The sequence below is a fragment of the Heteronotia binoei genome, chromosome 2 (genome assembly GCF_032191835.1).
Source record: "Heteronotia binoei isolate CCM8104 ecotype False Entrance Well chromosome 2, APGP_CSIRO_Hbin_v1, whole genome shotgun sequence".
Taxonomy (NCBI): domain Eukaryota; kingdom Metazoa; phylum Chordata; class Lepidosauria; order Squamata; family Gekkonidae; genus Heteronotia; species Heteronotia binoei.
The window spans coordinates 31,115,767-31,259,945 of NC_083224.1; the positions used below are offsets into that span (position 1 = coordinate 31,115,767).

The window sequence follows — 144,179 nt, forward strand, 5'->3', positions numbered from 1 at the left end:
ACCCTCGCCTTCAGAGGTGAGGCAGGTGGTAACTAGAGACAGGACTTTTCCAGTGGTGGTACCTTGCCTTTGAATTTTTTTTTTTAAAAACCCAAACAAATAAAACATCATCCCCCTTAAGGCTTGTCTAGTGCTTCTTTTTACTATATTTTAGGTGCCAGGCAACAATGTATCTTTTTAGCCAGTCTTTTAATTAAGGGTTTATCATTCCAACCTTTTCTTTCCACAGCTTGGGGTCTGTTTTATGGATAGTTTTATGCTATTTATGTCCCCTGGCTTGTTTATTTAAGCTAGTTATTTCCTTTATACCCTGCCTTTCTGTCAAACATTCCACATTGCATAGCCGTGCACAGCTCCCCCATAAAACAGAGCCCTGTTATCATCCCTTTGGAGAAGTGCAATACCACTCCTTGATTGTGGGCAAGTGTGGCATGGTAGTTCAAGATCAGGGAGACACAAGTCAGCCACGAATTTCACTGGGTAGCCTTCAGCTCACGATCTCAGCCCAACCTACCTCCCAGGGTTGCTGTGAGAATAAGATGAAGGATGTGCGTGTATGTCTGTGTGTCTTCAAACAATATAGTATAATATACGTTCATTCTTATTGGAAAGCTGGGATTAAACTGTTATAATAAAAACAGCTGTCTAGAATGATCCTTTTTTCCCCTTAAAGGATCAAACAATTGTTATTCATTCCTGTAGCAATTCTTGTGAGCTAAGCAGTACAGAATAACCACGAGGAGTTACTGTGATTCCCTTTTTAGAGATGGAGATTAAAAATCTTGTGGAGACAGGATAGGAACTACTTGCTTGTGCCACCGATGGGAGGATTTCATTGATTTATTTTTTCAACTTCATTTATACCATTCTACACCCCCTAAGTAGGGATATCACTTTCCTCTCCTCCATTAGCCTCACAACAACCCTGTGAGGTAGGTTAGGCTGAGTGTGTGTGACTGGCCTGAGGTCACCCAGCGAGCTTCTGTGGCAGAGTGAAGAATTCAAACCCGGGTCTCACAGATCCTGTTTCAACACTCCAACCAGCCCACTGGATTCATATAACCTTCTTTTACATGGTAATATTATGGACAATTTAAAAAATACATTGCTTACATGTCTTGAAATCTTGACTTTAAGAAGAGATTGGATTTATACCCCACCCTTCACTACCCAAAGGAGTCTCAGAGCAGCTTACAATCTTCTTTCCTTTCCCCTCCCCGCAAAAGATACCCTGTGAAGTAGGTGGGGATGAGAGAGCCCTGACAGAAATTGCTCTAGAGCAGAACAGCTCTGAAAGAGTTATAATTGACCCAAGAACACTCCAGCAGTTGCATGTGGAGGAGTGGGGAATCAAACCTGGTTCTTCCAGATAAGTGTCTGTGAGAAGGAGAAGAAGATGATTATATTATTATTGGATTTATATCCTACCCTATACTCTGAATCTCAAAGCGGTCACAATCTCCTTTACCTTCCCTTTCCCCCCACAACAGACACCCTGTGAGGTAGGTGGGGCTGAGAGAACTCTTACAGCAGCTGCCCTTTCAAGGTATAACCACTTGGTATGCCCTTGGTATAACCACTATACCAAACTGGGGAGGGGATACTGCTCAAAACTCAAAATTGTTATTTGCATGCAGAAGGTCTCAAGTTCTAAAGCCCTGATTTCTCCAGTGGTGGAAGCCTAGATAAGTCCTCCTGAGCACTTGGGGGGCCATGACCAGTCTTAGGGTGGATTCATACTACACTAAATGATGCGTTTTGCAACTGGGTTTTTTAATATTCTAACCCAGTAAAAATCCAATTGCAAAACACGTTGTTTAGTGTAGTGTGAATGCACCCTTGCTCAGAACAGTGTTTGACTCAGGGCAAGGCAGTGTACGGAGTTGATTTCAGTTCCGAACACATCCCAGGTCATGGCGAGCCACGATGACACATCAGCACATTTGCAAGACCAGTTGCCAGAGCTTTTTTTGAGCAGGAATGCAGTTCCGGCAGGCTTGGTGTCAAGGGGTGTGGCTTAATATGCAAATGAGTTCCCAATATGCAAATGAGTAAAAAGAAGCCCTGCTAGTCACTATGGCAAAAAGATCACAACTCACGCTCGCTTCATCCCATAACCATTGCATTAAAAACAGTTGTGTGGATCAGCCTGATAATCCAGCTCTGCTGAGGTCAAGGGGGTCTCTCTGAAAGGTTTGATAGGGGTCAAAGAGTGCATAAGACCCACTCCACATTCAGTCCTTGAGATCTCTACTCACAGAATGCAAAACAGGTCTCTGGAGGAGATCTCTGAGAATCACTGTTGGACAGAATTGTCCTAGATAGAGCAATTTGAGGGGCTGAGGCTCAGTGGTAGAGCATCTGGTTGGTATGCAGAAGTTCCTCCCAGTATCAGTCCCCAGCATGTCCAGTTAAAAGGATCAGGTAATCAGTGTTGTGAAAGACCTTTCCTTGAGATCCTGGAGAGGTGCTGCCACTCTGAGTAGACAGTACTGACCTTGATGGACCAAGGGCCTGATACAGTATAACACAGGGGTGGCCAAAGTTGCTTAATGTAAGAGCCACATAGAATAAATGTCAGATGTTTGAGAGCCACAAGACATGAACGTCACATGTTTGAGAGTTGCAAGATGGAAGGCAGGCAGGTAGACAAATAGATGGGGGAGAATGGAAAGAAAGCAACTTAACTTTAAATGCATTCTCCCAGCCAACCAATGGGGTAATGGGGCTTTGAGAGCCACACAATATGTGTCAAAGAGCCACATGTGGCTCCCAAGCCACAGTTTGGCCACCCTTGCTGTCTACACAACAGGCACCTTGTGGGAGGTAGATGGGGCTGAGAGAGCTCTTCAAGAACTGCTCTTGAGAGAACAGCTCTGAGAGAACTTGTGACTGGCCCGAGGTCACCCAGTGGGCTGCATGTGGAAGAGGAGTGGGGAATCAAACCCAGTTCTCCAAGTGAGAGTTGGCAACCCTAGCTCAAGGCCACTCACTGAGCTTCATGGCTGAATGGTCATTTTGTCCCCAAGTCTCTGCAATCAAAGCCCTGAGCTATACTTGCTACATCACAGAGGATAATTGGGAAAATCATTTAAAAAAAAACAAACTCATACAAGAATAGCCCCACACATACCACTTGAGAGCTCTTAGCAATTGTGGGATACTAAGGCAGTAAAATGACAGCACATTACTTAATATAATGCAATAACTGTGTAGTTATAATTTAAGAATCTATAGAGCACTCATGGCTAACACAAAACACCTGATCTGAAACTAATGTGTTGGGCGATGGAAGCACAATTTAAATTGCTTCAATAAAAATGCATATGATGTTGGTTAGTCTGCATGTCTGGATGTGTCCTTGTTTTACTAGGCCCAGAACCTTTATCTAGCTCTCCTGCACATTCAGCCTCCTGTCCTGCACTGAACTGATCTCCTTCTTGTATTGCCCCTTGACTCATCTCCTGCTCAAAAGGAGCTGTCCGGACTGTACCACTTCAGCCCAGCAGTGGGATATTACATGCTGAAGTCATCCTCCATTTGTGTCTTTAAAAAATTATTGAGAGCCACACAATACCGGGCGCAGGAAATTAGATATCGGGGGAGGAGGATTCCCTCTTTTTTATCGACAAGAGTTGCATGGGAGGTTAGGGAGCATTTAACTTTCTGCAGTTTTGTGGTTCAGTCCAGTTCTCCCCCCACCCCGCAGCTGTTTATAGGCCAGGTACAGGAATTTACCTTTCTCTCTCTCTCTGCTTGCTGAGTACCCAGCTCCTGGGGGGAAAGTGAAAGGCAATGATAAACCACCCCGTAAAAAGTCTGCCGTGAAAACGCTGTGAAAGCAACGTCACCCCAGAGTCGGAAACGACTGGTGCTTGCACAGGGGACCTTTCCTTTTCCTCTCTCTGCACCTTGGTTGCCACCTCCTTTTTTTGCACAGAGCTTGAAAGAGGGGGGGGGGGGCAATGTCGCCAGGTGCAGCTGTGACGACAATAAACTCTTTAAAAGAGTGTTTTTTTTTAAGGGCTTCTATTTTGATCCTTTCGAAATAGTTCATTGTTTATGTTCATTCGAATTAGCCCAAGAGGGTTCCAAAGCGCTCGGCGCAGCCAGAACCCCTTTTGCTAAAACTGGTCTCTCCTCCGGGCATGTGCAGAAATCCAGGGGTCCGGGAGGCACATCGCTTGCCCGGGGAGTACGCCTCTTACTCCCGAGTAAACACGGTCAAACGCTAGCGCTCCTCCGTGGTGCTTGCGAGCAGCTCACCTCGCGCAGGAGCTTCCGAGTGGGAGGCACGCCGGCCTGCTCGCCTTCGTCCACGCCCAGCCCAGCCCAGCCCAGCCCAGCCTCGAGCGAGCGAGCGAACCACCACGCCGGTCGCAAGAGGCCGCCTGGTCTCGGCGGAGGAATTTTGGAGAGGGCGGGCCAGGCGAGGCGGCGCTCCGCCCCCTCTGCCTCGCTCAGCCTCCTCGGCTTGCTGCAAAGGCGCCGTTCAAAAAGCCCGGACTCGGGGAGCGGAGCGCACAAGCTGGAGAGAGCCCAGATCGGCGGGGCCGGGAGCAGAAGAGCGGCAAGGCAGGGGGGCAATCGGGGGCAGCTCCTTCTTCTCCCCCCTCATGGCTTTTGTAGGCTGAGCCTGCCGCTTCCCTCCTGTCCTTCCCGGCGCCCGGAGAGGGAGCATGTGCGCGCCGCGCTCCTCGCCTCCCCAACGCAGCTCGCCGGCCGCCGAGTGATCCAGTCGCCGCTGCCCGGTTTCGGGTTTTCTTTCATGGTCAGCGCCTTCGCCCTCCTCTCGCCGCCGGATCCCGGGAGCTGCTGCTGCGCCCCGTGACGGAGATGCAGGCGGCGGCGGGCTGGGTCCAGCGGCTGGCGGCTGCCGCCTTGGGGGTCTTTCTGCTGTGGGCGCTGGAGCTGCGCGGCGCCCGGGCGGATTTCACCCTGGAGAACGAGGTGCGCTCCAGCTTCATCCACAAGCGGCTCCGCAGCCAGGAGCGGCGGGAGATGCAGCGGGAGATCCTCTCCATCCTGGGCTTGCCCCACCGCCCGCGGCCCCACCTCAACGGCAAGCACAACTCGGCGCCCATGTTCATGCTGGACTTGTACAATGCCATGTCCGGGGAGGAGGAGGGCGCCGGCGGGGGGGACGCCGTCGAGGGCTACTCCTACCCCTACAAGCCCCTCTTCAGCACCCAAGGGCCGCCGCTGGCCAGCCTGCAGGACAGCAACTTCCTCACCGAGGCCGACATGGTCATGAGCTTCGTCAACCTGGGTGAGTGAGGGAAGGAGGCTCCGACCGGCAGAGCCGGCGCGCCCAGGTCCTCCCCGACGGCACCGGCCCGGCCTGCAGGAAAGCGCTCCGGGCTGTGAGGCAGGTGTGCTCCGCACCGGCGTCCGGAAGGGCATCGGGGAGGATGGGAGCCGAGCTGGCAAGTTGGAGGGCAGAGCACTCGCAGGTGGCACTTACCGCCACAGTGCACCTTTGGAGCGCCTGCCGAGCGGGTGGGAGAGGAGCGGGGAGGGTGAATGTATCGTTTGTGGTGCGCCTTGAGCATACCGCCTCCAAACGGTTTGGCGACACCCCTTCCAAAGTTTTAAAACGGTTGACGCTCCGCCGATCTAGCACCAGCCATCTGGACAGCAGAGCAGGCCTGGCCCTGGAGCTCTAGCACTGGTGTGCAATCACCGGCGGATCGGGGCCTCCGTCTGTCTCCTTTTTATTTCTCTCTCCCCCCCTCCCCCTCCCGGCAAAGCTCAAAGTGTCCTAGGTGTGCCCCCAACCCAACGCTGTAATAGGCCAAGCCGTTTCTAACCTTTTCTAAAATTGCACCCTGGGAAGTGCCCATCAGCGGTTGCTTCCGAAACTCTTTGGAATGATGGAGCGATTTGGACAACAGTTGCCGCTGCAAATGAATGAGAGGAAGCCTTGAAACGCACCTATGTGCGTTCGCTAGTATGATGTAGCAAGTGCTGCATGGTTCTTTTCCCCGTTCCCAAGTATATCCACACCATAGTATGAGAACCGCTGGTTGTAATAGGTAACCAGTCTGTGTCCTTCCAGGATGCTTCTCGCCTTCGGAGCAGGTGTTTGTAGGATAGACACCTGGAATGTATTTTAAAGGCTGTGCAGCCTGGTTCACGAGTTATAGTAAATGCGTGTATCTTCTATGCACAGTATAGGTTTGCTTGTTCTCTTTATGTATGCAGAGTAACTCTCAACGTGTCGTTCAGCACATGTATAGCTGAATGTGTGCTACAAACTCCACATTTATCCATTTACTGGTCAGCGGTTTTGTTTGTGAATGAATGCGCATTGGCTCTTTCTTACAAACAGATGCGTGCTCATACAAGCAAGATAATCTGTGCGTTTAGTTTACTGTTCAATGTGAACCAGGCTTTTGTTTTGCTTTAAATTCACTTTCCTGTGCATGCTTGGACCTTTGAGTTCAGTTAGGGTTGCTGCTGAGTAGGCTTGGGTAGGGTCAGATCATATCGCCCATTCCAAATCTCCTAATGCCAGTTTAATTACTTGGCAACAACTAAGACCTGTTGGACTCCATACATACTGTAATGAACATGGGCTGTGTGTTCTGAAATCCTCTGATGGCTGTGGCTTAAAAAAAATAGGGGGAAAACCCATTCTTTCTGCCCTTATTATAGGTACAACTGGGGTTAGAGATAAATTAATCTCCTGGGGGCTGTTTAAATTGCCCCACGAAGCAGCCAGACTGGGAATTTGTTCCACGTTTATAATATCAGGGTAGGGAATGTTGACAAAAACCTCTTTAAGATTCAGGGGAAACCAGAGAATATGTGTCATGGAGGGTGTGTGACTTTCCTAGATTAAATGCAACTTCAGTATTCTCCAGTGACTAATGGGAGAGGGTGGAAATTCTCCCAATGTGTGGCAAGAGTGGGGAAACTTCATGTACTGCTGCTTCACTGGTATGAACGAAAGGATGGATCAGAAGCCCTAGGAGAGAACTGCTCTGGTTGAAGAAGTCTGGAGACTAAACCTGAAAGAGAGAGAAAGTTCCCTTCTGTATTTGCAACAGACAACTGTTGAGGTGTGCTACTTATGCCAAATTAAATTGGGCCTAGTTAGCATATAAAAGGTCTTGGGAACTTGTTCAGACGCAATTTTTTTTTTGTAGAAGGGGGTGTGGAAGTAGAACAGTTGCTTCCTGTCCTAATCTGGCTCCTTATTGCTGCCATCTGAACATGAATACTCAGTGTGCATGTTTAGAATTCAGCATTTCTGTTTACTGTTGATATCTGCTCAGCTTTTCTCCCCAAAGAGGGCCCAGTGCTGCTGATCAACATTGTTCTTCAATGCATTGTTTTATCCACACAACAACAGCCCTGTGAGGTAGAATAAAGAAGATGATATTGGATTTATCCCTCACCCTTCACGCTGAATCTCAGAGCGACTTACAATCTCCTTTACCTTCTTCCACCACAACAGACACCCTGTGAGGTAGGTGGGGCTGAGAGAGCTCTCCCAGAAGCTGCCCTTTCAAGGACAGCTCTGCAAGAGCTATTGCTGACCCAAGGCCATTCCAGCAGGTGCTTGTGAAGGAGTGGGGAATTAAACCCGGTTCTCCCAGATGAGAGTCTGCACACTTAACCACTATACCAAACTGACTCTCAATTGGACCAAGAAAGAGAGAGAGAGAGTGGCCCAAGGTCAGCTGGCAAGACTCCATGAAAGAGGAAGGATTTGAATTTGGGCCTCCCAGGTTATAGTTCAGCACTCCACTGTACTCTTGTGCATTTTGTCTCTGCTATGCAAAGAGTCAGTGTGATACTTGGAGACTCTAGGTTTGATTCGCCACACTGCCATGGAAACTTGCTGGGTGGCCTGGGACCAGGTATACACATTCAGCCTACCTCACAGGGTTGTTGGAGGCAAATTGTTGTGAGGATACAGTGGAGGAGAAGAGAGCACTGTAAGCCCCTGTGGATCTCCATTGGGGAGAATAGTGGGGTATAAATGAAAGTAAAATAGGGGCTTTTTTGTAGCAGGAACTCCTTTGCATATTAGCCCACACACCCATGATGTAGCCAATTCTCCTGGAGCTTGCAGTAGGCCCTGTACTAAGAGCCCTCTAAGCTGTTGGAGGATTGGCTACATCACGGGTGTGTGGCCTAATATGCAAAGGAGTTCCTGCTACAAAAAAGCCCTGAAAATAACAAATATGAAACTAGTATTGCACAGAAAAAGGCAGTGGTCAGCCACTTTGGATCATCTCTTACCTCGAAAACCCTGTGATGAGACAATCTAAAATGAAGAAAGATGTAGTTCTGGAAGACTGACCACCCCCCCGCCCTCCCCCAGTTAGTTGCCACTCAATCAGCTACTGGGGCAGAGCAGAGGACAGGGTGTTTTAGAGGTCAAGCAAGGGCATGGCGCTTCATATACACAGTTCATACCTGGGTCTCTGTGCTGCAACAGGCCACACTGGCATTCAACAAGTAAAGGGGCTCAGAAGCCATTTGGATAATTACAGTTTTGTTCTGGCTGCTTGCAAAGGGTAGAAAAGGAACAATTACAGTAGGCCAATACTTCTTTTCAGGCTTGTGGGGGAGACTTCTTGGGTGCTTCAAGCCAAAGTTTGCACTCAGTTGACTCCAAAGGGGTCCGATTCGGATTGCTTGGAAGACCTCTGCAACAAATAGGTTGCGGAGTATGATCTTAACGACCCACGTTGGGTTCTGTGGCCAGTCCTCATTTGTTAGCTCTAATGAGCTAAGTTTTGGCTTGCCAGCCTGTGTTCCCTTGATGAGCACATGTGGATGGACTTATGCAAATGGAGGGGAAAGTTGTCACTTCTCCACTTGCGGTTGGCTGAGCCTTTTTAATGGGACACCCATCGTCCAATGGCAGTTCCTCCCCCCCCCCCCTTGCGACTGGTCTGAATAAACTGGCTGGATTTGTGTAGAACTTCGGAGGGAGGCATTCTATTTAAAATGTGTAATTATAGGTACCAGTTTTTTTTCTGTGTCTGCTTTTAGCCTGCCTCACATGGCGCCTGTGAAACCACCGCATGTACAGATTGGATGTCTGTGGATCCCCACCAAATCTGAACAGGAGTTCAGAACAGAGAGAGTCAAATTTTTTAACAATCCCACCCAGCCTGCAGCTTTGTCTAAACAAGGCAAGAAGGAGCTCAGACAGGCAAGTTACTCTAAATGGGAAGTGGTTGTAGACAATAGGGCTGATACTCCTTGTGCGACGGATCCTGTCTCCCTAGGCCATCCTAATTAGCTAAATGGCTGCTTAAGATGGTAATCGGGAAGAGTTTTCCGAGCAGGCGGGAAGTGCAGGTTGTGGAGGGCATAAAATCTTAAAAGAGGTCAGGTGTTGCCGAGTTGAACTAGGACAGACTTCCATGGTAGGGACAGTGTCAAATACAGTGTTCAGGACTCACTAAACCCGGAATCCCAGGGTTAGCCCTGAATCAGAATTGAGACTATTTCATACTTGGATCTACCACTCTGGTCGAAAAGAATTTCCGGTACCATTGCATTGCACATGTGACATTTACAATTTATAGGTGGGTAGAATCATAAAGTTGGAAGGGACCTCCAGGGTCATCTAGTCCAACCCCCTGCACAATGCAGGAAACTCACAAATACCTCCCCCTAAATTCACAGGATCTTCATTGCTGTCAGATGGCCATCTAGCCTCTGTTTAAAAACCTCCAAGGAAGGAGAGCCCACCCCCTCCTGAGGAAGCCTGTTCCACTGAGCAATCGCTCTCACTGTCAGGAAGTTCTTTCTAATGTTGAGCCGGAAATTCTTCTGATTTAATTTCATCCCACTGGTTCTGGTCCTAGCAATTTAATTTAATTTCAACCCATTGGTTCTGGTCCTAGTAATTTGATTTAATTTCAACCCTTTGGTTCTGGGTAGTCATGTTGGTCTGAAGCAATAGAACAGTTTGAGTCCAGTGACATCTTTAAGACCAACAAAGTTGAATTCTGGGCAGAAGCTTTCATGTGCATGCACACTTCTTCAGATATTTGCATGTGCACTAAAGCTTATACCCAGAATTCAACTTTGTTGGTCTTAAAGGTGCCCCTGGACTCAAACTGTGTTTCTTAATTTATTTAACTCATTTCTTTCTCCCCAATGGGGACCCCAAACAGCTTATATCATTCTCCTCTCCTCCATTTTATCCTCACCATGACCCTGCGAGGTAGGTTAGGCTGAGAAGTCACCCCCCCCCCCACAAGCTTCCATGGCATGAGTAGGGATTCGAACCTGGGATTCCCAGATACAAGTACAGCCCTCTCAGTCACTACACCACACTGGTTTGGTTCTTAAGTATCTGCCTATACATGTAATCCATCTGTCAGTGCTTTGAAGTGGAAGGATCTTGACAATTAGGTGCAGATGCATGGAAAGTTATTGCCAACTGGACTTCGCACCATTGCATGACCAGCAGTAATGGGACTGTAGGAAATGTTTATTTATTTATTTAACGTATTCCATCTTAGCCCACAAGTGGGCTCAGGGTGGCTCACAACATAGTAAAATAACAATAAAGCATATAAAATCCAGCCATCAAACAATTAAAATAAGATGACTCTAAGATACATACATTTGAATTTAAGACCATAGGATCAAAAAGTTAACTTTTCTATGTTTTTAAACTGTTTTATGGTTTTTATGTCTTTTATATGTTTTATACTCATGCATATGCATGAGCATGTAAGCCACCATGAGCCCGCTTCGACGGGGAGGGTGGGATATAAATGGAATTAAAGAAATAAATGAATAATACTTTCTCTGCCTAGGAGCCCAGAGAGCTACTGCCAGTTAGGATCAAATAAGACATTAGTACTTTTAATGATCTGGGCCATAGAATCATAAAGGTAATCTAGTCCAACCCCCTGCACAACACAGGAAATCTGCAGATACCTCCCCCTAAGTTCACAGAATCAGCACTGCTGTCAGATGGCCATCTAGCCTTTGTTTAAAAACCTCCAAGGAAGGGGAGCCCACCACCTCCCGAGGAAGCCTGTCCCACTGAGGAACCGCTCTAACGGTCAGGAAGTTCTTCCTAATGATTTGTTAGGTTGAGAGAGAGGGACTGGCCAAAGGTCACCCAGTGAGCATCCATGGTAAAGTGTGGATTTTGAACCTGGCTCTCCCAGATCTTGTTGCAGCACTACACCATGCTGGTACAAGTGTTGTTGTTTTTTAAAACCACAGACTTGATTAGAACCACATACACAAAGAATTATCAGTTGGTGGTTGTGCTAATTACAAAACAAATTTACTAATTTGCTGTTGTTGTGAAATAATGTAATCATCTCAGATCATGGTAACAAGTCATTGTCAGGCCTGCCTTAGATGGGTCAAGCTCATCAGATCTCAGAAATGCAGCTGGGTCAGCCCTGGTTAGCATTTGAATGGGAGACCACCGAGGAAGTCCAGGGTCACCACACAGAGGCAGACAATGGCAAAACAGGTTGTGGCATCTCTTGTCTTGAAAACCCTACAGGACCATCAGTGTGACTCGATGGCACTTTCTATCACCGCCGGTCATTATAGCAGGTGGCCAGCAGGATACGTTTTGCTTTACTTCTAGGTCTGTCCCAAATTACTGGCTAGCAAGAGAGCAAGCAGCTATCCATCCTGATTTGGCTAATAGATGAACCTATAAATGCATCCACAGATGAAGGGGTCTAATACTGAATCAGACCCCTTGGTCCATGAGTGGCAGCGGCTCTCCAGGGTCTCACATCACTTCCTACCTGATCTTTGAACTGGGGATGCTGGGGATTGAACCTGGGACCTTCTGCATTCCAAGCAGATGCTATGCCACTGAGCCACAGCCCCACCCCTATGGGAAGTTGTACCTTGTTCTTTGGCATCATGGAATATTTGACTGCCATCAGATAAACATATGGCTGCTTGACTACTGTATGCAAAAGGGTAGCTGCGTTTGTCTGTGGTAGTAACATGAAACAGAAATCCAGGTGCATACTGAAGATTAACTGCATTTATTTCAATATGCGCATTCATGAGCATGGTTGATCGCCCGTGCAACAGAAGCATGTGATCATATGCGCCAGCATTTTCTGCTTAACATTTCATTATGTGGCCTTCCTATCTCAAGTACCCTAAAGATGTTTGACTAAGAAGTTGTAAACTGGAAGAAACAATCCTTGGGATTCATACGAAATAGCAGGATCTGTACCAGTGGTTTTTTGGGGGGCAGATTTTCAAGGAAATTTGCAATGCTATATTTTTCATGGAAAATGTTTTGCCCTACATGTAGTTTATCTGAAATGGTCAGAGCTGTGAATGCTGCAAATTGATCTCATTAGATTAATGCAAATATGGGTTACAACAAAGCAAAGACAAATTGCAGAGCTTATATGTGGTCTAATACGTGGTCCATATGTGGTCCAGTACATGATTTTGCCATCTTTTGCTAATGTTAATTGAATTTTGCATGCCTTTCCATTTATTCATATCCCATTCTCCCTCCACCTTCAAAATTGGGACCCAAAGCAGCTTAGAATATCATTCTCTCCTCCTTACACACAACAACCCTGAGAGGAAGGCCAGGCTGAGAGTTTGTGACGAGTGGTCACCCAGCTAACTTCCAAGGTGGAAATGGGGGCTTGAACCCAGTCCTCACAGGATCCTAGTCTATCATTGTATCCAATATATCACTTCCAGGGCTTTTTTTGTAGCAGGAACTCTTTTGCATATTAGGCCACACCTCCCTGATGTAACCAATCCTCTTGGAGCTTACAGTAGACCCTGTATTAAGAGCCCTGTAAGCTTATGGAGGATTGGCTACATTGGGGGTGAGTGGCCTAATATGCAAAGGAGCTCCTGCTACAAAAAAAAGCCCTGACTCTGGTTTTTGTGGCTAGCATTATCTAAATTAGAACAAAACTTGAGTCTAGTGGTACCTTTACAAACAACATGATTTAATTTTGTGTATAAGCTTTTGTGTGTATCCACACCAGACTCAAGCTTTGTTCTGTTGCTTCAGACCTACCTGGTTACCTGCTATTTAAAAAAAAATTATTTATATTTTCTGGAAAAGTTTCTGTTTCAAAATTTCCCAGAAAACCACAGCGGAGGTCTCTACCAGAGCTGGTTTAAGGTATTTTGCTGCTTTCTGTGTTGCTGCTGGCTTGGTTCATAGCTGTAGATACTTGTGTCAGATTCATTTGGTGGTCATATGGATCCAGGAGGTGACACCTATCACCTCCCGCATCTCCAGTGGCCAGAAGTGAGCCAAACCCCTGTGGTGGGTCGGCAGCCTTCCCACTGTGAAAAGCCTTGCAGGATCATTCTAGCATGTAATCTTTGTTTGTTAAAAAGCTGAGTTTCTGTAAAACGTCTCAGATTCCATGTCTGTGAGCCCGGGTACTTAAGCAAAGAAGTGAACGTTCTGTGGAAAAAATGTGATGTAGAATTATAAATCACTTATGATCTTAGAAGCTGTTTGTCAGCTTAAATTATGTCTCTACCATTTTGGCCCAAAGGATGACACTAAGTTTTATGGGTGAAATTCTGTGACGTTTCCCCCCGCCCCCCATGGTCAGTTGTGAGGCTTAATGGAAAACAACCTAAATTTCAGGTTAAGCAGGCATCTCCAACGTGGTTACACCAGGGCTTTTTCTACAATAAAAGCACAACAGGAACTCATTTGCATATATAGGACACACCTCCTGATGCCAACCAGCCAGAACTGCATTTCTGTGTGTTCCTGCTCAAAAAAGCCCTGGTTCCCACCAAAGCCTTTCCTGGTGTCTGCCAACTGTTTTTAGAAAGTGGGCAGTGCCAGGTTCAGCTTTTTGTCCAGCAGGGCTTCTGATTGGCCATTAGAAATCTGATTGGCTGTACAGATTTTTGAAAAAGTTGCTTAGGCAACTATGGACAGCACAGAGATCTGTACTGTGTAACTGACGGTAAGCTGTGGCAGCCATTTTGTGACTGGCTCCTCCTCCTGCAGCAGCCATTTTGTGACTGGGCCCACCATGTTGTGTTAGAAAGGTGCCCATGGGCTCCAAAGGATTGGGGACTCCTGATCTAAAGTATGCTGGTTGAAGGGTTAACAAACATTATTTCATTCCCCTCCATACACTTTATAGAGCTGGTTTATATGATAAATTGAATCAGAAGGAAAAGCTTTTCATTTGTTAAACTTCTTAATCGTGCAGAAATGGGGTTATGGACATGCTCCCCTTTGGAAATAAAGCAGCCTTGCACATAGAAGAATGGAGTGTCTGGGAAAACGCTGGGTTATGCTCTTTTTTCCTGGTGTGTTACTTTTCTAGAAAAGCAGAGACTTTTGGCTTGGATCCCACAGTTATACCTCTGCTGATGGAGGGTATTTGCACCAGCGGAATGGAGTTTTCGTGCTTCCCCTTTCCTGCTGTGGCCTCAAATGATCTCTAAATGCGAGTTGGAGGTGAGCAGGAACTGATAAAACTGCACCCCTTTCAGCTGCCTGAAATTTCCTGCCAGATCCAACCCTTTTTCCCACAGGAGAAATGTTGTCCTCACTGCTTGCCGCCATCCGCAAGAAAATCCTTTTTTCCATTTGACCCCACTGGTCATATAAACCAGCCTGATTCTACACTGCAGAGTGGGAAACGGGGTCTCTTCAAGGAACCCTGGTTCTCCGATAGATCTTATTGTATTTACCTGCTGTCAACGTGGGCAGTTATTGGTAAGGGGATAGGCAAGATCCAGTTATTTTAAATGTAGACAGGTGGGACTATCGGCAACAAGACCCTTCTGAAGGGTTTGTCTGTACGGTTTTGTTCCCCTGTCAACAGTGCATGCCAGGACAAGTTTAAGAAAGGACATCGATCCATAATGGCTTTCTTCATCCCTGTGCACACCTTTCATCCCATTGTGGCTGCCGGTCTTTCATCTCCCCGGGACAAAGGCCAGCTTGTTTAGAGACTCCTTAATGAATTAGACTCATTGCAGACCAGAGGATATAGCCCAGCCCAGCACCTGCGTTCGGACATACATTTCTATTGACAGTGGGAAATTAGAAGATCTATTGTGGGGCGGATCTTTTTTTTCTTTTTGGTTCCTCACTTTCCTTTTTAAAACTCAACGCTTTCCACAGGAATCTTTAAAGCACAGCCTGCATGAAAAGCATTTGTGCCTTGGTTTGGTAAGAGATACCTTTGTGGGCATCGTATTTCTCCCATCAGGGTTTTGTTACATGCCCGGAACAAGTGCAGTAAGGAAGTGTCATAAAGAGTATTGCAGCTTTAAAAAAAAAAAAAAAAGACCCGTCAACAAAGCACAGAAAATCGGGAATAAATGCAAGAATCACATCATATACGTAGTTATGAATTAATTTCTTTCAAGCCGTTTCCTACAAGATGCTTTGCCCACTCACCGTATGTTAGGAACAGGAAGACTAGTTTTGGGGTTTTTTTGCTTGGTAGGTGAGTTTTTCAAGGGGCGGGGGGAAGGAGATGGAAAAGATTTTGCAGTTGGAACAAATAATCCTTTTATTAAAAGACAGAGAGGCTTTGTAGCTTGCAAGGAAGTGCCAAGCGAGGAAGAACAAGTGCGTGGTACTCCGAACTGTGGAAGAGATGTGTGAGTTCCCCCTTTGAATGTTTCTTCGACGTAGTATGAAGGGGAAGCTCAACAGTCACACGCTGCTGCATGATGAAGCAGTAAGGTAGGCCCCAGCTGAGTGCCAGCAGGGAAGGCGTTCCAAAGGTGAGGTGAGGTGGCAGCACTGGAAAAAGGCCTGACTCTGACTGGCACAGTCGTAAAGAGCAAGGCTTGAGCGGGGGAGGTGAGTGGAAGATGTTAACCCCTACTGTGTAGAGTTGGGCTGTGGGATTGGTGGAGAGTTTAAGGTGAATGGAGAATAGCTGGGGATTTCCTTTCTTTGTGGTGTGGGATGTTATCTGAGGGGTGGGAATTTGTATGAGGTATGATTTTTGGCAGGAATTAGATTTGATGAAGCTGCCTTATGGGGAGGGACGGTGGCTCAGTGGTAGAGCATCTGCTTGGGAAGCAGAAGGTCCCAGGTTCAATCCCCGGCATCTCCAAAAAAGGGTCCAGGCAAATAGGTGTGAAAAACCTCAGCTTGAGACCCTGGAGAGCCGCTGCCAGTCTGAGAAGACAATACTGACTTTGATGGACCAAAGGTCAGATCCCTTGAAAGCAGAGATGGCATGCCATTCTCGGCAAAGCCTTCCTTGGCGGTCTCCCATCCAAGTATTGTGACCCTGCTTGTTTCTGAGAGCTGTTGGGGTTGGACTGTACCATGCTGCCTTCTCTCAAGGAACTGAGAAGAATTTAGAAGCATGAGAATCTGGCTGCATTCTGAGAGCCAGCCTGGGGTAGTGGTTAAGAGTGGCAGACTCTAATCTGGAGAAGGAGGTTTGATTCCACCCTCCTTCACCACACAAAGTCTGCTGAGCGACCTTGGGCCAGCCACAGTTCTCTCAGGACTCTCTCAGCCCCAGCTACATCATAAGGTGTCTGTTGTGGGGAGAAGAAAGGAAGGGCGATTGTACGCTGCTCTGAGACTCCTTAAGATAGAGAAAAGCTGGGTATAAAAATGTATCATCATCAACAGGGCTTTTTTGTAGCAGGAACTGCTTTGCATATTAGGCCACACCTGATTTCACCAATCCTCCAAGAGCTTACAGTAGGCCCTATAATAAGAGCCCTGTAAGCTCTTGGAGGATTGGCTACATGGGGTGTGTGGCCTAATATGCAAAGGAGTTCCTGCTACAAAAAAACATTATCCTCATCATCATCACTGCTGCTGCTGCTGTAGTTTTGGTTTTTTTCATATTCATTTAGTACAGATAGCAACAGGTTTTAAATGGGTACTTTCTCCCTCCCCCCCCACCCCAAAGTAGGTCTGTAGTCTACAAGGATTTAAATTTAACTAGGTTTCCACAGACTACAGGGTCAGGGTGCCCTCCCACCTGCTTCGAGATCCTTGCTGAAAATACGTTCTGGGAAGATTGGGGTTGTTTTTTTTCCAGTTTTCCTCTTTGGTCCGGTCAGAGTGAAAAATGCTGTCAAGCCTGGTTGCCTCATTGACAGCTATAAAATTGCGGTTAAATGCTTGACAAACAGTGAAGGAGAGGGGGCAAAAATAGTAAAATTACTCATTCTTGGAAAGAGCACACAAGTGGCTTTTGGGTTCACGTAAACGAAAACGTCCGAGGAGGAGATGCTGGAGTTTCCAGTTTACTTCATACCATCTGGTTGTGCCTCCCTTCCCTCATGTGCACCCCCCCCCCTCCGCCTTTTATTTCTGACAAGTGTTTGGCATCCAACCTCCCCCCTCCCCATTTCTTTGCCCTTTTTAATAGCTGACTCTCAGCACCGTGGGGTATTAGACTCTTCTTTCTTATAACAGTTTTAAAAGGGTGGGGGAAGAAAAGAAAGCCTCTCCTTTGGGGATTGCTTTGTAAAGTGAAGGCAGGGGGCAGACATTTGCAGCTGTAACCTGGCTTGTGTTAAAATTTGGAAGAGCCTGCATCGCATTCCATTTCGCTACAGGCCTTCCTTGGTGTACAGCCAAAGGTTAATATAGATGTCGCAAAGTTTTTCTCGCACCCCCCCCTCACCCCCCACTTTGGAGCACTTCAGATATAAGAGTATGTGTACAGCTGTGTTTGTAGTAACCCTTTCGTAATCATACGTTTGAAACTTCATTTTTCCTGCCTGTGTAAATCAAAAGGAATTTTTTTCCCAAGGATATCTGACCCGTATTTGAACTTATTTGATCTTTGCCTATTTCCCCGCTAGAAACAAAAGCAGATTAAATCTTGGCTCTGCGAAGGCCCATCCAAGATCACATGACGTGGTCCATACATCAGAATAAACACGTTCCCACCCCCCTTCACTTCTTTTTTAAGCGAAATGGGTTTTTTTTTTCAAAAGTGTGTAAATTGGGCTGTTCTGTGTTGAGATTTATAAGTGAGCCACCCAAAGACTCAAGGCAAAAGAAGTTAAGTATAAGCATTCCTACAACGTTAATACATCCACACAGATATAATAGATCCAAGTAGTCAGCCATGTTGGTCTGAAGTAGTAGAACAAAATAGGAGTCAAGTGGCACCTTTAAGACCAACTTAGTTTTATTCAGAACGTACATCAGACGAGGAATCCGGTACAGTGAGCAAAGCCACACATAGCTGGTAGTCAGTGGCTCAGAATGCAAACTGATGCAAATTTAAGAACCAATGATAGTATAGTAAAATCATCTGGTAGGGAGTGGTTTAGAATGCAAAATGGTAAAAAAAAAAAGTCATTGAATCTTAATTTTTTTTATATCATTTTGCATTCTAAACCACTCCCTACCAGATAATTTTACTATACTGTCATTGGTTCTTAAATTTGTACCAGTTTGTATTCTGAGCCACTGACTACCAGCTATGTGTGGCTTTGCTCACTGTACTGGATTCCTCGCCTGATGAAGTGTGCTTAGAGAGTACGTTCTGAATAAAACTAGGTTGGTCTTAAAGGTGCGACTTGACTCCTATTTTGTTCTAATGCAGATATAATGTTGCAGAATGCCTTCTTTCCACATTCATTATCAAGTGCTTGCTCATATATTTTTTTAAAAAAGAGATTGTGGGTTGTCTTTGAGAAATGTTTGCTTTAAAACTTCTAGAAGAATTTTCAGAGCTGGGTACCACTCCTTCGGAGACCCTCCCCCCCTGCAAATGCCTATGATCAGTGTTTCCTCTAAGCTGAGTTAGCATGAGCTAGCTCACAGATTTTTAGCTCCAGCTCACACATATTTGTCTTAGCTCAGGAAGGATGACCCCAGAGCACCATAATTTATGCAGGAGCTCACAACTTTGATGCCAAAGTCGCTCACAACTTTAAAACCAATAGCTCACAAAGTAGAATTTTTGCTCACAAGACTCTTCAGCTTAGAGGGAATGTTGCCTATGACAGGGATCCCCAACCTTTTCGAACTGGTGGGCACATTTGGAATTCTGATATGGCATGGTGGGCGCAGCAACAAAATGACTGCCACAGAATGGTTGCCATGGGAGACTGAGCCGGCCACAAAATGATTACCATAGCTTAGCTTCAGTAACACAATGTAGATCCTTGTGCTGTGTTGGCACAAATCTGCACAACCGATCAAATCTCCAATAGTCAAAAACCATGCTGGGCGGAAGCCCTACTTGGTCCCACTCAATTCCTTAAAAAAACAAACAAACGTTGAGGATACCATGGTGTCACTGGACACCATGCTGGAGACCCCCGTCTATGATGCATGGCCTTTTGCTGTGCAGGCCCTCAAAACTGCAGCAGTATGTAGGATGGGAGAAGGATTCAATTTATATGAGATATTGTTCATCCAGTGGTCTCAGAATTTTAAAAGTACTGTATATATAAGCTCACACTGTAAGCTAATATGCAACAATAACTAAAACTGTGCTGCGTCAAATTTGAGGCTGGGCACACAGCTCCGGGGAAGGAGTGCCAAGGATAAGGGAGGTACAGCCGAGCAGGCCCCGTATTGTCCCCTATCACAACTGTTATCTCTGAAAGCCAGGATGCACTTTTAAGATCTTAACACTGGGCAGCTTTATACCCGGTCCCAGGCCACTGAATAGCCTTTGAAAGCAGCTCCACATAAACACGCCATAGTCATCGTAGCTGGATGGGATCAGTGCCCGGATAGCATGACCGTGTATCGCCTTTCAAGGGAAGGCCACAGTTGGTGTCATCCGCTGCAGCCGCTTAGAACTACGGGCGATACCTGAGTATCCATCTGCAAGTGCAGATCTGAAACCTCTAAGTTGTGAAACTGCTATTTCCTGGGGAGGACAGGCACATTTAGAACACCTGATTCCTCACTCCCTGATTAGCCTCATTATCGCCCAATCGCACCTGGATCAAGCTTCCATTATTGGCTGTTGTCCAGCCCCATGCCAGCTCCAGACACCTGTTCAGAATATCCGCCATCTCACCTGACCATATAGCTGCATAGCTATTTGGGGCCGAGTCCTAGGTTGTGTGAAACGTTACTGCAGGGTTGATATGAAAATGCAGAGCCCGCTCGACGCTCTAATCACGTTGGAACTCTTTTTTCCTAGCCCCTTGGCAGTCCGGTGGTGTCCTGAGTGTCAGACCTCACTGGGTTTGCTGGAAGGATAAAATGAGGAAAGGGAAAACCACGCAGACGGCCCTGAGCTCCTTTGAGGAAGGTCCACATGGCGCTTCAGGAAGCTTTTATAAACTTTCCCACTTTAAAAATACTGCGCTTTGTTAGAGAATGCAGCATTCAGGTAGAATGAGAGAAGGTAGAAAGATGATTCCTGTGCACATAGGTGCTGGGGCTGGAGGTTATGCTTTTTCAGATGACTGTATGATATCCAAACTTCAGAAGAACTTTTGTGGAGTTCTGCTTCAATGTATTTCTTGTTTGCCTTGCTGAAAGTCCAGATGTCAGGCTGAGTAGCTGCAACAGGGAAGACTTGGGACCGCATCCTGTATTCGGTGTAGCATTTGTTATGTATTTTTGTTTTAGCCTAAACAGGATGGGTGGGGAAGTTTAATAACCAGTCACAGGTTTCAGAGCAAAGATTACAATAATGATCAGAGGCTAATTAGAGCTCTCCATTCTTCTGAATTCTGAATATCAGCATTTTGTGAATGTTTGCAAAATTCCTTATATTTGGAAGTGTTTGCGACATTCTAAATAGCATGTTGCTGTTTGGGAAATGTTTAAAAGGTTATAGGAGAGGTGTGCTGAAATTTGGTCCTCTTTCTCTGATTAGAACATGAGAACATAAGAGAAGCCATGTTGGGTCAGGCCAATGGCCCATCCAGTCCAACACTCTGTCAAACAGTGGCCAAAAAATTTATATATATGCACACACACACATTGTGGCTAATAGCCACTGATGGACCTCTGCTCCATATTTTTATCTAACCTAGCTTCCTAGCTAGGATTAGTTTTTTAGCTCCCTCTAGGCTTCCCAACCCTCCCGCCCTGGTGGGGGACCCCAGGATTTCCACCCTCTTCCCCCAAAAATGGAAGCGGGGGGAGAGGGGGGAAACGGCGCCGAGCTGCCGGATCCTGGAGCCGGCAAGGCCGCCGCGCTGCTGCCGCCCCCTCCCCGCCCACCGCAGTTTCTCCTCTGAGATGGGCCCAGGCTGAGCCCATCTCGGAGGAGCAGCCAAGAGGCGGCAGCAGCGCAGGGGAGGGCGAGGCAGGCCAGGAGCATGGCGAGCCGCGAATCCGGGCCCTTCTAGGACCCGGACTTGCGGCTCGCCACGCTCCCGGCCCGCCTCCACCCCCCCCACTTCCGTCCCAGAGGCGGAGCGGGCGAGGTGGCCTCTTCTCCACTCGCCGTGGCTGCTCCTCCGAGATGGGCTCAGGCTGAGCCCATCTCGGAGGAGCAGCCACAGCGAGCGGAGAAGAGGCCGCCGCGCTGCCGCCGCCTCTACTCTGCTTGCCGTGGCTGCTCCTCCAAGATGGGCTCAGGCTGAGCCCATCTCAGAGGAGCAGCCACGGCGAGCGGAGCAGAGGCTGCAGCTGCAGGGCGGCTCGCCACGCTCCCCGGCGCCGTTTCCCCCCTCCCCCCTAGCTCCACCCCAGTGTCTTCTGGCTCCACCCCCAAAGTCCCCAGATATTTCTGGGGTTGGATTTGGCAACCCTAGCTCCCTCATAATTATTTATTGAACTGCTGTGATGTTATAGAGTGCATCAGTTTTAACTGCTGGGGAAAAGGGAGCAAAGTTTCATGAATTATAGCATTATCTATATATTTATTTTAGTTCTTTTGCACCCCTTCTTTCTCCCCAGTGGGGACACAAAATAGCTTACATCAGTCTCTTCTCCATTTTATCCACATGAAGGATCCTGGCCCTGATTTCCCTTTCTGTTTACAGGGACTCCCCCACCCCCACCCCGTGAGTAACCACTGAAATACACAATCTCAGTGGTTGTAGGTTTCTCTCTCCCTGAATTTCCCCTTTCTAAATTGACAATTCTAGTTGTAGAGCAGGGGTAGCCAAACTGTGGCTCTCACACATATTGTGTGGCCTTCTTTAAATCTCTTCTCCAAGCCAAGCAAGCCTGTGGCTTGGAGAATAAATGCAAAGTTTCCTTCCTTCCTTCCTTCCTTCCTTCCTTCCTTCCTTCCTTCCTTCCTTCCTTCCTTCCTTCCTTCCTTCCTTCCTTCCTTCCTTCCTTCCTTCCTTCCTTCCTTCCTTCCTTCCTTCCTTCCTTCCTTCCTTCCCCGATGTTCATTCTTTGTGGCTTCTACTTTAAGCAAGTTTAGTCACCCCTGTACAGAGAAACACTAATGCACTGTCTTTTCTCCCTGCCCCTCCCCCCACCACCTAAATTTTTCTGGCTACGGGCTTGATGGAAAGTGCAAGAATGACTGGCTCAGTGTCACCTGCCAAGCTTCAAGGCTGAATGAAGATCTGAACCCCAGATCCCAGTTTGTCATTCTGACTATATACACCACAAATTTTGAGTCCAGTTGCACCTTTAAGACCTGCAAACAGGAAGTGTGCATGTGCATGAAAGCTTGTATCTCGAATACGTCTTAAGTGTGCCACTTGGCTCAGACTTTGTTCTGGTGCTTCAGACCATCATGGCTACCCACCTTGAATCTATATGCATCTCAGTGCTTTCTTTTTAGCTGCTGTTGACTTCCTGTTTTGACTAATCAATTTACCATTATTTTAATCCTTGTTTTATTTTTTTTGCCACTTTGGGCGTTGTTTTAATAACACAGAGATATGGATAGGCACTCCCTAAAGTGTGTGTGTGTGTGCAAAGTGCTGTCAAATCACAGCTGACCTGCAGCGACCCCAGCAAGTGGCTTTCAAAGGCAAGGTGGTTTGCCACTGTGTTCCTCTGCAGAATCTTCATTGATGTTCTCCTGTCCAAGTAATTACTCTGCTTAGTTTCTGAGATTGGGGGAGATCAGGCTACGCCATGCCAGGTCTATTTCTAAGAATGCGTTTAAAAGAGTCTATCTGAGCTAACACCTTCCCTCCCCATTAAAAAAATAAATGCTTCTTTAAAAAAAAAAAAAGCAGAAAGTTGTACTCTTCCAAGCCTGTGTGCCATATTGTCCTCCAGATTCATTCATTCATTCTCTCACTCTCTCTCTCTGCTTGACTCGGTCGCTCTCTAGTTACCACAAATCATTATTGATGTTATGCAAAGACTTCTGTTATCTAAAGTTTGATTCCTTCAGGTAGGATATGTGCTTGGATTTGTGCATATGATACCCAGGATGAATGTTTGGGTAGGGGATTCTGACAGCATAATCCATTCATCAGGCCAGTGATACTTGCTTTGCTTCTTATGGAAAGCCCCCTACTTATTTAACTTATATATCAATGATTTGGCATCGCATATAAATAAACCAGAATGCCACCCACCGAAGCTAGGTAACAAACATATAGGGGTGCTCCTTTATGCTGATGCTGCTGTTTTACTTTCAAGGACTCCCTTAGGCCTCAGAAGAGCCTTGAAAGCTTTCACTCAATATTGCCTGGAAAACAATCTAGAGGTAAATTACGCTAAAACCAAAGTAATGGCCTTTGGCAAAAAGACACCCAGATCACACCATTGGTACTTAAATTCTATTCCCATTGAACAAGTTTTATGCTTTACGTATCTGGGGGTCATGTTTCAAGCAAATGGAAGAAGAACCACCAATATAAACATGATTACCTCAAATGCCAAAAGGAGTGTGGGGGCTATCCAAAAATTCTACTGAGGCAAAGGGGGTAAATGCATAATTGCGACCCTTAGATTGTTTAAGGCTAAATCCCTCTGCCAGCTAACATTTGGTGCCCCAGTCAACATCACTACAAACTACAAAAAACTGGAGAATGTTCAATCAAGATTTTTAAGAACAGTTCTCCAGGTACCCAAGGGCATTCCGAATGCATTAATTAGAATAGAAACTGGCATGATTACAGTAGAAGCGAGGCTTTGGATTTTGGCCATCCAGTTCTGGTTGAAACTTATGTTTTTTCCTAAGGGCTTGATCAGTTTAATTCTGCAAGATACCTTGGTCCCAAGATGGATTAGGGCCATAGAGGACAGAATTCATTATTACGGCCTTTCCAAACAATATCTCAGTTCTCTCACTTATGATACTGCTAGGGAGATAGTGAAACAGAATATTGGACGTTGTCAGACAAAACGACCTCAATAGCACAACCAAATGGCAAGCTCTGACAGAACCAATCAACAGGGTGACCCCGATGCCCTACCTATGCCGCTTAACAAGCAATGAATACAGGAGAATGTTTACTCTTATGAGGTGGGACGTTCTGCCTTCAGTGGTGGTGGAGGGGAGATACAAAAAGGTGCCGTTCCAAGAACGATTATGTCCCTGCTGCTGCAATGATGGTATTGAATCTCTAGTCCATGTCATATTTGACTGTGAGGCTTATAATGATCATCGAGAAGTACTTCCGTTTTCCACGGCCATACCTTTTACCAGTAGCCAAAAATTGCAACTCCTTAAGAATCTTCTTAGTGATAGGAACCCTCAGGTTACATACAAATTAGCAAAATCTGTTGGCTGTAACTGCCATGTTTTGTTATATTTGTAGTTTTATAACAGTATTTTATGCCTTTTATGTATGATTTTATGGACAATCAGTTTTAATTTTGTATGATTTTACTGCTTTAAATGCTGGCTTAGGCAGTGAATAAATAATTTATTTATTAAGGGAAGAAACAAAGAGGTCTAGACAGGGTTTTTAGTTTATTTTTTGGTTTAACACTAATTTGACATCTTCAGTGTCAGTGTCTTAGAGTCTGTATTCGTATTTTATGTATATTTTAGATGGCATCATATTTTAGTGTATAATAATTATTGTATATTTCTATCACCTTTTACTGGTTATGAATTGGACTTTTATTAATTGTTTGCTGGTCTATGACCGTTATAAATAAATTAAAATTCACGTTAGAAATTACTGTCAACCGAAAAAACTCAAATTTGCTTCCATCCAATTAACTGTTTCTTGGAAGCATTCCTCTGGCCCCTGTTTCAAGGTGGGAGTCATATGCTAGCCACTAGCCCCTCGAGGCAAGAACCCTGCCAACTTTCCTGAAACATGAGGCAGGTGTCATGTTGGGGTATAATGCTCAGAAGAATTACAGGTAGCCTGTCAAAGAGCCACATATGGCTCCCAAGCCACTGAGGGAGTATCACTGTGTCAGGCTGTTGGTAAAGGTGAGGCACATATGTAAATACCTTCAAGCCGCAACCAATCCCAGGAAGAGGCTTTCAAGGCAAGTGAGAAGCAGAGGTGGTTTGCCATTGCCTTCCTCTGCCGAGGCTTCCTTGGTGGTCTCCCAGCTAAGTACAAACCCTGCCTAATTCCCAAGATCTGATAAGATCAGACTATAGCCAATGAGTGGTAAATCCTTGTTATTGTGGCAAATCTGTTTGCTCATGTAACCCAGCTCAAATGCAGATTAAATTGTTATGCTAAGAACACTAGTCTTGGGTAAAGAAACATGATCTGCCAGGAAGGATTTAACTTGGTCTTTGCTGTGTTTTTAGCTGTAGGAAGCCTTGATCAGTGCTAGGGATGGGCACAGATTGTCTCACAAACTGGAATTCAGCCTGAACTTGGGCCAATTTGGAGTTCACCAACCGATGTTCCAGGAAGGCACCTTTCCCGAATGTTTACCAGACTTGTGGCTGGTTTGGTTGTTTAGAGCCGGCCAGGGTTTTTTTTGTAGCAGGAACTCCTTTGCATATTAGGCTACACCCCTCTGATGTAGCCAATCCTCCAAGAGCTTACAGGGCTCTTAGTACAGGGCCTACTATGAGCTCCGGGAGGACTGGCTACATCAGGGGTGGGGGCATCGCCTAATATGCAAAGGAGTTCCTGCTACAAAACAAGCCCTGGAGCCAGCCATTTAAACCTGACAGCTGAGTGAAAGTTTCAAGGGCAGGTTGGAACCACTATGTTGGAAGAAGTCTTTATTGGCTAGAAATGAGGCATATATACGAGGTATTGAGTCACAACCAACATATGGTGACCCCCGCTCATGAGGCTTTCAAGGCAAGAGGAAAGCAGAGGAGGTTTGCCATTGCCTGCTTCTGCATAGTGACCCAGGGCTTCTTTGGTAGGCTCATGTTCAACCATGACCGAGCTCAGACTAAGCTGAACTATTCAGGCTGCTTGTTTGCTGGGGGGGTGGGGGTGGGGGTGGGGAAGACTGATAGGCATCTTTAAGGAGGGAAAGGGCAGATTTTGGGTTTGTTATTTTATTCTGGTTCTCACTGGAAAACCATTATTTTTTTTACAATTTTGTAAGCTTCCTAGAACCACAAGGTAAGGCAAGATAAAAATGTTTTAATAAATATGTGACTCTTTGTTTCGCTATCTGGGGTTGGAGCTATTTCATATAATTCAAACTCTGCTTCATGTGGTCTTCACAGTTAGGGCAGTTCTGGCAGGCTTGGCATCAGGGGTGTGGCCTATATGCAAATGAGTTCCTGTTGGGCTTTTTGTGTGTGTGGGGGGGGAAGCCTTGGGTTAGAGTTAATCCATCTACCAGGCATGGAGGGATTGCATTGCTTTTGCCAAATGCTTTTAAAGTAGATCTGGTAGCTCCAATTCCAGATAGTGAAGCAAATTGAAGTTCAGAGTTATTCATCACTGGTGAGTGAAACCAAGTAGCTTTTTAATGAATCTATACACTTTGAGACTATATTTTAACCCCCTTTCTGTAGCCTCTCCCTCCAAGGTTTTGGAGGAAAAGTGAGGGGTTGTGACACGTTAATGAGGTGTTAATAGCTCTTGGAGAGGTGTGAATGGTTGCTGCACTGATCTTAATGGCAGCTGCACAGAGGTTATGTTGTGGAGGGGGAAGGAGAAGACCAAAGAAAAGATTCTTTTGAAGGGTAGGAGTGGCCTACTCTGCAGAGCTTAAGAAGGGACTCCATCACAGGGTAAAGGTAGCCATCTTGTTGTTGACCAACATTCTTTTAACTTGGGGTTCATCATCATGTCTGTCTGCAGAAGGAAGACTCCCCGCTCCCCCCCCCCCCAGAATGTACCAAGTAGTACAAAATCCCACTGTCTGACATCAAAGCCTGTGCCTTTTCCATCATGGCCATGGCTCTGTGGAATGGGCTGCTGAAGAGGTGAGGCCCCCACCTCACCATGGAGATCCTCAGGGGGCACTGCAAGAGCTGATTGTTTTGGAGGGGCAGGCATTTTTGGGGGCGGGTGGGTTGGAGTTTGCTATATATATTCCTGTACCTTTTTGTAGTGATTCCTCACACACACACACACACACACAAACCACTTTGCTTACTTAAAAGTACTATACAGATTTAAGCATTAGGGGAGAAAATCACAAGATTACTGGGGTGGGGTGGGGTTTGGTAATACATTGACTTTATTTGAGAGTAGAAGTGATTTTGTGAAACCGTTCCATGTTACTGAAGACTTTTGTTACTTGGAAAGAATCTGGTTGTGTTCAAAGAAAAATAAAGTTCATTCTTGAGTATTGCAGCACAGTGTTGACATGACCTTGTACGGCCACCAGGCAGTCCTAGATGTTTATATTATTTATTTATTTTATTTTATTTATACCCTTTCTTTCTCCTCATTGGGGACCCAGAGCAGCTTACATCATTCTTCTCTCCTCCATTTCATCCTCACATCACTGTTAGGCTGAGAGGTTAGGTTAGGCTGAGAGAGGGCAGCTGGTCGAGGGTCTCCAAAGAGCTTCTATGACATGAGTGGGGATTTGAACCTGGATACTAATCTGACACTCTTAACCGCTACACCACACTGATATCCTTCATCAGAACTTGCTCCCTTTTCAAAAGGTGGAAATAAGAGTCTACTTGGTTTCACAAACCTTTTGGAAGCAATCTCCCTGGGAGGAGAAGTTGCAACAGAGAGCCAGTTTGGTGTAGTGGTTAAGTTTGCGGACTTTTATCCGGGAGAACCAGGTTTGATTGTCTACTCCTCCACTTGCACCTGTTGGAATGGCCTTGGGTTAGCCATAGCTTTCTTCTTCTTTGTCGTCTTCTTCTTCTTCTCCTCTGTCGCCATGTTTGTTTGTGTATGGCAGCCATGTTTGACAGCATAGGATAATCTTCCAGTGGGCAGCAGGAAGAGACTTGGAAGTGGGAAACAGTTAACAGTGGCAGTGATAAAATGGTTGCCTCACATCAATTCTGGGGCTAGGTTTGACTCAGGACTCTCCATGGCCTGAAACAGGATGCTTTGAGTCTCACACTGTCCCTGTTTGTTCAGCTGTTGCTAAAAGCTCCCCTCTCCTCAGTTTTTGCATCTTGCTTTTCTTAATAAAATAGTTTATCTTCTTTGGGATACATACAGGACAGAAAGTAGGTGGAAAGATGATTTTTTTTAAAGAGGAAAAAAAGCACCTAGCTATTAATGCCTAGTCAGGGGCTGTTGACAGATTTCTTTTTAAACAGGACACTGTTATGCTTTAGTTTTAATACATTCTGGCAGTGTCACTGGGGTGAAGGCTAATACAGAGATGTGTGGATCCTGTCATGTTATTGTCAGGAGGAATGTGGGGATTAGGTTTAAAATGGGGCGGTGGGTGAGCGGCCGCAGCTGTGTACACTTATTATAAAAATGGCCTTTAAGTCCCACTGCTAGAATCAATATATTAAATTGCACGGAGTCCTTTGTTTTTAATTAGTTGGAATAAAAAATATGCCGTTAGAGCTGTTATGGCTTCTCTCCTCCAACCGCAAGTGAGAGAACGCTAATATTTATACAGAAACTGTTAATTTGTGGTTTAAACGATAATGCGTTTAGTTTTTACACCGCTCAGCGGTTCTAATGTGATGAATGGCTGAGATGAGAGATTGAAATCCACCAAAATAAGTGGTTCCCTCCCTCTTAATGGTGACCAGGTAGGCCATTTAGTTCGAAATGTACAGCGATAATTATATCCGTTGCTCCTGCCCTTCGTGTCACACACTTGACTTCTTTCAATAATGTTCATTTCAGATTGACTTAATTGTGTGCATTTTTTCTCTCTCTGTTGAAATGCTTCAGAAGACAGATGGACTGCTAGATAGGACTCCTTGTGTGTAGCCTTGTCATGAAGGATCCAGGTCATAAGGGCAAATTCTTGAATGGTTGTTTAGCTTCTGAAGACATGCCAAGCTTAGGCAAAAGCATGTTTGAGAGTAGGCCTACCAAATGTTTTTGCATGGGGGGATGGAAATGTGACCCTGAGTTTAGTTGCAGAAGCATGAATACTACAGTAAGCCAAAAGAACTAACATGCTGTTTAACCCCGCACAGTTCTAGTGGAAGACGATCCGGATTCTGAAAGGACTGATGTGCTAACTTTTTATGATGTTGTCCTCAGAATTTCCTTCTCTCCTCAGTGTTGTTAGAGAAAAATCAGTCTAACCTATCTGTTGTGAGGAGAAGAGAATCTTGAGAAAGCCATTTTGGATCCCCATTGGGGTGAAAGACAGGATACAAATAAAGTAAATAATTGTTTATAATGGGATTACTATCTTCTGCATTGACACCTGGGTCCACATCATTAAATTACAGTTGAATAGGACCCACGGTTGTTGGATATCGCACAATTGCAGTGATTTGCACGAAAATCCTGGAAATGGAAAGGTTTATCACAGTAGCACAATATCTAATAATATAGGGATCCATTTCTCAATATGGATCCTAATCAGGGGCTAGGTAGCATGTGCATATTACACCTGTTCTACAGTTGTTTCTTTGGTTGCCGGTTAGTTTCCAGGTTCAATTCAAATTTCTATCAAACACCAATCATAGCCTAGGATCCACATATCAAAAGGAAAGCCTTTCCCAATACGCTCCCCTATGACAGCTGGACCCATTTTAGCCAATTCTGCTGAAGGGACCACTGTGCAAAAGGGTAAGATCAGCAGCCACCTATACTGGAGCATTCTCTGGGAGATGGGGAGAGGCTGTGGCTCAGTGGGAGAGCATCTGCTTGGTGTGCAGAAGGTCCCAAGTTTGATCCCCAGCATCTCCACTTAAAAGATTCGTTTGCATGCATTAACTTGTTTCCTGATTTCTGTAATCCAGTTTTTGCGTTTCTTATTATGTCACTTTCCATACTGCTTTTATTGCGTTGCTTTCTTTTATTGCATTGTTTTCTGACTTTTGCAATCCATTCTGGCTTCACTGTTTATTCCACATTTTATACTATTTCTATTGCATTGTTGAATATTTTGTAGTTGTCTTGAGTCTGGTTGAGGTAGGTGGACTGTAAATAAACAAAACCCCATGGGATTTGGATGGACAATAAGTTTGGTGCCCTATCTAAGGCTTGTGAAACAAGGGGTGGCCAAACTTGCTTAACTTAAGTGCCACATAAACATCAGATGTTTGAAAGCAGGGAGGGAGGAGAGGTAGAAAGAAAGCAACTTTAACTTTAAATACATTATCCAAGCTGCCTTGGCTTGGAGAAGTGATTTAAAGAGACAAATGGCCAACCCTGGAGTAGACCCTTGATCCATCAGGGTCAGTATTGTCTGCTCTAACTGACAGTGGTTCTCCAGGATCTCATGATCAATTTACCTGATCCTTAACACTGTTTTGGGCCATCATTTTCAGAACTTCCAGTCTGACTGCAGCAGAGTACAGATTTATCATTGTGTTGGGATGTAGCTAGATCTGCATTTTGGGACATTGGTCCCTTTCAGACAGCCTTTGTAATCCATTGTGGTAGCTGGCTGCTAATAGTTTTTTTGTGTGTCACTTCACACAACTGTTTTTGCAACTGGCTGCTAATGGGCTTTTTTTTAACCTGTTTCATAAAAAGCTGCTTGTGTCCAGTTAGCAAAGCGTGGTTGAGCCGTTCTAGAGGTAAACTGCTTCCTTCCATTTTCACCTCTTTGTACTTCTGAATTGCTGTAGTATGCTGTTTAAAATGTCTGCAGTGCTTCCAATAGCATTGTACTTCCCCCCCTACCCATGTGCGATCTTCCTTGGAGATATATATATATATATATTTAATGTTCTGAGTGCTATAGTGCTAGACCAATATAGCGCTTTGGTGCTCCGAACAGCAGCACCCTTGAGATGTCTTGCCACCACTATATTGGTCTAATGCAGGGGTGGCCAAACTGGCTCAGGAGCCACATGTGGCTCTTTCACACATATTGTATGGCTCCTCATTGGCCAGTTTGGAGAAGCCATTTCTCTCTTTAAATCACTTCTCTAAGCCAGCCAGCAGCTTGAAGAAGGCATTTAAAGTTGCTTTCTTTTCACCTCCGTCCTTATTTTCCTTCCTTCCTGCCCGCCTGCCTGCCAGCCAACGTTCCTGTCTTGCAACTCTCAAACATCTGACGTTTATTGTACGTGGCTCTTACATTAAGCAAGTCTGGCCACCCCTGATCTAGTGTTACGGAGCTCAATTTAGATATTTTTTTTTAGGTTTGAGGAAGATTGCATGGCGAAAAAAGGTGGCGGTGGGGGAAATGCACACTGTTTGAAATGGCCAGATCACTGCAGAGATGGCTCATTAACAGAATGAAATTCACTGTACGAAACCTCCATCCCCTGTATCACTTTACTCAGAACCAAGACAACAACGGATAACATCCAGTTTAGAACAGAAATGTGAAAGGGGCCATCGTCTCTTCTTAAAATCATATAGCCCTGTAATGGAGCCTAATACTGGTATGAACAGGGCTTTTTTTTGAGCAGGAATGCAGTTCTGGCTGTTTTGGTACCAGGGTACTAATATGTAAATAAGTTCCTGCTGATCTCTTTCTACCAAAAAGCCTGTGTGAAACAATGTTGATGTCAGGGGTGTGTGGCCTAATATACAAATGAGTTCCAGCTGGGCTTTTTCTACAAAAAAATCCCTGGGTATGAACCCCACCCAACCCTTTCAGACATTTGTGAGATAGTCCTAATGAATGCAGTGAAATCTTACAGCCAAGGGCTGATCTGGTGGTGGAAAGTGCCGTCAAGTCTCAATAATCCGTGGGGTTTTCAAGGCAAGAGGCATTCAAAGGTTGTTGGACTAGATGGGGTTGGACTAGATGACCCTAGATGTCCCTTCCAACTCTGTGATTCTATGAAAGGTGGTTTGCCGTTGCCTGCTTCGCATCACACCCTCGGTATTCTCTGGAGGTTTCCCATCTAAGTACTAGCTGGGGCCATCCCTGCTTTAATTCCGAGATCTGATGAGGGCTAGCCTGGCCAATCCAGGTTAGGGCAAAGACTGATCTTTAGCCTTTTTGTTCAGCTTCTTTGGGTCTAAACCGTCTCTGCAGGTTGCTGGAGAAACTGAATGATAAAAGCAGGGGTGGAATTATAGCAGGAGCTCCTTTGCATATTAAGCCACACACCCCTGATGTAGCCAATTCTCCCAAGAGTTTACAAGGCTCTTTTTTGTAAGCTCTTGGAGGATTGGCTACCTCAGGGTATGTGGCCTAATATGCAAAGGAGCTCCTGCTACAATTCCACCCCTGATAAAATGCTTCCCCTCAGGCCTCTCCCCCACGCACCCTTGGTGTTTACAAACAGTGCATACAGAAAACCAGCAAGAGCGTGTCTGGCAAACTGACTCTTAACACTTGCATCTCTATTTAGATAGGTGCGTGTTTGTGTGTGTGTGTGTGTGTGTGTGTGTGTGGTGTTTTCAAATGGGGTACATTCTGTCATGGGATTTTCTCCATCCTCTTCTTTGTGCAGCGCTGTTACTGCAGGGTTCTTCAGAAAGCCAAGGCTCGGTTTGGAGCGTCCCGAACTCTGAAACTCGCCAGTTTCCAGTGTAATTGCTGTATTGTTTTGGAACCAAGATGTTTCTAATCGAATTCCTCTGCAAACATGTCAGGGATGTGTGTTAATGCGTTTCCCCAACCAGACCCGCTCGTCAAGGCCCTCCTGCTTTTCATTAATTGGCATCAGTAGCACAGGGTACAGTATTTCAAAGGGGCCGGCCAAATCTGAACAGTGTTTCTAATTTCCTTACTTTCCTGTGTTTGGCATGCCAATGTTAATTTGTTCCCATGGAAGGGCGAGGGTGCCGCAGCCATCATTTTGTTTGCAAATGGCTTTTGCTCTGCGTGGTTGCCAGCCCTGAAGGAAATTTAGGGCGGGGTGGGGTTTCCTTGGCCCTGAGTCTCCAGATTTTGTATCAAATTCTGGGAGCATGAAGGGGGCGGGTGGCACGTTGTAAGATATCGATACAGCCCTTTGAGTAGAGAAAAAAAAGTTTACTTGACAATAGTTGAAAATTATGCCACACTGTTTCAATTTGTAATTAAATTTATGAATGAGTGAAGGCAGCCAAGTTGCAGCTGGAACTAGGTGTGCTGGAACACGCCCTCCTTCCATTTCTTGTTGTTTATTTGTTAGCGTTTGTCCTTCATCGCTGCTGTTCCCAATTTGTTTTGAGTGTGTGTATGTGTGTTTTTTTTTAAATGCCATTTTTACACAGTTGACAGGAAAACAAAATGTGTTAATTATAATGGAGGAAATTTGGCATGAGGCTATGGCTCACGGGTTCGATTGAACACAAGGGAGACAGGGAATTTTGAATGTTTTCTTTTTCCCCCTAGCTGAATCAGCAGAGATGAGAAAGGCAATGGCATCTCTGTATGGCAGACATTTTGCCACATCCTCCAGTCTGGATCAAAAGGCACTGAAGTAATAATAAATAATAATAATAATAAAATTTTATTTATATCCTGCCCTCCCCGCCTAAGCAGGCTCAGGGTATGCGACTGTCCCTTCATTGAGGGTGGGATACATACTTTGCCTTTCCTCTGTTTGGTCCTTCTACCAATCCTGTGAGCAGGACCAATCCTAGACTATCTGGCACCTTAGGCAAGGCTAACTTCTGGTGTTTCCCCACACGGATAACCACATGGGGTACGCCCAGTTTGGCACTCCCAGAAGGCTAGCGCCCTAGGCAATCTCCTAGTTTGCTAGTGGCAGGTCCGGCCTGTGAGGTGGTTTCAGCTGGTGGAGAATGACTGCTTTAAGGTCACCCAGTAAGCTTCATTGCTTGAACCTGGTTCTCCCAAAACCTACTGTAGGACTTTGCCCACTACAGTAGGGGTCCCCTGTAGGGTTGCCAGCTCTTGGCAGAATACTACTTGATCCTTTTAGCTGGAGGTGCCAGGGACAAGACCTTCACATGGCTATTTCTACTAGATCCTTTTAGTTGGAAGTGCCAGTGAAAAGACCTTGTGCATGTGGGAAAGGTGCTCTACCACTGAAGTATAGCTCCCACCCCATGGCTCTGTTAAAGTAGAGTAGAAAGGATAAGTGGCAGCATACAACTTCACCAGGAGCCAATTTTTAGAAACTGTAATTGGCTCTTCTTTAGCTTTTACAATTGGTTAATTGATCCCTGCCGAGGAGCACACTGTGTAGGCGCCGTCCTCTTTTGCATTTCCTGGGTCTGTAACAGGCAGCATCAGCACTCCATGGAGCCTGCTTTCCATTGGGGAAGACAGACTCCAAGGAGCACACATGCTATGCTCCGAGACGGGGGGGTGGGTGCCTGGCGGTGCACCCCAGGCTAGGTGGCGCCCTAGGCAGCCGCCTACTTGGTCTACTCCCACTGGCCATGGGGCTAGGGATCCCCCCCACCCGCTGCCAGGTAGGGCCTACACTACAATTCTGTATGTTTATAAATACTGTGCCATACAGATAAATATACAAATTGTCGTCTTCAAAATACGTAAAGAAGGAATATAGTAGTTCCAAGTCACACTATTAGGAAAAACTCCTTAAATATCCAATTTTAGTCCACAAAAATCTTTTTTCTTCACCATTCTTTTCTTTCTTTCTCTGACAGGAATGCTAGCTTATTCTAAACACGTTATCCTTTGAAGAAGACAATTTGCATATCTATCTGTATGGTAGTCTTTTTGAACATACAGAATTGTAGTGCACATTGATTTGTTTGTAATAATATAATAATTTTGGTTTCATGTACAATGTTGGTACACAGTTCTTTTGGATTACTGTTACTGTGTAGCTCACCTTTGTGTTGCTGGCCAGGTAGGACCTGGCTACCTTAAGTCATCGTCGTCATCGTCATCGTCATCGTCATCATCATCATCATTTTATTTATATCCCGCCCTCCCCACCGAAGCAGGCTCAGGGCGGCTGAGTGATCTCAGTCTGGCTGAGTGATCTCAGTCGGCTGTCAAACTTCTGAGCAGAGCCAGTGCATGGGAGGTAGCAAACTAGGCGATTGCCTAGGGCGCCAGCTCCCAGCAGGGGCAAGGGGTGGGTGCCCCCTCCCTGCTCGCACCATCCCTGAGCCTCCACCGCTCTTTTGGCTCTGAGGGATCTGATCCGTCAGAGCCGAAAGAGCCGCGTTTCCCTCCCCTCACATCCTCTGAGGGTGCAGGGGAAGGGAACGTTCGAGTGTTCCTTTGGCTTTGAGGGATCGGAGAAGTTTCCCCTGATCCCTCAGAGCTGAAAGAGTGGCAGTGAGTGCCCAGCATGATGATGTCACGGTGATGTCATTGTGGCGCTCACACACAAAAGTTTTTACTTGGGGGCGCACGTTGGGGTTCTGCCTTGGGCGACGGAACTCCACGTGCCGGGCCTGCTTCTGCAATTGGTGAGGCAGGCTCCCAGATCAAAAACTTACTTTACCAGTTGAACTCAAGATCTGTCCTTACTGGAAACTACACACTGTGTGTTATTATCTAGTATTTGTGTTTTTAAATTTTATCTACTTCATTTATGCCCTGCCTTTTGCCCCAGCAGGACCCAAAGCAGCACACATATAGTCCACAAAAATCTTTTTCTTCACCATTCTTCCTTCTTTCTCTGACATGAATGCTAGCTTATTCCAAACACGTTACCCTTTGTTCTCCTCTCCTCCAGTTTATCCTCACAACAACCCTGCAAGGTAGGTGAGGTTGAAAATTGTGACTTAGCCCAAGGACACCCAAGATGCTTCCATGGCAGAGTTGAGGTTCGATTCTGGGTTTCCCAGATCCCTGACTCTTAACTGCTATTCTATACTGGCTCTCGGTTTTTTAAGTGTTTGTGAGTGCTACTGCAGTCTGTTGGTGCTTACTACACCTGTATCAGTCTCATCTCACACCTCTTCCAAAGGAGCCCATGCATTCACTGTTGCGAACCTAGACAAGAGCAGCCTTTTGGTGGTCCCTTCTGCACATCAGATCTCAATTGCAATAAAGAGGAACTGTCACTCTTGCTTTCCGGCACCTGCTCTTTTTGTTGAGATGAGGAAAACTTCTTGAAGCTTTCGGAGGGGTTGTAAAACTTCCCCTGATAAAGCAAGCTTTTGATCTGTAGGAGCAGCAAGAATTCGTGTTTCGGAATTGCTTTGAAACCAGGCTATGCTGGTTCTTATGGGAAAACTCGATAGGGATTGTTCAGCAGGTTTTTGTATTGATCCTTCTGGGTGAACTGTATTTGCTGTGTTCTTTGATGTGGGCAATGGGTTGAGAGGTATCAGTCAATATTCATGTGAAAGATCTTTGCAGAGAATTCTGTTTTAATCAGAGAGTGTAGTATTTGCATGTTTGAGGCTCTAATGACCACATTGCTTGGCTTTAAGATAAAGAAGACTGGCCTTGCAAGAGCTGTGCTGCTAGATCAAAAAGGATTTGTTTACTGTTGATCTCTTGTAAGAGACAAAAGGGCTTCCTGTATGAGATTCCAGGAAGGATGAATTCTTTTTTTTTTTGGGGGGGGGGAGAGGAGTGTACTCTACCTTGAGCTATATATGATCGTTGCAGTGCGGGCAGAGATTCCATGAGCAGTTCATCACCTTATGAGAAGACAAGATTCATTGGAAATGACAGATCCATGTGGGTAACCAACAGAACAAAGTTGGAGTCCAGTGGCACCTTTTATTCATTGCCAGGGGTGGAATTCTAGCAGGAGCTCCTTTGCCTACTAGCCCACACATCCCTGATGTAGCCAATCCTCCAAGAGTTTACAAAAAAGAGTCTTGTAAGCTCTTGGAGGATTGGCTACATCAGGGGTGTGTGGCCTAATAGGCAAAGGAGCTCCTTCTGTAATTCTATCCCTGTTCATTACTGTCTTTTCCAGTAGCACAAAGTTGGGAGTCCAGTGGCACATGAAAGCTCATACCTTGAATGGTCTTCGTCTGAAGTGAGCCGATGATGATTATATGGCATTGTATGTAGTATAGCCAGGAGATCAGAAGACTGTCTGGCAGCCTTAAGTTCTAGCTCTTTTGTGGCGAGCAAGATTTATTTTGGGGGGACTGAGAGAGCTGTGACTAAGGTCACCCAGCTGGCTTCATGTGAAAAAGTGGGGAATCAAACCCAGATTAGAGTCCGCCACTCTTAGGCACTACACCAAACTGGCTCTTAGTGAGTTGTGGCTTCCCAACACTTCTGCTGTGTGGAATGCAACATGTGCAGAGGTCCTAGAAAAAAGAGCGCCCTGTCCTTTTAACAGAGGCTTCATGGGATGTTCTTTACTGGGCGATGCATTCACCTCCATTCTATGAAATGCTTCAGTTGTCCATTTCTACACAATAAGCTTCTATTAAAAGGACAGGAGCTTTTCCTCTGCGCCAGCTGGCAACCCTAAAAGCAACAGGAGGGAGGAGGAGCCATACCAGCTTCCTCTCCTGAAAGGGCCAAATGTCTCCAGATGTATCCCACCACCATCTCCCCATCATTTCTTTCCTTCAGATGCATAGGTGAAAAATAATGGCTTATAGCAGGGGCAGCCAAACTTGCTTAATGTAAGAGGCACATAGAATAAATGTCAGATGTTTGAGAGCCGCAAGACGTTAACATGAGGGGGAGAAAGTGACAGAGGAAAGAAAGAAAGGTAGAAAGAAAGAGAGAAATAGATGGTGGAATGGAGGAAGAGGTGGAAAGAAAGCAACTAGAAAATGCCTTCTCCATGCTGGCCGTATGTGGCTGAAATGCCTTCTCCAAGCTGGCTGTGTGTGGCTCCCAAGCCACAGTGTGGCCACCTCTGGCTTACGGAATGGCCAGGATGGACGTAGAAGCCCCAAAAGGAAGCAGGTTGCTAAAGTGACCCTCTTTGTGACCCTCTTCAGCCTCATCTCTTCAAATATTGCCAGGGGATTATACTACTGGGTAAATGATCCTTTGGTCAGACAAAGGAAAGGCAGTATCCTAATCGCTTAAATAAAGAACCAAACAAAAGGGAAACTCCTTGGGTGCAGTCAGCTGTTAGGAAAAGCAATCCCCTTTAATGAGCACCTGTATAATTATACAAAACTACCTATTGGGGGTATTGTTCACTCATTAAAATATGCCAGGGAAAAGGATGCCAAAGCAGGAGCGGGTAGGGGAAAGAGAGTGGAAGATACTTAAAAAGCTTTGAAAGAGTTTTCCCTGTAACAGGAAAACAAAGAGGATTGTCCATTATTTAAAAAGAAACTTCCTTTCCCAAGTCACATAGACTTGATAAGTACATAGTGGTGGGGGGTGGGTGGAAAAAGAACCCTAAATCCTTCTTCCTCAGGGACTTTAATTGCTAAGAGTTTTCCAGACGCACTGACTCAGTGAAGCCAGGTGGAGTGCTGTACAGGGAAATAGCAGTTGCCCTGGCTTTACACTCAGCATAAATAGGGCTGCAGAATTTTTTTCCTTTTAAATTGCCTATTGGGGGGGGGGGGGGGGACTGAAGAATCTTTCCTTTATCAAGTTTTAACAAAGTCAGAACTCTGCTCTGGCTTCTGAGGTAAATGCCCTCTAATGTTGGCAGAAGGAAATTTTCTTCACTCTCCCCTTGTATGACTCCCTAAACTGAGGCTTCCGAGGTAAATGCCCTCTAATGCTGGGGAATGAAATTTTCCTCACTTTCCCCTTGTATGACTCCCTAAATTGAGGCTTCTGAGGTAAATGCCCTCTAATGCTGGCTGAAGGAAACTTTTATCTCTTTCCCCTTGTATAACTCCTTAATTTGAGACCGGGGGGCACATGTCTGTGGATTCTCCACAGAGCATTAGAGGTGAAAGGGGAGGTTTGGGAGAGGGGAACTGGCAAAAAAAGAAGGAAAAAAAGAATTGTCCTCTACTTTTCTGATGCAGATACGGGGTAACTGAGAATTTGGTTACACTTTGTGTAATGTGTGAAAATTTCAGCACTTCTGTTAGAGAAGGAACGCGAATGAAAATAGATTTTAAAAACGTCTGTTCTTCTCCAAACTCGGCATCAGATTGGACGCGTTTCATGTGAAGTCTACTGCAAGGAGATAAAGATGTTTGTGAACAGTACTCAACCGAGAAGGGGGAAAAACCACTTTCCCAGGCAGGCTCTCCATGGTGGTGTTTTGTTTATCTCTTTGTCAAAATAGTTCAGAAATATTTGAAAGCAATTTAGGAGAAGCCTTGAGTGACAAACCTCATTACTTAAAGTGCCTTTCCTTCTTCGCCAGGCACTCTGCATTCTTTCCCTGCTTGGTTCTCTGGAGACTTTTAAAGCTGCTGAACCAAAACAGCATCTTTGTTTGCAGGCAAAGGAACGCATTGGATGGACAGCAGATGCTTACACCTGTTCCAATAAAAATAGGTGATTCAAAACCATTTGGGTGTCCTTCCCTGCATGCAACTTCGGGGAGGGGGCAAGGTAGGAGGAAAGGAGGTGGGGGTGGGAGGGCATGTGTGTGAGGAAAGCCCTTGTTTTTAATAGTCCTTCCAAGAAAGAGATGGAATAAAAGATGGGGGGGGGAGAACCATTTTGCTTTTAGTCTGCACAAAGAGAGCCATCACACTCTTATTGAAAACCTGTGTGATTTCTTCTTGGGAATATGTTAGTGATTTCGTTTCCTTTGAACTGAGAAGTTTTTTCCATGTCTCATGAACAGGGCTTTTTTTTTTAGCAGGAAGGCACAAAAACGCAGTTCCAACTGGCTTGGTGTCAGGGGGTGTGGCCTAATATGCGAATGAGTTCATGCTGTGTGAAACAATCGTGATGTCAGGGAGTGTGGCCTAATATGCAAATGAGTATCCAGGAGAACCGGATTTGATTCCCCATTCCTCCACATGAAGCCAGCTGGGTGACGTTGAGTCTGTCACCATCCTCAGAGCTCTCTCAGCCCGACCTACCTCACAGTAGGGCTGTCAGGTCCTATCTTTCTGCTGGTGGGGGATCAATGGGCCTGTCTAGGAGATTCTACCAGGCATGCAAAGTGCATGTGGTGCGATGATGTCACCTGGTAGTGGTGTCATTGTGCTTCTGTTGCACAGTGATTATCTAGTTTTTCAGCAAAACCCCAAAACTAGAGCATCAGTGGTGCAATGATGTCACCTCTGGGTGACATCATTGCATCACGTTTTGGGGCATTTGTAGGTGGGGGTTCTCCCCTGCAAGGAGGAACCTGCAAAAGTTGGGGGGGGGGAACCCACACAGACCAGGGGGATGGCAACCCTGTCTCATAGGGTGTCTGTTGTGGGGAAAGGAAGATAAGGTGATTGTGTGCCGCTCTGAGACTCCTTCAGGTAGAGAAAAGTGGTGTATAAAAACTTACTCCTCAAATTAGCTTCTGTTATGTTCAGTGAATTTCAGCTTCCCATGTTACTCTAGTTTACATGAGTAGGTCTCCAGCATGAACAGCTGTTTAAAACTTTGAAGTAAAATCTATATCTGCTCTCCAGAGGTCTCTGGCCCCTCACATAATTACAGTTCCCAAGGCTCACTGGGCAGGGAGAAAGCACTTTTTAACCAAGTTGTCTATTGAGTAGATAATACCTCCATCTGAGACCATCCCATACCCCCACCAAAAGGTTCCCTCGCTCTGTACTTGCTTTAGCTTACAGCCAGGGCTTTTATTGAGCAGGAATGCAGTTCTGGCTGGCTTGGCATTAGGGGTGTGGCCTATATGCAAATGAGTTTGATAAAAAAAAGCCTGGCGTGAAATAATGGTGGCATCAGGGGTGGGGGTGTGGCCTAATATGCAAATGAGTATCCAAGAGAGGGTGGGGTTTGGGGAGGGGCCTCAGCATGGCACAATGCCAGAGTCCGTCCTCCAGAGCAGCCATTTTCTCCAGGGGAGCCAGTTTCTGCCAGCTGGAGATCAATTGTAAAAGCAGGAGATCTCCAGGCCTCACCTGGAGGCTGGCAACCCCTTTGGGGTAAGCACAAACACCTTGATCATTTTCTTGTTGGAAAGGGCAAGGTTGAATGCTGATTGCATTCAAAAGCAGCAGCCTTCCACTTGTGACGTAAAATCTTACCACATTTACGTAAAAGAAAAACAAGCTTTTTTTTTTTTGTTCCTGTATGCCATCAATAAGAAGAGCGGGTTGCCTTAAATTCACATTAAGGTTATCGGTACCTGCAGTAGTAATAATATTTTTTATCATCATTGTTTAAAAAGAGTTGACACATTCAGGATTGTCTTCCTTTCTGGAAAATACAGTAGTTTGATGGGATGGTGGCTTATTAAAAACTGAGAGTTATGCATGTTGCAGCAGTGAGGGGGAGGGACTCCTTGCCTCTCGGTATGTTTAAAGTCTTGCCATGGCCTAAAAAAGTACCATATTAGCAACAAAAAAAAAAAAAAGGAAAAGCCTCCAGAGATTCTTTATTTTTGCACACTTTCTCTCACTTTTTTGAAACTATAAAGCATTTATAAGTCCGGAGGGACCTTTTGAGGGTTTAATAAAAAGCAAAAACTCCTGCCCATCCTTCTTGCTGACCCCAGTGTGGCCCTATAAACATTCACAGAAGGGTTTAAGTTCCTCGTTTTGATTATGAGTAGAATTTTTAAAAAGAATTTGTTCCTGGGAAGTGATTGGGGTTCTTTTAAGGGGGAGGGGGGGGCAATGTAACTTTAGTCCCCGTGATCTGTTAAGTACATGGGGCAATAAATGTTTATTTGAGACGGGGAAAAACTTAAGGCTAGTAGTGGTTGGTTGTTTCCTTCTGGAGGAAACCATAAACTCTCCTCATGTGTATTTTAACTACATGGCCACCGGGCCCCCTAATTACACTCCTCTGAATGTAAGAGAAGCTATAGTGGAAGGGAGCTTGAAATACGTTAGATGTTCAGCTTCTATACAGTGCTTCAAGAGAATCTGTTTGGCTGGTGATTTGTAAAGTTTTCTTGTCAGTAATCCTTTTCCTGCTTTTAGACTACGTGCACTCAGCCTTGTGTTCCATGGTGCATTGGCTGTTTGTAGGGTTGCCAGTTTGGGGTTGGGAAATACCTGGAGATTCGGGGGTTGGAACCTGAGGAAGGTGGGGTTTGGAGAGGATCAGGGCCTCATCAGGGTACAATGTCAGAGCCACTCTCCAAAGCAGCCATTTTCTCCATGGGAACCGAACTTCGTTGACTGGAAAGTGATTGTAATAGCGGGAGATCTCCAGGTGCCACCTGGAGCTTGTCACCTCTCACTGCCTGTCCCCTTCACTTGACATGACCCAGGTTGACTTGTAGCCATGTTGGTCTCAAGCAGCAGAACATAGTTCAGTAAACTGGAACAATTAAAGGGACCACAGACAGGGTGGAATTCTAGCAGGAGCTCCTTTGCATATTAGGCCACACACCCCTGATGTAGCCAATCTTACAAGAGTTTACAAAAAAGAGCCTTGTAAGCTCTTGGAGGATTGGCTACATCAGGGGTGTGTGGCCTGATATGAAAAGGAGCTCCTGCTAGAATTCTACGCCTCACCACAGTGGACACAGAACAACACGACACATATACCCTCGCTGTGACAAACAGCTATACATTCTAATGTTGCTTACAAAACTAAATACTTCAACGAAGTTACATACGCATTCAATATATTTGTATGTGTTTTAAATATATATATTTTTATCAAAAATTCCATATTTTCCCATAAATACACCATGTATCACCAGCACACAGTAACCCCAAATATTTGGGTCATTCTAGGGCTTCCAGTCTGTTTATATGCTGTTTGAAGTATTACCTCTGTGCCAGCGATGCATGGTGGATTTTTGGAAAAATATGCATTTTTGATAAAAAAAAATTAAAACACAAATATATTGAATGTTTATTTAACTTTGTTGAAGTATTTGTTATGCTTTTGTAAGCAATACTAGAATGTATTGTGAGGTTGTATGCTTAGTACAGAACATAGTTCACTGGCATTTTTGGACATTTATATGGACATATGAAGCTGCCTTATTCTGAATCAGACCCTCAGTTCATCAAAGTCAGTATTGTCTACTCAGACTGGCAGCGGCTCTCCAGGGTCTCAAGCTGAAGTTTTTCACACCTATTTGCCTGGACCCTTTTTAGTTGGAGATGCTGGGGATTGAACCTGGGACCTTCTGCTTACCAAGCAGATACTCCACCACTGAGCCACCATCCCTCCCCAACAAAGTTTTTTATTCAAGGTATAAGCTTTTATGTTTATGCAAACAAGATGTCCTCAGCCGTAATGATTGAGGAATCTTGTTTCACTATATCCAAAGAAGTGTGCATGTACACAAAAGATTATGCCTTGAATGAAAATTTGTTGGTATCAAACTACATGCCATGGACTCAAACTATGTTTTTCATTTGAGGTAGCATTTAGAAAAAAATCTAATTTGGGAATGTTCTAACGGCTCATGCCAAGCAGGTATTGTGATGGCTAGGTCCTGAATGAATCCTCTTCCTGCTGGTTTGAGCAGTTCCTAAGACACTCAAATACATTCCAATGTTATGTTTTTATTTATTCATTTATTCCCCTGCCTTTCTCCCTGTTGGGGACCCAAAACAACTTATGTCGTCCTCAACTCCATTTTATCCATCACAACAACCCTGTGAGATAGGTCTGGCTGAGAGCCATGTGAGTGATACGCTGAACATGAGTCAACGGTGTGATGCGGTGGCTAAAAAGGCAAATGCAACTTTGGGCTGTATCAACAGAAGTATAGTGTCCAAATCACATGAAGTGATGGTATCGCTTTACTCTGCTCTGGTAAGAGCTCACCTGGAGTATTGTGTTCACTTTTGGGCATCACATTTTAAGAAGGGTATAGACAAGCTGGAACGGGTCCAGAGGAGGGCAATGAAGATGGTGAGGGGTCTGGGGACCAAGTCCTGTGAAGAAAGTTTGAAGGAACTGGGCATGTTTAGCCTGGAGAGGAGGCGGCTGAGAGGTGATATGATCACCATCTTCAAGTACTTGTCATATAGAGGATGGTGTGGAATTGTTTTTTGTGGCCCCAGAAGGTAGGACCAGAACCAATGGGTTGAAATTAAATCAAAAGAGTTTCCGGGTCAACATTAGGAAGAATTTCCTGACCGTTACAGCAGTTCCTCAGTAGAACAGGCTTTCTCAGGACTCTCCTTCCTTGGAGGTTTTTAAACAGAGGCTAGATGGCCATCTGACAGCAATGAGAATCCTGTGAATTTAGGGGGAGGTATTTGTGAGTTTCCTGCATTGTGCAGGGGGTTGGACTAGAGGACTCTGATTCTGTGATACAAGGTCACCCAGTAGGCAGACTGGAGATTCAAACCTGGGTCTCTCAGTTCCTAGCCCAATACTCTAATCTCTAACACCACACTGACTATTAGCACACTGATTGTAGGATCAGTGTCCTATCTTAGTGATGGTGTTTTAAAGTGCACAACTCCATGCAGAAGATAAGGCCAATCAGCCCCTGAGCCAACTCCCCTTTCCATTGCTTAGCCAATCAATAGCTATGTTGGAAAGCACCCAGATCCAGGCCTCCAAGACTGGGATTATCTGTCTTCACCATTTCTCTTTCCTCTTTCTCTGGGATTTCAGTTGAAGTATTAATAGCCGTGGTTTGCCCAGAGGAGATGTGATTACCAGCCACCTGTGCGGAATGACTCACGAGGTTCCAATTGGCCCGGAGGGCTGGCGGCTCACCTTGGAAAAGGAAGCAGGACAGTAGGTTAGACAGATCTTCTTTTGACCTGGTTGGCTGTTTGGAAGCCTCCTGAAGATGTGCCAAGCGCGAGCAGCAATAGCCTGGCTGCCAGCTCCCACCTTGGATCCCTTGGAACATGCCTCGGCAAAGCACTTTGGAACCTCTAAGCCTTGCCTGGCAGACTGTATCAAATCCACCACCTGCCTACGCTGTACCTTATATATTTGCTCACTTGCTGGTGGAAAAGTGCCTTCGAGCCCATAGGGTTTTTAAGGCAAGAGATGAACAGAGGTGGTTTGCCATTGCCTGCCTCTGGCCCTGTTCACACAGCATTTATTTATTTTATTTATTTATTTAGAATTTATATCCCGCCCTTCCCACGGGTGGCTCAGGGCGGCTTCCAACAATAGATCCAACATAAAATTGAGCAATATTTAAAGAGAATAAACATTTAAAACAGATAAAACAGATAAAACCATAAATATTAATAAAAATTCGAAATGTATATAAAAGAACTCTGGCAAGTTGCATTAAATTCTCAAGCTAGGTATAGGCTAGCCGGAAGAGGGTCATCTTACAGGCCCTGCGGAACTGAACAAGGTCCCGCAGGGCCCTCACCTCTTCCGGCAACTGATTCCACCATGTTGAGTCCGTGTTAAACTGACCCGATTCTGTTCCGGATATTATCGATCAGACTGCCATACTGCAAGTTGAATCACTCCACGGTGAAACCATCTTCTGCCACCCACATGACGGCACCATGCAGGGTTTTTTGTTTTCCTCCACCATTAGGCACATAAGAGCATTGTGCGCATGTACACATTATGCGCATATGTGCGCATGCACATAGGTAAAAACATTATGTAGTTATGTGGTTATGCGCCTATCGCTAAGTAGTAACAAAAAGTGGCGACTGTAAACCGGATGTCTGAGGCTCCTTTTGCTCTGGGGACAGCCTTCAGACATCCGGAAGTTGGTTAATATCACAGCAGAACTATCCAGATGGAGAAAACTACGAGGTGAAACCGGACTACTCAAAAAACACCACACAAAGGAGCAGGTAACAAAATAATCCGGTTTGGAGAAGGATTGGAAGGGGGCGACAACGATTGACTACCGAGAGGCAGATGTTGCTGTCTGATCAGCCACTTTTAATCCGGTAGGAAACAGCAGTGACAACTGATTAAACTGTGCATCTGAACAGGTGTTCTATGTAGCAATCCTGGACTTCCTTGGTGGTCCCATGTGCAAGCACTAACCAGGGAGGATCCTGCTCAGTTTCCAAGATCTGATGAGAAGATGATATTGGATTTATATCCTGCCCTATACTCTGAATTTCAGAGTTTCAGAGCAGTCACAATCTCCTTTACCTTCCACCCCCTCCAGCAGACACCCTGTGAGGTAGGTGGGGCTGAGAGAGCTCTGACAGAAGCTGCCCTTTCAAGGACAACTCGGTGAGAGCTATGGCTCACCCAAGGCCATCCAGCAGCTGCAAGTGGAGGAGTGGGGAATCAAACCCGGTTCTCTCAGATAAGAGTCCATGCACTTAAGTACTCCACCAAAATGAGACCAGGCTAGTCTGGGCCATCCAGGTCAGGACTATATTTATTTAGTTAGCAAGTGTTGTTGTTTTTTTTGGAGGGGAGTGGTTTTAAATCTTAACTGTTCTTCCAGTGAGGACTGTAAACAACTTTTTGAACTCAACTGTAACCCAGCAGTGGGCTTTCGAGGCAAGTGAGAAACAGAGGTGGTTGGCCATTACCTTACTCTGCAGAGTCTTCCTTGGTGGTCTCCAATCCAAATACCAATCAGGCTTAGCTTCTGATATCTATCGACACGGGGCCATATCACACCACCTTCCTTCCCTACAAAAAAGTACAATTCAGATAAATTCAACTAAATGGAGCATTGTATTAAGAATGAGGAAACAGGATGGGCACTCAGAGTATCCTGTGCTGGTGTCCACTGGTTCTGTCCATCAAGACTTCAGAGCAAAAAGGCCTCCAGCTGTTTCCTTTCAGCTTGCACCCCCAGCCGTGTCCCCGGCTTTAAATATCTACAGGAGTCAGACAGCTCAGCCTGGATCTTAGAAACTGGCAACCATCTCCCTACAATCCCTTCTCCCCATTTCCCACTTACTTGCTTAATGGTCTTAAAAATATTTCTTACATATTTTGTGCTTGGGATTTTTTTGGGCAGGGGTGGGGAGAGACTGTTTGGCTTTGCATCAACCCCTTGGCTGCGGCTGTTAATAAGCTGTCCAATGAAAACTGTGAGATTCAATAGCTGTGAAAGTTGCAGGTGTGCTTCTCAGGGTGGCAGTAAGACAGCAGAGTGCCATCCCAGTGAGAGAACCAGTTTGGTGTAGTGGTTAAGTGTTCAGACTGTTATCTGGGAGAACTGGGTTTGATTCCCCACTCCTCCACCTGCTGGAATGGCCTTGGGTCAGCCATAGCTCTGGCAGAGGTTGTCCTTGAAAGGGCAGCTGCTGTGAGAGTCCTCTCAGCCCCACCCACCTCACAGGGTGTCTGTTGTGGAGGAGGAAGATAAAAGAGATTGTGAGCTGCTATGAGACTGAGATTTGGAGTGGAAGGCGGGATATAAATCCAATACCTTCTTCTCCTCCTCCTGAACAGAATTTGGTTCTGGTCATCAAGATTGATTCTGGCCCATTGCAAATACAGTGCTGCCTTTGGCACAGTGGAAAGGGAGAATTCAGCCTTCCTTCTCTTTCTCTCCTGCTTTACTGATTTACTTCATGAATACCCCATTTTCTTCCCCAGTGGGTACGCAAAGGTGCCTGTAATGTTCTTTTCTCTTCCATTTTATCCTCACAAGGTAGGCAAGTCTGTGTGAGGGGCCTGACGTCACCTAATATGTGAATTCCCCCTTCCTCTGGCTCATTTTAACCAGCTGTTAGCATTATACAGCTAACCAGGTCTGCCATCTTAGCCTACTCAAGGCCTGACCTAAAACTCTTACCGTTTTCACACACAGCTTACCTCGCAGTCTCAATCCTGTTCCCTCTGCAGCGTCACGTTGGATTTCCCACCATCTGTGCCAGAGTTACAGGAAGTGCCACAGCTTCTGTGTAGCAAACGTAAATTGGGTTTTAGCGGTTTACATTTGCTAGGCAAAAGCCGCAGCACTTCATGTAACTCTGGCGCAGATGGTGTGAAATCCGACTGGACGCTGCGAAGGGAACAGGATTGTGACTGCGAGGTTAGCTGTGTGCGAAAACGGTATCAGACTGAACCCATGAAGCTGCCTTATACTGAATCAGACTATTTGTCCATGAAGGTCAGTATTGTCTACTCAGACAGGATCTCAAGTAGAGATGTGAAGGCCCAGGGGGGGAAAAAAGGAAAAATTCAGAAAAAAAACGTTTTACTGAAGCCTTTATTGTTTTCTTCTGAAAAACTGAAAAAATTGAAAAGAGAAAAGAAAAAAAAATTGATTATGGAATGTTTTATTTTAACATGATGAATAAAATATTTTCAGACAAGGTGTTCAAATATTTTCCATATCATTTCTAAAAAATATGTATGGTATCAGATTATTCTAATTTTCATGCCCATTCATTGAAATTTAGTCCCACAGTCCCTTCTATACACTTCCCCCCTCTTCAATTCTTTTTATGAGAATGGTTTTTTTATTTTTATTTAATACTGTGGAGAGGAAATATGAATAATTGTTACATCTTCTTTGTGGCTCTGTGCTTCACACCCATGGGATAGCGCGCCTGCGCCGATCCCCGAATCGGTACCTGAAAAGCCCGGGATTTTTCGCGCTCGGCGCCAATGGGCATGCGCAGGCGTCCCAGTACGCATGCTCACCGGCGCCAGCGCGGGGATCCCGCCAGTTCCTTTCTGACCGCTGCGCTGAGAGGTTTACCTTTCGTGTTCCCCGGTCGGTGAGATTTTTGGCCTTTGCCTTTTTCTCGTTGTATATAGCCCGTTTATTGTTTTATTTAGTGTAGTTAGTTAGATAAGATAGTTATATATATATATATATATATATATATATATATATATACACACACACACACACACACACACACACATACACACACACAAAAGAGTTTTTCTGTGTGTTTGTCGGACTACCCTTCGGGGTTCTCCCCCCGTTTGTTTTCCCCCAGTTTTTCCCCTCGGAGGACTCTGAGCGGGTTTTTTGGTGACTGCTGTCTATGGACAGTTGCTGGGGGTTTTCAAGCGGTGCCGTGCCTGCGGGAAGAAGATCGCCCCCCCCAGACGGCCATTCCTTGTGTCTGCTCTGCTTGGGAGAAGCGCATCGCATGGAGGCCTGCCCACACTGCCTTCGCTTCTCCAAGCAAACAAGGAAGAACCGAGCGGCGCGACTGTTGGCGGTGTTGAGCGAATCGGCACTCCGTCTGCAGAAATCGGTATCGGGCTCGTCGGCATCAAAGATGGCGGACGCCCCGGCCCAGGAGCTCACATCGGCCGATGTGGCGCCGACTGTGACCGAGTTGCTGGAAGAGCGAGGCTCCACAAAGCGTTCCCATGAGGGTTCGGTGGATATGCCCACTAAGAAGCGTCAGGATGACTCGGGGACCTGAGCATCCACCTCGAAGAAGGCAAAATCGAAGGAGAAGCGGAAGCGACCCCGCACTCCGTCGCCTTCGGTTGATGCTTCGGCTGCTGTGACCTCCGCACCGCCGAGGAAGATCCTGGCTTCCCCACTCTGCAGCCCGGTGACTCAGCTTCGCCTTTCGGTGTTGGAGCATGAGCACGAGATCGATTTGACCCAACGATCTTCATCATCCGGGTCGCGAAAGTTCAGTGCGAGTGGATCGGCGTCGGAGTCAGAGGCATCGGCACCGATGGACCCGGCTACGCCGATGAGGCCCAGAGAGAGACGGGAGGCGGAACCCCTGTTTGCACCTCGACGTTTCCCGATACCACCATGGGAGCAGCATAGGTGGCAACCTCCGTATTATTACCCGCCGTACCAGTGGTACCCAAGGGAATTTCCGGAGTGGGAGCAGGAGTTGGAGGTGTCCTGCATGTCCAGTGTCTCGCATCGCTCCCGAAAGCCGTCTGCATCGGTATCGATCCCTCCGGAGAGGCGCTTGGTGCCGATTGAACCTCATCGACGACCGTCACCGCCGATCCGGTCCCCACCGAGGGAATTGACACCGATTTTATCTGAACACTCCGTTCGTCAGGAGTCTTCATCATCGGCCTCAAATAGTGATGCCCAGGATGTGGAGCCCTCGCCTGGTTCCCAGATGGCTGAGGATCTTCCGATTTCACCGTCGGAGGATCCGAAGTCCTATGGGGATCTCGTGAAGAGAATAGCTGCCACCCTCAACCTGCCTGTGACCCAGCCTCAGCCAGTGGTGCATGATAACGTCTTTGATATCATGCAAAGAGACACATCCACAGCCATCGCGTTGCCAGTCACCAAGGTGATCCTTCAGGCGGTGAAGGAGCCCTGGAAGAGGCCATCAATCACATCGGTTTCCTCCAAGCGGCTGGACCTTATGTATAGGGTCCAGGAGGCGGGAGCTGAGTTCCTCTTTACCCACCCGAAGCCAAACTCAGTGGTCGTCTCCTCTTCCTCCAAAGCGCACAAGGTCCACTCCTCCCCACCGGATAAGGAGGGGAAGAAGATCGAGGGCATGGGCAGGAAGGAGAGCTAGTTTGGTGTAGTGGTTAAGTGTGCGGACTCTTATCTGGGAGAACCGGGTTTGATTCCCCACTCCTCCACTTGCACCTGCTGGCATGGCCTTGGGTCAGCCATAGCTCTGGCAGAGGTTGTCCTTGAAAGGGCAGCTGCTGTGAGAGCCCTCTCCAGCCCCACCCACCTCACAGGGTGTCTGTTGTGGGGGAGGAAGATAAAGGAGATTGTGAGCCGCTCTGAGACTCTTCGGAGTGGAGGGCGGGATATAAATCCAATATCTTATTATTATTATTATTATTCAGCCGGGGCCCTCGGAGTAAAGGTATCTCATTATGCAGCATGCATGGCTAGATACCAGTACTCCATGTGGGAACAACTCTCCCCTCTCCTCCTTGAGCGAGGATAAGAAGGTGGCTGCCAGAAAGTTACAAAAAGAATGCCTTGCTGTAGCCAAGCAACAACTGGCTGCAGCAAAGCACATGGTGGAGGTGTCTGCTAAGGCCATCACTTCTGCTGTCTGTATCCGGCGCCATTCCTGGTTGAGGTTGACTGCCTTGCATCAGGACACCAAGACCTTCGTTGAGGACTTGCCTTTTGAAGGAGACGGCCTCTTCAGTACCACCACAGACACGGCACTGCAGGAGTTTGACAAGAGTGTCAAGACCTCTAGGAACCTGAGCGTGCAGGCTACATCAAAGGCTCCCAGGTCAAAACAGTGGCACAAACCATGGGCCCTACCAGAAGTTTTCCCCTGAGCAACAGTGGCGTCCCCGCTCTTCGCAGCCTGACAGGCCTTCCTATCATGGCAATAATAGGAACTGTTATAGCTCCCAGGCTTCGGGCAAGTCTAAGGGTGCTCGCCCGCAGAAGCAGGGCCTTTGATTTTCCTATTGCACGCGTCATCGTCCCCACTGGCACAACATCCATCTGCCTCCGCCCTTTCCTGCCTGCCTGGGAGTTGATCTCTTCAGACAGGTGGGCTCTGTCCATCATAAAAGAGGGCTACAAAATAGAGTTTGTTCAGACCCCAAAACAATCTGTGGTAATTACCACTCCCCCTTCCCCACCTCTGCTGGCGGAGGTGAGCAACCTCCTACAGAAACAAGCCATAGAGACAGTTCCGTTGGAGGCCAGGACGGGAGGTTTTTACTCTCGTTATTTTCTGGTCCCCAAAAGGGACGGGGGTTTGAGACCAATCATGGATCTTCAGAGTCTGAACAAATTTATTCTGTACCAGAAGTTCAGAATGTCCACGCTGCAAACAATCCTGCCTCTCATCAATCAAGGGGACTGGATGGCAACTCTGGACCTCAAGGATGCTTACTTCCACGTCAGCATCCATCCAGCGTTCAGACGTTTCCTCAGGTTTGCAGTGGGTGCCCAGCGCTTCCAGTTCAAAGCCCTTCCGTTCGGCCTATCTACTGCACCTTGGGTGTTTATAAATATGACGAGTGTTGTGGCTGCCCATCTTCGTCTTCTGGATTTTTAAAAATTGTTTTGTAGAGGGTTTTTTTGTCCGTTCCACATAAACTAGTAAACAGTTCAGGAGATTGTTGCTCCATCTGTTACAATTACAAATAAATATTATTTTAAAAGTAAATTCTGTTTGTAATAGTTGTTTGGATACACTATATTTTTTAATATGCTACTTGTGATAATTTCATGCCAAGTAAAATTGACCATAGTCATATTTTATGTTCCTAAAGTAACAGGATGACTTTCAATCTAAAAAAGAAAAAATAAGTGCTAATGTAGCATTTCTTTTTCAATTTTTCCAAAAGTTTTCCGTTTTTTCCTGGAAAAAAACTTCCAGAAATTTTACATCTCTGATCTCAAGTAGAGGTTTTTTGAATCACCTACTAACAGTCCCATTTAACTGGGGAAGCAGGGTATTCCTTCTGCATGCCAAGCAGATGCTCCAAGCCACAGTACCTTCCTTTGTTAAAAATTAAGATGGTATGGCGTTCCCATCCGCTTTCTTCCATTAGACACAAGACTTTCCTTCCATTTTTCTTTCCCTTTTGTGACTGGGCTGCCCTAGTAATGCGTTTTCTTCGCTCCTGAAGAATTCTGGCTGTCCTACTCTGTCACAGTATAGTATGGTGACTGTTTGCTTGGCTTGGGAACCTGAGAAAGGGAATGGCACTTTAAAGTTTTTATATTTCAATTTAAATGGCACTCAAGAAGTTTTGTATTCAAAATTGACAAAATGTTTTATTCAACATAGAGGGGAAAGGTCAGGTGAAATAGGGGTTAAAATTTCTGAGGTAAAGCCAGTACATGCTCAGACTTTAATTCTTACGGTATGTTTAGTTCTTATGGTTCAGGTTAATGAGAGTTTCTCAGTTACTTAAAATCCTTGTGTTGAGGCTTTTGTCCCAGTATTTTCCAAACACTCCAGCACACTTTCTTCAAGTATTCTCTGATTTTTATTTATTTGGTTTCCAGAAAGCTGGTACACTCTTTCTAGTACCCAGGCCCCTTTGGAAACACCAGCACTTGTCTTGAGTTTTTTAACTGACTCTTAAGGTCTCCAAAGGGTAGTTTCTAACCACACCAGACCAGGGGGTGGTCTTCAAAGTTATTGCCCTGTTTTGGTATGGAAATTCCTTCTCTCTGTGTCCTCTTTCCTTGGCCCAAATGGGAGTCTCCATCTAACTACCCCCTCATCCTTGCCAACTTCCCCCAATTCTGTGTTATACTTTCTCAGTTAGGAATGAGATCAGATTGACTCTCTCCTCAGCATCAGCTCTCAGGATTTTTTCTGCTCAGCTGATGCTAACCAATCAGATCTCTTGGAACAGCATGCTTCTCTGGCTCTGTGAAGAATTAACCCTTCACATTCCTTTACCTATTTTTACATTACTTCTAAGCAGTCCATCACAGATGGCAATCTTGGTTAGTGTTAACCATGATAGCACTGATGTAGCTGTACCACAAATCCATGGTTAGACTATGGCCACAGTTTAGAGGGTCAGGGAGACCTGTGTTCAAATTGTCCAATCGATCCACAGAGCTTTTTGTATGATATTGGGTCCATTATGCTCTGTCACACTAATCTACCTAACAGGGTCATTGTGAGGATTAAGCGGAGAAAGGGAGAACCACATACATTACCCTGAATACCTTGGAGAAAAGGTGAGATGAAATGTATCTGCCATAGAAATATGAGACAAGAAGAGAAAGGAGCTGAAATTAACTTGCCCATGGTAGGAGGCAAGCACCAGTCATTTCTGACTCAGGTGATATCGCATCAGAACGTTTTCACAGCAGACTTTTTACGTGGTTGTTTGCCATTGCCTTCCCCAGTCAGCTACACTTTCCCTGCAGCAAGTACACACTTCCTTTTTGCAAGCCATCATTTGCAGAGGGGCATTATTTCACGTTACATCTATAGCGGGCTCCTTCCTTCCTTCCTCCCTTCTTTCAGTTCTCTTGAATGCTTTTGGATTCTGATGTAAAACTTTGTGGCACAAGAATTGCAAAGACAGTATAACATTCTAGGCAGCTGAACTGGATTTCTTAACCCAGACAGGTGTTCATGCGCAGGGAGGTGGGGGGGGGGGGAGGGGATTGGAAATGAAGTTAAGAAACTTTTTAATTTTTTTTTCCACCCAGGCAAAGAGCCCTCTTTTCCTGAGTCCAGTTTCTGGTCTAGCCAACAGTTTGGGAAAGAGTGCATTCCACTGATAGCAGCGAGCCATTAGAAGATTCCATCCCCTAAGCTCTTTCCTTTAAGTGTTGCCGGTTGATAGATGCCTGCTACAGACTGGTGCTTTTGAAGGACTCTTATTCTGAACTCAAGACGTAGATCTCAGGGTATTAAGGGAAACAGAACAATCCTTTATTTAGCTGCACCTGCACCTTAATGCCTAATGAGTTTAGTTTGATGGAATCCAGACCTCAGGAAGGATTATAAATTCTCATTTGATTTCATTTACTTCTGAAATACCTTAAACCAGCTGTACCAGTCTAGCATCCAGTTGGCTCTTCCAACGCCGCTTTATGCAAAGACCTGAGAGTCTGTTGTGCTTGTAACTGCAACTTTGCAATATGCTTAGAGTAATAAAGACTAGAAGGCAGAATTTATTTTTTTGGGGGGGGGGGGAAGGGGAGGGACTCTCCTGGAAAGATAAATTAAACTTGCAAGAATGTGAAAACAATTGCCCCTTCCTCCTTGACTGTTGATTAAGCATGCAAAGAAGCTTCCCCCGTAATGCGCCTTCCTATGTGATCCAGCAGACTCTTGAAAAACTCACTTTCCTATACAAGGTTTAAATTGCCTTTTAAAATCCCTCCTTCTTAAGTCCATGCCAACATTTTGATAATATGGATAGTGGAGAAGAGGTGCATTTCAGGTGGGAAATGAATATTCTGGCCGGTGGAGACTGTTGTTAATTTTTCAATACAAACCCATTCAAGGGGGAAGGGCTTTAAAAACGGTTGTTAATTTTGCAGTACAAACTCTCTCAAGCTGGAAGGGCTTTAAAAATTGTTGCTAATTTTGCGGTACAAGCCCATTCAAGTCGGAAATGCTTAAAAGTTACTATACTGTTTTTCCAGCAAAGGGACTAGGAAACCCAGACAGCCATGTTAACACACACACACGAGTCTGATGGTAGTGTGGCAGCCTGTTCTGATGGGAGAAACACTTTTTATCAGGGGAGATTAAAAACAGGGAAGGGGCAGCAGAACACTTAATCCTTTCCCACCCCCTGATTCTACTCCTGATTCCACTCCAAATTCCCTCCCTTCCCTAGCTTTTCCTCCCACAGAGTTTTAAATTCCTGTTTCCCTACTTTCTTAGTGAAGCAGTTCTGCATCATGGATGTTACAAGGATGAGACTGAAAGCAGTTTGTTATGCTGGAACTTTAGGGAAATGCTTGATTTATTAAGCATTTTTGTTGTTGGGTGTGCGTTATTCATAATACAGTGTTTTCTTTAATGTACATTCAATGAAAAGTTGTTAAGTAGTATTAAAATATAAACTTGCAAATGCGTGAACATATTATTTATTTATTTATTTATTCGAGATTTATATCCCGCCCTTCCCACGAATGGCTCAGGGCGGCTTCCAACAATTAATCAAACATAAAATTTAAACAATTTTAAGTATAAAAACAATTAAATATTTAAACAGTTAAAACCTTAAAAAACTAGTAACATTTCAATTTCCTATAGACAGATGGCTGGCCAGCTTCATCAAGTTGTCCTCCTAGCTAGCCGGAAGAGGGTCGTCTTACAGGCCCTGCGGAACTGAGCCAAGTCCCGCAGGGCCCTCACCTCTTTCGGCAGCTGATTCCACCATACGGGGGCCATAACGGAGAAAGCCCTTTCTCTGGTGGCTTTCAAACGGGCTTCTTTTGGCCTGGGGATAGTGAGGAGATTTTGTGTTCCTGACCTCAGTGTTCTCTGGGGAACATATGGGGAGAGATGGTCCTTCAGGTAGGCAGGTCCCAGGCCATATAGGGCTTTAAAGGTAATAACCAGCACCTTGTACTGGACTCGGTATATCACTGGAAGCCAGTGCAGAGTCCGAAGACCCGGCTGAATGTGTCCCCACTTTGGGAGACCCAGTAGCAGCCGGGCCGCGGCATTCTGCACCAGCTGCAATTTCCGGGTCCGGGACAGGGGCAGCCCCATGTAGAGGGCATTGCAGTAGTCAACCTCGAGGTGACTGTAGCATGGATCACTGTTGCTAGGTCGTCGCGCTCCAGAAAGGGGGCCAGCTGCCTTGCCCGCCTAAGATGAAAAAATGCGGACTTGGCAGCGGCTGCTATCTGAGCCTCCATCTTTAAGGAAGGCTCCAACAGCACCCCCAAGCTCTTGACCCTGTCCGCCGCCGTCAGCGGCGCACCATCAAAAGCCGGCAGGGGGATCCCCCTCCCCGGGCCGCGGCGACCCAAGCAAAGGACCTCTGTCTTCGTAGGATTTAGCTTCTACGTAGGATTTAGCTTCTACATACAAAGCGTCCTTATACTGAATCGGAGCATCAATCTGTCAAGGCTAATATTGTCTACTCAGGCAGTGGCTCTCTATAGTCTCAAGCAGAGGTCTAGTGGTCAAGTGCATGGACTCTTATCTGAGAGAACCAGGTTTGATTCTGCAGTTCTTCACTTGTAGCTGCTGGAGTGACCTTGGGTCAGTCATAACTCACAGAGCTATTCTGCTCAAGAGCAGCTCTCAGGGAGTTCTCTCAGCTCCACCTACCTCACAGGGGGAAGAGAAAGGGAAGATTTTCTCTGAGACACTGAGTGAAGGGCAGGGTATAAATCCAATCTCCTCCTCTTCTTCCTCCTCCTCCACACGACCTACTATGTGATCCTTTTAATTGGAGATGCCGGGGATTGTACCTGGGACCTTCTGCATGCCAAGTAGATGCTCTACCACTGGGTCATGACTGCTCTCCACAACATATTTAGCAAACTATTAAAATCTATATGTCTTTGGGAAGTTCTGGAAAGTTTCTGTATTTCCCCTAAGTTTATGTGTGTGTGGGAAATAATGAACACCCCTTATAAGAACTTCAGAAATAGAGGTACGGAGGAACTGGAAACTGGAAAATGCAGTAAAGCAAAATTTCTGTTTAATTTCGGTTCTTGCACTCTTCCCCTCCCCATGACCTTTCCTTCTCAGAGGCAAATAGCATGTTTGTATAAAAAGAGAAATTTTAATATGCACCCTCAGTTGTATGAAACAGCTGTAACCTGCAGAAATTCATAGCATTTCCATAGCATGCTGGCTTAGCTTTGTTCTCTGAGTCAACAGTGTGATGCGGCGGCTAAAAAGGCAAATGCAATTTTGGGCTGTATTAACAGAAGTATAGTGACCAGATTACGTGAAGTGATGGTCTTGCTTTACTCTATTCTGGTAAGACCTCTCCTGGAGTATTGTGTTCATTACGATCTTCAGTCTGAGGAAGCGGGCTTGCACATGAAAGCTGAATAAAACTCGGTTGATCTTAAAGATGCTTCTGGACTCAAACTTTGTTCTAATCTTCAAATTACTCTGCTCGTTTCAGCAAGAAGAGCATATGTTTAAAGCACTGAGTGCCCTAGTGTACAAAACTGTCAAACAATGCCATACAACCACAACGATGGCTGCAACGCTTCAAAGCCCCAAAACATGCATGTATGTGGACATGCCTACACACACACACACACACACACACACACACACACACACACACACAAGCATGCAACCTGCCCCTGTGAAACTGAATCCTACAGACATGGCTAAATTAAAACCTATATGGAAATAACTTTGCCAAGGGAGGGAATACCCTTGCCAAAAAAAAAAAAAGCAGCACAGTGAACCAGCAAAAAATTATTCTCCATGCCAAGAACATCAGCTCCTCCTGCTCCCAGATGTTTCAGACATACAGTGGCACATACCCAACAAACATCTGTGGGGTTTATCTCCATCTCCACAGTGCTCCCTTAAGGGAAGGATCCTTGCACCAGCAAGCAGCACTAGACATGGAAAACGTGTTATTTGACTACAGTATTAAATTTTAAAACTTTCATAATAAATCAAGAGGACTTGCAGGCAAATGCTGTAGTGGTGTTGGCTTGTAAACTGCAGCACGCTGAAGTGACCTTAGTTATGAATCTTCCCTCATTCTCCTCCTATTGGCATGAGGAAGGTCCCGTTTGCCTGCTGGTGGTGGGAGACCTCCACCTTGTGACAGGCGTTGCCTGCCGATGCTCAACTGATTGTTGGGTGGAAATCAGGGGCAAAGGGAGGGGGTGTGATTGTCCTGAGGAAAAAAATAAAATGAAAAGTAAGGCCTCAGATACTTACAGGAGGTTCTGACCATAAAGTTCCCAATGATTCCTAGAGCTACCTGGAAGTGACAAGGGTAGCTCTAGCAAGTGCCAGAAACTCTATGGTGATCCTATCAGATCTCTGTTGCTTAAAATGGGACTGTGGTTGCTGCTGGTACTTATACTGTACTGTCTTTGGAATGTGGTTAAGTTCCCCCCCATGTGGGCTGTTCAGCCTCCCCTTGCTATCCTTTAGGGGTCGAATTCTTTCAAGTAATGTGACTATAGCTGTAAGTAGCTTTAAAAACAGAATTGTCTAATATCCTGTGTAATCTTGTTTCACTAGATCCCATTGTTTCCTGTCTGCCCTGTGGCATTCATAAGCTGTTATTCCCCTTCTTAATAGCTGAACAAAACATAAACACACTTCTTCAACTTTGAGTTCTTAGTTCTTTTTGAGTATTGTTCCCCTGAATGCCGTTCAGGCTGTGGCTATTGTAAAATGTAACTGCTTGAACCTAGACATAAAATTCCAGTTAAGACCTAATCAGGGTAGATTACATTAGTTGGATATCTACCATTTCCATACTTTTCTATGCAGTTTGTTTCCTCTTCTCCCTCCCACACTACACAGATGATCCTATTCTGATTTTTAAGAAGGAGGGTTTTTCATCTAGTAATGTATTGGGAGAAGCTGTGTCCAGGTTGCAGGTGAAGAGGGAAATTGATTGGCCTACCAAAGATCCTAATTAACTTGGCATCCTTTAATGATTCGGGTTGTGATGTAATGGGCCAGGAGAACAAATAAAAGACTGCATACTTCTGTATGCAGATATACACGCCCTAGCACCAGCAACTAGCACAATTATCTGTGCGAAACAGGCACATGGGACAGATTTTTCAGCAGAATCCTGGTTTCACAGTTCGGTTCTGTGTGTGTCAACAGATTTTTCTTCCTGGAGGCATTCTGAACTGCGGAGCAAAGGGGGAAGAAGAAGATGATATTGGATTTATACCTCACCCTTCACTCTGAATGTCAGAGTGGCTTACAATCTTCTTTACCTTCCTCCCCCACAACAGACACCCCGTGAGGTAGGTGGGGCTGAGAGCTCTCCCAGAAGCTGCCCTTTCAAGGACAGCTGTGCGAGAGCTATGGCTGACCTAAAGCCATTCCAGCAACTGCAAGTGGAGGAGTGGGGAATCAAACCCAGTTCTCCCAGATAAGAGTCTGCGGACTTAACCACTACATCATACTGGCTCTCAGTTGGGTAAATCACATGGAGTTGCATCCAAGTTTATTACTTGGTCGTTTTGGATTATGTTCCTGTCCTCCTTTGTGCTTGCTGTTCCTTTTAACTTTGTGTGATCTGTCATAGCATGCTGTGTTGTGGCTCTTGATTGTACAAATGTTGCCCAAATGCAAGTCTGTAATGGGGATACTTTTTCAGATGTTCCCAAAAGTCTTTGTTTTGCATCAGTGTGAAAATTCTTTATAGCCGTATAATCCTCCTGAACAACATATGGGATAGCAGGATGTGTGGTCGCTTCCAGCATTAGATAATCCTACTTGCTTCCTGTAACTGCAGGGGGTTCTGGGAAACTGGGTGATTCAACCTGGTTTGTCTGATACCAGGTTGGAATGACCTTGCTTATGAGTGTTGTACTTGGAGGAGGGTGTATGCGGGGGGTGGCTACCCCTGGCTTGTGCAACCTAACTTTTCTGGACTTTGATTCCATTTGGGAAGAACATACAACAGCCCTGGAGATAATTAAATCCATCTTCCTTCAGCCCTCCCTTCTTGGTATGTTCACAATGATACCATTGTTCGTGGCTGCGTGGCACATATGCTGACATTAAAGTGTTTAATCTTGTACTGCAGTCTTCCATTTCCCCCCCTCGACATCTGTATATGATAAGAAATGGTTTGTATTAAGGGGATTTGTTGACAAAGTAATAGCTAATGCTTATACATGTGCAGATGGGAACCGTCTTTCCCCATTCTGTTCAGCGGGAGGGAAGTTCCTTCTTTCCAGTCTGGTTGCAGATGTGACATGCACCATTGCTGTTAGAGCAGTCTGATTCTCTCCCCCCCCCGCCCCATTCCTAAGCAAGAAGTTGGTGTTGGAGAAAGAATGCAGAAAGCTCTCTCCTTTGCTGTAGGAAAGACAGCTTAGTCCATAGTAAAGACTCTTGAGATGAAAGCTCAAGGAATGCACTGATGGATCTGAAGGAGAAAATTAATTCTATACACCCGCGTGGAACATTAGTTACTCCACCAGTTGACATGTTAAGCATGTTATTTCCCTAATAGCTGAACAGAGGCTCTGTTTCAACATACTTCAGAGTAGGAGGAATTGTATCTCTCAGCTCAAGGTGTTGGTTATCATATTTAAAGTCCTTTGTGGCCTGGGACCCACTTATCTGAAGGGCCATCTCCTTCCATATGACCCTGCAGGACCGGATCTACATGTTTTTTGAGGGGGGGCAAAATTAAAAAAATGACTCCCCCTTATGGGCCATTCTGTCTTATGGTTCCATAGAATACAATGGACTCTATACCAAATTTGGCACCCCCCTTCCGTCAGCGCCCGGGGCAAACTCCCCCCTCTGCTCCCCTCAGATCCGGCCCTATGACCCTGTATGCCAACCGAGGTCATCAGGCAGACATCTGTTGGCTATCGTACCACTCAGGGTAGCCTAGAGTTGCCAGGTCCCCCCTGGCTGCCAACTGGGAGAGGAATAGGATTGCCAGAACCAGGTTGGGGAAATCCTTGAGATTTGGAAGTGAAGCTTGTGGAGGACAGGGACTTCAGTGGGGTACAAGGCCATAGAGTCCACCCTCTAAAGCATCCATTTTCTTGAGGGGAACTGATTTCTGTAGTCTGGAGATGAGCTGTAATTAGGTTTCCCAAGCTCCCGCCAGGGGTGGGTGGTTCCCCCGGTTTCAAGGCCTCCAACCCGCCGGCACAGAGCGAGCCACTGGCAGGATCCATGGCCTCCAACCTGCCAACACGGAGTGAGCCGCTGGTGGGATCCCTGCCCCCAAGGAGCCCCCATCATGCGTGGTGGCGCACAGTGTGATGATGTCACCTGGAAATGACATGTCATGCTGGCCACTCTAGAAATTCAGGGGAAATTCTATGGTTTTGCATGGGGACATGCTGGCAATTTGGGGGGGATCTATGGTGTCATAGAGTTCCTCCCCAAATTGCTAGAGTGGCCCTGCGTGAAACCATAGAGTCCCCCCCCCCAAAAAATCCTAGAGTGTCCCTGTGTGACATGCCCGGTGTGATATGTCCCTTCCAGGTGATGTCATCATGCTGTGCGTGTGAAAAAAAAAGTCCCCTGCCAACAGCTGAAGGGGACTTGCCAACCCTAGTTGTAATCCTGGGGGAAATCCAGGTGCCATCTGGAAGCTGACTTCCCTAAGGTGGCCTGTCTGGCATTGAACAGATCATGGGCCTTTCCCACCATGGCTTTGGCTCTGTGAAACGGGTCCACCTGAAGAGGTGAAGAGGGCCCCCTCCTTGGAGATCTTCAGAGGCGCTGCAAGGTCTGCCTGTTTGCCAGGGCTTTTGAAGGACCTTGAATAGTAGGCAGCTTTCAAACAGGGGGAGGGATTGAGGGTTTGCTGTTTTATCTGTGGTTGCAGCTGGGAATGCTTTGACTATTAACATAAGCTGCGTTGAACCAAGAGGAAAATGTTTTAAATGTAAATGTTTTAATTAATAAAATTATGATAGGTTTAATGCCTCGATACACCTTACAAAGCCCTTGAACTTGTTGGGGGACAGCACTAGGACTTGGGATCAGATCTTCTTTAAGAAAGTTTGGAAGCTCAGACTTTGCAGGGCTGAGCCGTAGGGGGGGGGGGAGGGGAAGTGCAGATCACAGTTGGCACTGGGGCAGCAGAACCGAGTCCTCCTCTGTCACTTTCTCGTCCCATTCTATTTTTGCAAATTGTGGCGCTCCCGGATTGCCAATAATAATACTTGGGGAAGTCGATGTTTTCAAAACAAGGCACTCGGGCCACAGCAGCTAACCAATTATCAGATTAATTTGCAAGAGAGCCATGCGTTGTTGTTTTTTCCTCTAGCAAAAGTTTCTTGCTTTTAAAAAAATCCAATTTGTTTTCCTTTCAGCTCATTCCAAAACAATCCAGTTGGGCAAAGGAGATGATGCCATAAATTTGATGGTGTCATGCAAATGATATTTTGACAGCATGAAAGAAACACCGGTTACGCAATGCGCGGCATATGCTGTGCTCCGTTTCCAGAGTCCCCATTTATGTCATTTCCCCTCCCTTCAGAAAGCTGATTCAGCTCTAAGCATGTAAATCTTTTAGTCTAGGAGACTAGGAGAAATGCAAACCCGGTTGTGTAACCTCGCGCTTCCCAAATTCTTGCCACAATGCATTTCTTGCAAGAATCTTCCAAACTTTCACTTGTCAAGTACCAAATGGAGACAGAAATACGTTTCTCTGTCAGCATGATAAATCTTTTATGCGAGCCATGTGCAAGCATTTGATTTGTGTACAGATGAATGTGCTGCAGGGAGGCAGGTGTTGGAATAAAGCCCATACTGGACCTCCACATGCTCAAGGGCATGCTTGAGCATAAATCTACACATGATCCGCAAGCAGCAGAAAAAATGGTGGCGTGTTTGAGTAGAGAGAAACATATGAAGCTGCCTTATACTGAATCAGACCCTCGGTCCATCAAAGTCAGTATTGTCTACTCAGACTGGCAGCGGCTCGATACAGGGTCTCAAGCTGAGGTTTTTCTCACCTATTTGCCTAGACCCCCCCCTTTTTTTTTTGTTGGAGATGCTGGGGATTGAACCTGGGACCTTCTGCTTACCAAGCAGAGGCTCTGCCACTGAGCCACTGTTTTGCATGGAAGTGACCCTCCGTGTGTTGAGGTTCATTCCCCTTTGTGCAGTTGTTTCTGCACAAAAATGAACATTGTAATAATGCTACTTAGGATTTTTATAGTTCTTTTTTCAGCGTTCAAAGTGCATCATGTATTATCTTGTAACAGGGCAGGTGGTATCATTGTCCCCATATTTGTAACTACGGGACATGAGTGAGTGAATTGGATTCTTCCTCTCCACCCTCCCCTTTCTGCTTTGCAGAATCAGTTCCTGACTGGCAAGAATCAGACTTATTTGATTCTTAAAATACAGTGTCACGCTACAGTTAGTTGGCTTGTGGAACTTCCTGCCACAAGGTGTGGCAGTGGCTGTGGCTTGGTTGTGGAAAATGCTGACTCACAGAGACCCCATAGGGTTTTCAAGGCAATAGATGAACAGACAGGGGTGGAATTCTAGTAGGAGCTCTTTTGCATATTAGGTCACACACCCCTGATGTAGCCAATCCTGCAAAAGCTGACAAGGCTCTTTTTTGTAAGCTCTTGGAGGATTGGCTACATCGGGGGGTGGGGTGGTGGCCTAATATGCAAATGAGCTCCTGCTAGAATTCCACCCCTGTGGTGGTTTATCATAGCCTGTCTCTTCAAAGTAATCCTGGGCTTCCATGGTGGTCTCATATCCAAATTCTAACCGAGGTCAATCCTTAACGTCTGAGATCTGGATCATCCAGGTAAGGGCAGACTCCTGGTTTAGATGGTCTTAAAGGGCAATTGGATGGATTTATGGAAGAGGGTCTGGGAGACCCAGATTTAAATCCCCTACTCTCCTGTGGAAGCGTTTTGGGTGACTTTGGGCCACTATGCATCCCCAGCCTAATAGACATCACTGTGTTGCTGTGAAGATAAAATGGAGAATAGAATGATGAAAGCCACTTGTGTCCCTGTAGCAGGGAAATAACGAGGCACATACTTACTGATTGAAAACGAGGTATTTTACTATTTAGCACCAATAGCAAGGTTCATTTGAGCATCAAGGCGCCCAAAAATAATGATCCCCGCACACTTCTCAGACCATCCGCTTTAAGCAAAAGCAAGCCTGCAGGCTGGCCCCTTACACAATCTTCTTTGTGGTCTTTGAGCGCCTGCGTCAATCCCCAAATCACTATCTGAAAAGCCCGGGATTTTTCCGCGCTTGGCGCCAATGGGCATGCGCAGGCGTCCCAGTACGCATGCTCACCGGTGCCACTCCCCCCCTCCCCTTTCTCCCTGGTAGTTTTACAGTGTGTCTGCTTATCTATTCAGCAAGGAGTTTCCTTATAGAAACGTGTCTGCCATCAATACACATCTGTGATTCACACCCATTTGGGCTGCCTGGTTTTAACAGTTTAGCAGAAGCTCCTCTGAGGGGCCTCTTAACAGTCACTCTAAATGTTGCATCAGACATTCTCTTTTGAAGGCACAAAACCATATTTCCATTTATTATTATTATAGGGGTGTTCATAATTATTCAGGGGTCTCCCCTTCATCCCCACTGGGGAGAAAGGCCAGTGCATAAATGAAGTAAATAAACGATTACTAGCAAACCCAGCCAGAATTTGTGCGCTCTCAGTCCTGGCTGCCTTTTTCTTTCCTAGAGCTAGATTTGTGTTGGCTGTCTTCTTCGTTTCTAAGAGGGAGTCAACTCCCACAATCCTCTTGGCCGATGGAGGTTGTTACCCCCCGCTTTCCTGCTGATGGGGCATTTGTGGTTTTGGCACAGTCCTGGGAATGATACTGGCACATAGTTCTCACACATTGCTTTGCTCATGCATAAGGGAAGAGTGTTTTTCTTTTTAATTTTGCGATTCCCGCTGCGTTGTTGGCATGAGAAGTGAGAGAACTCTTCCCTGACAGAGGTTGCAGTCAGACTGGTTGAAGAACTTCTGCTCGGAAGAGAGCACTCATTTTTTTAAAAAAAGTAATTATTTGAACTAGAGCCGCTCCAATAGGTGGCCCAAGGGCTCTGGTGGAGAGATCCCTGTTCGTGATGCCTGAACTCCTGCATGCTTGTTGCAGGTTCAGGGCCAGATACTGACACCTGTCCCTGCTTTCTGATCCAGGGAACAAACATTTGGGAAAATGTATTTTTGTGAGCACTGGTGAAACTCTTAACTGAACTAGCATACCCACAGGAAAGCAGAGCATATTGATGGGTGCTGCGTGCAGTATTTAAAACTTTGGGTTGGATTTTGGCTTTTGTTTGTGGCTGAGAGTTCTCTATTTTCTTCAGGCATATATTTTTGCAGGGCTTTTTTTTTTTTGCAGCTGGAATTCCTTTGCATATTTGACCGCACCCCCTGATGTAGCCAATCCTCCTGGAGCTTACAGTAGGTCCTGTAAGAAGAGCCCTGTAAGCTCTTGAAGGATTGGCTACATCAGGGGTGTGTAGCCTAATATGCAAAGGGGCTCATGCTACAATATGTATTTGTATTTTTTTTTATTTAATTCATTTGTACCCCACCTTTCTCCCCCGTGGGACCCCAAAGTGGCTTATATCATGTTCCTCTGCTCTGTTTTATCCCCCCAACAGCGCCGCGTTGTAAGTTGGTCTGACAGTGTGTGACTGGCCCACGGGGACCAGCAAGCTTCCATAGTCTGAGTAGGGATTCGAACTTGGGTCTCCCAGAGACTAGTCCAACTCTCTTAACCGCTACATGACACATGTTGCCGGTGATCTCATGAAGCAGGTGCAGAGAAGTGGTGCATTTTAGCAGCAGCTTTACAGTCCCAGCAGTGATGCTTCCTTGTGCTAGTATCATAGAGACTGTAAACTGCATTCATTATTTTCACTGTATCTTGTATGTTCCCTATATGTTCATATACACCAAGGTAGGCTTAACTGGAGAAAATTCAGCTGAAAACAACACTTAGTGAACAGACCCAGGAAACATAGACTGCTGCGTGTGGCTAATCAAACAAGGTCACGTAGGAATTCGTTTACAATGCATCTCTACCTTACCAAGTTTAAAGGTTAGTGCAGCAAATGCACCGGGAATCAACGGATACAAGTTAAGCTAAACAAATATACAGCAAGCCACACATTCCAGCTTTGACTGGATAATTAATTTACTGGGTTATTTATGAAGGAACTCATAATTAAAATCTTTGTATATTCCTTCTTGGCGTTCAGATTAAAAGGCAAAAACCAATGTGATGAAGCCACAGTTAAAAATTTTTAATTGTGCAGGTGCTCCATGTGCATCTGTATAAGATTCAATTGCAATTGCTGAATGTTCTGGCCTAACTACATGTAGTGCAAGCACACAAGTGATTGGCGTGAATGCATATGCTACTGGCATGCTAGCACTATATCTGAACAGGTTGGCTCATGTGGTTGGTGCATTGGCATGTGTTGAGGTAAGCATGGAATGTTTACTATGCAGAGGCAAGTAATGTTTACTATGCAGAGGCACATGCTTTATCTGTGGCTCAAATCACATTTGCATTGGCCCTAAGTCAGTGTGGCTCACTCCGTGGTTTACAGAAAGTTGTGTTCACGACTGGTGGTGGAATGCGTCCTCAAGTCACTTATCTTGCATCGAAAAATCACAGGGTTTTCAAGTCAAGATATGAAAAGAGGTTGTTGGCCATTACCTGCCTCTGTGTAGCAACCCTGAACTTCCTTGGTGGTTGGCCATTACCTTACCTCTGTGTAACAATCCTGGATATCTTTGGTGGCTGGCCATTGCCTGGCTCTGCATGGCAACCCTAGACTTCCTTGGTGGTCTCCCACCAAGTACTACTAACTTGGACCAACCCTGCTTAGTTTCCAAGATCCAAAGAGATCGGACTAGCTTGGGCGATCCAAGTCAGAAAAAATTCACAATTACCACCAACCATCAAACACATGTGGCTATCACGTATTCCTCTACATCATCCCGAACACACGCACAATAAAATAAGATATAACTATTTGAAATGTGCCTAAGCTTTTTCGTGACTGGAGTACCTCTGTGCATGTAGGGTTGACCCGTTCCACCACAGATGAAATTTAATTAGTCCCTTTTGGATCTGGAGTGAGGGAACGGGTTTTCCTCTTGGCTTTCTCACTCTCTTCTCAGCATGAGGACCACCTGTGGAGGTGAGACGGTGAGATCACCAGGGTTCCTGGAGCAGAGCAAGCTGGCCTTGAAGATAGGGGAGTAGAACCCACCACCACCCTGTTGTGGTCAGGTTGCTCCTCTGGGTGGCTGCTGTGGTGGTGGTGGTTCTGCTCTTCTCTGTGGCCAGCCTATTCGCTTCCAGACAGCTACCCAGGAAGCTGCTTGATATGGTTGTCAAGTCGTTTGTTTTCAGGCATTCCACCTTGGGGTTCTTTAAGCATAGCGATACCATAAGATTTACTGCAGTCACTGAAGACTTGCTGATTGAAGGTCAGTGTGTTTTTTATAAATCAGTTCTGAAAGGATTTGTTGCTTCTGGATCAACAAATAGGTCTGGGGGCAAGGAGAAAATTGGTGTTGCGGGGACTAATAAACACCGGCTGGCATGGCCTTGGTATTTTATTTATTTATTTAGATTTCCCCAAATATGCTGGGAAACTTGCATCTGCACCTGAATATATATTTTTGGAAGGGTGGGGGGTTGCCTCTTGAAAATTGCTCTGCACCTTTCTTCCTTCCAAATTTGTTCACAGAGTCCATTCCCTTTCCTGCCTCTCCTTCCCATATCAATTTAGACCCTCATTACCGAGGGATTAGTGAGATTTCTTCTCCCCTCCCCCTCCCATTTCTTTTTATTATGTCTGAGGGGACATAAAGATTCATGGAAGACTTTTGTTGGAAACAGAGTGCCAAAAGTGATCCCTCACTAGACTGCCTACACAGTCTAATATATGTAATCCCCTGATGTATTTAAAAATCTCCAGTAAACAATTATCGCCCTGGCACTTGAACACGCTTGACAAGAAGAACAATGAGTTTTGTGGTCTAGATGTCCTAAATCAGGCCTCTGAACACCCATTGACCTTGTCACCTGTGACAAAAGAACATCGCCTCAGATAATCAGGCAAGGAAGTTTTTTGTGAATGGAAGAGAGTTGACGCTCTCTTTTCAAGCAGGCTGCTGATAGGCTGTTATTAAGCATAGGTGTGAGTGGGTACTTGGATTACCAGTAGGGTTGCCAGCCTCCTTCCCCATTCCTGTTGCCCACTGCCAGTCAGAGCAGCACGGGGGGGGGGCAAAATTCAAACACCATGACACCAGCTGTGACAACTGACAGCAATACGGATCCTGTGACTTTAGGGGGAATTTAGGACCATGTGTATGAAAACCAGATGCTCTACCAGTGCTGATCCTGTGAATTGCAATGCTGATCCTGTAGAGGGAGGTATTTGTGAATTCCCTGCATTGTGCAGGAGGTTGGACTAGATGACTCTGGAGGTCCCTTCCAACTCTTCGATTCTATTACATTACTTCTGGTAGAAAAAATGGGAAGTGACATAGGATAGCTCTAGGAATTGCTGGAAACTCTTATAGATCTTCTTCGTGGTCTCTGTGCATTCACACATATGGGTAATCCGCAGGATTGGCCCCGACCTCGGAGAGTTCAAAGCAATCTTGATCGTAGATCTGGCGCGCCTCCCACTTGTCCTGGGAGGAGACAGCTACTGCGCATGCCTGGACAAGGGGGAGGTGCTTAGCCACTCAGTTTCTTCCTTACCGCCGACCGGATCGCACCTTCCTCGTTGATCTCCAACTTCTTCATTGCAATCTCCAACAACTACCTTCTCTTCGCTTCAATTCTTCATCTTCTACTTCTCCTGGTATCGTATAAAAAAAAAAAAAAAAAAAAAGCCTCCTCTTACTATCTTTCTGGACTTTCCCCCTCCCTCCCCCCCCCCCCTCCCGGGCGGATGGAAGGAAGGGACAAGATAATCTTTAAACGCTGTACCAGCTGCTCATCCAAAATCCCCTCGTCCGACGGCCACTCTCTTTGCCTGTTCTGCCTTGGAGAGGCACACCGTCCAGACTCCTGCGTGCACTGCAGCCAATTTGGTAAACAGGCCCGCAAGAACCGCGCCGCGAGACTCAAGAGCCACCTCATGGAAACCTCACTCCGACCGGCCATGCCGCGTGGCGGACAACAACAACCCGCGCCATCTTCCCCACACCTCGTGGGAGAGGCGCAGTCGGCAGCTTCCGTGGCACAGACTCCCTGTAAGCCTAAGACCGGCAAGCACTCTAAGAAGTCGGACGACCCCAAAAAGCGCCGCCGCTCCGATTCCGCCCACTCGGACCCGACGGGTAGCACTAGCTCAAAGAAGCATAAGACCCGCCCTCTCGACTCGGCCTCGAACCCGACCACCAAACCGAAGGCCCCGAACCCGACCGCCACTGCCTCCGGATCGATGCCGAAGACTCCGACGTCGAAGTCGACGGCAACACCGTCAATCACTCCGTTGGAAATCATCCGCATCTCATCAAAGTCGCCGTCCATTCCGAATTCCCCACCAGACCAGCTGCTGGATACGCACTCTACCGCATCCGTTAGGACCCACACTCTCGACCCCACTAAATTCATAGATCTCTCACAGCCGATAGACGCCCACGCGCTCACCAGAGAACCCTCGACCCCGAGAGATCCCCTGACTAGACCTCGATCTCACAGTCGCAGACGCACCAGGTCCCGCAGTCGCCGACACACCAGGTCCCGCAGTCGCCGCCGTACCAGGTCCCGCAGTCGCCGCCGCACCAGGTCCCGCAGTCGCCGCCGCACCAGGTCCCGCAGCCGCCGACGCTCTCGCAGCCACCGCAGGGGGAGACACTACTATTACTCTCCATCGAGATCTAGGTCTCCATCCCCACGGCACCGAAGACGGCACCGACGATCACCATCCCACGATCGCCATTACCACAGCTACCAAGAGTCTCCGCGCTACCGAGATCGCACACACAGACTCCAAACTGCATCGATCGAATCGCTTCACCACCATGACGACCCTACGGACCTCGGCGCCGAACCGAAGCTCCCGTCACCACTAGAATCCCTACACACGGCTCCCAAGACAACACCTCAGCCCGACCTACCTCAAGGAACCGACGACGGATCCGAGGAGGAACTCTCCGACTCCGACCACTCTTCGGGTTCGGACCTACAATCCCCAGACTCCGACATAGCCAAGCCAGCAGACTTATCACCGTCTGAAGGCCCAAGATCCTACCTCGACCTTGTAGCAAACATGGCAAGCTCGCTAAATCTAAAGCTCAATACAGACGCTCCCAGAGTCTCGGACGTCGTTTTTGATCTAGTCCACGCGGATCTTCCATCCAGCTCTTCTCTCCCAATGCTCCCCGTTCTACTAGAAACACTCAAAGAAGCATGGGACAAACCGGCATCGGTACCGCCAACATCCAAGAGGGTTGAAGCGCTGTACAAGATACACGCACCTGATTCCAAGTTCCTGTTCACCCACCCGGCTCCGAACTCGATCATTGTACATTCGTCCTCGAAGTCGAAGCAGACTAGACACCCGGTACCACCAGAACGGGAGGGCAAAAAACTCGACACGATCGGAAGAAAGATTTACGCCCTCACTACAGCCACAACCAAAATCCTCAACTACATGGCATGCTTCTCCGCATACACCCACAACCTGACCACCTCCCTCGCCGCATTGGTACCATCCCTGCCCGAGGCATCCCAAAAGTCAGCCACCACCACCCTGCAGGAGATGGCCAGAGTAACCAAACAGCAAATCAACACTGCCCGTCACGCTGCACAGTGTTCCTCCAGAACCTTGGCCTCAGCCATAGCACTCCGCAGACACGCGTGGCTCAGGTCCTCCTCCCTCCAACCAGACATCAAATACAAAGTTGAAGATTTGCCCTTTGATGGCCTTGGCCTGTTTAGCTCCTCTACAGATGACATCCTCACATCTGTAGACGATGGCAGGAAGAGGGCAAGACGACTGGGAGTCTCCCAACCTCTGACCCAAACCAATCGACAAAGGAACTGGAGGTCCAACCAATACAAAGGGAACAGATCCCCACGGCAACAGGAACCATGGAAGCGCAAACCACCGCAGTCCAAACCTTCCTTTCAACACAGACGCCAAACAACCAAGAAACCTTCAACCACACCCAAACCGTCTCTCTGACCTCCCTGCCCCGAGCCGTCCAGTCTCCCTCCATCAGCCAAACCCATCAACACGACTACAACCATTCTACACTGCCTGGAGGACCATAACATCGGACGCCTGGGTCCTCGCCATCATTCAAAGAGGCTACCTAATAGAGTTTACGTCCACTCCAAAGCACCACCGGTTCCTCACCACACCCCCGTCCGCACCCCTGCAGACGGAAATCGCGTCTCTGCTGGACAAAGGCGCGATAGAACCAGTCCCACCCCAATACCATCGCACCGGCTTCTACTCCCGGTACTTCCTGGTGCCAAAAAAGGACGGAGGACTCCGACCCATTCTCGACCTCCGCAAACTCAACCTACACATAACCTACAAGAAATTCCGTATGGTCACGCTTCAGGCAATCCTCCCGCTCATCCCAGAACGAGCATGGATGGCGTCCATAGACCTCCAGGACGCCTACTTCCACATTACAATCAACCATCATCACAGAAGATTCCTCAGGTTCGCCATAGGGAAGCAGCACTTCCAGTTCTGCTCCCTTCCCTTCGGTCTCTCCACAGCACCAAGGGTCTTCACCAAGTGCATGGCAGTAGTAGCAGCCACATTACGCCAGCAGCAGATATCAATCTTCCCGTACATAGACGACTGGCTGATCGTCGCCCATTCCAGGGAGCAACTACAACTGGACGTCTCGACCACCCTCTCCACCCTGGCCACCTTAGGCCTCCTAGTCAACCTCTCAAAATCCAAACTAGTCCCTACCCAGAGGATCCAATTCATAGGAGCAGACATCTCCACGCTCTCGCAAACGGCTTTCCTACCTCAGGACAGGGCACTCGCCATAATGTCACTGGCCAACACTATCATCGCCCAGCGCTCCCAAACAGCGCTCACCTTCCAGAGAATGCTAGGCCTCATGGCAGCAACCACAGCAGTTCTGCGGTTTGCGAAGCTGCACATGCGTCCCCTCCAAATGTGGTTCGTAAGAACTTTCCGCCCTCACACACAACATCAATCCACACTGCTCACCCTTCCACTACACATTGTACCATCCCTCAAATGGTGGACCAAGGAACGTCACCTCTACAAGGGCATGCCATTCAAGCAGACACCGCCCTCGGTGATTGTAACCACAGATGCCTCCAACTGGGGATGGGGAGCCCACTTGGAAGACCTCACGGTGCAGGGCCAGTGGACAGACTACGAACGCTCTCTCCACATAAACTGCCTGGAGCTCATCGCAGTGCACAAGGCTTTGCGGTCCTTCCTCCCATCGCTAAGGAACCAGCACGTCCAGATCACCTAGAGCCCTAGCCCTGTGGCATTGGAGCATAAGCCAGGGCATCTTCCTCACGGCCGTACACCTACCAGGGGCCGAGAACACCCAGGCAGACGCCCTGAGCCGCCACTCCACCAACAACCACGAGTGGTCTATCAACAGCCGATACATCAGACAGATATTCAGCATCTTCGGACAACCGAAGATAGATGTATTTGCTTCACCGTCAAATGCCCAATGCACCCGCTTCTACATGAGAGGTCCTCCATCCCACCTCTCCAGGGGGGATGCCTTCATACAAACTTGGAAAGGAACACTCCACTACCTCTTTCCGCCCATTCCACTTATCACCAGAGTTCTACAGAAGATTCAGGTAGACCACACAAACTGCATCCTCATAACTCCATGGTGGCCGCGCCAACCCTGGTTTACGACCTTGCTGCTCCTGTCCAACAATACCTTCATCCAGCTCCCTCAAACACGGGATCTCCTCTCTCAACAGGGCGGCAGGGTCCTTCACCACAACCCGGCATCGCTCAAATTAACAGCCTGGAGAATCAGTTTCTAGACTTCCCTCCGGAGGTCCGTCAGGTCCTAGTGAACTCCAGAAAACCATCTACTAGGAAATCCTATCTATTTAAGTGGAAACGCTTCTCACACTATGCCTCACAGCACAACTTCGACCCCAACCTCGCCACTATACCTCAGGTACTAACTTACACCCTAACGCTCTCCAGAGCGGGTCTGTCGTATTCTTCCCTGAAGGTACACCTGGCAGCCATCTCTGCCTTCCACCCCCGCATCGATGGCACAACGGTATTCTCTCACCACGCGACCAGAGCTTTCCTCAAGGGCATCATTCGCCTACACCCACCAATCAAACAAGTTCTACCCACCTGGAGCCTGTCCCTAGTCCTGAGCCAACTCATGAAACCACCCTTCGAGCCCATGGCCTCCATCCCACTACACCTGCTGTCATGGAAGACGGCACTACTTACGGCCCTCACCACAGGCAAGAGGGCCAGTGACATCTGCGCATTCAGAGCAGACCCACCGTATACGATATTTCATAACAGTACGGTGGTCCTCCGACCTGACCCGACCTTCCTACCCAAGGTCGTCTCTACCTTTCACCTAGGAAGACAGTCCACTATACCAGCCTTCTTCCAGCACCCCGCGGACGCGGGACAAAGGGCACTCCACAACCTGGATGCACGGAGAGCCCTAGCCTTCTACATAGACAGAACCCGCCAAATCCGTAAAGACCCTAGACTCTTTGTCACCTACGCTACCCATAATAAGGGCAGCAGAATATCTACTCAGAGACTCTCCAAATGGATTGTTGCTGCCATCGAACTCTGCTACCAGCTGGCAAAACAACCAATCCCTCAACATATACGAGCCCACTCAACCAGAGCCGTGGCTACCTCGTCTGCCTTCATGAAAGGCATCCCTATAGAGGACATATGCGCTGCAGCCGTCTGGTCCTCCACATCTACCTTCGCCTCGCACTACGCTCTCGACGTCCGTGCCCGGCGAGATGCCTCCTTCGGACAAGCAGTGCTACGATCGATCTTCGACTAACCACTGTGAGTACCACTATCATTACGTTACGCTCTAACCCTTCATGTTCTTACAGGTCCAGCACCCACCTCCGAAGAAATGGCTTGCTAATCACCCATATGTGTGAATGCACAGAGACCACGAAGAAGATGGACAGGTTTCTTACCTGTAACTGGTGATCTTCGAGTGGTCATCTGTGCAATCACACAGACCCACCCAGCCTTCCCCGCTGCTGGAAGCTAGTAAGCACAGTTATTTCCACCTATCCGGCGGCGGGAAGAAACTGAGTGGCTAAGCACCTCCCCCTTGTCCAGGCATGCGCAGTAGCTGTCTCCTCCCAGGACAAGTGGGAGGCGCGCCAGATCTACGATCAAGATTGCTTTGAACTCTCCGAGGTCGGGGCCAATCCTGCGGATTACCCATATGTGTGATTGCACAGATGACCACTCGAAGATCACCAGTTACAGGTAAGAAACCTGTCCTTTTACTAGTGTTTATGAGCTGCCAACTTTCATGGGCATGTTTACAAGGCTCTTTCAATTTGCAGTTAGATGTCTAGTAGGGTTGCCAATCCCCAGGTGGAGGCAGGGGATCCCCCGGTTTGGAGACCCTCTCCCCGCTTCAGGGTCATCAGAAAGCAGGGAGGGGAGGGAAATGTCTGCTGGGCACTCCATTATTCCCTATGGAGAATGATTCCCATAGGGAATAATGGAGAATTGATCCACGGGTATCTGGGGCTCCAGGGAGGCTGGTTTTTGAGGTAGAGGCACCAAATTTACAGCATAGCATCTGATGCCTCTCCTAAAAATATCCTCCAAGCTTCAAAAGGATTGGACTAGGGGGTCCAGTTCTATGATCCCCCAAAGAAGGTGCCCCTCTCCATTATTTCCAAATGGAAGGAAGGCATTTAAAAGGCGTGCACGCCCTTTCAATGTGATGGCCAGAACTCTCTTTGGGGTTCAGTGCTGCTTGTCACACCCTTGCTCCTGGCTCCACCCCCAATCTCTCCTGGTCCCACCCCCAAAGTATCCTGGCTCCACCCCCAAAGTCCCCAGATATTTCCTGAATTGGACTTGGCAACCCTAATGTTTAGTCACTGATGGACTAATCTTGTCTTTACTTGTACCCTATGTGTCTCCTTGATGAGGGCACAAAGCAGTTCGCGTAGTTCTGCTATGTTAACTATTGCTGATACCTTGATGTGCTGGATCTGTGGAATAATCATGTAAGCTTTGTGTCCTATGTCATGCCTTTCAGTAGACATTACTTACGGATCATGAAAGTGAACATGGGGAAACATCTCCCATTGCATGTCAGTGAACCTGCTGGCATTTTTGGAATTTTGAGAAAGAGCAGTGGATGCCACCTTAAAATGCCATTCACAAAACTGGGCCAGTCACAAAATGGCTGCCATGGGGATAATAAAGAATTCAAGTCCCACGATGCATCTCTCTAGCCCAATAATGATAATAATGAATTTTATGAATTTTCTGTTAACAGAAAATTCCTTATAAAAATTATAAAATTCATTATCATTATATAATATAATTAAATTCAATAATAATTCTCTCGGCTTGGCTTCGCGAACGAAGATTTAAGAAGGGTGCAATAGTCCACGTTTGCTGCAGGCTCGCTGGTGGCTGACAAGACCAATGTGGGAAAGGCAGGTCCGGCCACAGCGGCTGCAGGAAAAAGTCTGATTTAGGGTTGGTCCTGTAGCAGTGCGATTCTTCCTCAATCTCCTTTGTCCTCAAGACCAGCTATGCGTGCGTTCTCAAAGGAAGAGACAGCCTGGTGGATGGTGTGCCTCCATGCTTTGCGATCTGAGGCTAGGTCAGACCACTGGTGATGGTTGATGTGACAGGTGCTAAGGGATTTCTTCAAGGAGTCCTTGTACCTCTTCTTTGGTGCCCCTCTATTTCGATGGCCGGTGGAGAGTTCGCCATACAGGGCAATCTTGGGAAGGCGGTGGTTTTCCATCCTAGAAATATGCCCTGCCCAGCGCAGCTGCGTCTTCAACAGCAGTGCCTCGATGCTGGTAACCTCTGCCCGCTTGAGGACTTCAGTGTTGGTCACAAAGTCACTCCAGTGGATGTTGAGGATGGTGCGAAGGCAGCGCTGATGAAAGCGCTCGAGGAGTCGCAGGTGATGACGGTATAAAACCCACGATTCGGAGCCATAGATGAGGGTTGTCATCACAACCGCTTTGTAAACATTGATCTTTGTGCCTTTTTTCAGATGCTTGTTGCTCCACACTCTTTTGTGCAGTCGGCCAAATGCACGGTTTGCCTTTGCCAGCCTGTTGTCAATCTCCTTGTCGATCTTGGCATCTGAGGAGATGATGCACCCCAGGTAGCTGAACTGCTGGACTGTCTTCAGAACTGATTCACCCACAGTGATGCAGGGAGGGTGATAATCTTCCTGGGGTGCAGGCTGGTGGAGAACTTCTGTCTTCTTCAGACTAACTTCTAGGCCGAATAGCTTGGCAGCCTCTGCAAAGCAGGACGTCATATGCTGCAGAGCTGATACCGAGTGGGAGACGAGTGCAGCATCATCAGCAAACAGTAGCTCTCGGATGAGTTTTTCCATTGTCTTGGAGTGTGCCTTTAGTCGCCTCAGGTTGAACAGGCTGCCATCGGTGCGATAGCGGATGTAGACACCATCGTCCTCATCTAGATCTACTGCGGCTCTTTGAAGCATCATGCTAAAGAAGATCGTAAAGAGAGTTGGCGCGAGAACGCAGCCTTGCTTTACACCTGTGCCTATTGGGAAGGGCTCCGAGAGGTCGTTGCAGTGTCTGACTTGGCCTCGCTGGTCTTCGTGTAGCTGGATGATCATGCTGAGGAACCTTGGGGGACATCCTAAACGTTCCAAGATTTGCCACAGGCCTTTCCTGCTAACGGTATCGAAAGCTTTGGTAAGGTCGACAAAAGTCACATACAGAGCCTTGTTCTGTTCCCTGCATTTCTCTTGGAGCTGCCTGAGAACAAATACCATGTCGGTGGTGCTCCTGTTAGCTCTGAAGCCGCACTGGCTCTCTGGGAGGAGTTCTTCTGCAATGGTGGGCACCAGTCTGTTCAGGAGTATTCTGGCAAGGATTTTGCCTGCGATGGAGAGCAGGGTTATCCCCCGGTAGTTGGAGCAGTCTGACTTTTCCCCTTTGTTCTTGTATAGGGTGATGATGATTGCATCGCGAAAGTCCTGTGGTAATTTGCCTTGTTCCCAGCAGGTGACAAGTACTTTGTGAAGTGAGCTATGTAGTACTGTGCCCCCATGCTTCCAGATCTCTGGTGGAATTCCATCAACTCCTGCTGCCTTGCCACTTTTCAGTTGCTTGATGGCTTTAACAGTCTCTTCTAGGGTGGGGATCTCATCCAACTCTGTTTTCACCGGTTGAAGTGGGGTGAGGTGGATTGCTGAATCTTGAACTACGCGGTTGGCACTGAAGAGAACCTGAAAATACTCCGACCACCGGTTCAATATGGATGCCTTGTCTGTGAGGAGCACTTGGCCGTCTGCACTATGCAAGGGACTCTGAGCCTGATATGATGGACCATATACTGCCTTCAGGGCTTCGTAGAACCCTCTTAAATCACCAGTGTCTGCACACAGCTGGGTTCTCTCTGCAAGCTTGGTCCACCACTCGTTCTGAATGTCTCGAAGCTTGTGCTGGAGGTTGCTACATGCAGCGCGAAAGGTTGCTTTTTTCCCAGGACAGGAGGGCTGAGCAAGATGTGCTTGGTAGGCAGATCTCTTTTTTGCCAGTAATTCTTGGATCTCTTGATTGTTCTCATCAAACCAGTCCTTGTTCTTCCTTGTGGAGAACCCGAGGACTTCTTCAGAGATCTGCAGGACGGTAGTTTTTAGGTGTTCCCAGAGTGCTTCTGGAGAAGGGTCTGTGGGGCAATTGAGGTCCTCAATTCTTGACTGGAGTTTTGCCTGGAAGGCAGCTTTAACTTCGGCTGACTGGAGGCTGCCAACCTGAAACTTCCTCCGAGGGATACCTCCTCTCCTGGGTGTGGGTTTAAAGTGAAGACGGAGATTGCAGCGTACAAGACGATGATCCGTATGACATTCTGCGCTGGGCATTACTCGGGTGTGTAAGACATCTCGAAGGTCTCTCTGGCGCACCAGAATGTAGTCGATAAGGTGCCAATGCTTGGACCGTGGGTGCATCCAGGTTGTCTTCAGACTGTTCTTCTGCTGGAAGATAGTGTTGGTGATGGTGAGCTGGTGCTCCATGCAGAATTCTAGCAGGAGGCGCCCGTTGTCATTGCAGTTGCCAATGCCGTGTTTGCCAAGTACTCCTTTCCAGGCTTCCGAGTCTTTACCTACTCTGGCATTGAAGTCGCCAAGGATGATCACCTTGTCCTCTGTAGGGGTCTTCCGTACGAGGTTGCGTAGATCAGCATAGAACTTGTTCTTTTCTGCAGGATCTGCTTGAAGGGTTGGGGCATACACACTGAAGAGTGTTGCATGCTGCTTGTTTTGAAGTGGGAGGCGCATGGACATGATGCGATCTGAGTGACCTGTTGGAAGGTTTTCGAGTTTGGAGGCAATGGAGTTCCTGACCATGAAGCCAACGCCAGAAAGGCGGCTCTCAGCCTTTGACTTACCCGACCAGTAGAGGGTATAGCCAGCACCGTGTTCTTGAAGACTACCTTCCTCAGGGAAACGGACCTCACTGAGAGCTGCTATGTCGATATTCAACCTGAGAAGTTCGTGGGCAACTAGAGCAGAGCGTCGTTCAGGGCGACCACTGCCTACTGTGTCAAGCATGGTTCTGATGTTCCAACACGCAAGCTTTAGTCTTTGCACACTTTGTGAGGCAGGTGCATGCCTTTTCTTTGTTGTTATTTTTCGACCGCAAGTAAGGATGCCCGTTGACCGCGGCTAGCCAACTGGGGTGGGGGAGACGAGCTTTGTTTAGGCCACCTTTTCTAGGCCCCTCTCCGTGTGGAGCAAGCAGTGCTGTCCCTAGATAAGGCTGCTTGGTCGTTCAGGGTGCTGCCGAAAGATGCTTTCGTCTCCAGGTTAGCATCAGGCGACCAATATCCTGAACCGCCTACATGCAGGATCGGGACTGCGGCTTCCAGTGGCACCTTCCACCTGCCGTTTCGCCCCTTGCCTATCGCTGCAGGACTTGATGCGTTGTGGGTTGTGTGTGCGGATATGCCCTTCAGGCCTGCGCAGAGGAATTTTTTAGGTGAAGCGCAGTGTGCGCGGTACTGGCTCCACCCTTTCACCTGGGGGTCATCTGCCATGGCCCAGTAAGCCGGGACGCCGGCAGTGAGTCCTCCAGGTGGTAGGTGTTACATTAACGAGCTCTATCTGCCCGGGTTTGATGTTAGAGTTTTCCTTCTCTTAGGCTGACGAGGTTGGTGGGCCCAGCCTGCCCATCCGGTTATACCGCCGGACACTTCGGTCGCACCATGACGTAGCAAACTCTGTGAAAACGGGGGGGACCAGCGAGAAGGTGTTGCTACGGATGCAGTAATGCAGGAGAGGCCATTGCAGTGACCATCTGCCAGGCATAGCCAGACAGTGACCACGCGGCGTTCACTACACCGGGAGAGGAGAGGCTATGTATTGCGCATGCACTTTCCCTGGGGGGGTAGGTTTCCCAGAGGGAGCCCACCCCCCACCACCCCCCAATAATAATTACTGTACATAAAAATGCATTATAGTATTATTACATGTTAAATTTGTTCTAGCCACTGTGGAAGGTTGAAATGGAAATGGAAAAAATAAAAAAAAACCCGGGTCTTCGTATGGACTATTGGGCTAGAGAGATAATTATTATTAATTTTGCCTAGTGTCAGTAATTGCTGTTTGATACATTGTATACTGCTGCTCCATATAATTTGCTTGTGCCATGGGGATAAGGCACACACAAAAAAAAGATATTGGGTTTTTACAAATTGGAGGAAACTCCAGGTTTTCATAAATAACCTAACTTTTTTTTTAAAAAGTGGAATAAATTAAAAATGCTTTGCAATGCTGATATCAGGCAAGATTACCTCATGAGATCTCCAGAAGTATTGTTTTCTAGGTAATGGCACACAGCTTTCTGCAGTTGCCAAAATAATCCAAAATGGCGCAGATTAATTTTGAAACCTGCAAAGAGTTGAGGAGAGAGGAGTAGGCAGGCAAAAAAGGAAGGAAGATGGTGGAAGTGATAGAGTGAGGAATGGATCAAAAAAAGCAGGGGGAGATGGAGGCTACAGAGAGGCAAGAAAGCAGGAAAAGGAAAGAAGCTGCAAGGGAAGGAGAGAAGAAAAGAAGGAATGCAAAAATAGCATGGTAAGGTCAACCAGAGGGAGGGGAGAGATAAGATTGCCCTCCCTTAGGAGTTCTACTTGGGTTTTTATAATAACAAGGGAAACAGTGGGTTTCCAAAATATTTTTTATGGTTACAGGTAAAGGAGTATAGACTCCTCCCTCTCATTTTTCCTTTTTCCTCCTTCTCTCCCTACCCTCGGATTTGGCACACTAACAAATTGCTTTGGGGCTACATTTGGGCTTAGTCAGCGTTCTTTGCCTGCTTGCTTGTTTTTGTTTTTACTAGGAATAGTTGGGAGGAAACCGGTCTGGGCACTTCATTTTTAATAACAATTAAACAAAAAAACCCATGCCTGAGTCTTACAGGCATAGTTGAATCTTCAAAGAGTTTTACTAATGAATTCTCCCTGCCCAGCCCATAAATTAGTATTGGTGCTTTGTTGGATGAGAAAATTGGCCTAGGTAGGATAAGGTGTTTCCTTGAGCACATGCAATATGAGGAACATAGCTCGGGTTGGAGCTTGTTTCTTTTTCTTTTCCGCAATATGTCCTGGGCCAAGCTGCAGAACATGTGATTTGTAGAGGAGCTGATTGAACTATGTTCTGAATCCCAGCATGTTATTTCTCGTGCTCTCATTTGCATGGGTTGTGTTTGTTCTAATGGTTGCCTCGATTTGAATACACTTTTAGTTTGCTTTTAATTGCTGTTCTGGGGCCAATACACAAAGTTACATCCTTGTACTTCATGTTAATTAACCTGGAGTACCTATCAGCTCTGGCTCACTACTTAATGTGGGTTAAAGCCTGCACTTCCTCTATCCAAGTGGTTGCAATCAATTTCACCATTTCTGAGATTGAACCCTACTAATTGCTCATAAAGAAAGGAAAGGTCCCCTGGGCAAGCACCAGTCATTTCCGACTCTGGGGTGATGTTGCTTTCAGTTTGGTGTAGTGGTTAAGTGTGCGGACTCTTATCTGGGAGAACCAGGTTTGATTCCCCACTCCTCCACTTGCACCTGCTGGAATGGCCTTGGGTCAGTCATAGCTCTGACAGAGGTTGTCCTTGAAAGGGCAGCTGCTGTGAGAGCCCTCTCCAGCCCCACCCACCTCACAGGGTGTCTGTTGTGGGGGAGAAAGATAAAGGAGATTGTGAGCCGCTCTGAGACTCTTCGGAGTGGAGGGCGGGATATAAATCCAATATCATCTTCTTCTTCTTTCACAATGTTTTCACGACAGACTTTTTACGGGGTGGTTTGCCATCGGCTTCCCCAGTCATCTACACTTTCCCCCCAGCAAGATGGGTACTCATTTTACCGACCTCGGAGGGATGGAAGGCTGAGTCAACCTGAGCCGGCTACCTGAAAACCCAGCTTCTGCCGGGGATCGAACTCAGGTCGTGAGCAGAGCTTAGGACTGCAGTACTGCAGCTTTAACACTCTGCACCACGGGGCTCTCTAAATTGCTCATAAAAGAGCATGGTTAACCGCTTTAAGTATGTTCAGCTTGCACAAACACTAAGGGCATCATCCAGTGTGAATTTGAGTGCAGTGGGATTCTCATACGACTTGGGGATTTTCCCCTCCCCTCCCCAAGGTGTTCAGCAAGGTTGAAAGACAGGTTGTTGTGGGGAACATGAGTTCTGTGTACACCCCACCATGTCCATGTTCCAGGCCTACTTCTCTGCTCTCTGTAGTTACTTCCAGTGCTTTTCTTGTAGCAGGAACTCCTTTGCGTATTAGGCCACACACCCCTGATGTAGCCAATCCAAGAGTTTACAGGGCTCTTAGTACAGGGTCTACTGTAAGCTCTTGGAGGATTGGCTACATCAGGGGTGTGTGGCCTAATATGCAAAGGAGTTCCTGCTACAAAAAAAAAAGCCCTGGTTACTTCTGTTCCAAGGTACTAAGTCGGGCTCTCTTGAGTCCTGAGGGTATTCTCCATTTCTCAGTGTTGTGCTTTTGGTGCTACCAGTTGCACTTTGATTTAAAGCAGCAACCCCCCCCCCCCCCAACCAATCAAAATGGCAGAATATCAAAGGGAAGGAGGATGAAGGGTTGCTCCCGGCCTACCATTCCCACATGTTCAAAGAGGGGATATTTTCACAGATTCTTGCCCTCTGACTGGCCACCAGGCTAATCCTGGGGGTTCCCCAGGGGTCATATTTAAGGGGCATTCTGAGATATGCAGCGGAAGGGGGAAGTCATGCTTTCATGAATGAAAATTGTTCCATCTCTGGAAATCTTAGGCAGGATCCAAGCCATACTGATTTTTCTATCCGGGCACTCCCAAGAGTCAAGTGGTGCAGCATGACAACTTGGCCTCCAAGTTATGGTAAAACACAAGGAATAGGGATAGGTCTTACCAGGCTTTCTGTTAGTGCAAGAGGAAACAGAACCTCCCCTCTTCACTGCTGCCCCTTCCCACATACTCATCTGAGCATGTCCTGACACAGCTGGAAATGCCCAGAGGTATCCCCCTGCTCTCTCTGGTTCCAGTGGGCAATCTAGTAGGATTCAAGCTACAGCCACTTATTAAGTATGGGGATGGATCTTCTACTTTCACAGCAGTTAATGACCAGCTTTGCTCCCAGTTACTGTTGAGTTCGCAGTCCTGTTCATCCATCTATCCCCTCCCCACCAAATACGCGCGATCCCCTTTTTATATTTGCATTTAGTTTGCCATCAGTTCTTTCCTTTCTTAGACTCGGCTTATCTGGCCACGCCGATCCGTGCTTTTGGAACCTCGTGGTTGGATTACTGTGATGCACTCTGCCGTAGTTAGCTGTTAAAGACAGCCCAGAAACTGCAGCTGGTTCAGAATGTGGCAACCCAATCAGGAGCTGCTTGCAGATGGGAATTTCTTACCTATCTTACAAACAGCGACGCTGCCTACCAGTTCGTTTCCAAACCTAATTCAGGATCCTCATTATGGCCTTGAACACACTTTAATTCATTGTGACCACACATCTAAAGGATCATCTCCTCCTGAATGTCCCCAGGTGTCTTCAGGCTGCTTCCTCCCATTTAAACTGGACTGTCTGGCATCACCAGAGTGCACGTCTTTTCCATTGCAGCTCCCACTTTATAGAATGAGGTTCCTGAGGAGGTGAGGGAGGTTCTGGATGTGTTCGTAGGGTGCCTCCTTTCCACTGGCAAGGTGTGTTGCCAGCTCCAGGTTGGGAAGTTCCTGGAGATTTGGGGGTGGAGCTTGGTGAGGGCAGGGACCTCCGTGGGGTACAATGCCATAGAGTCCACCTTCCAAAGCATCCATTTTGTCCAGGGGAGCTACCTCTTCAGTCTGGAGATGAGGTGTAATTCCAGGAGATCCTCAGGACCCTCTTGGAGGCTGGCAACTGCCTGGGCATTTTATTTGGCTGGGGTTTTAATGGTGTATAAACTGCAGGTATCTTGAAGAAAGGGATGTTATCTTCAGTTTTAAGATCCAGTTTATACCTTGAATAAAACTTTGTTGGTCTTTCAACAAACACCAGCTGCTGGACTCTTACTTTAATCTGAGTTTTTAATTTGCTGTTCGTAAATTATCATGTTTTAATTCTGTGCCTCCTTGAGCAACGAGGAACAGCAGGGTATTAATATACCACAGCAACAAAGCCTTCGATGCCAGTTGCTTGAATTATTCTGGCACAGAAGGGCTTGGTGGAGGCTAGGTCTCTTTGGCTTAAGGTTGCCAAGTCCAATTCAAGAAATATCTGGGGACTTTGGGGGTGGAGCCAGGAGACATTAGGGGTGGGGCCAAGATCAAGGCCATGACAAGCATAATTGACTCCAAAGGGAGTTCTGGCCATCACATTTAAAGGGACGGCACACCTTTTCAATGTTTTCCTTCCATAGGAAATAATGAAGGATAGGGGCGCCTTCTTTTGGGGCTCATAGAATTGGACTTCCTGGTCCAATCTTTTTGAAACTTGGGGGGTATTTTGGGGAGAGGCACTAGATGCTATACTGAAAATTTGGTGCCTCTACCCCAAAAAACAGCCCCCCCCCAGAGATCAATTCTCCATGATTTTCTATGGGAATAAATCTCCATAGGAAATAATAGAGTTCCCAGCAGACATTTCCCTCCCCTCCCCCCGCTTTCTGACGACCCTGAAGCGGGGGGAGGGTCTCCAAATAGGGGGATCCCCTGCCCCCACCTGGGGATTGGCAACCCTACTTTGGCTGCTGTTGGCAACGTTCTGATGTCAGAGAGCGGATTACCAATTAGTGTGAAGAAGAAGATTAAGATATTGGATTTATATCCCGCCCTCCACTCTGAATCTCAGAGTCTCAGAGCGGCTCACAATCTCCTTTACCTTCCTCCCCCACAACAGACACCCTGTGAGGTGGGTGGGGCTGAGAGGGCTCTCACAGCAGCTGCCCTTTCAAGGACAACCTCTGCCAGAGCTATGGCTGACCCAAGGCCATTCCAGCAGGTGCAAGTGGAGGAGTGGGGAATCAAACCTGGTTCTCCCAGATTAGAGTCCACACACTTAACCACTACACCAAACTGAAGGAGAAAGTGAGGAAAATTGTGGTGTGCCAAAACAAGGAGAAAGTTAGAAAGGTCTGAAAAGGAGGAGGAAAAAATAGAGAAAGAATGAACACAGGGCATTAAACCAGAAGCTGGAAAAGTGAGAATTAAAATGCATACAGTTTTTCAAAACCGGGCAAATGTTTGTGCCAAACACCAGAATCTACGAAGCACTATAATGCTTTACAAGTGTTGAATGAATTGCTTAAAGTGACAGAGCTGGTTTATACAACCCAAAACTGGTTGCTTCCCTATGGGATCCTCCCCTTTGTAAGGCTGAAAGATGCCTGCTTGCCTAAGGCCATCTGCTAAATCACGACTCAAGCAAGATTTCAGCTGTGGATTTGGTTCATAGCTCAGTGTCTTCAATGCTATGCTACACCAGCTTGCAATCCAAACTCCGTCAGGCTTGGCAGAGTACACTGAAGGATCCATTGAATACCAGTGGGGAAACTGAGATGCTCAGCATATCGTGGATTTCCAAAAAAAGCTTGGATGCCTTTAGCACATTGTAATGTATTCAGTCTGGTGACTGACATCTAGGGCTCCCTTGGCACTCATTTTTTGGGAAATACTGACTTAGCTGAGACAATCACTGTCCAAAAAAGTGGTTATAAAGTTATTGAGTTACTGATGAGGCATTAGTAAGGCACGCCTGTGTGGTGGGTTACAGTGACGCAAGGAAACTAGTGGTAAGCACAAAAACGTCAGTGTTCTCACTATTATTTTCTGTTTGCAAAGGTCCTGCAACTGGCTATGTGACCTCTGTGACTCACATACTAGTGTCCGTTGCTCCAAATGACCCCCATAATGTTTGAGTCACCAATAAGTAGTGGTAATCTCTAAGTACACATTACACCTCTTAGTAATGCTTTTGATTTGTCTGAAAACAGGTCCTTGGCTGTCTGTTTCCATCCTTTGCAATGGGGAATGGCGATGCAGGAAAATATTTTAATACATTGGAATTCCATTGAGCGTTAGATGGACTTGTTCAACACTAGATTCACCTACACAGTGTGCTATAGGATGCATCCACACTTATGTGCTTGTTCCTTTTATGTCTCAGGTCACTGAGGGCTCTATCCATCCTGCTCTGGTTAATTCCATGAGTTATCTGCAGGGTTTTTTTTTTAAGCAGGAACTCCTTTGCATATTAAGCCACACCTCCCTGATGTAGCCAATCCTCAAAGAGCTTATAAAAGGCCCTGTACTAAAAGCCCTGTAAGCTCTTGGAGGATTGGCTACATCAGGGAGGTGTGACCTAATATGCAAATGAGTTCCTGCTACAAAAAAGCCCTGGTACTTACATGTAGTACCAATCAGCATCTCACTCCCATATTAACTGTCTTTTATTTCCACAATGATGTGAGTTCATCTGCAGATACAAGCCTACAGCCCATAAGACCAGGGAGGAACAATTTTGCATGTTCAAAATTTCCCCCTCCAGATCTCCCTGCTCTCTTTCCCCTCCCCCCCCTTTCACTTGGGTTGGATCCATACACTCTTGGATATTTCATAATCATATACCTCCTGTTTGGTTTAGTTGTTAAGAGCGGCAGACTCTAGTCTGGAAAACCTTGTTTGATTCCCCATTCCTCCATTTGCAGCCTTGGGTCAGTCGTAGTTCTCTCAGAGCTGTTGCTTCAAGAGCAGTTATCTCAGAACTCTCTCAACCTCACCTACCTCACAGGGTGTCTGTTGTGGGGAAAGGAAGAGGAAGGAGATTGTAAGTCACTTGGAGACTCCGAGTGGGGTGGGGTATAGATTCAGTCTCCTCAACTTTCTTTTCTGTACAGGGAAATCTAGGTGAATTATTTTGATAGTTCAATATCTGTTGATGTGTGGATCCTATCAAGTGCTCAGCTGTTTTCAGTATTCTATCCCTTCAGGAGCATTTTCAATCCTGAGCAGGCAGTTCTTGTGTGTTTTTATTTTGTGTTTCTACCCAGCATGCCTAGAGTCTCTCTCAAATTGGTTGAGGTGCTCCCTATTTTATGTGTCTAGCCTGGTTTGCTGCATTTATTATCTGCATAGGGGCCAGTCGGTTTGCTATTAAATCTGACAATGGTAATTCTGGAGGAACTAAAAAGCATCGGTGCTAATGGATGGGTTGTGCTCTTTTTGCAGTGGAGCATGACAGGGAGTTCTATCACCAACGCAGCCATCTCCGAGAGTTCCGCTTTGACCTCTCCAGGATCCCTGAGGGTGAAGCAGTAACAGCTGCTGAGTTTCGGATTTACAAGGACTACATCAGAGAACGCTTTGATAATGAAACATTCCAGATTAGTGTCTACCAGGTTCTCCAAGAACACCCAGGAAGGTGAGTGCCTCAAGGGGGGTGGGGAAGAACACCCAGTATGAGCCAGTATGATGAATAATACTTAGTTTAAATACAAGCATCTGTAGCAATTTGATTTTGGGGGGCTGTTTCCCCACATGTGCCTATTTAGCTCTCTGTCCTCATTTGGAAACTGCCCCGTGGCACAGAGCAGTAAGCTGCAGTACTGTAGTCCAAGCTCTGGTCACGACCTGAGTTTGATCCTGGTGGAAGGTGGGTTCAGGTAGCTGGCTCATGGTTGACTCAGCCTTCCATCCTTCTGATGTCGGTAAAATGAGTGCCCAGCTTGCTGGGAGGAAAGTGTAGATGACTGGGGAAGGCAAACCACCACATAAAAAGTCTACTGTGAAACCACTGTGATGTGACATCACCTCAGAGTCAGAAATGACTGGTGCTTGCGAAGGGGACTACCTTTACCTTTTTTTAAAACCTTATTTGGAGGTTCATTCTGAATTTATGCACTGAGGCCATGGAAGTGTTGAGACTGAGATGTTGTGAGAAGATATGATATGAAATGCTACGTTGTCATTCTTGATCTGTGACCACCCACTCACACATGTGAGTGATTACATAGTGCATGGGTGTTAAGTGATAATCAGAGAGTTGGAAGGGCCATCTAGTCCAACCCCCCCCCCCTGCTCAATGCAGGATCAGCCTAGAGCATCCCTGAGAAGTGTTCATCCAGCTGCTGCTTAAAGATTGCTAGAGAGGAGGAGCTCACCACCTCCCTAGGTAGCTGATTCTCCTGTTGAACAACTCTGACTGTAAAAAAAGTTTTTCCTAATATCCAACAGGTACCTTCCCATTCTTAATGTAAATCCATTATTGTGAGTCCCCACTCCTCCAGTTACAGCTGTTGGAATGGCCTTGGGTTAGCCATAGCTCTTGTAGGAGTTGTCCTTGAAAGGACAGCTGCTGTGAGAGCCTTCTCAGCCCCACCCACCTCACAGGGTGTCTGTTGTGGGGGGAGAAGATATAGGAGATTGTAATCCGCTCTGAGATTCAGAGTGGAGGATGGGATACAAATCCAATGTCGTCGTCTTCTTCTTCTTCTTCTTCTTCTTCTTCTTCTTCTTCTTCTTCTTCTTCTTCTTCTTCTTCTTCTTCTTCTTCTTCTTCTTCTTCTTCTTCTTCTTCTTCTTCTTCTTCTTCTTCTTCTTCTTCTTCTTCTTCTTCTTCTTCTTCTTCTTCTTCTTCTTCTTCTTCTTCTTCTTCTCCTCCTCCTCCTCCTCCTCCTCCTCCTCCTCCTCCTCCTCCTCCTCCTCCTCCTCCTCCTCCTCCTCCTCCTCCTCCTCCTCCTTCACAGGAACTGCTCCCTGCCCTCCTCTAAGTGACAGCCCTTCAAATACTTCAAGAGAGCAGTCATAACCTCCCTCATAACTAACTTGAACTAAAAGAGTGGCTGTTTACAGAGTGAATAAGCTGGTTTCATTGATGAGGTGCAAATTAGCAATCCAGCATCTGAGTAAAATCTTTTTATGACACATTGGGGTGGATCCAGCTTTCTTCAAGTCTAAGGAGCTTTCTCCCAAATCAGGGGCTCTTCCTCCAACAGAAGAGTCAAACATAAGCCAAATAGGAAAGGTGGGGAAATTTTTTTAAAAATAAATAGTAAATAAACTTTGCTCAGTGGATTGGCATGGTAGGACCAGGATACATCCCATTTTTAATTTAACAAAATCTTTAAAGAAAAGACAGAAGGAAAAGAAGGAGGGGGACCTCAAAAGCCAGCGATTAATTCTTAAAGGGGTGAGGGACTATATATAAAGTAGAAGCAAAAATATAACACTGGTGACAGATCTGCTTTTACAGTAAGTGGCATTTATCTCACCAGTGCTGTAATAAAAGTTTTTTTAACTGTAGTAAGGGCATGGAGGGTCCATTGTCGTTGACCTTTGGTTTAAGAGATGGGCAGATGGTTTAATAAGCAGCCTCAAACATTAGTGAACTTTCTAATACAAAAATGATATGAGCGGTAACTTCCTTCCAGAAAAACCGAATGACTGGACGTGTCCAAAGTATATTTTAAAGCAGCAGTGTCAAACATGTGGCCCAGGAGCCGAATCAGGCCCTCTGTTGCCTCCTGTCAGACCCACAAGCAAGTCTGCTTCCTTCTCCTTCTCTATTTTTTCCTTCTGCAACACAACTTGCTTTGCCAGGCTTGCGCAGTCGCACAGGGCTCTTCTTACAGGCCTACTGTAAGCTCCAGGAGGGTTGGCTACATTAGGGGTGTGTGGCCTAATATGCAAAGGCGTTCCTGCTACCAAAAAAGCCCTGGATAGATAGATAAGAAGCTTCCAAAAGAGACCAGGATCAATGGTCCAACTGCAAGGAGTGATTCCAGTAATTAGTACAAATTAACTAGAGTGCTTGGTGATAGGGGGGTGACAGTGGCTCAGTGGTAGAGCATCTGCTTGGTAAACAGAAAGTCCCAGGTTCAATCCCCGGCATCTCCAACTAAAAAGGGTCCAGGCAAGTAGGCGTGAAAAACCTCAGCTTGAGACCCTGGAGAGCCGCTGCCAGTCTGAGCAGACAATACTGACTTTGATGGACTGAGAGTCTGATTCAGTAGAAGGCAGCTTCATATGTTCATGCGTTCATAGAAACTAAGATCAGGAACACCAAATCTTCCTTCTTTGAATGGGAGTTGCATCCTCTTTAAGGTGGTAAGGAAGCGCACATACAATTGCAAAACAACATATTGATTTTATAAATACATTTACAAAGTACATGAAAAGGAATTGCACATAAAATATAAATAATCCCAAGTATAAAATTTATTTTGAGTGTATTTACTTCGCCCCATAAAGACAAGTGTAAGTTTCCCCATCCATCCCAATCCAAAGATATACCAGCAGTTAGCTTGTTAAAATTTAGCATAGTCGTATGTGTTGTATCTCTAGGAATCAGTATTCCTGCCCTGCCCTGGATAGCCCAAGCAAGCCCGATATCATCAGATCGTCAGAAACTAAGCAGGGCCAACTTTGGCAAGTACTTGGAAGAGAGACCTGCTTAGAATACCAGCAGCTGGGAGGACAGAAGCCGCCACCTCTCTAATATCCTCCATACCCCCCAGTAGAGGTCGGTCACCAGAGGTCGCCATGACTTAGGGTTGCCAAGTCCAATTTAAGAAATATCTGGGAACTTTGGGGGTAAAGCCAGGAGACTTTGGGGGTAAAGCCAGGAGACTTTGGGGGAGGAGCCAGGAGAAATTGGGGTGGAGCCGAGATCAAGGCTGTGACAAGCATAGTTGAACTCCAAAGGGAGTTCTGGCCATCACATTTAAAGGGACTGCACACGTTTTCAATGCCTTCCTTCCATAGGAAATAATGAAGGATGGGGCACCTTCTTTTGGGGCTCATAGAATTGGACCCCCTGGTCCAATCATTTTGAAACTTGGAGGATATTTTGGGAATAATAGAGTTCCCAGCAGACATTTCCCTCCCCTCCCCCCGCTTTCTGACGACCCTGAAGCGGGAGGAGGGCCTCCAAACCGGGAGATCACCTGCCCCCACCTGGGGATTGGCAACCCTACCATGACTTCCTGCTGTGTGCACACACACTCCCAAAATACAAAAATACCAATATTCCAAGATAAATAATGACATCTGAGCACCACTGTAAATGTCCATAAGCAAATTTGCTCCGTGATATATTGTGTCTTAGTGGTGATATATTGTGTCTCAGATTTCATTCAGTCAATTGAACATCCTGACAAATCTCCAAAGGTATTAATCGTATTCTTTAATGCAGGAATGGAAGATGGAAATATTTATTTATTTATTTATTTATTGGATTTATATCCCGCCCTCCCCACCGAAGCATTGCAGAACATAAACAATGAAAGATCATCTGCATAAAGAATAATTTTAAAATTCCAAAGGGTTATGTACAAAGCCATGAATATTGTTATCTTGTCCGATGGCCCAAGTCAGAGGTTCCCGATATGCATCCTATTGTTTGGGAGATTACAGATTGCATATTCTGAATACCCACTCCAGATGTTGCCATTCAGTGGCTGTGAGTGTGGAGGATGGTTTCGGCTATGTGGTGGCTATTTACGAAAGTTTCCCTGCCTTCCAGCTTTTCAGCAAAGTGAAGATGAGGTATAGGAGAATTACAACACTAATCCATAACTTCACACCATCTGAGGCCTGGCGGGACCAGAAGGTCCATTGAATTCCATCTTCCATCTCCTGGTCTTGAAGGAGGTTCCTGTGCATATTGGCCCTCTCCTCTCCACAGTTCCTAAGCACACAGTTTAGATCACACATCGTGGACATGAACAAGCATCAGCCATCCTTCAGGTCAGCTACTGATACAGAGTGAACCAAGTGTCACCCTCAGGAAAAAGCAAAATCCTCCTCTGGTTGAGATCTGTGCTGACTCATGGGGAGTCTGGATACAAATGAATAAGTACAATTGGCCACAGGAAAGGGGATTAGAGAGATTCATGGAGGATAGGTCTAGCAGTGGCTGCTAGCTTTGGTGACTGAGGGGAATTTCCACATTCAGAGGCACTAAACCCAGAAGTGGATTTCTAGCAGGAGCTTCTTTGCATATTAGGCCACACACCCCTGATCCCCCAAGAGCTTACAGGGCTCTTAGTACAGGACCTACTGTCAGCTCCAGGAGGATTGGCTTCATTAGGGCCCTGTTCACACAGCATGTTGAGTCTGTGTTAAACTGACCTGGTTCTGTTCCGAATATCTTTGTTCTGGATATTATCGATCGGACTGCCATACTGCAATTCAAATCACTCCATGGCTTCTGCCATCCACCATGCAGTTCTTTTTTCTCCACTAGTATGTGCATGTGCGTATTATGCACATGTGCACACATGCACGCATGCACATGGGTTAAACATTGTGTGGTTATGCAGGTATGCACATGTCGCTAAGCAGTAAAAAAAAAAAATGGCGACCGTAAACCAGATGTCTGAGGCTCCTTTTGCTTCGGGACAGCCTTCAGACATCTGGAAGTTGGTTGAGAACTATCCAGATAGGGAAACTATGAGGTGAAACTGGAGAGCTCAAAAAACACTGCAAAGGAGCAGGTAACAAAATACTCTGGTTCCGAGAAGGATTGGGGGGGCTACTACAAGTTAATACCAGGAGGCAGATGTTGCTGTCTGATCAGCCACTTTTAATCCAATATGAAACAGCACCGACAACTGATTATACTGTGCGTCTGAACAGCCACTAGGAGTGTGTGACCTAATGTGCAAAGGAACTCCTGCTAGAATTCCACCCCTGACTAAACCTCTGAATCCCAGAGGCAGGAGACAACATCAGGGGAAGGTCTCAGCCTCTATGCCCTGTTGTTGGCCCTCCAGAGGAACCGGTTGGCCACTTTGTGAGACAGGATGCAGGACTAGATGGACCACTGGTGTGATCCAGGAGGGCTCTTGTGTTCTTAATTGCTTTCACTGCTACAAGCTCAAGAAGACTTTCTTACAGCCTGCAACTTTAAAGGGGTTTCACCCTGATTAGATGAGAAGGCCTGGGAAAGAAGCTTCCTCTTTTGCTTCTAAATCCCTTCTCCTACCATAATTTAGGGGGAAAGAATCTTTACCCAGAGATGTCAGTCTCATAGCTTTTTTGCCTTACTTCCTGGTTCACCCTGGATTCCAGGGGTGTGTTCACACGTCACATTAAAAGTGGGTGTGTAGCGCTCAAATTTGAACCGCTGAATATTGATTTGATGCAGGGCCGATCAGACGAGCATCCAAGAATGCGACTCATCCTGTTGTTGAGGGATCAGACATCCAATACTATCACGCTCTTTTCTTGGAGCATGCATGATCAGATGGTGATTCCCGGGTGGGGGGGGGGTGTCCATTGAACATGCGCCCAACTGTATGGAGGTGGGGAAATCAAACATTGCTTCAGAGGCGGGGGGGGGGGGAGTTTCTGGAATTAATGTTGCCGATTCAAACCAGGGGACTGCCAGGAACTACTTTTCTAGAAACTGGCAGTGACAATGATATCTGGAAATCTTCCACATTTGAAAAAAAAAGATTTTTTTCCTGTTCTGAATAGTGGGATAACGTCCCCCCCCCCCCCCCCCCCCCCGATCCTGTGTTGATCGGAGAAGCAGAAGCGTCACCTCAGATTCCTGGATGATCTGGCAATGCGCATGTCTGCTGGGGCTTTAAAAAAAAAAAAGTGGGAGGGGCGGTAAACATTCCAAGGGGCAGTATCGCGTGTGAGCTGTTCAAACAGGAAAGAACCAATCGTGTGCCACTTCTGTGAAAAAGGGCCGGACTTTCTGCACTATCAAATTAACGCGGCACTGATCCACAGCAAGCCGGGTTGACCCCGGATGATGATCGATTGCTGATGTGGATGTCTGGATGAACATATTTAATCCGTCAGCGAGACGGAGCTGTGTCGCCACTAATGGTACGTCTGAACGCACCCCAGGAAAGCTCATTCATTCTGCAAGGAATATGCTGCTGGTACTTTGAAGGCCCTCAGCCTCCTGCTGACCTTGGCTCAGGTGATGGGGAGAAAATCTGAGCTGGAACAGATTTCCCCAGGAATGGCTAGAATGCTTATGTTCCTTTAAAAAGGAGGAGCTTTGCTTTAGACTACATTTGCAATTAAAAATGTGTGCAGCTCACAAAATGAAATATTTGTTTAGTCTTGTTGCCAGTAGTTCGAAAGGCAATTTATATTGTGCAGCAAGCATATTATCTGTTAGATTTTTTTAAAAAGCTATATGAAACTTATGGGATCGCCAACCTTCAGGTGAGTAGTCAAAATAAAGGACCGCAGCATGGAGAATACAAATCAAAAGTACACCACTCCAGACACAACAAGAAACAATTTAGTAATTGCCAGTCATTTGTGCACAACTATATATACAACATACAAATCCTAAATATAAAGTATGGACTATGGTAAAAAGGTAAAGCCCCCCTGTGCAAGCACCAGTCATTTCCGACTTTGGGGAGTCGGAAATTCTGTTGCTTTCTGCCACAGTGGTGTGGGAGCATGAGTATATGCCACTGCAGCAGAATGTCAAGGCAAAAAACCTCTGATAGACCCAAATTTAATATAGGACATGCATTAGGTGTAACGTTCAGAGGAAAGCAAAAAGTCATAATGGAGTTCAAGAGCGAGGGCCTTGTTGGAGGGGAAAGAACATTAGGCCACATACACCCTGTCATCAGTCTCTCACTGGATACCAGCCACTGACTGGCAATTCAGTTGAGGACTCCAGATTAGGTTCCTGCTTTGAAAGCTAGAAGGCTGGATTTGAGACTCGGTTCTGTTGCAGTTATTGCACACATGTAAGAACTCTGTCTGTGATATAGTTGAGTTGTATGCATAATATAGACTGGAAACTAAGGTTGCAAGCTCTCAGTTGGGAAATACTTGGAGATTTTATGGGGAGAATCTGAGAAAGGTGGGATTTGGAGAGGGGAGGGACTTCAATGGGGTATAATGACTGGGGGTGCATTCGTACTGTACTAAATAATGTGTTTTGCAACTGAATTTTTACTGTGTAAGAATAGCAAAAATCCAGTTGCAAAAACACATTATTTAGTGCAGTGTGAATGTGCTCAAAGAGTCCACCTTCCAAAACAGCCATTTTCTCAAGGTGAACTAATCTTTTACTTGCAGATCAGTCGTAATTTCAAGAGCTCTCCAGCTGCCACCTGGAGACTGGCAACCCTACAAAGTCCTGATAGCTCAGGATTAGCTATAAAGTGATCTAAAATGCTTCTCTAGCCCAGGGAATCACAGGGCTAAATCCACTGAAGGGCAGAGAAAGCTGCCCCTCTGCTTAGAAATCCTATTAAATAGATCCAGGTGTGTAGCTGTGTTGGTCTGAAGCAACAGAACAAACTTAGAGTCCAGTGGCACCTTTAAGACTAACAAAGATTTATTCACGTCATCATAGACCTTTATTGGCATTAATATAAGAATATAGTATACTTTAAAACCAGCAGTGACACTATAGAGTATAATAAAAATTATATAATATAAAACCAGCAAAAGTTAAATGACATAAAATATAATAAAAATATGATAAAAATATAATATAATAAAAAAGAAACAGCAAAAGTTAAATGACATAAAATAGCTGTGGGCTATGCATGAGTAAAAGCCTCTCTGATTCGGATCGCAACCTGTAAAAAACAAGCAACGTGAGTAGTGACAAAGTTGTGTTTCCCGCGGAGTAAAAAGCGGACCTTGGCATTATCAGAAAGGCCTTGATGGTCAGAGAGCAGAGCATCTAGGTATTTTGCTCGTGGGCTGCTATAGAAAGGGCAGTCCAGAAGAACATGAGGGACCGTTTCGATGACTCCTTGGCTACGAGGGCATCGTCTAACTTTGTTCTAGAAATCCTGTTGTTAACATGCCTTATTTTTTTACCCTGATATGCTGCTCGATTGTGCATTGCCTTATGTCTTCTGTGCACATGGCACCGAATTAGTAATAATTAAGGCCATTTTCTAGTCAAAAACCAGATGGGACGAGTGATTTGTTTAACTTGGAAGGAGAGTTCTGTGACATGAAGATCACGGATGCTCTTCTTCCAAGCTCCGTTTGGCTCTGTGTCCTGCTTGCTGGAGGTTAGGAGAGGGAGTGTTAATCCATTATTGCTGGAGAGTAAATTATTGGACACCAGGGCAGGAATGTTTCAAATGTGTGCGGGAAGGATGACTCCCTTTGATCTCTCTTGCGGAGGGTTTTCCCCTGCAGGCCTGCTGTTTGCACAGGACTGTAACTAACTGCAGGAAAACAAAACACATTATACAATTTCCCAGGCTGACTCATGGCGTGCAATTGAATGCATCATGCGTTCGTGTGGGCCTGGGAATTTTCTTTTAAAGGCTGGCTGCTTCTGAGTAAGGTTAATAATAAAAAAGCAGTAGATTTGAAGAAGTGGTTAATCTTTACTCTGCCGGCGTGGGGTGCGAAGTGGGGGTAAGAAACCAAGTCAGACCCCCACCCATTTAAAAGAAAAACAGTGATGGTTTGTGGGTGACAGAGATGAGTTGAGTCAAACAGTGAAGGAAGCATGAAAGTTTTTCACCTCTGGAAATTCCACATCAAACGTCCAGGAGCAGTCTAGTCCCCATCCTTGCTTCCTGTGGGAGCAGCATAGTCAACTTTTGGTCAGAACTTAAGAGCTTGAGGGTGAATTTCAGTCCTAGAAACCTGGCTTAACAAGCTGTGTGGTCTCCTTTATGAAAACCACCGGAAAGTTTTCGAAACACTGTCGTCTACAAGATTCACTCTCGCCAGGGGAAATAATTCTACCTGAGGTACCAGAAGTTCCTCAGAATCTTACCAGGAGCTACTCCAGAAAAGGCAGACAGCTTTTACCTGAAGGAAAAAATGCCTACTACAGCTGGTCTTTCCCAGGTACAGAAGAGAATTGGGTGTGTTCTGGAGCTCAGTTTAAGCAAGGTGGTAGTGTCTGTTTCCCTCACTGCTACTGTAGTCAAGGGGCACATATACACTGTGATTCTTATATTATTATTCATTATATAAATGTGACAACCGTGGTGGCAGGTCTACACATAAGCTTCTATAAAAGTGTAACCCATTTTGTCTTAAAAGGGCCTGGTGAGCAGTCACAGTTTTGTGGATGCCCCATTCAAAACCTGAGCACATTTAAACAAATAACGTTTATTAAAAGGTGAGAGAAACAGAAGGGTCAGACTGGGAGCTTTAATGAACAGCGTGGATTAAAATTATAACGGTAGTCCCAAATTTAGGGCAAGAAGAAAATAAAGTCTTTTAGCCACTTTTCCTCACAGTCACCGAGAAGCTACACTCTTTCAGCTCTCTCCAGAAGGTGGCTAATTTTCTTTCTCCATCTCCACAGTCTGTTTTCCTTAAGAACTCCTTTACACATTCTCCACACCATCAGCAGGCAAAAAATGCCTCAGCTTCTTCTCTCCCATCTCCTTGAAGTTCACTCCCTCTTTTCTCACTCACCCAGCTCTCGGTAGAAAGCACTTCCCTCTAGAGCAGCGTTTCCCATTTGCAGGGTCGCGACCCGGTACCGGGACACAGAAGCCTCAATATCGGGTCACAAGAAAAGCCAAAGCTAGCCCCGCCCCCAGCAAAGCATGAGCTCTGCTCTGCTTCCTTCCTTTCCTGTCTCTCTGTTCTGCAGAGAAAAGCTAGGCTTGAAGACTGACACAGGCTGCAAAGCCTGAGTTCCGTTTTCCTTGGAAACCTCTATAGAAGAAAGAGACAGGCTTTCCTGTCTCCTGGCTCCACCCCCAAAGTCTCCTGGCTCCAGCCCCGAATTTTAGTAGGCCATGAAGGAGAAGTGTAAAAATAACCAGGCCATGGGGGGGGGGGAGTTTGGGAAACCCTGCTCTAGAGGACAGTGTTTTTAGGCTAGTTCCACTATGCAGGTGGAACCATATTGACACTCTTTTGAATAAATAAACATTGCTGGAGAGTAAATTATTGGACACCATATATCTAAAATATAATTCCATCTATATGCCATACATTCAGCTGTTTTTAAGTTGTAAGCTCCATGATCCATTGAATTGTGGGAAGTGGACATTTATCTCTCTGATGTTGTAATACAAGACTTTACCTACTGTAAAGGCATGGAGCATCATAATGATAATTTCTGACCCATGTTCCAGTTTGGACCCAAATGAAACTGAAGCAACCTAAGGAAGAAACCTTCCTTCTTCAGTCTCTCACCCTCATGCTGAAGGGAGTTGTCCTGTTAAACTTTGCACCCAGCGTAAAGGGAAGCACCTTCAGCCCGGGGGGGGGGGGGGCTGCCTGGAAACAATATTAAGTGACAAAATGGTTAAGAACCTCAACAAGTTTGGTAGGAATAACTGAGAATGCAGATAGAGTGAAATCGGAGGCTTTGGCTCCTTTCACTTTACCGTTCTAAACCGGATGTTATCAATTGTTGGCCCATTTCCGAGTAAAATGATACAAAGACAGAGGTTTCATACAGTGAATTTCATTCCACTAATGAGCTGTCTCTGAAGTGATCTGGCTGTTTCAAACAGTGCCATGCTTTTTCACCACAGTCTTCCTTAAAGAACTTTTTTTGAACATTCTAAGTTGCGCGCTATAGCGCTATACCAGTAGAGCACTTAAGTGCTACAATAGTGCCATTGATATGCTTTGGCACCACTGAGATACTAATTGTGGCTCTGATTAGCAGCTTCTGTTAACACCAGTCACTGATGCCCTGAGGATCCGCTGTTCAGTGAGTTACTTCTCTCCTGTATCCAGGTAACAACACCGCAATCTCAGTGTATTTCTATGGTGCTCCTGTAGCACTATACTGGTGTGATGTACAGCAAGCAGAGGCATGCTCATAGGCAGTGCTGCTTGGGAGAGAGTGAGTGGATGACCTGATTGATTGCTCATGGAACTCTTATTGGAGAACTGTAGCTTACTGTAGAGAAGTGTGTGATAGGCAGTTGGAAGTTACTTGGAGGGTGGGAGAGTGGATGGAGAAGAGAATGGTGGTTTGAGAGATTCTCTAGTGTGAGAAGACTCTAAAAAAATAGTGGGGTCTGTTTCAGAGCCAGTGTGGTGTCACTTTGGGAAAAAAGAGAGGCTCTGGGGGAGACTGGTCAAATAATATAAACAGTCTCTGTGTGCAAAATAAAGAAACACAACTTGACAGTGAAATTAGTTTTCCAGTTTTAAGCTTAATATCCAGTGTGAAAAGACTGTCAATTTGGAAGATAAGGATTTGGCAAATGGTTTGAAGTGGCATTGAAAGGCCCCTAAACGTGTCAAAACACTAGGTTATTGATCTTAAAGAGAAGGTAATAACGATCTTGCCAGAGAAAAGGGTCTAGTTGGAAAGCCCTGTCTTTCAAAGGGATAAAGCTGAGTACATTCTCAAGCCTGTGTGACTAACAAGTGTGAAATTCAAAAGGAAATCTAGAACAAGTAATAACTAAGAGAAAGCATTGTAACATCTGTAAAGCCTTCAGCGAAAACCAAACAGCCCTAAGTGTAAAAGTCTCTTGTTTATTCAGCAACATAAGAGGCAGTTCTGTGATTATATGTATCTTTCTGTCTACCAATTCCAAATCGCTATGTAAATATTGATTCCCCTCCCTGCCAGTTTGTTCAAATAAATCAAAATACTGTTTAAACCTGCTAAGTTTGCCTAATGTGCCATTTCTAAAGTGAAAGATTTGAAAACTGAGACAACAGCATGGTGATTGTTTTATAGAGGGGAGACTATTGGTCACCTTGTGACAACTGGTCTACCGCTATAGCGCTCAATTTAGAATGTTAAAAAAAAGAACTTGAGGAAGATTGTGGGCAAAAAAAGGGCAGGCAGGGAAAAAAGCAGTGCTTCTGGAAGTGTTGTAGACATTTTAAACAACACACTACAGCAATTCATTGTGTTCAGTGTGCAAATATAATGAGTTGTTCAGATGCAGGTACTTTGCTGATCAAAAAAAGAGATGATTTGCATAGTCCAGGCAAGCCTGATGTCCTCAGATCTTGGAAGCTAAGCAGAGTCAACTGTGATTAGTACTTGGGTAGGAGACTATCCTTGAAATACCCAGTCGGGAGTACAGGGGCAGTCTCTATTCAGCCACCTCTCTGAATATCCTCCAGGCCTCCAGTAGGGGTCATTCACCAGAAGTTGACTTGACTTCCAGGTGCAAACATACACAAATACCCCTAAAATATACAAAACAAAAGTAGTATTGAGTAGGTCAAAATGCAGTTTGGGGACAAATTTTTCTTCAACCATAGGGTCTCAAAACAAAAGATTACTTTCTCCTGCCCACCCCCAACGTCGAAAGAAGGAAGGGGGCAAGGTGTGCTAACAGGTAAACAGCTATACTGACCAAATATGAGAAGAGAGAAAGAGAGAGAGAGAGATCCAGGGTCCTGGGAACTTTTTCGGAACAGGAACAGAGAAAAAGTATCAAAGCAGAGATTAGGTCTTAGTTACCTTATTGAGCTGGGCATGGGGGGAGATGTTTGGCAGAAAATTCAAATACCCTTAATTACATTCCTTCAGGAGGTCTGATGTGTTTGAGGGAAGAGATAACATGGGCATGGTTCTTTATTTGGCAGAAAGTTAATCCAGTTGATTGATCACTTGAAAGGTCATGATTAATAGTCTGACGGGTCTCTGTTTCTGCCTGGGATTGTTCTTTCCCAGGAAGTGATGTCTAGCTTAGTGTTTGGGGCCTGAGGGCCTCAACTGACTTGGCAGCAGGGAGGTGAGTTGGGAAGGAGGGAGCAGGCATACGCCTGTAGGGGTCTGTGTTCCTGCTAAGGGACTAGCCCATAGTGCTGCTGCAGCATGTGGCCATTGTCTTGTCCAGTGCCTTATGTTCTTAGCTGTCCTGTATCCAACACAAAATGCCTTCTCTTCCTCACAGTTTCATTCAGTCTGGATCCTCCCTCCCCTTTTGTTTGTGTTTAAATTAGATTATCAACCCATAATGCAGGAACTATCTTCTCTGTCTTATAGGAATTCATTTATCTTCTTCGTGGTCCCTGTGCAGTCCCACACTTGGGTTTTGGGCCCTGCAGGCCGCAGAAAACCGCTGACGCTGCTCTTGATGTTTCGAGGTTGGATTCGTGCAGAGCCCGAAACCCAAGTGTGTGACTCCATAGGTGACCACTCGAAGATCATCAGTTACAGGTAAGCAACCTGTTTTTCACCCCTCCCCGCCACCAAGGGTTGTACCCCACATGCGCAGGCAGATAGGAGACAGCATCTCTAGTTAATATTAACATTTCAGTGGACAGGCAGCAGTGTTAATTTGGTTTTCAGTGGGTTCTTTTGGCTAGAAACCTCCGTAGTTGGGGCTGTGGGGGGATATAGTTCGAGGGAACTAAGTTGCACTAACCCTGACCTTACCTCATTATTTTTGGTCAGTTTCAACCCTTTTCTCCCATTCTGGTTGATTTCTCATATTGGTTAGTTCAGTGGTCCCCAGGGACCGGTTTTGTGGAAGACAATTTTTCCACGGGCTGGGGAGGGGGGGGGGGGGGGAGGGATGGTTTCGGGATGATACAATTGTGCACTTTATTTCTAAAGTGTTTGGTGTAGTGGTTAAGTGCACAGACTCTTATCTGGGAGAACCAGGTTTGATTCCCCACTTCTCCATTTGCAGCTGCTGGAATAGCCTTGGCAGTAGTTAAAGAAAATAAACAAGTAGAAGGCATTCCAGATCCTCAGTCAGTCCCTGCCCCCCTTCAGTCCTCAGATCGAATGCAGATTATGAATATTTATTTATATCCCAGTGTTCTTCCCAGTGGGTACCCCAAACAACTTATCATATCGTTCCTTCCTTCTCCACTTTATCACAATAACAACTCGGAGAAGTTTGATAGGCTTGCTGAGAGAGTGTGAGGAGCCTGAGCTTGTCTGGCAAATTCCTATGGCAAAGTGGGGACTCAGACCCAGTTGACCCAGCCTTTTGCCAGTAACTCTGGGCAGCTTGGGGGGCAGTGGTGCTTGGGGGGAGAAGCATCACTGACATACCTGTATTACTTTCAGGTGATCGCCTGGATGTTATGTCATCTATGAACAAGGAATCTTCCCAATTCCTAAAGACCATAGAGATAGGGAAAATTCCTAGAGTGCTGTGGGTGTGGTGACCAGAAGTGACATCACTACATCCTTGGCATCATCTCCCCATTTCTCTCCTGCTGCTCAGTTGCTTAAGAGGAAGCAAGGGAGGTAGGTTGCTCACAATGGCAATTGACAGCCCTGTCCTAATGCAGCACTAACCACTATCCCATGCTGTCTGTCTCTGCAAGATGAGATGCCAGTTGCCACTGTTCTCCTCTATTTCATTCTATCCATCAGACAACCCTGTGTGGTAGGGTTGGCTAAGAGTGTATGACTGGCCCAAGGTCACCCGCTGAACTTCCATAGCAGAATGGAGATTCAAACCTGGGTCTCCCAGATACAAGTTTGATGCTCTTAACCACCACATCACACTGGCTCAGTTTTTCCCCTTTCTGCAAGTGTTCCACTTAATCTGTTTATGAATGAGCACGGTTTGGTTCAGATATTATTAATAGATACTTGACTACACATTCTTACTACTAGTAGCTGTTAATAAGAAAGCTTCAAGTAAAGCCTTCTCATGACCATGCAGATGGTCTTATCTGTCTGCCCCCCCCCCCCAAGTGCTGGAATGGTTACAAAGCAATTAGTTACGCAAATATCTATGCAAAGTGCACACGAGATGTTTGGCAAGATGAAGCAGGCGAGTCAGCAGAACGGGGCCTCTAAATGAAGCTGGGCTATTTAAATATCCAATTAGCGAGCTGGCACAAACAACTGCAATGTCTCTGTCGATACTTGCACGACATCTATGAGCAGTATCATTTATACAGAGCTTTTAATCCAGCTTTTACAGTTGGATAGACCAATCCTTGGAATGTAACTGTACCAGTGCTACAGGCTGCAGGGTTGTTTGTTCACCATTTATGTGATTGCCCTTTCTCCCCTTGTTCAAGCCCTGAGACCCTCAAATCAATGTAGGTGGCATTTCCCCCTTTCATGGCTAATAAATGCACTCCTGTAAATGGTAAACGAGGGCCAGCCATTGAAAAACATTTTTTCTTGTGGTTAGATCGCAGTTTCTCTCTCGTGTGTGTGTGTGTGTGTGTCTGTGTGTAGAAAGTGCCTTTATAAGAACAAGTAACCACAGAAGAATCCACAAAATAGGCCTGTATCAATATTTGTGTAGATTGAAAGTGATATTATTACTTGATTATTTTGGCTGTATATTTAGGGGGATGCACCTCTTGCTTTGTTATGTAGGGCTCTGTTGAAATGGGGAGGAGGGTTCATTGCTGAAAGTATTTTTGTGAAAAGTGCCTTCCCTTTCGGGGAAAGCAGCCAAAGGCATGTATCCATTTAGAGAGCTGTTTCAGGAAGCCTTGGTTCTTCAGTTGGATGGTGACTTTTTTTGTAGTTAATATGTGACTGACTGCTATGTAGCATCATGACAGTATCGCGTTGGCTGTGTGATCCGCAGGGCTTTTTTGATAGAAAAGCCCAGCAGGAACTTATTTGCGTATTAGGCCATACCCGCTGATGCATTCCTGTGTGTTCCTGCTCAAAAAAGCCCTGGTGACCCCTGATTGGCTAAGTGACTATTTGCAGGATAAAAACTCATTTATAAAAATGTAAATAATGTTGAACTAGCATATTAGGGAGAAATGAGTGTGTGTGTATTAAGTACCATTAAGTCTGACACTTGGTGACCCTATGAATGAATGAATGACTTGCATTCACATTTTTAAAAAAATGTGGAACCTTATCAAAAGTCTTGCTGAACTATGTCTACAGCATTCCCCCAATCCAACAAAGTAGTAACTTTTTCAAAAAAAGAGATACGTTTAGTCTGATATGACATGTTCTTGAGAAACCTATATTGGCTCTTAGTAATCACAGGCATCCTTTCTAAATGTTCCAGAAGCGACTGTTTGACGATTTGTTCTAAAACATTTCCCGGTAAATAAGTTCCTATTGGGGTTTTTCCTACAAAAAAGCCCTGCAGAACACACAGTGTTAGAGCTATGCCATAGCTTTTGCTTAGTACAAACGGTATATTGCAAAACTACTAAGTGGTGTCCTTATAGCTTAATTTTATATTTAGTAGGCTGGCTGTATTTCCAGAGAGAATTAAAATACATTTGCAAGTGACCCTTTCGTCTCTTCTGGCTTTGTCTCTCCAGGGATTCAGACTTGTTCCTGCTGGACTCTCGAACAATTTGGGCTGTGGAGAAAGGTTGGCTGGTGTTTGATATCACAGCAACGAGTAACCACTGGGTGGTAAACCCACGACATAATCTCGGTTTGCAGCTGTCAGTAGAGAGCATAGATGGTAAGCTTCAGAAAATGGGCAGCCGCGGCAAATCTCCCATTTCAATTCCACCTTGCAACTGTGACCAGCAGGGGTTTCAAGGGGGGGGGCACAATTTTGGGAAGGCCCATCACTCTTGGGGCCCACAGAGCTGACCAGGTCATGGGGATGAAGTGAGATGGGAGCCCAGGTACCCAAGGTGCCAGACAGGATAGATGTTCCTTTCTAGAGATGGCACCTCCATGCTACCTCCCTTATGGTAGCTTAATAGAGGGGCCATCTTCTCTGGAAACTGATAATTTCATAGATTCTTACTACAGCCATCATTTTAAAAAAAAGAAAATAAGACTCTAGCTTTCATGCTGACTTAGGAGAGCTTTGAAATTTCTATTCTTAGGCTATGTCTCAGAAAGAAAACTCTGATCTTGGGAACATTTGTGCAGCCAACTCCTGTGATTACTGCTTCCTTTTCTCCTGCCGGCCTCTAGTACCATTTCCTGTTCATCTCCCACTATGATGCATGTTGCCTCCATTATCATTATAATACTCTTTCTCTAGACTAAGCATTGTTGTTCTCACTGGCTTCCCTATCATGAGCTACTTGGAATACTCTCAGAGGTGGCTCTCAAAATGGGGTTTTCAGGTCCTTCCTGACCAGCAGTGCAGGATGGGGGGGGAGGACTTACTGAGAGTGAGAGCAACATGTCCAGGGGTGAAATTCTAGCAGGAGCTCCTTTGTATATTTGGCCACACACCCCTTATGTAGCCAATCCTCCAAGAGCTTACAAAAAAGAACCTTATAAGCTCTTGGAGGATTGGCTACATCAGGGGTGTGTGGCCTAATATGCAAAGGAGCTCCTGCTAGAATTTCACCCTTGAACATGTCTATGTAACTTCCAACATGACCTGGAAGTGATGTCATCATGCTGCAATGTCCAGGCGATGCTCTGGTATTTTGGCAAAAACTTTATGGTAGATTTGGCTTCCACCATAGAGTTTTTGCCCCAATACCAGAGTGTCGTTGCCCTGATGGTTCTGATTGCATGATGTCACTGCCAGGTCACATAGGAAGTATTGTAGACATGTTGCTTCAGTGTCAACTGGGCTTTGCTCTTTTTCTGAGTAAGTCTCCCCCCACCCCCCATACTGGCCGGCTGATCGGTGGTGGGGCAGTGTGTCCTGGCAGCAGTGGGTCCCTGCCTTCATGGGGGGTAGGTGTCTAGCAACTCTGCTCTCAGAGCAGCACTTGAAAAAATAAAATGAGCTTGGAGTGTGAGTTCATTTGTACCCAGACTCCATTCTTTACGCTTTTCCCTGTAATAGTTATAGCACCCGACCGAGAAAGGGAGATGATTGTAGAGAGACTGCTGTAGGGTGTTTCTGGTGCTTTCTCATTTCCTAATAAAAGGGTGGCTGCAGAAGAAGATGAAGCCGGCTCAGGGTTGACTCAGCCTTCCATCCTTCCGAGGTTGGTAAAATGAGTACCCAGTTTGCTGGGGGGAAAGTGTAGATGACTGGGGAAGGCAATGCCAAACCACCCCGTAAAAAGTCTGCTGTAAAAACGTCGTGATGCGACATCACCCCAGAGTCAGAAATGACTGGTTCTTGCACAGGGGACTACCTTTACCTTGCAGAAGAAACACAATGAGGCTCTCTTATACACCTTTTTCTCTTCCTGGTCCTGATGGAGCCAAAATTGTGTCCTGAAACCACTAGATATCCTTCCCTCCAGGAAATGAGAGAGTGCCTCAGAAGTCCCTGGGAGAGTACTGGGTAAATCTGGAACCCCAGTTTCAAGGAATGAGCTGGGGTCCACGTGCTCAGGGCCGGATCTAGGGGGAAGCAGAGGGGGCGCTTGCTCTGGGCGCCGCTGAAGGGATGTGTGTGCCAAATTGGGTATGGAGTCCATTCTGTTCTTTGGGCCCATAAGATAGTATGGACCCATAAGGGGGCGTCATTTTTTAATTTTGCTCTCCCCCCTCAAAAATCATGTAGATCCGGTCCTGCTTGTGCTGGCTGGAAAGAGAGTCCATTGTAGTTAGACCTTCCACTATACCATAAATAATGTTTTTATATATTCATATTTTTAACCTTTAAAAAGGGATTGTTTTCAAATATATCTTTTTAAAACCCTCTTTGACCTGCCCCCTGCCTTTAATATCTAACCAGTGTACGCCAGAAACACTTAGGGTGGTTACAAATCCATTTTACATTGGCAGTCTTCCAGCTGTCTGGGAATGGAACTGTATTTAGTGATTGGTTATGTATTATAATTAAAAGATCTAACAGTTTTACACTTCAGTTCTTTACAGAGAGAGAGAGAGAGAAACAACAACAGGGAAATGCCACCCAGCCCCGTTAGCATGCTAATCGGAACTTCAGTTTCAAAGTTCCATCCTTTTGTCACTTCTCTGCAACTACCTTGTCATTTTCCTATTCTGTTTTTGATTTCCATTATCTCTCCGGCTTCTTTCTTCTTCTTCTTCTGAAGCTTAAAATGTCTGCAGTTTAATTTTCACATTTCTCCTCTGTTTGTGTTATGATAAATTTACATTTGATATGCCAGAGCACTTTTTTATTATTTAGGTAAAGCTTCCACTTTTTAAAGGAAGTCCTTTTGCCATTTATAATTCCCTTGATTTTGCTGTTTCACCATGCTGGCATCATTTTGGACTGGTCTATATCTCCATCCTCCTTATTCTTTGAACTACATTTACTTTGAGCCCTTTTAAAAGATTTTTTGTTGTTGTTGTTGAGAAAGGAGAATCTTCTTAAGAGATGTGACTCTTCTAGCACATCTGTCAACTTCCTTTGGCTAGTCCTCTGATTTCTGAGGGATTTTCTCTTTGGCAATTAAAGATGCCTCTTCCAGGCTGTTTCTGAAACTACCTTGCAGTTGCTTAGCAACAGGTTGAAGGCCTTGTCTATCTTGGGGGTCTCAGGAAGTCCCCAGAGATTGACTTCCCTTCCCTAAGGTTAGAGGAGGATGAAGAAGGGGCATTGGAGAGTCATAGCAGAAGCCAGGAATAAGGGGAGATGGAATGTATAGCTTTGAGGAAAGGGTGGTGGTGGGGGGAAAGCCCTTGGCATTCATTGACACCATGAGGACAAGAGGACAAGCCGTGAGTTGTTTTGAACTGTTGCTTGAAATTATATGAAAGGGATTAGTTCATATTTAATGGGCATTCCCAATGCTTTGTGAGAAGGCCAAGTCGATCCCTCAAGGATAGCAGGAAAAGGGGATTAAGCTATTTGTTTACTTTTACGAAGTTTGGATAAAACGAAGCAATGCAAGAGGGGACTGAAGTAATTCGCTACGCCTCAGGCAGTCTGTCATCTTCTAAGCCCTGTAATGCTTTTCCCCCTGACAATATATTGGAGCACCAATAATACACGGGGAGTTTAGTCAGCCTCCTGCGAATCGCCTTGTATCCTGTTTGCCTCATTGCAGACAAAGTGCCTTGGCATGTTTACTTTGGCCCATTGCGTTCAGTAGGATTTGCTCCTGAGGAGAAGTGCCTTTTTAGGGTTGTAGCCGAAAATGCCTCGCAGGTTGAAGACAGCCGCTTGAGAGCTTGGCTCCTGCTTTTCATCTGAACAAAAAAACATGGCTCCTTTACTAGGGGGTGGCCAACCTCCAGGTGTATGAAACCAGAGAGCTCACGGGTATGAGTAAGGTATATGACTTAGAACACTCCGTGAGAGCTTTAACTAATACATATATTGAAAAGCAAAGTTTTAAAACCACAGTATTTTCCAATAGAAGCCAAGGACAAATAGAAGTGTGGAGCCGTGCTAGATCCATTGGCGATACAGAGCAGTGCCAGTTCAAATACTGTATCCCTTGGTGAGCTGCCTGAGAAAGGATTCACTCTGAAAGTGGACGGAAGCAGCAGTCCAGTTGCAGCCACACCAGTTTGGGAAATAGTCACACCTGCATTGGACTTCAGGAAGTCCTACAAATGAAGAAAGAACATAGTATATTGTAAAATGGACTGTAAAACATTTCTAAATTAACGTGAAAAATACTGTGGTTTAAAACGTTTGTTTTTCAATATATGTATTAGTTAAAGCTCTCATGGAGGGTTCTGAGTCATAAACCTCCAGGTATCCCCCACCATTACAACTGATCTTCAGGTGACAGGGTACTTCTGATCTCCGAGTATTTCCGAACCCACAGTCGCCAGCCAAACCACAGAGATCCACTGGTCATGGATAGGAGTGGAATTTTAATCTCACTGTTAAGGTGAACCTGGAAAAGTGGCCTTTTAGTGTGACCCCGTCAGGCTTCTGAGGCTACCGAACTACCATAGCTCCCTTCAGGTGCAGGAGGAGTGTCCAGTATCAGTTCATTTGATTGGCTGGCAGTGTGAGGCTTCTTGATTGACCAAGCCCTGGAATAAATGTTAGAAGCTTCCCTGAGCCAACAGAGTAGGTTTTTTTTGCCTGCTGCACTTCAGGTCTCTCAAGCAGTGTTGCCAGCTCCGGATTCAGAAATGCCTGGAGATTTTGGGGGTGTAGCCTGAGGAAGGCAGGGTTTGGGGAGAGGACAGACTTCAGTGGGATATACTGCCATAAGCGTCACCTTCCAAAGCAGCCATTTTCTCCAGAGGAACTGATCTTTGTCGCCTGGAGATCAATTCTAACCCAATGAGATCTTCAGCCGCCTCCTGGAGGTTGGCAGCCCTACTCAGAAGAATTAAAACTACTGCTTCCTCTCCAATACAATCTATCCAGAGCAGCATCAACTTTTATTTAAGCTGAGGCATTTTTATTTTAGGCTCATAACCTTCCAATGAGAATTTAGTGTTCCGCTGGGTTTGGTTTTATAGTTCCTTTTTACAGGATCCCATCAAATTATAGGTTGGTGAACTCAAAGAAACCCCTCTCAAGAATGCAGGGAAATCTTAACGTTATTAACATGACGTTCGGTGGAAGCTTTTGCTCCAGCTGTTGCACAGTGAGACCCAAAACAAAATCAGCAGCAATGGGCCATTCCTCAAGAAAAAAAAATATCATTATTTTTAAGGCCCACTTCCTCAGCTGTCCTCAGTCATATGCAAAGCTGTGGGAACTTTTGTGTATGAGTTGCTAGCCAGTCTGTCTGGCTCCTGGAATTCCTAGTATAACTGGCAAGCCGATAAAATTCATATCTGGATCTAACTCTTCTCCCCCCCCCTTTTTAGGACAAAGCATCAACCCCACGTTAGCTGGCCTGATCGGAAGGCATGGCCCACAAAACAAGCAGCCGTTCACCGTTGCCTTTTTCAAAGCTACCGAAGTCCATCTGCGTAGTATTCGGTCTGCAGGAGGCAAGCCCCGAAACCAGAAATCGAAAGCACCAAAGAACCAAGAAGCCTTTCGGGTGTCGAATGTGGGAGGTAGGCAAACGTTTTTGTAGAGGTGATCAAAGTGGTGGTGGGATATGTATTTATTTAGAGAACATATAGCCTCCCTTTTAGACACATACTCAAGAGGCAGCTTACAAACGAAAAATAACATAGTAAAAATTAACCAATATTAAAAGAAGTCATAAAAACAAGCAAGGAGGGGGCATAAAAACTACACAAAACATTATTCAGTGGCCTAAAATAATATCTATAAAACATTCCTTAGCCTAGAAGCAGATGATAAAAAAGTTTAAAAAAGATAAAAGCTCCTCAGTCAATGGAGGTCATGGTAATTATGCATCTCCTTAAAAATGATTTTGCATAGGTTACAAAAAAAATATTTTTTTAATCCAGTGACAAACCAAATTAAATTGTTACACTACCTTCTTGGTATGTGTAGCCTCCAAGGTGATTCATAAGTACAAGGACAGAAAACAGTTTTCAAGTTATAAAAACAAATAAAAGCAATGAAAGTCAATAATATAGTTATTAGCAGCGGCAGATTCAGATGTAACCAAACTGGCTCGAACAGCAAAATGAGTCAACAGTTCCAAAACAGCCAGATGAATTTAAAACCACACAGGCTAGGGGCCAAAGTACAGATTATATGGGAGATTCGTGATCAGATCTTCAGTTTTGTTTGGTTTTTTCATACTACAAAGCAACTACAACCACCACCACCCCTTGGATCGGGCTGGGGGGGAGGGATGGATGAACCTTATTCCCCTGCTATTTTCCCAATCTTCATCCCCACCCTGCCCTTGGAGCTGCTATTAAGCACAGTAAGAGGGATAGGCAGCTGTGATTAAAGTACCTGTCTTTTTCCTCTATTAAAGCAGCTTAAGGAAGAGATTTTTATAAAGGATATAGTACCGGGGGGAGGTTAACACCCTCCCCAACGCCATGGCCCTTATTTATGGACCACCCTATATATACAACTGGTTTTGAATGCCTTAGCCACTAAAAACATTTCCAAAAGGCATCCAAGTTGACCTTTGCTCACCGTTTTAAGACTCAGATGTTGGGGGAGGGGCTGTGGCTCAGTGGCTGAGCATCTGCTTGGCATGCAGAAGGTCCTGTGGCTCAATCCCCAGCACCTGCAGTCGAAAGGACCTGGCTATAGGTGAAGTAAAAGACCACCTCTGCCTGAGAGCCTGGAGAGCTGCTTCCAGTCTGAATAGACAGTACTGACTAGGGCTTTTTATTTTGTAGCAGGAACTCCTTTGCATATTAGACTGCACCCCCCTGATGTAGCCAATCCTCCAAGAGCTTACAGGGCTCTTCTTACAGGGCCTACTGTAAACTCTTGGAGGATTGGCTGCATCAGGGGCGTGCGGCCTAATATGCAAAGGAATTCCTGCTACAAAAAAAGCCCTGGTACTGGCCATGATGGACCAATGGTCTGATTCAGTAGAACGCAGCTTCCTCTGTTGTTGGATGCTGTTGTTTTTATTGTATGTCTTGATGGCAGATTTGTTTATGGGCCATCTTGGGGCCTTTGGGGGGGGGGGAGTTGTCAAAATATTTTAAATTAGTACCAAATGAGATATCAGAATGCACACCTATGCCGAAAGAGAGAATCACATGGGAAATCTGATCCTTTATGTGTGTATTTGCCCTTTGCCCAGCTAATAGATAAATCATCTTTGATAAGAACATTTTTAAGAAATGCAGCCTGTGGTTGTGTGAAGGCAGAAGCTCCATTTCCTTTCCCAAGACTTCTTACCATCTTGGCATGGAAACCTAAATCGATTTTCAGCCTGTACCAATCAGGGGGAAGCTGGAAGCAAAAATTGATTTTCCTTGGGCTTCCTTGGCTTTGTGCAGAATGCAAGCTGAGTGTTTTATAGTTATTGAGTCAAGCTTTTTAATACTATTAAAATTCATAATATCCCACAGGTGTTATGAAGCAGAACCTCATTTCCCTGTGGCCCAAATACCAGAATGTCAGTGCTGTGGCTTCGGCCTCCCAAACTATCCAGTATAAGGCAGCCACATCTCACGTTACCATTTCTGCTTCACTTTCTCCCAAGAGCCTAATGCTGGATCAGCTTTCCCCTCTGTCTAACCATGAGATGTGCAGGTTTTGTTGAGAAAGATGGGCCTAAATCTTAGAAGAGATATGGGTGCAAGCAGAGCTGTGCACGTACACTGCTTATGATGATGTGGGAATTTGGGTGAAAGCACAGGATCGGAAGTTGGATACCTAATGCAGGGCAGAGCGACATGTTAGAGAAACGTCGATTGCGGGGTGACATGATAGAAGTTTACAAGATTATGCATGGGATAGAGAAGGTAGAGAAAGAAGTACTTTTCTCCCTTTCTCACAATACGGGAACTTGTGGGCATTCAATGAAATTGCTGGGCAGTCGGGTTAGAACTGATAAAAGGAAGTACTTCTTCACTCAAAGGGTGATTAACACATGGAATTCACTGCCACAGGAGGTGGTGGTGGCTACAAGCATAGACAGCTTCAAGAGGGAATTGGATAAGCATACGGAGCGAGTTCCATCAGTGGCTATTAGCCACAGCCTATTGTTGGAACTCTCTGTCTGGGGCAGTGGTGCTCTGTATTCTTGGTGCTTGAAGGAGGCACAGTGAGAGGGCTTCTAGCCCCACTGGTGGACCTACTGATGGCACTTGGGTATTTTGGCCACTGTGTGACACAGAATGTTGGACTGGATGGGCCATTGGCCTGATCCAATATGGCTTCTCTTATGTTCTTATGTTACCTGCAAGCATGTGTGACAGAGATTTATGACCACTGAATGCCCTAGGCCAGTTAGGCCAAGGCAAGTTGGGGAAGAGATGATTCTAAGAAGGAAAGCAAATGGGGAAGGGCGGGCTTGAGCCTTAGTCTGCTTCCCAGTGTTCCACACCAACCCCCCAGCCATGTGAGCACCAGGAACCCCTGCAGGATGGGAGTGACGATGAAAAGAGGGTTAAACACAGCCCTGAAGAGCTTTGGGGAGTGGAGATTCCAACAGGAGAAGCTAACACAAGCAGCCACTCTGGTTCTGTTACGTGGGCTTGTGAGTGAGTCGATTTCCCAGGATCCCATTGGTCCATATAGTCCAGCATTGTCCGCTCTGACTGGCAGTGACTTTCCAGGGTCTCATGCAGGGGGAGAGGTCTTTCTCAGTACCTGCTGCCTGAGATCCTTTGAGATGCTAGGGAAGGGAATACATCTAATGCCTTCTGCGTGCAAGACACATTATCTGCCTCTGAGCCGCAAACCCTTCCCCCAAGACTTAAACATGTCTGATGAAGTCCCAAATGCACAGAAAACATCTTAACAGTCAGGAGGACATCAGTCTATATCACCTGCCCCTCACCATGGCTAACAGGAGGAGAGAGGCTGTGGTTCAGTGGTGTAGCATCTGCTTTCTATACAGTAAGTTCCAGGTTCAGTCAAGTGATGTGTGATGTTCCTAAGTCAATGGAGTGCAGCTTCTAGTCAGAGTAGAAAAGACCTACTTTTGAGAAAGACCAATAGTCTGACTCAATATAGGGCAGCTTTCTGTTTTTGTGCTGCAAAATGCAATGGTTTGGAAAAGGACTGGCATCTCCGCAGGCACAAGGGCTCCCCAAGGCTGGGGTGGGGGGGAGGGGGAAGGGAAGCAGCATTTCAGGCTTTTGTGCGAGAAGGGAGGTGAGAAAGTTGTGCTCCTTGAGTGCCAGGACCTCTGCCCGTGGGAATGTTAGTTTGGATCCAAGCCATGAACCTTTTGCAGTGTGTGTGTGTGTGTGTGAAATCAAAATTATGAAATTATATAAAATTTCAAAATTATGCAAATGAGAATATTGCAGCACTGCTTAATTTGCATGAATTCTATGCATCACTGGTGTCTTGGGAGCAGGATTAGGTGCAGAGTTTGTGTTTCTTTCAAAATACTCACAGATCTGGTACAAATCTGACATGCTTGTTTTCGTGGCGGTTGTTTGTGAGAGGAAATAATATCACAACCTTGCTGGGTCGTGTGGTGTGTCTATAAAATTGCAACATAAGAATACTGCCAGGTGTCTCATGATGGTTTTGTGCTCCCCCCCCCCTTTCTTCCCACCATCCACCCTCCAAACTCAGAGAACAGCAGCAGTGATCAGAGGCAAGCTTGCAAGAAACATGAGCTCTATGTCAGTTTCAGGGATCTTGGCTGGCAGGTAAGGTTGTTTTTGTGCTTGGAATTGGAGATTGGTGACACATTTTAGTCCTCTGTTATCATACTGGTAATGCAAATCCTGAGATTGAAGTTTCCAGTTCTGACCTTTCATGGTCTATTTTCAGAGCAGCAAAAGGCATGGGGGTAGGGGTGGTTTGTTTGTTTTTTGGCTTGTTGCTATACATTAACTTCCAGTTTGTATTTGCAAAAGGATAATTTGTGTACTGGGAGAGGAGAAGGGTTTTTTGGGGGATATATTTTGATGGGGGAGAGATGATACATTTCTGAAGAAGTTCTAAACCTTTAGATGCCTTCTGCATCAGGGGAAGGCTCCTTGAACCAGAGGAAAGCACCACCTCTGATGAACAGGTCCACAGGATCCAACCCCACAATTGCTTTTTGACAACTGGTGTGACTAGATGGATTTCAGAACGCGCTTGGAAAACTTGCAGTGGTTATTTGGTTGGCCCTAAGTATTGAACCATGAAAAATGTGAATCAGCTGCTCAAATTGAACTGCGTTCCTTTGACATTATTACTCAAAAAACCCAGTGCTTTCAGATGTTCCAAAAGAGACCCTTTAGTGTTAGGGATGAATGATTGACTTTGGGATGACAGTGGCCTCTTCCTAAACAATGGTCACTATAGAGCTCTGAAGGCTGCTAGCTGCTTAATTAAGAGTGATGAGAGATGAAGTAGTTAATGAACAGCCACAAAGGTTCTTCACCTATGGTGTAAACCTGGCTTCATAATTTGCATGAACTCTGGTTCATCTGTCAGTCTAGCCTTTCTTCTCATGCTTTAACTAGTCTGCCTAGCCCTTTTTCAAAAGAAGAACAATAGAGGAACACATAAATTTGTTTTGTTCATCCTTCACCTTGTTTTTTTTCCCTTCCAAACTGCAAACATTTTTAACTTAAAAAACTACTCTGGGATGGAAGGAAAGAGATGTTCGTGACAGCGTGGACACTAGCCAATCGGCACCTTCCACTGCTAGCTTTTCTCTGGTTTAAACTGATGGATGTTGCAGGTGAACCAGTTTGTCAGGAGGCGAAAAGGCACGCTTATGTTAACTGCAGGCTTTGGCGTTCCAAAATTTTATGTCTGCCCCATCCCCACATTACTATAGCAAATTTCAGTTGTAATTTCATATTAGGTGTGTTTTTCATGACTTTACCACTGCCATAGGGTAATGAACTTAAATAAATTATATGGAGTGGTTTCCAGAATATAATGGGATCCTAAAAGATAAATCAAATGGTACAGCCTCAGTGGAGTTCTTAAAAATATGTATCTCTTTGGGATTCACCAATTGACATTATCTGGTTACTTTAAAAAATTGCCTCTGTACTTTACTATAGTGTAAGCAAGGAAGGCTTCCATGTGTATCTTGGGGCAGTTCACAGTCAAGTTTGGGGTCAAGAAATCCACCACAGGCCAATTTCCATCTGAGAGCGTAGCCCTTTTGCTCTGCCCTTTTCCAAAATAAGGTGGTAGTGACCACAGACAGGGCCTTTTCTATGGTAGCACCTAAAATGTGGAGTGCTGTCATCTTAATGGCTTGCTCACCACCTAGTCTTTCATTGCCAGGTGGCTTGCTGCACTGTTTGCTTATTCAGCTGTGTGCCCTTGATATAGTTGACTGCTGCTGAATTTGTTTTAATGAATTCCTATTTTTAACATGCCAGATTGTTCTAATTCAGTTTATTTAGTAGATCTACAGTTGGCTTAATGGGTCATAATATGGCCTTATGTTGTAGTTGACTTAAATGTACTCCTTTTTATTTGGCTTTCTGGTTTTGTTTTAGTGGTTTTTTAAGATGTGTTTTAAATATTTATGTGTTCTGGCATGACACTTTGAACGTTTCCCGCCCCCCCCCCCAGATGTGGTTAATAAATAGTTTAAAAATAAATAATGAATCATAGAGTTGGAAGAGATGAAAAGAACATTAAGGCCATTCACCTTTGGCCATAAACGAGTCCTTTACACATGTGGCTTCTTGTGGATTAGCCCACACTTCTGACTTCATTGAGAAAAAAACCATGCACAGCAAGCCGATCCTTTCAAATCTGATAACTCCTAATGTCTCCAAGATGAAATGGTTGTAGTGACCTGGGTGAACCAGTCCACAATTACTTGGGTTCTTCACATATGTGGCTTCTTGCTGATTAATTCCAAATTCTGACCACACTGAGAGAAGAACCATTCACAGCAAGGTGATCCTTGCAAATCAGATAACTTCCAATGTCTCCAGGATAAAATGGGTGTAGTTTCTGACTCAACATTAGGAAGACCTTACTGACAGCGAGAGCGGTTCCTCAGTGGAACAGGCTTCCTCAGGAGGTGGTGGGCTCTCCTTCCTTGGAGGTTTTTAAACAAAGGCTAGAGATGGCCATCTGACAGCAGTGGTGATCCTGTGAATTTAGGGGGAGGTATTTGTGAGTTTCCTGCATTGTGCAGGGGGTTGGACTAGATGTCCCTGAAGATCCCTTTCAATTTTATTATTCTATGATTCTAGTGACTTGAGAAAATCAGTCCACAGTGACTTGGATCCTTCACACATGTGGCTTCTGACATCAATGATGGCCCAAGCAACCTTGGTCCTTGAGGCAGAATGTCAACATCCACCTGGAAATTCTCCTGTGCTGGTTTGATTGAACCTGTCCAGGTGTGCTTCCATGCTCTTAACAAAGCTCCTGTTTAGTTCAGTAATGCTTGCAAGTGGATGGTGGCCAGGGATCCCACCTATCTTAACTCATGTTTGGTCTCCCATATTGGCACCTTACTGTTTTATGGTAGGGTGTCTTCTAGTTTGCATTGACCCTTACAGTGCATGGATAAATAGTATCTAGATGGCTTCACTATGCATCCTGTGCTGGACCTTTCCTCCTTAATTTGTAAAACTTTCTCTCCCTGACAATCCATATAACTTTAAAAATGTCCAACACTGAAGGGGCAAGACTTAAAATCCACAAGTGAGATCCATGTTCCCTGTGCATCGAAAAGTCTGAACGGATCGGCTCGATTTTCCTGTCGCTGTGATAATCCGCCCATTTTGCTGAATGCCAGAGTACGTTCAAAGAAATCAGGTTAAATAATTCCCTGGGTTAAATGTTTTCTCTCCTGCTCTGATCCTACCCAGGACTGGATAATTGCTCCAGAAGGCTACGCTGCATACTATTGCGAAGGAGAGTGTGCCTTCCCATTGAACTCTTACATGAATGCAACAAATCATGCTATTGTGCAAACACTGGTAAGCTCATTTTTAAATCCCACACAACTTTACCAAATCAGATTACTGTTAACTATGTGGTTTTTAAAAAAAAAAAAAAATATTCTCCAATCAATCATGTTAAACAATGGTAACTGTTACAATGGTAACCCTTGCTCATATGATTCCTGGGTGTCCTTTGCTGACCTGGGAACTGGCAGTATTCATGCTGGATTGGTGAACAAAGATCTAGATTCAAACCCCTCCCCATGTTGTTGCCCCAAACAATATTCAGTGTGCTACTGCTCTTAACATGGAGATTTCCTTTCGTCATTATGGCCCATAACCATGATGACTCTGTTCTTCATCAATTTGCCAAAATCCCCTTTTAAGAACAACTAAAGTAGTGACATTCTGTAGCACCAAATTCCACTGCTATTCTGCAACTGAAGAAGTGCTTGTTTTTGTTGTCCTGAATCTATTGCCTGTTGGTTTCATTGGGTGTCCACAAGTTCTGGCATTCTAAGACAGGAGAAAAGGGAAAGTTCGCTTTATCTGTCTGCAGCCTGTGATTGGATCTGCCTTTCAGCACTTCATGGGGTGGGGCTTGCTGAAATTGCTTTCCCCAGAGTTCAGGGCAGTTCAGTAGAGGGGGCTGGACTAGGACTGGATTTGCAGATGCTCCAGAAAAGTTTGTCCATGCATAGCAGCAGGCGTTGCTGGTGTTATCCCTCCCAGTTTACATTCTGAACAGAGTCTCAGGGTTGAAGAAGAAGATATTGGATTTATACCCCACCCTATACTCTGAAACTCAAGAGTGGCTTCCAATCTCCTTTACCTTCCCTCCCACCCCCAAGAGACACCCTGTGAGGTAGGTGAGGCTGAGAGAGCTCTCCCAGAAGCTGCTCTTTCAAGGACAACTCCTGCCAGAGCTACGGCTGCCCCAAGGCCATTCCAGCGGCTGCAAGCGGAGGAGCGGGGAATCAAAACTGTTCTCCCAGATAAGAGTTCACACACTTAAGCAGTATACCAAACTGGATGATGCAGCTGGGCTAGGTAACATCAGCCCAACACGGTGGTGGTTCTTAGTGACTGGTTGAGCCTTATTTCAATTTTTAATGGATTGTTTCAATTCTGTGAACAAGTTGCTGCCCAGCTGAAGCAAACCGAGAAGCATTACTAAAAGCCAGTGCAGTTACTAGCAGATCGCTGGGAATAAATATGTGTGTAAAGTGCTGCCAAGTCACACCAAGCTTATTGCATCCTCAGCAAGGGGCTTTCAAGGCAGAAGCAGAGGTGGCTGGCCATTGCCTTCCTCTGCAGAGTCTTCCTTGGTGGTCTCCCATCCAAGTACCAGCCTTGTTTAGGTTCCAAGATGTGATCTCAGGCCATGTGGTGCAAAAACCTGGAAATACTAGAAGGCAGTATAAAAATCAGCCTTTGAGAACACTGCTGAGTAAATTCCGCAGAATCGATACCATGCATAAATATGAAATCTCTTTTTAAAAAGTCAGTCATGTAAACTGGCTGGCTGGGATCCTGCAGTAAATCTCCACTGGCAGAAGAAATGCAGTGTGACTGAACTTGCTTACTTCCCACTGCAGTCCAAAATTATCCCCAAAATGTTATTCTAGAGTACGTTAAGTGAGCCAAACTTGCTTAACATAAGAGCTACATAGAATAAACATCAGATGTTTGAGAGCCACAAGACATGAACATCAGATGTTTGAGAGCTGGAAGGGAGGCAGGAAGTTAGGCAGGCAGGCAGGAAGGCAAATAGATGGGAAAGGAGGAAGAGAGGTGGAAAGAAAGCAACTTTAAATTTAAATACATTCTCCAAGCCACCAGGTAGCTTGACTTGGAGAAGTTATTTAAAGAGAGAAATGCCTTCTCTAAGCCAGCCAACATGGCAGTGGGGGCTTTGAGAGCCACACAGTATGTGTGAAAGAGCCACGTGTGGCTCCTGAGCCGCAGTTTGGCCACCCCTGTTCTAAAGACTAGAAACTTCCTTCAAGAACAGGAAAGCAGGAGTCAGATGTCTCCAGTAAGAGGAGGGAACTGGTGAAAATCCACCCCCTTCCATTAGTTGGAAACCTTTTGCATTATCCAACCCACCATACCTAAGCATCCTCTCCACCAAAAAAAAAAATAGCAATATAGACTTTTCTTTTCTTTTTTATGACATAGTTCAAACTAGATTTGCTGAAACCGAGTGGAGGATTGCAATATTATATTAGTTTGCATGTTAGGCCACATACCCCTGATGTAGAGCTTACAAGGCTCTTTTTTGTAAGCTCACGGAGGATTGGCTACATCAGGGGTGTGTGGCCTAATATGCAAAGGAGCTCCTGCTAGAATTCCACCCCTGCAAATAAGAATTTGTAAATGTGTGTGAAGCATTCCAGTTTTGACTGTGAGATATCCTTGTGAACATCCTCTCATGCCGGCTACATTCCATCTGCCCTACAGGTTCACTTTATAAATCCAGACACTGTGCCGAAGCCCTGCTGTGCCCCGACGCAACTCAACGCCATTTCCGTCCTCTATTTTGACGACAGCTCCAACGTCATATTGAAGAAATACCGGAACATGGTGGTACGGGCCTGTGGCTGCCATTAAACCTACTGGACTAGAGAGCTTTGTGTGGCTCACAAGATGTGCAGAGCTGTTGCTGTTGTTTTAATGAAAACGTGGATCACGTAAAGCAAATCTCCTTTCGAACATGCCACAGTACACAGGAATAGCCTTTTTTGAAGCAGCCAAACAGGATGAGCTCCGGACTCAGTTGGCACCTTGAGCAATTTTTTTTTGCTTTTAATTTTCAAGTGAGGATTATTCTGCGCAATGACACAGAATTCAAATCAGGACTGAGGATCAGTTTGCAGGCAGGTCTGTCATTCTGTAGGCAAACGAGCTTTCCCCGAAAGGTGGTTCTTCAAGGGGAACGAACCTTTTAACAAAAAGCCATCCATGGTGAGCAACATATTTGCGTGTGTGCTTGAGCGCTTGTGAGTGTTTTGTATGTGGATTTATAAAAGAAGAGAAACAAATAGTTTTCAGTTAAAACAGATGAATGAATGAATGTGCCTGGGTGAACCAGATATTCTGTTGGAATTACTAGGGATCTCTGAAAACCGTCCCTTCATTGATGTCGATATCTCCATCTACCCATTTGCATCATGTGTTAGGGGGGCTCGCCCACCAAAGTAGCTATGCAGTTTTTGCCAAGATCCTCGCCATTGTACATTGCATACATATTCTCTGCGGCTGTGCATCTTCTCTGCTCCCAAAGTGCAGGCAGAACAGAAGCACTGTGGTCCATAACATGCACATTTGGCTCAGTTGTGCATTTTCTTCCCCCATTCAGAGGTATGTTTAAGGCCGATCCGAATGGCTGTTGCTCATCTCTGCTGCAGTTGACTTAATTACTCAACAGCTTGCACAGTTAAACCATCAACCTCTCAACCTCTCTCTCTTAATAATAAAATGTGTAGCCCCTCCACAGTGAAGGTTACAAACCTGCTTCCTGTTGAAGAGTTTTAGGCACGATTGCGAATATTTGGTTTTTGCTTTGAGAACCGATAACAATAATCACAGAATCTGAGCATCCACACACTTATTTCCTGTAGTGCAATCCAACTTCAGAGGCAAGAATAAAATCTAAAAGCTTCAGACCTGGGGATTTCTTTATATGCATGGAGAAGATACACTTAGAGCAGGGGTTTTATCGGCATTTCTGAACAGCTTTCCCCCATCCTCTGGTTCGACATTTCTGTTTTAATTTCTTCCCAAGTCTGACATGGGAGGGGTAGGTAACGACTGTAAGATAAGAGGCTGAGCAAAAGAATGCAGTGGATCAAATCCAGCAGCATCCCATGGAGATCCAAATTGGATGCAAAGATCAGTAACTTAGCAACAAGGATTTAGAGTACAAGGAATATCCTCTTCTGAGGTTCAGGTGATATCATTTCTCTCCCTTTTGTTTGTAACTCTGTAGCGAATAGATCACACTTTCCAAATTATGAGAGAGCTAAATTCTGTAGGGCAATTATAGGAAAAAGAAACCCAGAGGGGAATTGGCTGGTCTAAAATGTAGAGGCGTAGTGGATAACAGACTGGACAGAAGTCAACAAGGTCATAACGGGGAGAAATCCTAAACAGGTTGACTCAGATGTAAGTCCTATTTTATTTCCATGAAAGGGTTTCCGAGGTTGCAGCCAATGTGTCCTTTCAGACCGGTAGTATTTAAAGTTGCACCATCCAAAATTATTGTTTCCAAAAGTTGCCACTTTAAAGGGCTGCTGTGTTCGGCATAGGTCCAGCCACCACTGAACATACGAAGCTGGCATACAACTGGGTTAATCTCATCCAGGGTTTTTTTATAGCAGGAACTCCTTTGCATATTAGGCTGCACCCCCCCCCCCCCCGATGTAGCCAATCCTCCTTGAGCTTACAGTAGGCGCTGTACTAAGAGCCCTGTAAGCTCTTGGAGGATTAGCTACATCAGGGGGTTTCGCCTATTATGTAAAGGAGCTCCTGCTGCAAAAAAAAAGCGCTGATCTTGTCACTTTTGCCATTAAGCTTGCTGGAACATCAGTCATGCACTCTCAGCCAAGTCTCATCTCTCATGTTTGCTGTAGGAAGAGAGAACAATGGACATGGTGTGTATATCTTGGAGGAATGGCAGGATTTTAGAATGTGGGAGATAGGAAGTCTTCCAGGAATGGAGTAGAAGAGCAGCATGGATGATACACTATTATAAAAATAGGAAAAAGTCCTGTTTTGCAGTGGTACAGAATTTACATCATTATGTCTCTCTGCATCCGATCCTCCAGAGTCATATAAGCCATATGCAGGGCTTTTTTGTAGCATGAACTCATTTGCATATTAGGCCACACCTCCCTGATGTAGCCAATCCTCCAAGAGCTTGCAGGGCTGTTAGTGAACTGAAAGCTCTAGGATGATTGGCTACATAAGGAGGGTGTGGCCTAATATGCAAAGGAGTTCCTTTGCAAAAAAGCCCTGGCCATGTGTGCTCGTTCCTCCAAATCTCTAAAAAGATTCTGTATACAACCAAAATGATAACAGGGTTGGAACACTTTTCTTATAAGGAAAGGCTGAAGTGTTTGAGGGTTTTTAATCAGAGCCCCATGGCGCACAGTGGTAAAGCTGCAGTACTGCAGTTGGAGCCCTCTGCTCATGACCTGAGTTCGATCCCAATGGAAGCTGGTTCAGGTAGCCGGCTCTAGGTTGACTCAGCCTTCCATCCTTCTGAGGTCGGTAAAATGAGTACCCAGCTTGCTGGGGGAAAGTGTAGATGACTGGGGAAGGCAATGGCAAACCACCCCGTTAAAAGTCTGCCATGAAAACGTTGTGAAAGCAATGTCACCCCAGAGTTGAAAACGACTGGTGCGTGCACTTTTACCTTTTGCCTTTTTTTAGTCAGAGAGGAGAGGCTGGAAAGGAGGGGAGGAGGAAGCCTTTCCTTTCTATGTAACTCAGCCTACAAATCCATATGTTGGAATATTTTAAGTAATTTGTAACTGCATAGATAAATATGGCTAAATCCCATGTGTACTTTTTATCTTGCCTGATAGTAGGATCCCCAGTGTTCTGTTGTTGTTTCTATTCTGTTGAAATGTTCTGTAGACAGTCAATCCATGGAGTAATATTGTGGTTTCAAAGTGAGATACAACAGGGGCAAGTAAAAAGGATATCGGCTATTGAGCCGATTTGATCTTTACAAGTATAGAAGCATTTCTCAGGGGTAATGCATTGCACCAAAGCAGCAGGAATGCGGAACGATATTTTGGAACTGTTAGGTAAAAAAAGCATTTAGACAACTCTCAAACATTTTTTGATAAGTGGAAGTAAAAAGGAGAGCATTTCCAATCAACTTAGAGTTTTAGCATAGCCCAATCTTTTTTAAGTCATAAATTTCATACAGTTAACAATAATTTTTTTTATGAGTCTCTGAAATATAGGCTCAGGTTTAATGAGCAAGCTTTTAATCAATTGGGCTAAGCCACGTTCCCAATTAGGAGTCAGTTGTTACGAATTGCAGTAAGGATGGTAGAACATTAAGTTCACAAACTGATAATCTAAACTATTGTTGAAATATGAGAGAGTTGGAGTTCTAGCTGCACGCCAGCTGAAGGTACACTGAGAGGAAGAGAAAGAATCTTATGAAAGAAAGGTTACTGGAACTTATCAAGAGGATCTAGTGGTCCATTGACCTACATTGGGGCAGCATAGAGCAACTGGGGAAGAATGATGGCTTTATATAATGATTTCTCTGTTCATGAGGCATTGTTGTGTCTTTTGTGCTCAAGAGCTATTGACAATGAATTTTGACAAAACAAAAACAAATTTTTCTAAGTCAAGGCGTTTGAAGGAGCATCCCTGGCAAATTTATCAAAAAAGTCAGACAGTTATCTCAGAGTGTTATGTTTTGTTACAATTTATCCTGAAACTCCTATATAAATTCTGTCATAAGAGAAGACCCAAATGACATTAAATCACTTTCAAGTAGCATCCTCAAAATCAAAGCTTTTCTTTGACAAAGAGAAAAGACAGAAAATACGCTTCTAGTCCTCAGGCTTGCAGAGGGATATGCTGGAGCTGCAATACTGCAGTCCTAAGCTCTGCTCACGACCTGAGTTTGATCCCCGGCAGAAGCTGGGTTTTTAGGTAGCTGGCTCAAGGTTGACTCAGCCTTCCATCGGTAAAATGAGTACCCAGCTTGCTGGGGGGAAAGTGTAGATGACTGGGGAAGACAATGGCAAACTGCCCCGTGAAAATGTTGTGAAGGCAGCGTCACCCCAGAGTCGGAAACGACTGGTGCTTGCATAGGGGACCTTTCCTTTCCTTATCAACCCATAAATTAGGATTCGATATTCTTAGCTTCTAAACCCGCATCAGGACTTTGTATAGTGGCTCAAATGAAGTTATAGCAGGGGTGGCCAACAGTAGCTCTCCAGATGTTAGCTCTCCACTGGCCATGCTTGCTGGGGCTGATGGGAGTTGTAGGCAAAAAACATCTGGAGAGCTACCGTTGGCCATCCCTGGGTTATAGCATAAAGTGTCAAGATTCAGCCCCTGTTGTCTCTGGATAAGTGGATCACTGGCCAGAGGGCTGGGATGAGGTTTCATTCTTTGGAAAGCCCCTGCTAATGAAGTTGCGGGGGTTGGGGGGGGGGCTGGATTGGTTGGATCTGACAGTATAAGACAGCTTCGTATGTTCATGGAGGCATTTGAAGCTTGTGTCTTCTGCATCGAACTACTCTACTTACTGCACTACAGTAGCCTTTCTACAGTGCTGGCAGAAATTGCACAAATGGGCTTGCATGAAAGGTAGCAGTGCATCCACCATCCATGTCTTCCAAGTTCGAAAATCAGTGTGCAAATATATTTGTGTAAATTTATAAAAATGGATGAAACCTTTTGTCTCAATCATTGCACACTTCAGAAACGACCAGAGCTGGGTTAAACCCTGTGGAGGCCCCTAGGCAGTCAAAATCTTGGGGGCCCCCTCGGAAATTATTTCAGAGTTGGAGAGGTCGCTTTGCTGCCTGTGGCCCCTGCTGCAACCTGCAGGCACCTTCTCAAAAGCCCCTTTGACAAAGCTGCGGGGGAGAGGCAGAGAGAGGCAAACGTGGTGACAATGCCAGCAGCAACCACACAAGGCGAGTCAGACAAACAGCGGCTCAGTTGCTGGCTGTGCGTGCAGGCGGGGAAGGCTGTAAGCAGGAGGAAAACCAGGGGGGGAAGGCCAGCCCGGGGCCTCTAAAGGCATGGGGGCCCATAGGCCTACTTGGCGTAATTTTTAATCCAACCCTGAACATGACCTTTGGGACTCAGTTAGGTGCCAATTCCTAATTTTGGGCTAAGAGAAGAGGATAAACTCCCTGTGAAGCTGGGGTTCTCCATGACACACAGCTTATATGGAGCTTCTACCAGGTTACATGGCGCTTCTACCACACAAAAGCATCCCCAAAAGCCTCCTGTGTATATTGCAAGAGAAACATACTTTGAAGGAAGCATTTGGATTGCACACAGGTTCCAGTATTTACTTTATTTTCAGGTGAAATCACTTAAGGCAATAAGCGCGATATTCATATCAGTAACTAGAACGATCACTACCAAATGTTTGTGATCTGTTGCATACCCCACGCCACCATACGGAACTTGGAATGTTTAAAAATGCATATAGGGTAGAGAGTAGAGGGAGTGGATTGGCCTGTTGGTTAATGATGTCACAATAGCTCAGAGCTTTGAGTGTAAATGATTGTTCTGAAGAAGGAAAATGTTGAGTGTTCTGTCTCAGGTGAAAGATCACACGTTGCCCATGTGTTGTTTGCTATCTTCTCTTTCCACCTTGTCTTCTGATTGTACCTCCAGGCTGGTAAAGCAGAGAGGAGGAAGTGGACAGATCTACAAATGGGGCTTGGAAACATCTAGAAAAGAAATACAAAAAAAGTTTGCCAACCTATTGTATACTTCTGGGGTGCACTGAGCCTTAATTGGGGGCGGGGGGCGGATTTGATGGTTCTTAGAGAGCTAACATGATGTATTAAATACCACCCTGTGAGTGTGTATGTATGTGTGTATATAATATGGTCGTGGGTAAACTTTTGAAGTGCCTTGCCTTCCAGTCCACGTTGGTGGCTCTCCTCGTACATGGAAGGGCTACCCTTGATAAACACTTTCCCTGTATACACTCCAATATTTTGTATCTGTTTTACGGGGATATTCGTTTCCTGGGTTTATTTCTTTTTTTTTTCTCCTAAAGAAATGGCAGGCTTTCTGCCGAAGTTTAATGTAAGCTCCACTGTTTGTACATGTTTCTGTAAATAGTTTTCACAAAAGCAGAACAAAATTATTTATTTCAATTTTTGAATTTCCTCTTCCCTCCCTCATCCCCAATCGCATTCAGGAAGAAATGATTCATCTCCCTTTTGAACACATTTGTTTCCTTATTTAATAAAGTATTTATTAACAACTGTTGGCTAAAAATATACATTTTGGGTCTTTTTTCCCCTTCCTTAGAGCAGTTGTTTGAGATGTTTGTTTGTGCAACTTAGTCAAATAAATCCTGGCCGTTTTACATGTTTTAAGAAAAAAAACAAAACTAGTTCTGTGTCTTGATGTGGTCATTCTCCCCTTTTAAAATTATCGTCATTATCTTCATGTATAATTCACCTTTCTGACTGGGACTCAAGGTAGTTTACAAAAGTGATCATCATAATGCCATGGGATTGGGATCAAAGAACTGGCGAAAGAAGAAGGGGGTATGGCTTTATACTTTAGCCTTCATGACTTTAAGGAGTCTCAGAGCAGCTTACAATCATTTTCCCATAGATCCTGGTAAAGTGCACAGATCTTATCTGGGAGAACCGGGTTTGATTCCCCACTCCTCCACTTGCACCTGCTGGAATGGCCTTGGGTCAGCCATGGCTCTCACAGAGTTGTCCTTGAAAAGCTTCTGGGAGAGCTTTCTCAACCCCACCCACCTCACAGGCTGTCTGTTGTGGGGGAGGAAGGTAAAGGAAATTGTAAGCCACTCTGAGATTCAGGGTGAAGGGCGGGGTATAAATCCAATATCATCTTCTCTCCCCACAACAGGCACCTTGTGAGGTAGGAGGGGCTTAGAGAGTTCTGAGAGAACTGTGACTGGCCCAAGGTCACCCAACAGGTTTCAAGTGGAGGAGGAGTGGGGAAATCAAACCTGGTTCTCCAGATTAGAGCCCACTGTTCTTAACCTTTACACCATACTACACAGGCAAACAAAATCTCTCAAAAAAGCAACAAAAACAATGTGGAACAGCAGTCAAGTCACAGCCAGCTCTACAACTCTGTTGGGTTTTCAGTGCGAGAAACAGACAGGTGGTTTGCCATTGCCTGCCTCTGCATAGCACAGCTGGACTGTCTTGGCATTGTCAGGTCTCCTGCTATCAGAAAACACCATATATCTTCCTTATTCAATGAAAACAATGTACTTAATTACACAAACGTGAAAAATACACAAAACACTAGTAATGCATATGGCAAAAATGTCAAAATGTTGTAATGCACACGCTGTTGCCAATAAATACAATGGTCAAAAATACATAAACCAAACCACCAAGTTCCAATACAATTTCCAGGCTTCCAAGGAATATGTAAACCATATTTAACACTCAAGAGTAGTATGAATATAAATTCTTTAAATGTGCATAAAGTAGATTCTCAACGGAATTTCAGTTGTTATACTTCCCATTTCAATAAGTATCTTTATCAAGAGATGCCCATATAAACAACTTAAGCCTTAACGGCGAGGTTCTCAAAACTGCATCAAGTTCAAAATATTTTTGAATGCTTCTTATATTTGGAGCCTTGCAGTGACACAGTGGTACATTCTTCTGGGCTGGAAGCTCCAGTTGGCAATGCCCACTGGCCACCATCGCTCCAGAAAGGAATTAATTTTAGAATTTCCATTGGCTTAGTGGCATAAAGTCACATCCAGGGGTAGGGGTATGCATTGACTAAATCTGAGCAGGAACTGCGCCCCCACACACACACAACCCCCCCACACATGATGATGATGAAGAAAGAAGAGAGATTGGATTTATATCCCGCCCTCCACTCTGAATCTCAGAGTGGCTCACAAGCTCCTTTATCTTCATCCCCCACAACAAACACCCTGTGAGGTAGGTGGGGCTGAGAGAGCTCTTACAGCAGCTGCCCTTTTCAAGGACAACTCTCAGCTATGGCTGACCCAAGACCATTCCAGCAGCCACATGCAGAGGAGTGGGGACTCAAACTCTGTTCTCCCAGATAAGAGTCCACACACTTAACCACTACACCAAACTGGCTGTCATTGACATTTTCCATATATTCTTTCAGCTGGATATTTCTTCAGGGGGTTTTCAGCTATCCGAAATGGCCTAATGGCACGTACACATTTTCATGCCAGACAGTCCATCTTCAATGATAAAAACAGCCCTGATGGATCAGTGGTCCCTCTATTCACCCAGTAGCCAACCGGTTACTCTGCAGAACCAACCAGCTGCGGGGAAGCCTAGGCCTCCCCCAGATATTGCCTCTTAACACTGATATCTAGAGGTTCACCGCACTGGGAGGTGGAGGAAAATGGAAAGGAGCGGTGGGGAGGGGAAGCAGCCACAGCCAGAAATGTGACTCTATTGCAGTCCATCCTACAAAGATGCCCAGTGGATGATTTTAACACAGCTGTCAGCAGCTGTTTCAAAGAAGCAGGAGGTAAATGGATTCTGTTTACTGCTGACATAGTTCAGGGATTTAGTCATCCCAGTAAAGTTATAGAGGCACGAGAAAGGGAGGGAGAAAGAAACATCCAGCTAGGAAAGGTCCTCTGTGCAAGCACCAATCGTTTCCAACTCTGGGGTGATACTTTCACAACGTTTTCATGGCAGACTTTTTACGGGGTGGTTTGCCATTGCCTTCCCCAGTCATCTACACTTTCCCTCCAGCAAGGCTGGGTAATCATTTTATCAACCTCAGAGGGATGGAAGGCTGAGTCAACCTCGAGCCGGCTACCTGAAAACCCAGCTTCCGCCAGGGATCGAACTCAGGTTGTGAGCAGAGCTTAGGACTGCAGTACTCTGATAAATTGTCAACTTAGGTGGATGTAAGACATATTTTTGGAGATGCTGCCAGAACATATATTTCATGATATATTTCTTGATACCTGGCATATTCTGCCTGTAGGAGGCATGATTTGCACCGATGCAAGTTTGCAGAGCATTCAACAGCAACACTACTAGTCTTAAATAAATATATTTTCCCCTAGGTAGATCTAGGTGGGCAGCCGCCCGTATTGGTCTGAAGCAACAGAACAAAGTAGGAGTCCAGAAGCACCTTTAAGACCAACAGAGTTTTATTCAGAACGTAAGCTTTCGTATGCATTCAATACAATGAAATGGAGTACAATGAGTAGAGCTACATATAGCTGGTGGGCAGTGGTTAAGCATGCAAAGCAATACAAAGTTAGAATCTAATAGGAAAAAATGTTGAAATTAACAAACTGAAAGAGCACCATTCTCCACTTATGACCTGTTGACTGCCTTTCTTGTTGTCCCACGCAAATGGTGCTCTTTCACCCATTCCCCCTTCCTCAGGACTTGAGATGCTGGAGGAGGGTGGTGGTAGTAAAAAGAGTCACTGAGCAATACTCCCTCTAAGCCATGGAGTCTTGTGAGCAAAAAAATCGACTTTTGTGAGCGACTGACATTAAAGTTGTGAGCTACTACATAAATTAACTTGCTCTGGGGCCATTTTTCCTAAGACAAAAATGTGTGAGCTAGAGGCTAAAAAACTGTGTGCTAGCTCACACTAACTCAGCTTAGAGGGAACACTGCCACCAAGTTGCAACTGACTTACGGCAACCCTGTAGGCTTTTCAAAACAAGGGGTGATCCGAGGTGGTCTGCTGTTACCCGAATCTGCGTAGCAGCCTTAGACTTCTTTTGCAGCCTCCCATCTAACTGGGGCCAACCCTGCCTGGCTTCCAAGCTCACCTGGGCCTTCCAGGTCAGGGTCCTGGTGAGTGCCACCAGCAAAAAAGCCCTGCATATAAAGACATTTGATCACTCGTATGTGTAAAGAGGACCCCATATTTTGCTCCAAGGGAAAAAGGTAGTCTTCTCAGGTAAACAAGGTAACTTGTTAGGGAGGGCATAGTTGGTAATTCCATCCTGTAGCATCCTTAAGCCAACAGTTAATCTATCTGACTCTGATGTGAACTTTGGCCTGGCTAATGGGGGGGGAGGACTCAGCTACACTGGTGGATTTATCCGTATGTTCTGTGCTACTGATCTGTCAAGTTCCTTGGATGACTTCACATAAACTATGTGAAAGTGGAAAGATGCCGAGTCTGGAACGAGTTACAGAAGGGTCAGAGCTCAGCTATGCTGTCTCTCTGTTCTCTTTAGCAACTGAAACCATTTCTCTCCATCCACACTCCCCCCCCCCACCTCCAGTGTTTGAACAACTTATTCAACTGTTACCCCAAATCCTAAACACAATTGCTTGCAAATAAGTTCCATTGAGATCAACAGGGTTTATTAGTGCAAAGCAAATTTAATTAATAGCTACACTGCAGCGACATATGTATAAATTATTTTAAATTATTAAATCGTTCCCAGGTTCTAAGCAGCTGCTTGCAAAATCTACCCCTCCCTCCTCACATGCCTCTCCTCACCTGGCCATCTAGAAGGCTCAGGGGCTATTGCCTGAATCTGTGAAACAGCCTTGGGCTTCTTTTGCAGTCTCCAAACTGGGGCCAATCCTGCCTAGCCTTCTAGATGGGAAGGTGAGGAGAGGCCTGAGAGGGAGGGGTAGATTTTGCAAGCAGCCGCTTAGTACCCGGAAATAATTCAATAATTTAAATTAAAAAATAATTTATACATATGTTGCTGTAGTGTTTATGCTAGTTTTCCCCCTAGCCTATAAGGCTGACCAGTAGCTGATTCAAACAAAGAAGGAAACCAACCATGAAGCAACAAACCAGTTAAAAAGGAAACAAAACACTGCAAGTATGGTTAGGAATAACTGTGATACAACAGTTAAGAGAATTAGCTATAATCTGGGAGAAACTCAGGGGTGGAATTCTAGCAGGAACTCCTTTGCATATTAGGCCACAAACTCTTGATGTAGCCAATCCTCCAGTAGCTTGCAAGGCTCTTTTTTGTAAGCTCTTGGAGGATTGGCTACATCAGGGGTGCGTGGCCTAGTATCCAAAGGAGCTCCTGCTAAAATTCTACCTCTGGAGAAACTACTGCGCATGCATCACTTCAGGGCTTGAGTGCAGGTGAAGGTACTTCCAAACAAGGCTGTTAGTGCTTGAGAGGAGGGGGGCAAAACTATCCAACTACTTCTCTTGGTCATGGGAAAGCGTTGGGGGGGGGGCGTGTTGTCACCCACCAAGCTTTTCAGTAGTCCTTACTGAAAAGTCCATACCTCAGCTTCTGAATTCTTGCCAGTATTGCTTCCTGACCCCAAAGTAGCAATCAGCATTTCCCTGAGCATGTAAGATGGGGTCACAAGAACCAGGGGTTTTTTTGTAGCAGGAACTCCCTTGCATGTAAGGCGACACACCCCTGATGTAGCCAATCCTCCAGATTACAGTGGGCTCTGTACGAAGAGCCCTGTAAACTCTTGAAGGATTGGCTACATCAGGGGTGTGTGGCCTTACATGCAAGGGAGTTCCTGCTACAAAAAAAAACAAAACCCCGAGTCGAGAACTAAGCACAGATGCAACCTTCCTTCCCTCCCTCTCATTGTCTGCCTAAATTCACAAAATCAGCATTTCTGTTAGATGACCATTTAGCCTCTGTTTAACAACTTCCAAAGGAGAGCCCACCACATCTCCCAAGGAAGTCTGTCCCACTGAGGAACCACTCTAACGGTCAGGAAGTTCTTTCTAATGTTTAGCAAAAAACTCTTTTGATGTAATTTCAATCTGTTGGTTCTGGTCCAACCTTCCGGGGCCACAGAAAACAACTACACACCATCCTCTACGTGACACCCTTTCAAGTTCTTGAAGATCATGTCACCTCTCAGAAAGGCTTTAAAAAAAAAAAGCAGGAAAGCACAGGAAAAGAGTTCTGGATGGCTTGGCATCAAGGGGTAGAGCCTAATATGCAAATGAGTTCCTGCTAGGCTTTTTCTACAAAAAGCCCTGTATGAAACAATGTTGATGTCAGGGGTGTGGCCTAATATGCAAATGAGTTCCTGCTGAGCTTTTTCTACAAAAAAAGCCTTGCCTCTCAGTCATCTCTTCAGGCTAAATATGCACTGAATATGTCAGACCCATTTGCACACACCTCAGATGTACCTTTCTAGCATTTGAGGAAGTGAGCCCTGACTCCCAGAACCTTATGCCAGCATAAATTTGGTTAGCCATTAAGGTGTCGCTGGACTTCTGTTTAACATAATTGCTACTATTACTATAAAATAAGATTCCCCCCTCGTTTTGCTGAAAGCCCCCAAAACCCCCCCAGTTCTTTAAAAGAATACAATTTTTAACATCCATCTGTTGACATTGTCATTTTGAAACTTAATTTTCCCTAAGAGATAGATATTTAAAAGAAAGTAAACGAGAAAGGAATTATTGCAAATGGCAGAAAGGTCCAGGGTCCCCCCTCCCCTTTAACTTACCCATTATTCGGGTTTCACATTACTAGCGAGAAGTCAACTGTAAAGTTTGCAAGGTAACAACAGGCACATACCATGCACAGAATGTGGAACTATAAATACTGCCAAGGCATCTGGGTTTAAGAAGCTGCAGTTAACTTTCTGTCAGCGCTGCCATTAGAAACTCTCATTTTCTGAGATTTATATCTTTATTTTTGGGGGGGGGGGTGGAGGAGAGAGGTGGAAGAGAAATCAGATTCTCTTGGACTGCAGCCCTGTGAGTTTTAGCTATCAAGGATTTTATTTTTTTTGGAGTTTACACTACACGCAGCTTTGGATGGATTCAATTTGTCTGTTACGAATTTCACTGGATCATGCAACTCTAACAGTATTGATTTCCAAATATTTGTAAATTAATTATTATTGATGTATTTTCTGCTCAGCGGGGTGGGGTGGGGGGAAGCCCCACAGATACTGACCTTCACACATCCTGCATTCCACCAACAGAATTTGGTGTTAGTAAGAAGAGCCAGAAATACATACCAAGGGCATGGCTGCAGTGGTAGCCATCTTAACCCATGCATCTTGGGTTCAATTAGAGGCTGTCTTGAACTAATAGCATGAGTTCAATCAGTGGGAATTTAGGAATGAGGCTCCCTGGCCAAGAAGTCATAAAAGTACCTGCTGTGTATCAGGTGGTACAGAATCAGCACTGCCAAAGGTCTAGAAAGCACTCAGAGAACATGGCTGAAAGGAAGGTGGATAATGCTGGAGACACAGGCCAGTTTTTAAAGGTCTAACGATTGAGGCACTAGGAAAAGCATGACCATAGGATAAGTGTGTGCGCGTGTTAAATTTGATTGGTCAAAGCAAGGAGGCTAAGGTTAAACATGAGGGGCACCCATGTGTTTCTTTCATTTCCCTCTTGAGAGTTCCAGCACTTCTCTCTCCAAGAAGAAAAGGCCTATTGCACCTATCTAGGGCTACCAAGCCTCTGGGCTGGGTGGGGGTTCTCCTGCCTTGGAAGTTCCCAACCCGCCAGCCCACATTGGGCTGGGGGGGAACATCCCCCGATGTCGCCAGCGCAATGACATCATCCCGGAACTGATGTCTTCGCACCAGCGATGCTGCTCACCAGCCACTCTAGGCATTTCCAGGAACTCTATGGCTTTCCCGGATGCTCTAGCAATTTGGGAGGGGAAACTCTATGGCACAGCCGTGACTTGGGAACCCTACACCTATCACAAGGGATGATCACTCTATCGCACCATTTTCAGCTCCTCTTTCCTTCTTTTTACTTTGAGTAAAACGAAGGAAAGGAAAGGTCCCCTGTGCAAGCACCAGTCGTTTCCAACTCTGGGGTGACGTCGCATCACGGCATTTTCACGGCAGACTTTTTACAGGGTGTTTTGCCATTGCCTTCCCCAGTCATCTACACTTTCCCCCCAGCAAGCTGGGTACTCATTTTACTGACCTCGGAAGGATGGAAGGCTGAGTCAACCTGGAGCCAGCTACCTGAATCCAGCTTCCACCGGAATCAAACTCAGGTAGTGAGTAGAGAGTTCAGACCGCAGTACTGCAGCTTTACCACTCTGCACCACGGAGTCACCTTCAAAGTAAAAAGGCACCTATTATTATCTGTTTCCAGCTACTATCTCCTTCTAGAAGTATAAGCATGGAATGCATTCATGCATTTGTTCGTTAAGGCAGCATTATTTAACCCACCAGGAAGGGCCCATTTCGCCTGATATGTTATTAGCCCTTTCTCTGTGAAAGCAGAGAGCAAGTGTCCCACCTTCCTCTAGGATTGCCAGCTGGGCTGGCAACTTACATGAGCATTAGCGGAGTACAGCATGCTGGGACACCATTTCTGATTTGAGAACAGGATGGAACCATAATGGTTTGGAAATTCTTAGAGCATTATGACGCCATTTCCTGTTCCCAAACCAGAAACGGTGTCCTGTTCCCTCTGATGTTCCATGGAGAAATGGCAAGAGATAGGAATAACTGGTGGGAGGTCTTCTGCCAGAAATGGGTAAGTGGCAACCCTCCTCCTGCTTCTGTTTGCATGCACCTTGTACGAAGCAGCAGAATGGTGATGCAAGATCATTCAACAGTGGAAACTATTCCTCCTTGTATGTTCGACATTATTACACTACACTTCTGGGTGCCTGGCTTGTCCTTCCTTTCTCCAGCTCTCTCAGCCACAGTCCTGGTCTTGACATGGGTGAGATCATACCTCTATCTATCCCTCTTCCTGTCACATGATGTCCTGATGTCACATGACTTCCTGTCACATGTTTGCAGCTCAGTGGATCTCAATTCTGGAAAGATTGAATACCACTTTAAGGTGCAGAAATTTTTGTACTAGTCTATTTTCCTTTTCTTAAAACAACAACTATTGTGTGTTTGTTTTATACCATATTTTGATCAACCTGCAAACTAGAAGTGTTTTAATTTTGATCTGCACACACCTTGGCTTTTAAGAAATATATTAATAATCAACAATGTTATCCCCAACTATTACCTATTTTGCAGTAAGGACTGAAATAATGTCTCCTGTGAACCTGTGAAGTGGGCAGGATGGAAAGGCTTGGCAAAAAGCACCAGGATTTGATGTTCTCCCTTAATATACAGTTGCTCAGAACAGGTCAAATTGATTAACTGCTTTAACCATTAACTGGGGGGGGGGGGAGCCCTTCCCATCATTTTTGGGCTTTCCTGCTGCAATCCAGTTTTACTGAAGTTCCAAGAAACTACTGCCAATGCTGGCAAAGAAAATTTTTCCTACTTCCAGTATGTTCCCAGTTACCTTTGAAGAAAGCTCTATCTTGGTGGAGTTGATGCTGCAGCTGTTTTCCATGTTGGCCAGGGGTGGAATTCTAGCAGGAGCTTCTTTGCATATTAGGCCACACACCCCTGATTTAGCCAATCCTCCTGGAGCTTACAAGGCTCTTTTTTGTAAGCTCTTGGAGGATTGGCTACATCAGGGGTGTAGCCTAATATGCAAAGGAGCTCCTGCTAGAATTCCACCCTTGATGTTGGCAAGCCCTTCCATGTTTGAAGATGATGATATTGGATTTATATTCCATTCTTCACTCTGAATCTCAGAGTGGCTTACAATCTCCTTTACCTTCCTCCCCCACAACAGACACCCTGTGAGCTCTCCCAGAAGCTGCCCTTTCAAAGACAGCACTGTGAGGGCTAAGGCTGACCCAAGACCATTCCAGCAGCTGCAAGTGGATGAGAGGAGAATCAAACCCGGTTCTCCCAGATAAGATCTGTACACTTGACCACTACACCAAACTGGCTGTTGGCAATGCCCTTCTTTATATTGGCATTGTGTATCCTGTTACAGACATTACCAGTGCTGCACGGAAATCATAGAGAATTAGTTTCCATGCTATAATGGAAAAAATAAGAATGGGATCACAGAGGCAATGCCTCACCTATCACACCAACCAGGTAGAGAAGCTGCATCAGAACAAATTACTTACCAAGTGCAAGCACAGCCCCTTTTCCCCATGTGGGAACTGGTATATAGACCTGTGAATAGAGTTGCCAAGTCCAATTCAAGAAATATCTGGGGACTTTGGGGGTTGAGTCAGGAGACATGGGGGGGTGGAGCCAGGAGCAAGGTTATGACAAGCATAACTGAACTCCAAAGGGAGCTCTGGCCACCACATTTATAGGGACTGCACACCTTTTAAATGCCTTCCCTCCATTGGAAATAATGAAGGACAGGGGCACCTTTTGGGGCTCATAGAATTGGGCCCCCTGGTTCAATCTTTTTGAAACTTGGAGGAGAGGCACTGGATGCTACCTGCAAATTTGCTGCCTCTACTCCAAAAAACAGCCCCCCCCCCCAAGAACCTGAAGAGCAATTCTCCATTTTACCCTATGGGAATCAATCTCCATAGGGAATAATGGAGTGCCCAGCAGACATTCCTCCCCTCCCCCCACTTTCTGATGACCTGAAGCAGGGGGAGGACTTCCAAACTAAAGGATCCCTTGCCCCCACCTGGGGATTATAACCAACCAAAAAAACTGTGGAAAAATAACAAAACCATATTTTACAGAAGGAGCACACTAAGTATCAAAATACTCTTTATAACATTTTTAAATACCAATTTTACATATCATAGCTAGGAATTCACCATAATCATGATTGTGATGAATTCCTAGCTATGATATGTAAAGTTGGTATTTAAAAATGTTATAAAGAGTATTTTGATACTTAGAGTGCTCATTCTGTAAAATATGGTTTCGTTATTTTTCCACGGTTTTTTTGGTTGGTTATAGGTACTTATTCTGTAGTTCTCCAGGCTTATACCCACCTGGGGATTGGCAACCCTACCTGTGAGAAAGTACAGCCTGAAATATCACAGAGAGCTCCTTCAAGGTGTGCGCGCACTGCACTCTTACACAGTAGATCCCAAATAAAGGCAACCTCCTGCTGTAACTTTGTGATGTTTACTGGGCTGTCAATTCAAGACCATCTTTCACCACCAGAAACGTCCCCACCTCTATGGAAACTGTGGCAAGTCTGACACACTGGTGTGGTCAGAGTACACTTGTAAGCCATGCTGCCTTTGGAAAATGTAGTGGTTTGACTGCTTTGCCGAAAAGTTGGAGGACGAAACTTTCAGCTTTCTTTGGCAAACCACAAAACCACCAATAGTAGCCTCTCGGGAAGCTTGGAGGCAGAGAGGATGGAGCCAGAAGAAATGAATGGCATTTCCTGTTAACACCACCAGACCAAAGGTTCAAATCTCACCACAGTCAGCTGGTGACTGTAATAAATTTAACTGCTACAGCCAGTACGAATGTGAAAGGTCCATATGCAGAAGTGCAATCCTTCCAATATATGGAGATTGTTGCAAACAGGCAAGCCTGCAGTCATCTTGTATTGCACTCAACAACGATCAGATAATACACAAGACAGATTACAATCTGTGTGAATGTAACAACACAAGTGTGGGCATGCACACCTGAGGAAATTCTCTCTCTCTGACGGCCTGCTTATTTACAGACGCACCTTCTAGTCTGGACCAGTTTTGGAAACCATTGCTTGGAAGATGGTGTTGCTTCACTGTCAAAGAGATGGAAATAAGAGCATTGTTAATACATGTTCACTTGGAAAGTTGTTGCCATAACTCTGGGAAATCAGAGCAGATGTTCAAGGAAAACAAAGTATGGCTCCTTTCTGCCCACACTGAACCACTTTGGTATAGATGGATGAGCGCATGCTCGAACTGTTTTATTCCAAATATTTTCAAGAAGCAGGCCTCATTTTGGGCAGGAGCTCACAGGAGTGGAGCTCTGGAACCTCTAAAATTTTATTGCACTTTCTTATTCACCACCTTAAAAAAATACTTGCTTCTGTTCTCCATTGTTTAAACCCCCTGTGAGAATTTTGCTAAACTCTAACATTTGACAAACTTTCTAATATTTTCCCCACAAAAAAAAGGGCGGGGGGAGAATAATCAAAACATATAAAAGAGATACATGGAAATCTTCATCATGCCACTGTGGCCACATAGGAGAAAGTAAGTTGAAAAGTATGATGGGAATAAGGTTTTATTATGACAATTATAATTCAAGAAGCATTTAAAGGTAGATGCTGAGCTGATATAATTTAGTCCACCTTCCGCTAATGTCAGGGGCGTGTGGCATATGCAAAAGAGCTATGCAAATGAGCTTCGGCACCTCTTTTTCTATGAAATGACCCCTGCCAAGAAGCACAGGACAACACACAGGGATCCAGTGGAGCATTTCTGTGAACTGAAAAATTTCAGTTCCTCCTTGTTGCAGTCCAAAATGAAACCCGCCCTCTCCCCAGAATCTTTGGGAGGTAAGAAAGTCATACCCCACCATTTTGTTTGTGGAAACACTCCAATGGATCCAAGCTAGACTGTCCGGAAGCCTCTTACTATCTTTTCCTGTGACTTCCCAAAGCATAGCCGTTAGATTGTTGGGCTAGGATTTGGCAGACTCAGGTTCAAATCCCCACTTTAATATGGAAGCTTGCTGGGTAACCCTTGGCTAGTCACAGACTGTCAGCCTAACCTCCCTCACAGGGTTGTTGTGAGGATTATATGGAGAAGAGACAATGCTGTAAGCTGCTTTGGGTCCTTTTTTAGGGGGGTGTGGCGGAACCGGCCCGATTCTGCCTTCAGACCCGGTCCCATCAACTCCCTTGTGAGTTGCCAACTCCTGAAGGGAGCTAATCTTCTTCCCACCACTAGGGCACGCTGCCACCACCTGCTCAATTTAGGGGTTCCTGACTGAGAGGAACAGGACTCCCAATCCCCCTTCCTGCCAGTTCTGTGGCCTCAAGGTCCTCTGCCAACCCAGCACCTGGTTATGGCAGAGACCAAAGTCCTTCTTTGGGAGACCCCTGGAGGATTGGCACCCTTTGCCAACTGTATGCTTTTTCCCTTTCCTGGACTCCCCTCTTGAAGTAGTGTGGTCTAAGGCAGTTGGGGAACCTATGTGGTACAGAGGGACTACCTTTTTAAACAGACAAAATATTTATTTAAAATTTATAACTATATACAGGCATTTTTAAATACAGGGTGAACAGAAGTAATAAATGAAAGTAGGGACAAACGCTCCTTTCCCTAATATATAACTGGCCCTGACCATACCATCCAGAACTGACTCACCAGTCACCAAGACTCAAATCAAACTCAAACTGACTGTCAGCTTCCCCTGACAACTTTTAACTGCCCGTTTCCCTCCAAAAACCTCTAATATAAAACCCAGTTCCCACCCAGGAACTGGTTTTCCCTCCTGCAGCCTTCTGGGAGACCAGCCTGAAAGACTTCCTGTCTCTCTAGGAGGCCTCCTCAGAAGTGCTGCTTCCAAACAGGAGGGGAGGGGGAAGGAGGAATAGACTAGGCCAAAGCCTTGCCTAGAGTTTTATAGACTCCTCTAGCCAACTCCCAGACAACCACATGACTAAAATGGTGTTTCTCCACAGGGGGGGAAAGCAAAATATAATTAACTCACTAAATATTCAAGCCTACGGGTTAGGGTCACCAGGTAGATCCACCATAAATACCGCTGCATTATTTTATTGCCGACGTTTGCAGTGTACTTCTCAAGACATTATTTAAGCCTGTGATGTTTCAATCAGCAGTTCACCTTTAGAAGGACGTCCATCTGAGACTCAGAGCTGCTGGGTTAGAGAAGAGAAGAGCCCCTTAAAGTTGCAGTCATTCCCTTCATTCAAGGGAGAGTCCTGCAGCAGAAGCCAATTACATCGCAGCCATCGAATTCAGACAGGCTTCTATTCCTTACAGATGACTTTGAGACAATTATTTTCCATCAGCTTAATGTACCTTGGGCCAGTCACAGTCTCAGAATTTTCTCTGCCCTTCCTACCTCACAAAGTGTCTGTTGATAATAATTCAAATTGTATTAATTTTTAAGGAAAAATAAAAAGGTAAACAAATTTTCCAAGCAACAACAACTACAACAAATCGATCATCAACAGAATAAATACTATTAGTCAACCAATTACAGGCTTTCACTAGTATTTGACCAAATACAAATGTTAATTTTTAAAAAGTAGATATTTAATTGGCATTGAGCAAGCTTTGTCCTATATTTCATTTATATATTCAAAGAAAGCAAACCAGTTTTCAATGAAGTTGTTTAAACTTTCCCCCTCCTCCTACCTCACAAGGTGCTTGTTGTAGGGAGAGGAAGGGAAGACAGTTGTAAGCCAGTTTGAGGCTCCTCAAAGTTCAGAAAAGCAGAGTATAAAAACTTCCTCCTCCTCCTCACAGGATTGTACAAATAAAATAGGTATGGTGAGAACAATATATGCCAACCTGAACTTGGACTGGAGGAATGAAGGGACAAAAATGTAATAAACATTATATATAGAAATAGCCTCACCCGGTGCCTAAAACAAGCAAGCAAACGAAAACTAGGCACCTGGCATTCCCACAGAAAAGGTGACTTGACAGAAAAGGCTCTTTAAGCAATATTTATCACCTCCAAACATAGGGATATATAAAGCAGGGCTTCTAATGATGATTTCAGTAGTGTCAGAGATTAGTAGCAGTAGAGCAGGCATTCCTTAAGTCTACAGCAGGTGGCAATGCTTAGAGAATTCTTTGAAATAAGTGACTTGGGCATTTTCATGTAAAGATGGTTGACATCAAGAGTGGAATTTCCCTCCATCAGGCTTCTTTTAAATTTTACATTTAGAATATATAAAAAGCCCACAAAGCTATATATAGGCATTGCTGAACTACAGAATTAGCTTCCCTGCTTCTGCCAGCCGCACGGCCACTAAGAGAGATGGTATGAATTACTGTCATTACCAAAATTACTAGTTGCACCAGAAAGATCCAAAGCACTACATAGTAGACTTGAGCAGCTTGATTGTCAAATCCACTGTAATTACACAAAATATTTTAAACGGTGCTGGTAGGAACCGGCTCTGGAAAACAGAAAGCACCACGTCTCAGTCACTATGTTGGAAGATTTCGGAAGTGTATGGGACAACCTGATCACACCCAGGTGATACATCTGAAGAAGAGTTGGTTTTATTATCCCACTTTTTTCTACCCCAAAGAATCTCAAAGTAGCCTCCAATCACCTTTTCCTTCCTCTTCCCACCGCAGGCACCTTAAGAACATAAGAACATAAGAGAAGCCATGTTAGATCAGGCCAATGGCCCATCCAGTCCAACATTCTGTATCACACAGCGGCCAAATATATATATATACACACACTGTGGCTAATAGCCACTGATGGACCTCTGCTCCATATTTTTATCTAACCCCCTCTTGAAGGTGGCCATGCTTGTGGCCGCCACCACCTCCCGTGGCAGTGAATTCCACATGTTAATCACCCTTTGGGTGAAGAAGTACTTCCTTTTATCCGTTTTAACCTGTCTGCTCAGCAATTTCATCGAATGCCCACGAGTTCTTGTATTGTGAGAAAGGGAGAAAAGTACTTCTTTCTCTACTTTCTCCATCCCATGCATTATCTTGTAAACCTCTATCATGTCACCCCTCAGTCGACGTTTCTCCAAGCTAAAGAGCCCTAAGCGTTTCAACCTTTCTTCATAGGGAAGGTGTTCCAACCCTTTAATCATTCTAGTTGCCCTTTTCTGAACATTCTCTAATGCTATAATATCCTTTTTGAGGTGCGGCGACCAGAACTGCACACAGTACTCCAAATGAGACCACACCATCGATTTATACAGGGGCATTATGATACTGGCTGATTTGTTTTCAATTCCCTTCCTAATAATTCCCAGCATGGCGTTGGCCTTTTTTATTGCAAACGCACACTGTCTTGACATTTTCAGTGAATTGTGAGGGAGGGGGTACTAAGAGAGTTCAGAGAGAACAGCGACTCGCCCAAGGTTGCCCCAGCAAGCTGCATGAAGGGGAGGAGTGGGGAATCAAACCTGGTTTTCCAAATTAGAGTCCACTGCTCTTAACTGCTACACTATGCTGTGAGGAAGTTGGATGTGTTCAGTTCAGCCTCAGTCAGTAGCCCTTAGCATTTTGAAAGAATGTGTCCTCTGATTTTTACAATGAAAGAGATGTCCCAAATGGGGATGCTGAGCCCTCCACAGCTCAGTCTCTCCCCCTCCACTAGGGATTTTTCTCCTCAGCCATGTTTTAATACCTTAAGAAGTGTTTGGAAGGATAAGCTATGGACTAGTTGTAATGAGAAGGCATGAAGATGTTAGAGTATTCTTACTCACACACCCCTTTCACTTTTTTTTTTTAAAGGAATATCCCCTATTTTATATGCATTTGGAGTTTAAAGTTATAGCCCTTGTGGTAGTCATGGGAGCACATAATGTCTACAGGTTTGCACATTGCTAGATTCTTTCTTTCTTTCTTTCTTTCTTTCTTTCTTTCTTTCTTTCTTTCTTTCTTTCTTTCTTTCTTTCTTTCTTTCTTCCTTCCTTCCTTCCTTCCTTCCTTCCTTCCTTCCTTCCTTCCTTCCTTCAAGTCACAGTTGACTTATGGCAACCCTATAGGTTTTCCAAGGCAAGAGATGTTCCGAGGCAAGAGAAGTGCTATTGCCTGCCTGTGTGAAGCAACCCTGAACATCCTTGGTGGTCTTCCACCCAGGTGCCAACCAGGGTGACCCTGCTTAGCATCCAAGGTCTGAGGAGATTGGGCAGCTTAGTGCTGCCAACTCCAGGTTGGAAAATTCCTGGAAATTTGTGGGTGGGACCTGGGGAAGGAGGGGCTTGGGGAGAGGCCTCAGATGGGTTTAATGTCATAGAATCTACCCTCTAAAACAGCCATTTTCTCCAGGGGAACTGATCTCAGTCTCTGGAGATCAGTTGTAATTCTGGGTGATCTCCAGGCCCTACCTGGAGGTTGGCTACCCCAGGCCTGCTGTTTCATTTATAACTCCACCATTCTTTCCAGCAGGGTCTCACAGTGGCTGACATCATTCTCCACTCTTTTATTTTGTCTTCACAACAACCCTGTGAAGTAGGTTAGCCTGAGATTGCCCAGTGAATTTCCATTAGCAGAATGGTGATTCAAACCTGGGTCTTCAAGCTCTTAGTCCTGACACTCTAACAACTACAACTAGGAGAAATGGTTCAGTCATCCCACCCAGCCATGTTTCCTGACTGGCTTGCTGGCTAAGGGGTTGGCAAAAGTGCTGTTAATGTCCTTGCAAAGGCAAATGCAATTTTGGATTGTATCAACAGAAGTATAGCGACCAGATGACATGAAGTGATGTTTTCACTTTACTCTGCTCTGGTAAGACCTCATCTGGAGTATTGTGTTCAGTTTTGGGCACCACATTTTAAGAAGGATATAGACAAGCTGGAATGGGTCCAGAGGAGAGCAACGAAGATGGTGAGGGGTCTGGAGACCAAGTCCTATGAGGAAAGTTTGAAGGAGCTGGGGATGTTTAGCCTGGAAAGGAGGCGGCTGAGGGGTGATATGATCACCATCTTCAAGTACTTGTCATATAGAGGATGGTGTGGAATTGTTTTCTGCGGCCCCGGAAGGTAGGACCAGAACCAATGGGTTGAAATGAAATCAAAAGAGTTTCCGGCTCAACATCAGGAAGAACTTCCTGACCGTTAGAGTGGTTCCTCAGTGGAACAGGCTTCCTTGGGAGGTGGTGGGCTCTCCTTCCTTGGAGGTTTTTAAACAGAGGCTAGATGGCCATCTGACGGCAATGAGGATCCTGTGAATTTAGGGGGAAGTATTTGTGGGTTTCCTGCATTGTGCAGGGGGTTGGACTAGATGACCCCGGAGGTCCCTTCCAACTCTACAATTCTGTGATTCTATGACTGAAGCTTAGCTGAGCAAGCAGGTGGAACTTCCAAGAGAGGCTGGAAGTAGGTTCTTCCTGCTTTCCCCCTATTGTCCCTTCACCATGTACACATTTGTATCTATTTGTCAGCAGGGGAATGTCACTTGTGGGTCACAGCTGTATGTAGTCTGAGGAAGTGATTCGATTTAGGGCTTGCTGTTTAATCCAGCCACCGGTTCTGGTCTATGTGGCTTCATGGGTTCCCATGGGCTCTCTTTCACAACCTCTTGACAACTGACGATTTCTAAGCGCTTATCTCTCCCAAACATGAAATCGCAGCTGCTGAGGCTTTCTTTCTATGAGATGAAAGGAAAGAGCAAAGGTTCTTCCTGTAAACTTTACAGTACCCACAACAGAAAGGGACTGAGATAAAAAAATATAAAATCACTACCTCCTGGTCAGTAATGACTAAGGAGCGCGCCAGCAAAACAATCCAAGAGACTACATCTAAAGACCGGGCTAAAATGACTGAACTGAATTAAAGGATGTTTAATGGTGGAAAACATATGGGAGAGGTAAACAAGCCGATCTGCCCAGTGAGTTAGCAAAAGACCTGGAAACTTATCTGATGGGCATTGACTGCATCTGGGGGTGCGTAGGTGTGAGCATGCATGCAGTGAGCTCAGACTGAAGGTCACTTCATGGAGTCCCGATGTGGTGGTGCTACTGGTAGATAATGAGATTGGTGAGACCAAGAAGTTAGAGTAGACACAGCCCTTTAACTCTCCTGATTTAAATCCAGAAACAAGGCCGCTGAAGCTCCTTTCGCAGCTCCTTCTGCAATCTGGTTGTCCATACCTCTTCTTCATGGCAGAAGAAGATGCTGGGGGACTGGAGTCTTGGTGGAATGGGCAGGAAGATCCATGATTAC

General features: G+C 45.6%; 1 protein-coding gene across 1 annotated transcript; it reads left to right on the forward strand.

Moving 5' to 3' along the window:
- Window positions 1–4,768: 4,768 nt before the first annotated feature.
- On the forward strand, window positions 4,769–119,560 carry BMP7 (bone morphogenetic protein 7). Its single transcript, XM_060230747.1, has 7 exons — window positions 4,769–5,269; window positions 87,023–87,215; window positions 103,940–104,088; window positions 109,254–109,448; window positions 113,542–113,618; window positions 116,760–116,870; window positions 119,298–119,560. Exons 1-7 carry the CDS (start codon window positions 4,837–4,839, stop codon window positions 119,445–119,447), a joined length of 1,308 nt encoding a protein of 435 aa, XP_060086730.1. The 5' UTR covers window positions 4,769–4,836; the 3' UTR covers window positions 119,448–119,560.
- Window positions 119,561–144,179: the final 24,619 nt, after the last annotated feature.

Coding starts and splice junctions, on each gene's coding strand:
- BMP7 (XM_060230747.1), top strand. CDS start 4,837: ATGCAGGCGGCGGCGGGCTGGGTCCAGCGGCTGGCGGCTGCCGCCTTG. Junction 87,216..103,939: donor CTCCAAGAACACCCAGGAAG/GTGAGTGCCTCA, acceptor TTGTCTCTCCAG/GGATTCAGACTTGTTCCTGC. Junction 104,089..109,253: donor GTCAGTAGAGAGCATAGATG/GTAAGCTTCAGA, acceptor CCCCCTTTTTAG/GACAAAGCATCAACCCCACG.